The following is a 116,767-nucleotide window of genomic DNA, read 5'->3' as shown; positions in this document are numbered from 1 at the left end:
GATAGAGTAATTAGGAAACAGAAAGGTTAGCATTGTTGAACTTTAAATATGAATGTGAAGCGGTGCACCGGTAGTGCCCCTACTGGTGTAGCGTTCGGCCTAGGTAAGGGTGGATTGTTTAAGCGATAAGTGAGGTGATTATGAAGGGAGTGACTGAAATGACGAGTGATAGACCGACCGGTAGGATAACACGATGCGCATAATCTAATATATAAAATTCTCGTGTCACAGTTTTCGTTCCCGTACTCCTCCGAAACGGCTCGGCCGATTCTCATGAAATTTTGTGACCATATTCAGTAGGTCTGAGAATCGGCCAACATCTACTTTTCAGAAACCCCCCCCCCCATTTTTTAACTGCGCGCGGACGTAGTCGCGGGCGACAGCTAGTAATAGTAATAGAACTTTGTCTAAAGGGACTCCTTTAATTTGACTCATTTTAGTTTTTATATTATATTTTTAAAGGTTTTTAGTCCACATTTTATAAGATAACCAATAATTAGTAAGATTACATTTGGTAATAAATAATCTGTTAAAAGTCAAGTTCAGTTGTCATTCGTCAAAAAACCGATTAGTATTTAGTACTTCGTATTCCGTCAAATCGAATAACATTATCTTAAGGTGGGTACAGACTAGAGCATTTACTTGTAACAAAACAACAAGCCGCTCTATGATATGTTCTAGTGTGTCACACTTTCACGAACCAGATGTGCTTTGGAAACTATGATTTTACCCATATTATACCATTCGTAAGAACGTTACATTACATAGAAATGCTTGAGAAAATGCTCTAGTGTATTTTCACCTTTAGTTATTATTATAAAATTGACAAAGTAACAATACAAGTAGATAAGTGTATTTTTTTTTCAAAACTACAAAATTGTTGAAAAACATATTTTCTTTTTGTTAAGTAAGGTATTTTTGTTTCAATATTGATTTAATTAATATAGATTATTTTACATTTTTAACTTTTATACGAAATGTCTCTGTTCGCAGCACAAATGAGTTTTTAGTTCGTTAAATTTTATTTTACAAACTTTATTGAACTGTAAGGACAAAACACCAATTACTAATAGGAAACGTAGAATTAAAAAAAAAAACATATATAATCAATAGAATAGTTGTATTCATAATTAATAACAATCAATACACTATCTGTTTTCGTGTAAAAATACAAAAAAAAAAAAAAATACATAGACACTAAAAACAACTCCACAAATGGATAATCAAAAAAGTCATAATTAGTGAAAGATGTAAACATATTTATTGAATAAAAAATTATATATGGTAGATTAGATTTTGTGTCTGGTTGTATATAAATTTAATATGCTTCTGTAAATTTTATTTTAAAATTATATTTATTATGCATGTAAACACGTATACTTTCATTAGTGTATTAACAGTGGGTTGTCACTGTCACAAGACTTGTAAAAAACAAGTTATACAACACAAGTTATACGTCAGTGAAATTTCTCGTTAATGTAGAGTAAATGTAGATAAAAAATACGAATTTATAAAAATTTGAACGTATTTGTATTTATAAAACAAGAGTCTTGAATGTATCCAAATTTGTACATCATTAATTTGAAAGTTATAGTAATTTTGTGATACTATTACATATCTAAACATGTCTTGCTCAAGATATATTAATATAGACTAAGCGGGTACTTGAGCAAAATACCGACTGTCTTTCTTTAAAAAAATCGGTATGAATTATTTAAAAGATTTGATATGTAAATGAAGGTTTAAAATCTGTTGTCAGATGTGATTTGTCGAAATAATCTAACCTCTAAATGGTTTAAGCATAAGTTATTAATAATTTCATCGACGCCAAAAAGTAATTAATAATTATAAGTTTAAAATAGTTTAAATATTTACTGTCTATAAAAATAAATATCCAAAAGTACAGAGCTTTGTAACTAATTAGTATCACACTACAAATTATTCTTTTAATATATTTAAGATAATTTTAAACGGAGGCAGAACAGTAGGATTTGAAATGGGTCTAGTACGAATATACGACAAGCGCTATTGTATCGTCGACAACAAAATTTCTATTTATATATATGTGAAGCGTATCAGGTGTTAAATACACCAAAAATCTTACTCTAATTGTCACAATGACGATACGAAAGCGCAACAACATTACGCAAACTGTATGAACGTGACACAATACTACTATTCGGCACATCTGCACTACGTCATTGTACAGCCCCCGTGTGAAACTTATTAATGTCTACAAATCTGTAAGATTTATATGACTTATGTTATGTACTACAGTCTGCTTTGTACAGTCTTGAGCGAAATCCGAATTATGTAAATAACTATACTTTCATAGAATGTTTAAAAATATTCATAAAAATACATTATCAATGTTTCTATATGGTTTCACAAAAACAAAACGTCCCTACTATGTTATATAACACCTATATAATCGTATATTTAAATATCTATGTTCGTGAATAAATAACAAGTAGCTTATATATCTTACATTATGTATATCGTAGAATAAATGGCGTTTGACGTAATCAAGGTTTAGTATTGTAATGTAAAATTACTATATGTAGATTAGCCGTGGTGCTTTCTGTGTACTATTGCTAACAACACTTATCTTTCATTTTGTTTTTGTAATATTATGACATAACGTGGATTTCCTCTGTGGAAACATTCGCACAATTATATTGTAACCTTTCTTACTGCCCTTCAAAAGAATTAGATAATATTATGTTTATCTATGAGTTTTCAAACAGTGGAAATTCACAATTGTATTTATCGCTGATTTAAACGCTCTCCATATAGGGATCATTTTACCTTTATTAATATAATGGTTTTGTTTTTAAAAACATCATGATTTTCATATTTAATGTCGTAATAATAACTTAGGTTGTAAGACCTAAGACCTAAGTAAAACAAGACCCGATGTGAAAGTTTCGTTTTTTTATCAGCATTCCCGTTTTCGAAATATATCTATCTTTTTTTTAAGATTTGTGATTGCATTTGAAATAAGCATACATTTTGGATTAAAAAATATTCTTTTAATGCCAGGATTAAACATCTTTTGGTGGTTAGATAAAAAAAAATTTAATTCAACTATTCGTTCCGATTATTTCTAGACGTTACACTTAAATCCGAAAAAGTTTATAACATAACATGTTTCGTTTTTTAAAATATTTTGAATAAATAAAGAATAAAATATGTTCAAAATTAATCTAATTCATTTAATTACGAATGTCAATTTATATATATTTATGTAACAAAATATTTTCCGGAGAGTGTTTTAATTTAATTACGTTCGAATATATATTTCAGCACAATAGATTTTGTAATTTCTGGCTATCATGTTGTATTATTAAATATGTATGTATCGTAAAATTAGATATCGATGTACGCAAAATGTTTTATAATAAAATGAATAAAGAAATCCATACATTGTTTTATTTAAAAACATAGTGCAAAAAAGAATAATAGTGAATTTCCACTGCCGAAACACTATCCGCTTTAATTCCTCTGAAGAGATAAGAGCGAGATTTTCGGCAGCGAAAGTCCACAGTTAAAGAATCAAGAGATATTACCTGAAATAAATCTTTTCGAAAAAAAAACACATGTTTTGTAAAGTATTTAATTTGGAGCACATTTCAATCTGACAGACAATGGGCTCGAAATTAATTTTGTTTCGTAATTAAAATTGATTGACGTAAAAGTAGAAATAAACTTACTACGAATAATTTTAGTTTTATTAAATAACTAGCTGTCGCCTGCGACTCCAACGGGCGGCATTAAAAACTTAATAAGTAGCCTATGTATGCTTCCAGACTATGTGCTACATCTGGGCCAAATTTCATCGTGTCCATCGAGCCGTTCCAGATATACCTTCAAACAAACATCCATCCATCTAAACATTCGCATTTAGATTTTAGTAAGATTTAAGATAATTTCTCTGTTCCAAAACTTACATAACATAAGATATGCCCCTTTGGATATAAATCAAATGGAATTAAAGTGTTTAAGTGTAAAAATGTAACACAGTCCTTCACCAACTAGGCGCGAGATTACGCTTCGGTGAAATATTACAGTCACTTTGTTCGTAAATCCGAAAGCTACGAAAAACAAGTCGCTGATAACGTAATGTTCGTAATGAATTTGTGAATATATCTTATATATAAAATTCTCATGTCGCGGTGTTTGTGGTTAAACTCCTCCGAAAAGGCTTGACCGATTCTCATGAAATTTTGTGAGCATATTCAGTAGGTCTGAGAATCGGCCAACATCTATTTTTCGTTTTTTTTTTACTGCGCTCGGACGGAATTGCGGGCGACAGCTAGTATCCTATAAAAGAACGAAATGCCACAATAAATACAAGTAATTTACCAAACTAGGGTAGGTAGGTAGGGTAACTAAATAGGGAAACGGAAAAATTTTCAGTGTTACAAATTATTTTTACTTTATTTTCATGCGTAAGATAACATTAGATTTAAACTACTTTATTCATATGTCGTAAGCAGTATATAGATAAAAGCTATAGTGTTACTGTCGTTAGAAAGGTGGTAATTAAAGGTGTTAATGCGACACGCTCGATAGGACGACGAGCGGTTTTCAATTTGCATTTGAATAGACGCCAGTACCCCTGCGTCGACGTCGACAAAGGTCGGACGGTGATTTATTCTCTGACGTGGACTGCACAGTTTACTTCCCGATTATCCGGGGATATAACACTGAATTTTGAAGTCACTTACAAAATAAGAGCTAAAGAGAGATAAACCCGTACTATTTTGTGACGTCATAATGTAAGAAATAAACGAAATACGGTAAACAGTTTCAATTGTTCGATTGAATAATGATTTTTCATATAAAATCCAAACAAAGGAACGTCCCTTTATGGATAACTATGGACTTTGAATAGGGCTATTAATACTTATATAGAGGAACTTTTCCACGGTGCGTAATTGTGGATGCAAAACGTGAATAATTTCAGGGAAGCGGAGATATTTTTTACCTTTGATACAAATATAGTAGGGATGACATAAATTGGATTTTATCCGAGTCAAGACACAGATATTATGTAAATTACATAAATATAATGTTAGGTTACACAGAGATATAGTTTACTTAATTCTTATATCGTTTCTTGAGCTTTTATCAAAGACTTAGAGATAACTTATAAGATAATTTGATTCGTCTGAGACAAAAGTAAAGTACGTTATATCTTTTTATTAAAATAAAATTAAGTAGATTTTAATAAAAGCACTTTCAAAATTACATAAAAGAAAAGATTCTTTTCATGTGCGTAGAAAAGTTTTGAAGGCTAATACTTTAATATTAATGCATAAATAATAAAGTATACTTTAATCATGTAAATAAAAAATGTATAAATATATAAAACCTTAAAACGACGATAATCTTTTTTTTTAATTTATTTAGTTATTTAAGAGCCTTTGTCGCAATACGACCATACCGCCCCATAAGCCTTCCAATTAATACACAATACTAATATTATAAATGCGAAATTTGGATGGATGTATATTTCTTACTACATATCGTATCTTCTCTCTAAAACAGCTAGGATCTAGATCAAATTTGACACAGATATGGAACATAGTCTGGAAGAACATATAATGGGCTATTACTTTTTTTTTATTCTGCGCGGACAAAGTTGTAGCCAAAAGCTAGTTTAGTAATAATTATTACTATAATTGTAAACGAATTCACTCATCATAATTATTTAAAACTGCACCGAACTGTGAACCAACAGTTCAGTTAAATTTGAAAGTGTGAAGCCGTCTTAAGCGAAAGTGGATCGAGTTTTGAATCAGGACAAAGGGCAATCTGAACTATTAAAGTTAACTACCACAAATTGCTGAGTCTACAAGTAGGTTGTACTAATTACAACTACAACCGCTTTAGATTTTATATCTCGAGCTTAAAACTTGATTTTAAGACGAAATTTAACATAACTGACTGAACCCTCGACCACACAGAAGTTGAAGAAGATGAAGTGATTTCTATATCGCCTAATTTTAGCCTTACCCTGCCAACTCTATTCATATAATAATGTGATGGGAAAGGGAGGTGAATTTGGCAGAAAAGATGAAGTATAGGAAGGAGGAAATATCCTCTCCTCGTGGTGCTTTCTTGTGAGTATTCTTATATACCCAGAGTAAAGCACCACCACGCTAACCATGCCGATAGCATTAGTTTAAAAAAGTAAAAAGTAAAATTGTAAATTTAAAATAAATGTAAAAATTAAATAGTAAAAACACATAACGACGAAAAAAGTCTCTGATTAAAATATGTCAGGGGATACGTAGCGAGCAGCACAAAAAAAAAATATCCTCTCCTCTGTCGATTGAAGGTAAGAAACGTATCTGCAAATGCAGATGTCTATGGTCAGCGGCCGCTTGGCTGTACTGACGAATTCAAGTGACCGGTTGCACGTTTGCCACTTTTTACTATAGAAAACTTGACAATCGTTGCCCGGCTTAAAGTTTAAAAACATTAACAATAATTTAAAATCAGGTACTCAGAATATTCCATCAAAATCTCGTCAGTTATATAAATTGTAGTCTAAGGTTAAACAAAAAAACTTGAGAGGTGTCAAGGGACACCCGGATGGTACGAAGTTCCTTTCTATTAATTAGTGAAGGAACCAATGTTTATTCTATGAATAAAAAACTTAAGTCTTCACAAGAAGTACATTTTATTTCTATGAATTTTCGTTATAATATTGTCACGTCGTTGCCATGGTGAAGTAGCGCTCATTCGTCGTTAACATACTATAGCAAAAAGTGTCGTGACAACTTTTCGTAAGAATTTTTTTCCGTCTAGCCCCCTTTCACAACGCGCGATAAGGAACTTCGTTCCAAAAGGAGTTCGTTTTCCTGTTAAGAAAATAAAGATATCTTGCAAATTGACAAACGACATATACAACTTAAATAAATGTAAAAAAAACGGTATGATAAAGTCTAAAAACCAAAATTGTATTTATTTCCCAAATAAAACTAGTAATCTATCATATAGGATTAATCTGTCTCGACAATCTCTCTCACAAAAGCTTTTCCAGTTTTGAGTTACAAGTGTAAATATGACATAATGTTTGTTCCGGAACACGTGAAAGGGTTACTTTAAATGGATTTCATCCATGTTTGTGTTTTCCAATTTTATTTTGCATTCGATTTTCAAATAACAATACCTATTGTGTTCTTCATTTATTTGAACGGTCGTTTTTAAGCATTATTTACATGTCCTATGAAAGAATAAAAAAACACGTCATAAAATAAATATCCTCGTGTTATTCTTTTATATAAATATTGGTATCAATATAAAAAAAAAACATTAACACAAAAAAAAAGTTATTTGAATCAAAGCGCGTAATCTCAATCCAAATCACGTCCTATGAAAGAATTTTCGCCGCGCATGCAATGGGACAAAAATAATACGAAGTATTGAAAACTTGTTTCGGAAAACAGCAGCTTGTTAGAAATTAGGATGAGATAAGAAAAGAAAAAGGACAAGGAAAAGCAAGTGTTTCGTTAATAATTTATTTTGTGATAGTACCCATAACTATCATATCTTTGTATTCGTATATACAATTAAATACAATGCTAATTGCATCTACCGTAAGTGTTGTTACAATAAGTACATCATCATCATGATCATCATAAGCCTGTGCCAGGTCACTGCTGGAACATGACCTTTTCTAGTCCTTTTCACAGTATGCGGTGTACCGAGCACAGCATCCAGTATCAACCTGTTATTTTCAGGAAGTTATCGGTGTTTTTGAAGGAAGGCATCGCATACACCTAGTCGCAATGTGTAAAATATATTACAAAATTTTCCTACCCTGTCTGACGTCACTAGCTTGACATGTGAGACCGTGTGACACCCGTCTATTATGTTTACCTTTTGGCTCACCATATCAATGCATATGACGTAATGTATCAAGAATCATGTTTCCTCCTAAATAGGGTTAGCGACAGTCAAGCGGCCGTCCGTAAAAATTAAGCCAAAACATTAAGGTTGATAAAATCTTGTGGCCCGACGACATTTGAGTGGGAGAAAGCCAGGAATTTCTGCCTTTTTTTTACAAAAAAAAACACACACACACACAGATTAAAAAAAGACTTATATTGTTGTGACAAAGAAACTTTTATACTGAGACGTATGAAGGTTATATTAAAGTGATCTAGAAATAAAATAATGTGCAGTACACGGGAGATAATATTCTTATAGAAATTGAAGAATGACGTGAAAACAATAACCCGACTCGGGTTCCTAGCTCGAGTGTACCTACTTAAAAAAGATTAACGTGTTGCGAAACAACTTTGTTAAGAGAAAATACTGCCGAGGTAATCATGTTGCCGTCGAAAATTACTTTCCGACAAACAAAAGACGACGTAATCGACAGACATATTTTGATATCGCTTCTCTGACAATGTTATAAATGCTTTTGTAATAGGCACGACACATTTATTTGAAGCCATTTTTCTTTTCTTTGTTAATCTTATTTAGGTAGAATATATTTGTATAAGATAATTGATAGGTAAGAGGCATGTTTTACACGTATTTCATTTTAATATATAATAAATGAATAATTAAACAAAACAAATTTTGTTTTAAGTTTATGGACAGTTAAACAAGACGGACACGGCCACCGCTCCGACATTAATTAATGTTTGCGGACTATTTTGTTAAATTTATGTCCCTTGTTACACACCGTTTAGTACTCAATGCATTATATTACGATAACGTTCCTTAATTTTTTTTGAGATAGACATAATCAACAACCTTAGATCACAAAATCCACTAACTTACCTTGTTATTTTTTTAAGGAAAAAATATTAAACTGGAGTATCTGTATATATTAAAAAAAAATGTATATTTCTCGAACATGTTTTGTCTGTCCGTTCGCATGGCCACGTTTGTTACAACTAATTTCAGAAATGGCCCAAATTTAACAGGAAGGTAGCTGATTGACGTGGGAATTTAAATAATATTTTTTCAGAGCTGATGAAGTCGCGGATGACGGCTAGTTCTTTATATTTTAATGACGTGAGTAAAATATTGCGTCTAGTCTATGGTCGATAGACGACATTGCGAGCAACTCACAACTTTCCGATTCATGCAATGCACCAAAAATACTCCAATAGAACGTGACTAGAATCGAGATATCCTTTTTTTAAACAGAACTTGACCAAGATTTCTCTCCCCTGTTATTGACATTTATACGCTTTATGCGGCTTTTTCATACTTTCATTACAAAATGTTTCTAAACATTATCAAAAGCTAACTTCTTGTTTAAAAACTAAAACTTGATTAAAAAATAAATACACACATGTCTTTAAAAAATAGCAGGATTTTCCATGAGTGAGATTTGTCAGAGTTCTATAGAAGTTTCTAATCATTTTTCATGAAGGTTTACATATTAACAAAGCGCCTGCAAAATGATCTCTGCAATTGTTTTGTCTGGCAAAACGGTGACTATTTGTTTGCAGGAAGGTGTTAAAAATGTAGTTATTTTAAGGTTAACAATAATACTAGCTGTTGCCCGCGACTTCGTCGGAGCGGAATTTAAAAAAAAACTTAATTAGCGGCCTACAAGTTCTTCTAGACTATGTTTTACATCCATGCCAAACTCAGCGATATCGGTTTAGCGGTTCTCTAGATGTAACAAACATCCATCCATCCATCTAAACAGCATTATAACATTAATAATATATAGATGGTATTGATCACATGACAGTGTATCTTTTAACTCCTGCAAAAGAAGCAATCTTGTACAAAAGAATAAAAGTCGTCTGCTTAATAATGTCATAAGATGGCTTCCAAAAGGATTATATTGTGAGATAAAACGTTAATTGTCAATTATTTTTTATTTGTTTTCTGTTCCCAGGAGTTCATTTTATTCGTATCAAAGGTTTTTGATGATCGGGCGTTTGTACACAGAAACAGTAACAGTCAATATTGTTTCGAATGGTCAGGGAAGTTATGCAAACATGAAAACATGTTTTGTCGCAATTGTTTTTATTATTTTTAATAGTTTTTATTTAGTTCCATTTAATTTAGTGTACTGTACTGTATCACCTTATTTATGGCATTAAAAAGGTTATCTATTTTATTGAAACTTAATTTCTAAGTAGTAAAACTTTATTTCTAAGTTGAAACTTAATTTCTAAGTTGAAACTTAATTTCTAAAATATTTATAAATCAGAGTACATTTGGAAAACATCTTTACATTTGTTATGCAAAAAAGTACTGTTCTCTACGATAGGTGGCGTTTGAAAAAGAAATTCTACTTGCTTCTCTATGTTGCTACGATTTCCGCAAACTAAAATGTTGCGACATTTTTGCAGTAAGCTGACTCAAAGCCATTTGCATCCGCTTATAACGAAAATGCAGAAACTTCTGACATTATTATAAAGAACGATCTAACAACTAAAAAAAATATCGTTTAACCTGTCGAAGTTTTTCAAGGTAGCGTTAGTTAACTTTTTGTCACTACATAAAATCTCTTCCTTCGAAAATTTATAAAAAAAATGTATGCAAACTTGATTTGAATTAACCACTTTCGCTTACTATGGACTAATTTTATACCTAAAGGCCTGAACAGTAGATCATTTAGAGGTTTTGGTCCTCTGCTACTGTAGTTTTTTTAATATAAATAATTTCTATCCACACTGATTGCGACGTACTGATGAGTAAGGGCTGATGAATCCGAACTTAGTAGTAAAAATCTGGCCACACTGCACATACTTTAACCTACTGTTTTGTAGTACAATATGGAAAAATAAACATAACAACAAAACATACGGGCACATTTTTCGGTTAGCATTTTCTCGTATATTAAAATAACACACCTCATTAATCAGTTTTCATTGCATCAATATAATAGACGATAAAAACAATTGTCAGTACTCTGGATAAGAATAATGAGGGTCGTTATGTATCTCCCGTTGTACGTAAAACAAATTAATATTTCTGCACGACCATCTATTGGGGGAAGGCTAAAACTCGTTTTAATTATTGATATACTTACGAGTATCTTTTTTTTGATGTGCTTATAAATATAGGTTAAGTTAAACAATTTAAAAGTTAGGTTTGTTTCTTATAAGTTTCAAAACAACTGCACAAATTCTAATGATTTTTTTTAGATTATTGTGATATAGATTTTTATAGCATCTTATGTTGGATTCAATTACCAATAATTATATTAGAGATGATGAAAATGATCTGTCTAATTTATAAGGAAATATACAGTATTCACAATATATTAGCGAGATGAAAAAGTTCGATATCGATCCAATTCTTGACCTCATGATCCTTCCATTACTTAATATGTAATCCCTTATAATAGAAGCAAAGAGACCCTGTCTAAATATAGAATCATATCAAAGTTTCATATTACACAGGAAATCTATATATAGTTAAAAGAGAGTCGTGTTAGTTACACTATTTATAACTCAAGAACGGCTGAATCGATTTGACTGAAAATTGGTGGGCAGGTAGCTTAGAACCAGGAAACGGACATAGGATAATTTTTACCCCGTTTTTTATTTTTTATTCCGCGCGGACGGAGTCGCGGGTAAAAGCTAGTATCTCATAGATGTTAATATCTATATCTAACAAAACATCAATCATATTAAGCCAAGGAATAATACCAACAGAATAACAATTCAAATGTCAAAATTATCAAGTACCTTAATCGTTATTAGACAGGAGAGAACAAACGGAAGGTTGATGTTCTCATTTCGTCCTCCCCGGTGAAATCCACAACTTTTCCTATCATTCCTTTATTGATTAGAAGTGGCAGACATCTTAAAAAAAGACTTCAAAATCTGTCAAGTCCTTTGGGAATAAATAGGTGACAAACATATTACATTAACCAAACTTATTTCAACAGGAGATAGAAAGAAGACAGATAAAATAAACTTCTATGAAATAAAATGTATTTATAAGAAATATTCAACTTAGTGAACTTAAAGCATACTTAAGTTGTGTAACATAAAAGTTTTCTGTTGTTATTTCATAGTGTTACCACGAAATAAAACTTAGCTTTTCTCCTACTTGTTTCTTGATCGTACTTAACGGGTTTTAGAGAACTGGGATAAGTGTTTTATTTATCTTCTCACAGCTTTTATTTTCAAATAGAAATTCTTTTAGAGTAAAGTGTTTTTCGCACTTGATAAGAAATTTCACTGATAGAATCTGTTACTTTTTGAATATATCTATTATTATCACAACTTAGAAATATAGATTACACGTTAAACAAGGTCCGTGATAGAAATAAAAAAAAATAAAGCGTAGGCATTTCAATTTTTTAGCCACGGATTGTTTAAAAAATTACCGTACATCGGAAACAATTGAGAATACAAGATCTAACCTGCAATTAGATAAAAAAATCGTACGTACAGTTGAATTATTATAAATCTTCCTAAGGTAAGTTGCAAATAGTGAAATTTAAGGCGAGAAGTTTAGTACTACCAAACCGCACTTGTTCTCAGAACAGATGTAACAAAGTTGTGTAAAGTTTTGTCACGTACAATAAAACCCGAGTCAACGCAACTACACAAGTCTAGGAAAAATGCCAACAATATAGAACTATAGGGAAAGATTTGTTTAGTTTTTTCTGATATAAATACTGTCATTTCAATGTAGGTATATATATATACAAGTACATAAGATTGCAATGCTGAAATATTTACCCAATAACATTTTAACTGATTATTTCACACAAAAAGAGAGGTTAAAAAAGAGTATGATAATGTTTTCTGCAGGGCGATCTGACGGTCACACCTTAAGATTTAAAAAAAAACTACATGTTACGTTAACGAACATAGACATGCAATACAAAAGTCTAGTAATACCTCAATTTATTTTCCTTTTAATATTTTTTATAAGAGAAGGAGTAAACCAGCGGCGTGACTACCGAGGTGATCAATGACACCCATGCAAATACGTTGCCGGCCTTTAAAGGAAATCTTGTGCTCGCTACATAACGAATAAATTCACTTTTAATTTTTTTTAATCATTACAATTTTTTAACTTATAAAAAGCATGGAATGCTTTATTCTGATTCGGTACAATTTAAAAAGCGTTAATGAAATTACACGGGCCGTTACAACGTCGCTTAACAGCGACAGAAACAAATTATTTAACGCTTTTAAATTAATTTTATTCAAACCTCTTTACGCGAATAAAAAATGACCAAACGGATTGGATTTCAAAGGAGCAAACGTTATTATACGAGTATTATAACAAGAATCAAACTTTATAGCTTTGTCAGATGGGTCTCAGGTGGGCCTATTGCGGGTAAACACCTGCTACCCTTTGTAATCTACCAACTGCTTTAGTTTTCATTTATCTATTATCTATATATATAAAAGAAAGTCGTGTTAGTTACACTTTTTATAACTCAAGAACGGCTGAATCGATTTGACTGAAAATTGGTGGGCAGGTAGCTTAGAACCAGGAAACGGACATAGAATAATTTTTACCCCGTTTTCTATTTTTTATTCCGCGCGGACGGAGTCGCTGGTAAAAGCTAGTTTATAATATTCACTATATCACTATCTTCAAAGGAAGTACCTATGATTCCTCCTATCCTCTATGATTTCTATTCCTTTTTTAATCAATTAAATCTTTCTCAATAATAACATCAATTATCAAACAAGTTAAATTTAAAGTAGATTTTTTTTGTTCGCATATTAAAATCGCTCTATAATATCACATTTAAAGTTACTTTATAAACGTATATGATTACAATTGGAGGAGTCGTTCGTATTTCTACTTGGGAAATAAATTAAATGTACTAATATCAAGTGTGTAATTTTTTTCTCTATTTCATAAACGTGCCAATTTCACAACGAAACTTTGCACTAAAAGTGTACAACACCGCACTACTCATTAGAGTAAGTTTTGCTCTAAATTTTACAACAACCAGCAAAGTACTAACGCGTCAATTCTATACGGTTTTGGACGCACTATGGTTTTAAATTTACTCAGAATTGATTGATACCTTATCCAATTAGCGGCGTATGAGACAGGTGGGTATTATGAAATTCCATTACTACCGCCTGGAGTTATATTAGTATAATATATGAAACTTGATACTATAAATTAACTAGAATTACCATTAATTAAACAATAAACTTCTTAAAGGCAGCCATACACGGATAGCTTTAAGCAATGCGCAACATATTTTAATGGCTATAATTCTGCCGGCGTTACACCGATCCGCTGCCGCTGTTGACTATCTGTGTACAGGGGCCTTATGTATTGTTCTATCATCTGTTTCAAAAAAACAGACCAAATGTCTTCATATTTATTTTTTAGATAACTTGATGAGAAATATATCACTGTTAGATATATAGGTACAAGTATTTGGTCTGCTTTCGAATTTATAATATTAATATTACAACTTTCAATTCTAAAAAAAATTGCTGCAAAAAAAATATTATTTTCACATTTCTAAACTCTTTATTTAATTCCCAAACATTATGTTGTAAAACAACAAAATAGGGGTAATCTAGCTAATGAAAACTCTAAGAAAGTCATGTAAATGAACGAAATAAATTGAATGAATTACTAACAAAAGGCCCGTAATTAGAGGAAGGTCACTAAAAGTAGAAGTCATTACCGTAAAGGTGAAATGCCGAGCTGCAGGAAAAGGGACATTGTTTTTATATTAACTATACCTATCTAGTACATAGAATATATATTCAGATTCTTTTTTACTTGAACATTTTACTGTTGATTTCTGAGATCATAATCTCCGGATAAAATGTTTGTTTCGAACGGATTTTGTTCTCAGAAATACACCATAACAGATAACTATTAGTATTTATATTTTTATTGCCAATTATATAACTGTTTTTTTTTTTTATCATGCATTAATAAAACTGCTTCAATTCTTCGTAAGTTTCACGAAGTTTTTAATATCCTAAGTTATACGATTCGTTGATCCTGAGAAGGGTTAGAATTAATTTACAATTCAATGAATTGACAATAACAATAATAGTTCAACAAAATTATCTTGTAAGAGAGGCTTTGTATCACGGTTACGTCCATAAAAAAATATGTAAAACCTACTGAGTCATTAAATTACCCACACGAAAAGACAGCTACAGTATGACACGGTGTGACACTTTTAGACATTGACAGGGGGCACCAGAGCTGGGCATTAACTCGTTAATCCGTTAATCGTTAATTAACGAAGTTAACATTTTGCTTAACGGATTAACTTTTAAGTTAACTTCAAAAAGTGTTAACGCTTTTGTTAACTTCCGTTAAGCTCAACTTCCGTTAATAAAAGTCCGTTAATCGTTAAGTTAGAAACTTGGAGACGTGCTGTCATTTTGTTTAAATTAAGCGCCACGCCACGCTCGTAAGTTTAGCTATGTTGGGCGACTGTCGGCGACTCGAATGGTGAACGAAAGAGTTGATAATTGATATATGTGAAGTTTGCGTGCAAGTGTGATGCATCAGAGCATCCGGGAAAGACGTGACCAACAGGACAACATCAAAAGAAGGTTCGAAATAGCATATTTCATTACGAGTATATAAAAGCACGAGTATGTAATAGCCCACATTCAGAACGCTCTTCGTCCCTGCAATACGCCACTTTTTGAGCAACTGTATTAAAACACTTTTTTACTCGTGCTTTTTTTTAGCCTTTCCAAACTCCTGCGTTCTCTTTTTTGATTCAATGAATTAGGTTAGTTTTCATTTTATTTCATCTCATTAAATTTAATTTTCATTTCATATCAATAAAAATAATCTACTGAAGACTTGGTTGTTTGGGCATAGTTCCCTTTGCCAACCCAGAATGGGTAAACAAAAAAAAATCTCTGTTGGTATTCTTTTACGGTTGGCGCCATTTTCCAAACATTTTAGTTAGTTAAGTTTATTGTGTTTTTATTATTCTATTAAATTGCTTCATTTTTTCGCAACTGTATCAAAAATAGTTGTTTAGTACACGTGCGAAACTATCATTACAACTTGTTCCAACTGTCAACCCTCACCTTCGGCTGCGCCTCGGATCGGGTAGACATTTGTCGGAACTCTTTGCAATAACAGAATAACAAGCTTTCCGCACTCGTAATGAAATATACAATAATGCATTCATACTTGTCTCTAATACTAATGTGTAATTTTAAACAAGTGTCACCACAATAAGTGTGAAATTTGTATGTATAATTGTATTATGTAGTAGGTATGGTTAACTGTTAACGATTAACTTTAACTTGCGTTAAATTTTCGAGAATTTAACGCTTTAACGATTAACGAAGTTAATTTTTTAATTAACGAATTAACGATTAACGAAGTTAACTTTTCGATTAACTGTGCCCACCTGTGGGGGGCACTAATATAATAAACTATTGTAATTTAATTTGACATATGGCCACCAGGTCAAATAAATTTGTCGATCTATAAAACATAACAAGTTTCGTTCCGAGATCAAATTAAAAGCAAAATCACAACACTGTTCGCATTCGTTTCTATTTTTTTTAATCCACGTACACAATCTAGTGTACATAATTGTAACATAATTGTTTTGGCGCGATCGTTCTACGTCAGGTAGAATCATGAAGGTTGAGACATCTTAACAAGAAATACATTTTAAAAAAAAACTACGTTCTCTAATCAACCTAAGAAACCGACTTCTCTTCCAATGACAATTCGTTGTATATGTGGGCGTCAGCTTCAGTGACACTAGTCACATATTGTTCAATGACAGTGATAATTCTCATTGGACAGGTGTATGCCATTATAACCGGAGCGTAATAACGTTTGCACGTTTCTGCTTACTTAATCACCCAATCAATCTCGCAACGATGTATATACAAGGTTATTGACCTGCGAATCGGTGTTATAAATTAATAAAACAAACAATCCCTAGGATTTGTAACCCTAATAGACGAACATTACAGATTTCCTTCCAGATAGACTTGAAACCTCAATCGTTTTGCTTAAGTACATGTTCGTACATCCATCTTGACCAAATGTACTCTGACAATACTATCATTCTATATTTTAAGTCTATTTATCACTGCATAAATTGACTTAAAAAGTTAAATCACCATTTGAAATGCAAAACCACTACTGTAAACCACCGTCATTATCTCCTACTTCCTCACTGAGTGGTTCGGAGCCTATTCTAAGTTAGGAGTGACTAGGCCATAGTCAACCACGATGACCCAGTACGGGTTGGTTGACTCCACACATAACTTTGAATTTCTTCTCAGGTAGCAGGTTGATCACGATGTTTTCCTTCACCGTAACAACGTCGGATAAATGTAAATATGTAAATTAAATATCTAAAAACACATACATGCCGGGATCTGAACCGAGGACGTGCAGATTACAAATCAACTGCTTAACCTCTGAGCCATAGTCGCTCATGTAAATTTTAAATTATTATTCTGTATTTATTTCCATATTAAAATTTGTTTTTAAAGTAATTCAAATACAATAAATTAGGTACTCTAGTCGAAGTTCTCTTCTCCATTTAGTTTTACAACAGTCGTTCATTAAAGTAGCGCTCTCATTTGACAGGCCTTTAAAACGCCGTTGTGCGTTTACGTTTGCCAAATTGCTGAGTGCACTTTCTTGCTGCTTTTTACAAATTCTAACTATAAATGAAAGATGAAAAAAATATGCCATGATAACGAAATTCTATCTTAATTACATAGATGCAAACATTCATAAAAAAACTAATCTTTGGCCCAGGTTACTTGGTCGCATAATTAGAAATGTTTTAGTTAATAATCGAGATTAAAAACCATTTCATATTTTTATTTGGACAAAATTACACGTACGTAATGTTTATTTAATCTTAATCCATTTAGTAGTTTTAGTTTTTATATTGATCGTCTAGTGCTCGAAAATGTTTTCGAGCACTAGACGATCAATATATATAAGCATATAATATAATATATATAACACTAGCTTTTACCCGCGACTCCGTCCGCGCGGAATAAAAAATAGAAAACGGGGTAAAAATTATCCTATGTCCGTTTCCTGGTTCTAAGCTACCTGCCCACCAATTTTCAGTCAAATCGATTCAGCCGTTCTTGAGTTATAAATAGTGTAACTAACACGACTTTCTTTTATATACTCGTATATAGATACATATAAGTATCTAATTACGTACAACATCAATTCCAAATATTACACGATTGGAATTCCAAATTGGCATTTCTAAACATTAATATGACTATCCTATTAAAATATAGAATTAACTATCAAGTATTAAACATTTGAAATAAACCATTAATCTAATCACATAGTTTATAATAAACACCCGCAATGTTCCATTGAATGTGTGCACTATTTTTAACTACTCAAATTGCTTATCACTTTTTATTGATTTTAAGGTATATTGAATGAAAAAAAAAAATGGAATGTTACGGAAGAACGGAGCATCCTGCTACAAATTTTCTATCAAGCTAGCGCGTACAATCTTTAGACCACATCATCACCTCATCGGGTGGGATCGTGGTCAAGCGCTAGCTTTTTCATAATAAAAAAAATATACTTAAAGGATGCTCCAACAATTGATGTGTATAAGTGTTTTTTGTTCAAATAAACTATTATTATTATTATTAGTTTATCCAAATAAATACAAATGAAGTGTATAATTCTGAATAATACAATTTGAATATTAATAACTCCATTTTAAAATTACATTTACTATATCTTTTAATTTTAAAAATGTCTCGTAATTCGTTTAAGCAGTCAAAATCAGTGAGGGTAGAATGATAAATGAATGAATCCTTATAAATCTTAGTAAATTTCGCGAATGATCGACGTTTAATGGTTACCCATAAAGCGATCTTTATGCTCTTTAGTACAGGATTGACTACGAAGACTTTGAAAATAAATCATTTTTTCTAAAGTCTCGAAATCGAATTTCAAACTGATTTTTACTTTAAAAGAATATCTTAATAAAATGTACTGTATGTTAATATGTCTTAGATAAAATCTTTTATATATACCTCTATAGTGTAAAGTTTGACATATAAAATAATATTACAAAGTTACTTTACATGAAACAAGCTGAGCCGACATTAATTACGTTTCAAGGATTCGAGAACGTATTTGAAAGCAAACCCCCAAAGGTATCGTGGTAAGCTTTGTTTGATATTTTGAAAGCGTATTAAATTATCTATGTGATCGACAGACACTTCATACAACGATTAGGAGAAAACATTAAATAAATAAAATTTCTAATTTTATTATTTTAGTAATTATTGTCTTATATTTGGATTATAACACCGCGGATCTTACTATCTCATTCAAAGAGATTGACAATTAATATTCTTCCTTTTTCTATTTAAAATGTTTCATCTAGATATATAAAATAAAGTCGTGTTAGTTACACTATTTATAACTCAAGATCGATCGAACTGATTTAGCTGAAAATTGATGGGGAGGTAGCTTAGAACTAGGAGACGGACATAGGAACTATTTTATCTTGTGTGCATTTTTTTTATTCCGCGCGGACGGAGTCGCGTGTAAAAGCTAGTTTAATATAAATTTATAATGAGCACTAAATGCAAGTTATTGAATAATAAATGAAGCTTTCAGTGCACTTCGAATACATTGACCAACATAGTATGAAATACCAATTTCTCATGGAAAATGTACAACATGCATTACTTGCTTAAATTTGGTCGCTGGTAATATGGCGACTTGCCAGATTCATAAGCTAGCGACATGTAAACACTTAGCTTGGTGCCAAATACTTCCTACTTACGTTGAAATTCTTTGAAACCAGAAGAAACCATAAAATATTAAAAACTTTAACAAGTGTCCCGGTTCATTATGACGAGATGTTTATCTTAGAAAATCTAAAAAAAAACCTTGTCGAATTCCACACCAAATTACAAATAACATAATAAATTGACTTTAACACCGGTTAAGGTGAATAATGATACAGAAACTTCAAGTAAATCAATTGCCCCACTTCCGAAGGACCTTTTTAATCCTTACTTCTTCAATTTTAATGGGATTTCAAGATCTATTGTAAAAGGATAACGAATGGGTCTCCTAAGTCTTTCGACAATTTATCACTTTTGTTAAAACCCCCGGAATATCTTCCTACATTACTCAATGATCCATTTTCCACTTTCCTTTTCAAAGTGACGGAATTATATTATTTAACGAATGGCACTTATTTTAGAAGCAGTTAAGACCTTCCGATTATTCTTTTCCTGGAATACAGACAATGTTTTGTATATCATTTGATCTGGTTTCAGAATACAATTGCAAATTAGTATTAAAAATGTCAATAAAAATGGTTTGAGATTGAGTTTTGGATGCGGCTGTTAACCATCTCATAACATATACTAGGAGTGTTAATTTGAAAACTTCTTAATACCACTTGTCTTGGCAAAATATCAACTTTTATTTTGTTAACTCTCCACAGAGTTGGCGCGTTAACATTTCCTCGTATGTGACAAAAATTTAAAACGAAATGTTGCGTCTTCTTACCAAGAAAATGTCATGAAATTACACATTTGTTGAAATACACATTAAATTCATTATATGTAAAACAATAATATTGCTATCCTACTCTTTTTCCTTGCAATAACAGAGATAACAATTATATTCCGTTATAAGTGGTACAGTCGAGGACGTTAATTTACTACCCATTTTGATGAAATGTCATTTAACGCTCACAGTGCAATAGCACAAGGATCATAACAACACAAATACGAGCTAAATTATATCTGCTATGGTAATAGTTTGCTGCAAGATATATTTTAAATAAGAAGCGAATGTCAGTGCAAATTGATTTTTCAAATTTTTTATATTTAAAACTATAGAAAAATATAAAACAAACCATAATGATTAAAATGAGCGGGAGCCTTTTAGCAAATTTCTTCCACTAAAATAGTCTTAGTAATGAGAAATACAGTAAGTACTACATAATGTTTGACCTTTATTATTAATAGGGCTGTATCAGATCCCGTTACGAACAAAATCTTGTTCTGATTTCCCAAGAATTACATTTAATTACTTACTTTTAAGGGAATCTTCCCTCAGATACAGTAAAAGAAAATAAATATCTTGTATGTATCTTACAAGATTTGTACACGATACAATTTCTTGGTATTAATTTCATTTAACGTAGTGACCTACTTAACTGTGTCTACATTGATTTAGGTAAAATGAACATAAAGTTTTAGTTAAATAATTTACGTCGGTTTAGAGCGTCTGTCGCTCAGGGGTTAATCACTTTACTTGTAATCTGCAAGTCTGAGTTCGGATCCCACCATTAACCAATTTTGCTATCGATTGTTTATTTACATACTAGCTTTTACCCGCGACTCCGTCCGCGCGGAATAAAAAAAATAGAAAACGGGGTAAAAATTATCCTATGTCCTTTTCCTGGTTCTAAGCTACCTGCCCACCAATTTTCAGTTAAATCGATTCAGCCGTTCTTGAGTTATAAATGGTGTAACTAACACAACTTTCTTTTATATATATAAGATGTACATTTATTCGACGTTCTCATTTTAAAGGAAAACATCATGTTACAACTAGCAACATATTTGCGAAGAATTTCAAAGATATGTGTGCAGCAATCAACCCGCACTGGGCTGCTTGGTTGGTTGAATAAGGCCTAGTGATCCCTGACTTATAGTGGTCTCCGAGCCCCTCCTTGGGGACGTATGAGTGAGCTGATGATAATCATTTAAACACTAGCTGTTACTTGGGACTTCGTTCGTTATATTTATTTGTGGATTTTAAGAAAAATACTTACGGATAAAAGTAATTTTTATTGCTATTTCGGACTATATTATACCTCTATTCCAAAATTCATCTATCATATCATACGATCGCTCTAACAACCTGGTATCAACATCCATACAATTTTCGGAGTAATATTAAGATTCGCAGCTTCATTTTTCGCACTCTAAATGTAATATAAATATATTTTAATACAAACAGTGCTTGGAACTTTTAGTGAGCTTTTGAGCTTTCTGTTTAAATGTTAAAACTGATTTAAACTGCTTTTATGTTTACATTTAACAGTGTAACGCCTGTGAGGGGAAACCTTTGTCTTGTACGCGAACAGTCAAAGTAAATATTATGATAGAATGTACAGTCGGGGACGTTTATTACCTACCCATTTCAGTGAAATGTAACTCGAAAACTCGTGTCGTAATAATATATACATATATGTGTTAAATTACAGATGGTATTAGTTTGCTTTCTTTTACTCTTATGTACCTATGTTGTAAGTTTCGGCCACAACTATTTAAACAGAATTTAATTAATATGTTCAACGCCACTGACTCGTCGTATAACAAGTTTAATAATACGAAAAATTGCAGTTGCATTGAAAGTGTTAAAAGTTTGACATTTTTAATATCTTAACCTTCAAGTATGGCAAAAAATTGCTAACTAACTTTGTGGTAAAAAAAAACTCTTCCATATTAACAAAGTAAGTACATAAATAGATGATTTTATAAAAGCAAGGCACTTTTACAATTTAAAATTAATAAGATTCTGTATAAACTTTTCATAAAGTGCGCACTAATGTAACATTAGTAAAGGGTTGGAAAAACGAGAGAGCATTAACGTGATAGAGTTATAAATTGTTTCTCTTGACTCTAGTGCGCTTATATAATGTTAATTTTCTACTCGTATTTAAATATAGTAATACTTTTAATTGAAGCAAACAAGTTTCAAATAAATATCTAATTGCATATCAACATATTGCGGTTAAAATCAATGTCACGTCTACGAAGTCTTGACACGACTGAACCGACACACAACAGACAAATACTGTAACTTAACGCTAACGCCTACAGGAGTAAGGATTTGGCACAAATATACCTCTCTAGTTTTGACTTAATTCATACCACGACGTTAGCCGTTATATCCCCTTTCTTTAGTACCCATCTAATTAAAATAACGTTAATTATATAATCGAAATTATTTTTTTATCTGCACATTCCACAATCTTTATTTATCCTTCGAACATAACACATGTGAACTTTTTAATATGGTAGATGAAAATAAAATATTGTGGCCTTCAAAAGGGGCATTTAAATGCTAATATTATGGACTGCCACAAGTATTCAGTATAGACATATTCAAGCAGTTACATTGCCAACAGCATTTTTAGCAACGATTGTTAAGAGTGGTATGTTTATTATGAATGTCAAGTTATAATCGCCCAATTACGACTATTTAAAGGCCTTAATTAATGCTGTTATATCACATGTTAAGTTATTTTTTTAACCGGGCAACCGGCTGGATCTACAAGCGATGGACTGGCAGGAGAAGGTAAAGGACAGGCGACTCTGACGATCTCTTGTGTCGGAGGCCAAGACACAATTCGGGTCGCAGCGCCAGCGGAGTAAGTTAATTTTTTAATAAACTTAGATTAGTTAATAGTATTGTGAAAATTAAGCTAATCCCATTAAGTAAGACGGTAACCTGTTTTTTCGATACACGAGTTAGTGTTTTGCCAGAAACACTTGAATAGAACGTGACTAGATTTGACAGATCCGTTTTTCGTCAAAACTTTCATGAGATTTCTATTTCGTGGGTTTGTTTCGGTTAAACGAAAATAACGAAAAACTTCATTCTATTACACAAACGTCGTCGTTTTATATTCTCTATAAAACTGTATTTTTTTTTCTTTTTTATAATAATACAGACATAACCTTCATATCTAATAAATGGGAGATCAAATCAAAACATAATAAAAGTAGCTAATAAAATAAACTAGCTTTTATCCGCGACTCCGTCCGCGCGGAATAAAAAAAATGCACACAAGATAAAAAAGTTCCCATGTCCGTCTCCTAGTTCTAAGCTACCTCCCCATCAATTTTCAGCTAAATCAGTTCGACCGATCTTGAGTTATAGTGTAACTAACACGACTTTCTTTTATATATATGGAAGATAGTTAAACTACTGAACTTATGAAAAATATATTTATTCTCGTATCTATATTTACCTTTGAAAAACTTGTTATGATATATACGATTATGATATATTCATATAGTTTCATTATTTTTCTTCCTTTAAAAGTTATTTTGTGACATATAATTTTCTATAAAATGTTATCAAAAGACGAAAGACGGCTGTTGTCAGGTGGCGAGAAACCAATTTCCCACGCGAAGATGATTGCTTCGTTCAATTTCGTAGTAAGTTTATAGTGTAAAATAAGTTGAATTTTGTACTAGAAATTTTTGTTGCCCGCGACTTTTTCGACACAGAAAAAATAACAGTATCCAATAACATAGCGACATGCATCAGTTACCATCCCGTCAAAGTCCTATTAAAATTGGGTCAGCTGTTTTCGAGATAACCCGGTACAAATCTTTATTAGCCGACAGACAGACAGAAAAATGGTTAATAATTAGTTTCGTTATATGAATCGCAATAACAACATATTCGTGAAATATATATTTTTAAAAAATATTTTTGCATACACTTTTTTAAAATAATTTTGGCATACAAACATTCAAATTTTATAAATTAAACAGATTTAAATATGAAAACAATGTTTTTAATTTATAGCCTACTCTTTTGTAAATATTCTTATGATACCTATTTTATTAATTTTAAATCTATTTAATTATAAAATAAATCAACAATTTATTATATATTCAAGAGTCCCCTTCCTGTGTTAAGTTCCCTTTGGGTCCCTAATTGTTTATTAATTAAATTTTCCCTTTCCATCAAAAACGTAATTTAATTAAAATTTAATAGTCATATCATGTAAAATGCAATGTAATTAAAATACTTTGGTTCTGATTAAACATAATACAATATAAACATCATACTAAGTACTACAAACGTAAACATGTAACTTAATAAAAACGTGAAATACAATGCAATTATTACAAAAAAAATATTACTACTTACAGCCAACTAATTATATATTATTATTATTATTAATAATAATAAAATTTCGAAAAACCTTTCATCAACAATTACATATTTCGTCGAGGAAGTAGTTCGAGAAATGACAAAATTGCTTAATTGCTTATAAAATCCTTTGTCTTTAATTTTATGAATTCGTACAAAGGTGTCGGCAATTTGACCGCAATAATTACGAAATAACCTTTTCATTAAAGCCACATCAATTCACTAAATGTGCTAATACCAAAATTTAAGTAGGCAATCAATATTTGCACATTTTTTGATGACTTCGTATTATAATGCAGTGGTTCCCAAATTTCATTGAATCGCGGCCTTTCTAACAAAAAAAGCATTGCCTTAAAATGTCAAGAATAAACATTGTGCTAAGAAGGTTAACAATACAAAAATGTATGAAAGATTAACGTAATTTAAAAAGATAAAAACAAATAGATTACTTTATAACTTATCTATACAGGGCTGGCCTAAACAATGAAATGCGCGCGGGCGCCGGGGCGCCGGATCTTAAGGGCGCCTTGACAATGATTTCGCACCCAAGCGCCCAATATAATTAAGAAGGCACTGCATTTACACTTAAGTGTAGATTCTAAATACCGTTTTAATATTCATTCTTACCTACGTTTTGGAATCTTTAATGTGGAGTATTAACTACAACTTCGTAGAAGATTCTTCATTTTATTTATGTGGTTAATTCTAAAAAACGGAAATAGCCTGACTTAGTAATGATTTCAAAAACGTATAATTAAATGAAGTCCTTCATTAAATATTTAAATTAAAAATTCCCTTGGAAGAAAAATATTGCAGAATTTCCTGTTTATATTTTTTTTCTTTAATACGAGTATAAGTGTGTTTACTAAATATTTCAACTCTTTGAGCTTCAAGTGCTTCCTTGCATAAAACCGTACATAAAAAGTAGGTTAAATAAAATGGTTATAATTTTTTTTTTAATAACAAAAAATTAAAAAATTCGAAACATTCGAAAATATATTTGATAATACGTTTTACACATTGATATATTCAACGAATATGCAACGAATAAACAAATTTATTATTATATTTTGTATGGATAGATCATGAAATCTTAATCATTATATATCTACTTCTTAATGTAAAAAAAAACCTTTTCATTTTAATATTAACTAAAGTAGCCTAATACCTAAATATATTGTTGCATAAAACAAACTTAAGTTCTCACGTGAACAAGGTATTAACAACAAAATATTAGTTAGGTTCACTGCAACGCGTTCCCATTCCCAAAACAAATACAAACATTGTTTAAACATAAAAGCTTTCCTATAACTAGTTTTGCTGAGTGGCTACAAAATATAGTGTCAACGTTCTTATTACTTGTATGTTAGATGTATAATTAAAGAATTAAATTCTAATCCCACTTAAGATCGAATATCGTACATCACGATAAGAGCTATAATAATTTGTCACATATGTACACATGTACTAATTTTCAACCTAATAGAACTGTGATCGGCAAATTATATTTGACGAAATTGGGTAGTAAATAAACGTCCTCGACTTTAAACGTAAAGAGTAGCACCGTATTGCAATCAATAGACGAACAGGTGAGCTAACAAACGTGCCGTACTTCGCAGCTAACACTATTGCTTTAACTAGCTTATTCTTATATTTTATATTAAAAAATACAGACATTTTAAAAACATTTTCACAGATGTTTCATGTGTAAAAAAAAACATATATTTATCTTTTTTTGGAATGGCAATGTTTTAGCATTGTAAATTCACGGATAGTGTGCGACTACCGGCGCCTTTCCTCGCTGTCTTAAACAATATATTGATCTATTTTTAACCGACTTCAAAAAGAAGGAGGTTATCAATTCGACTGTTTTTTATGTGTGTTACCGCGAAACTCCGCCTCTGGTGGTCCGATTTTGATTTGGTTAAAATTATTTTAATCGAAAGGAATTGCTTGCAGATGGGTCCCATTTTTTTAAATAACTAGAAGACTTAGATTTTGAATTTAGCTTCAAAATGTGTTGCGTAAATTAGGGACATTTTATTGTTTACTTTCAACAGTTAACAAAATTTCATAATTAAATGCATACAACACTTTCATTTCAAATAACTTTCATAGTATGAATACAACTGAAAATTAAGTGAAGAGAAGTTGAAAATTGGATCCCACCTATCAGGTTGTTATGCATGAATTTCAGTATTTCACTTAAAGCTCGTTCAGATAAGTTACTCGATGTGTTCGTAATCGAAACCAAACCACTGTGAAGCTTCCTCGTACATCAAATGCAGCTGCATTGAATGATTCGCGTAATTATCAAAGGCTCGTTTACTTCAGTATTGTCTAGTGAACCGTTAGTTCTACGCGAACGATAAAAGCCTCAATAAAACGCTTTGCAATAAGACCACGCTTCGAAACAGTTATTTAACAAATCTCGGCAATACATTCAAAGTACTATTATAGACGTAATAAATATTTCCTTATTAAAAAAAAGTAAGTGCACACCGAAGGCCTCGGAGCCCACACTAAGTTAATAAATAGGTATTCGTCAGTCCAACACTTGCAATGCGCGGATTGGTCGGTTCCATTCAAATCTTTGAATTTGATATGTTTTCGTTGCAAATGAAAAACACCTTATCTTATACCGAGAATCGAACCAGGTCCTGTAGATTACATGTCGGGTGCTTAACCACTGCGCCATCAAAGCAGAAATACAGTATAGAGATATGGTAAAGAATAGAAGTATAGCTATGTCTACGAAAACAGAGCTAACATATGTTTAGAAGTGTGTCGACTGTGGAAACCCACGGCTTGAAGAAACTATATATTCATCAGGAAAGCACCCTTGTGTAAACGTAGCTTATAAATACACGCTTTTCGATGCGCTTGCGCATTCAGCAATATACGCATATTTAAATGCCCCTTCTGAGAAGTTTTATTTCATTTCGCACCTTACAAAGGCTGAGTAGCAGTAAATATGGTAAGTCTTATCAACTACTTATATAATTATTAGTAGAATTTTTTAATTTAAATTAACCTTACTTGTATTTTTTTTGTTCTTAAAAAACCTATCTTAAACTACTCGTACATACATTCACGATATCATTTTAATCAAAAAAAATACGGTTAGATTATTTTGTTATTTTTTTGTTAATTCGGCTTAGAAAGGATCGAGACTCCGCTTAGTGGATAAATAAACTAAGACTACATTTTACTTCCGCTCTGGTGTAATTGTTTTTTAAAAGAAAATAACAAATACATTTTTATTTTCTTTTCAGAAACTCATCATATTTTTGGTAGCATTACTTACAACGCTTTTTGTTAATTGTGAAGAAATAAAAGTCGATGATGATAATTTATGGGAGAAGATTGGAATAAAAATATTAACCCGAGATAAAAAATGGAAATGTTATTGCGATAAAATAGCAGCGCGCGAGAGGTTAAGAGAAGCATTTGTTCCCTTGCCTTACGCGTACCCTATGCCTATGCGTTTCTTTGCCCCGAGTCCTAACATCCATCCTGACATGGTACTTCCGGAAGAAACTATTGGCAGGCTGCCCTTTAATCCAATGTTCACGGACCAAATTATTCCATTCGGCACCGGGAAAGAAGGACGGACCAAAATTCATGAATCTATAGGTATACAAGTAATTGAAAGAGAATAACCACGAGCCGGACGAAATGATACCAAATTCTTAATCTTAATAGAAAAGAAAAGAACAAATTAAAATATTATTTGTTTGAATCTGTTACACCATCGTCTCTTTTGTTTTTTTTATACATTTTATTTTATTTGCACCTATTATTATTCCTTTTGTATGCACAATCGAATTTTATCATATTAACTTGATGTAAATAAATTTAGGTGAAAAAATATTCCGTTATTTTATTTTAAATCCAATATAATTTCCAATATAATTTTTTGAGTCGTGTTTGACTTTCATACAATGCAATCAAATGAGTTCATATGTGACTCATATCAGATTTTTTTAGATGTTCATTTAAAATGTAATATTTTTCCAAAACCAATGTAATATTTTTTCTAATATGTGTATCTACCTAATGTTACATGAAATAAATAAATAAACAAATAAAATAAATAAATAAAATAAGGACTGACATTAACCTTGTGTTCCACGTTAATCAGTTCGTACAATTACCTTTATAAAGGGATATAACGTTCTCATTACACAATATAATGGTAAGTACCGTTGTAGTTGCCTCAAGAACTTATCTAAGTGACTTCAAGTAAACCGAACAGTGGAAAGATATATCTCGTATATATAAAAAGATATTTGTTCGCCTTTAACTTTGTACCTTACGAAATCCAGTAAAGTAGATTTACTATTATAAAGCCATGTAACAGGCGCCCTTCTTTGCGAAGAAAAAGCTTTTGTCGACAAAGACTTCTTTCAATTATCGTCTTCGTAAAATGGGAACGAATAGAAGTTTGTCGATATGTCTGTTAGTTCGTGCGACCTAATCTTAGAAACGGATTAACAGATTTGTATGCGGTTTTTACTTTTGTATTTTGGTAAGCATTACTATATATTTGTTCTTATATATATATACTAGCTGTAGCACGCGACTCCTTCCGCGCGCAATTAAAAAAAACTAAATGGAGGGGTATGAAAAATAGATGTTGGCCGATTCTCAGACCTACTCAATATGCTCACAAAATTTCATGAGAATCAGTCAAGCCGTTTCGGAGAAGTTTAACCACAAGCACCGTGACACGAGAATTTTATATATTAGATTTTAATTTGAACTGTTTATTAATCTAAAGTTTATATCAATTTAAGTCCACAGTAACGGAGATCTAATTTCTAGTAGATCTAGTTTCATGATCTTTATAAAGTATTCACTTTAGCCTAGACAATGTCAGTAGACAACGAACATGCATAGTAAGTTGCGTACGACAACTAGCGTTTCATAAGTTCTTTTTTTGTATTAAAATTTGCATATTTGCAAAATACGAAGTATAATTGGAAAAGCGATTAATTTAATTAGTTTATAAATTAAGCCACAAAGGTATATAGTTATACGAATGTTGCATGCATCAATATTTTCATTTTTTGGTTTTGTATCAGGAAAAAAATTAATAAAATTGTATTTTAATCCTTTGATAAATATCAGCAGTCACTACTGAATTTAATCGGCTTTAATTTCCAGTACTCACAAGTTACCGACATTGATTGAATTTTCGATTCAAATGTTCCTCCATGCATTTCCATCAACGGATGTCTGGCATCGGCCGTACCAATTGCCGTACATACCTCGCATTCGAAACAATCATTTTGTTTCCAAGTCCAATCAATATTCGATGATGGATTTATGGACGATGCTAATCTACATATCTACCGTACTACTGAATTTCATCTTAATTACTAGCATAAGTTGAGTCAAAGAAGTCACAATGAGACTTTAAATTAGGATAGTCATAGGATAAGTTTTCGACCTAATTACATTGTTCACGACACATGACATTTCACGGAAAATATAGATAGTTGATAACCGTAATAAACGTCTTCGTTTAGACCATAAACTAGCTGTCGCCCGCGACTCCGTCCGCACGAAAATCAAAAACTGAAAAAAATAACAAAAACTTTATTAGTAGCCTACGTGTTCTTCCAGATTATGTTCTACTATTATGACTACATCTATGCCAAATTTCATTAAGGTTCATGGACCCGTTCCGGGTATACCTACAAAAAAAAATCCAACCATAATTCGCCAAATTTCAACCAAACATTCACAATTATAATATTTGTTAGATTAAGAAGCCTTTATTTTTTTTAAATGAAAATTGCAACACCTTTTTTCAGTACTTTGGTACTAAAAATAACATTTTACTGAACAGAATGCATAAGAGAAATAAAAGTGTTTCATGCAGTGAATGATTTAGTTCCATCTGGCTGTAGAAAATTGTATTTGAGTTCAGTATTAGATTATCGAATATCGAATTGTGAGGCGTTGTTCGTCCGGACGAATGGAAGTGCAGCATTTGCAGAGACAATTGCTGTTAAAAATAAAAAAAGGATTTCACAAAGTTCAAGAACTCTTTCCTGCTGGATCTCAGCTTTTTAATGTTAACATTTTTTATTCCTGATTAAAAATATGCTCAATATATAATAATCTATTTTAAAAAAAAGTTACAAATTATAATAAAATTAACTTGTTTGAAATTTGTTTTGATGCTGGAAATAATTTGGATTATAAGTAACACGAAAAAGAAACTATCTTATATATCTATATATATAAAAGAAAGTCGTGTTAGTTACACCATTTATAACTCAAGAACGGCTGAATTGATTTGTCTGAAAATTGGTGGGCAGGTAGCTTAGAACCAGGAATAGGACATAGGATAATATTTACCCCGTTTTCTATTATTTTTTTTTATTTCGCGCGGACGGAGTCGCGGGCAAAAGCTAGTAGTGAATAAATAAAATGTCGACGTAAACTCTGATTTAGAACGTAGATTAAATAAAGATGTAAAAATTTAAACAGATCCGGCAGACGAACTAGTTCACTACTTCACCGTTTTAGATAAATATCGGTGGAAAGCGAAAAAACAACATCTAAAACATGCACAGTGAAAATGTTGATGGTGATATTTGGTGCCACTCCAATAAACTTCGACAGTTCGCTTTTTATTTAAGTTTTTGAAATTTATCTTACTTATGTATGTTTGTAAGAAGGCATATCAGAGACGGCTCGACAGAATTTGAGGAAATTTGGCTCAGATTTAGAACATAGTTAGATTTAGAGCATATAGTTTACTTATTAAGTTTGTTTTCCGCGCGGTCGGAGTCGCGGGAAACAGCTATTAGTTTAACTTAACTTATTACTAATTTTATTTACAAAATGTAATGGATTTTACTTATAACCATGTCCTGATATAAGCCAGAAGAAAACGAAACTGTTTCCTTTGATACAAACGCCGTTTTCTATTTAATTTAACCAGCACTTTATCAAGGCGTTCGGTCTTCAATATCCGCCGATCAAAGACCTCGTTTATTAGCAAATCGATCTTGTGAATCGAGACGATTAACTAGTGTAAATCGTTTTATTATCAATTATTTGATTTGGCTTTTCGTGGACCATTAATTTTAAATTAGAACTTACAAGAAGGTATTTTTTGGCAAAAAGAAAAGGCCCATTTGATTAAATATGAGATAATATTGCCTACCTTAAATAGACAGAAGATAGGATACAAAGTAGTTTTTTTCTTTTTCTTTAAATCTTCTCCAAAAAAGTCCTCTTTTTAGCCGACTTCAAAAAGAAGGAGGTTATCAATTCGACTGTATTTTTTTTATGTGTGTTACTGCGAATCTCTAGTGGTCCGATTTTGATAAAAATTATTTTAATCGATAGGAAGTGCTTGCAGATGGGTCCCATTTTTTTTTTTTAAATAACTAGAAGACTAGTAGATTTTTCTTCCTATACTTTATATTAAGGAAACGAAAGGCTCCGGAACTTTGCTGCAAGGTTTTGCTTCTTGTTGTTATGTCTGCGATCGTGCTTTAAGTGTTTAACAAAAATGTATTTTTAATGATCTTAAAAGATAAATAACTAAATATTTTGTAATCACGTCAAAGGAAATGCAACTATTTTATTTTCTAATACTGTGAACTGGATGCAGGAGACCGAATCGCGATCAATAGGCAATTTGCAGAATTGACCGCCGCCAGCACTGTCACTGCACTAACAAATACATTAGTGAAAGCTAGTTTTCGAATATTTAATATTTGTGGTAGGAAACTTTTTTTTTTCACTACAATCTACCATACGCAGTATGTCATCGAATAAGCTAAAAAGAAAAAAAGGTCAGATTTTTTCTGGTAAACAAACGAATCAAACGGAATGTTACAAAAGAAAAGACACTAGGGATGTTATTTATGTCTATACGTAGCACATAAAATAGTTTTATGACGTTCGAAGCATCGGCTAAAAACTGGATAAAACAGGGAAGCTAAGCCAAAGTGACAATTATTTATCCTTGCGGCGCTGTAATGGCTGACCTGGTGCTTCGCGGTGCCTCTTCCGATGATTTACTGTTACATTTTAATTCTTGCTTTTATGTTTAACCTAAAATGTATTTGAAACAATAAGTTTTTATGGTAAGGCACGTAATGATCAAGAAGTATTAATACCATAAATGTCAATTGTCATTATCTTCGTTGACTGACGTTGACAATCTTACCACGTACATTTACTATTGTATGGCTGCCATTATTTGTTCGGTTAATACGTGACCGCCGATACATCTGACAGATATATGACGACGTGAATTAATAATATCGAGGGTTGTTTACCGCCTCAGTGATTATTGAGGTCAATTCCAATTGACATATTACACCCAAATGTATACACATCCGCAATACCGTGGAATTCCACTGCCGCGACACTTATATTAATATTGTTATCTGTTATATCAAAGCGATTTCAATATTTATCATAACAAGTTTGATGACAGTGGAATTCTACGGATATGCAAGACAAAACATCGATTCTCACAGAGCTATAAAGCAGATTGTATTCGCTTAAAGATGAATAAATAGTCTTGGTACTTGTGTCATACATATATAAAACAAATTGGATCGTTGTGTTACCTTTATTAAGATATATTGATCCAATTTAACCACCTTATCTTTTCCTTTTCATATCATATCGTTGTTGTAAAATGATGAGATAGGAATTAGGATTGGGCCTGTAGTACCACACTCTACACATCATCTAAACAGCCGCTAAGATTTAGCATGAGAAATTTTCACTAAGGGCCTAATTAAATTATTATTAAATAAGTGTGAGTACGGCAATAGATGAATTAAAATAAGATGAAATATCTTTATCATTTTGAGATAAAAAAAAGCAGTTACATCGACCATAAATCGCGGGTCCGACGGAAATTATGAAAGTTTTGTAATAAAAATTTTTCTCTCTTCGGAAATGATCCAATACTTGTAGCTTCGACATTAAGAAAAAAATCATTACCTATACTTATGTTATGATATAAAAACAATATGACTATTTAAGAAGGAAAAAAAGGTCATAATTTGACACCACATTTATTTACATGTCTCATTCAAATCTTAGGTTTAGGTTTAGACTTAGGTAGGTAGATTACTTAGGCATAAGAATGCCTAAGTAATTTTAGTTATTTCTAGCTTTTGTATTTTTCTACATCTTTGTTTAATTTGTCTAAAACTAAAAAGAAAAAAATATAACAGTGCGGCAGACTAGTAGACAACGCAGTTGAATAAAACACCTATCTCTTGCCCCCCGAATTAAAAGGTCCTCCGCTCCGTCCGAGTAAATTCAGTATGATCGATGGATCTGCTCGCGTCGCTGAAAACCTTTCCTTATTTCATCCACACAAAAATATATCATAACACTTTATTTTATTATCAAATAATGTGTCGAAGATATAACAAATTCTAAATATTCGGTTACCTCATATATTAGTTATAATCATTGAGGTAACACTACCTAATAATAATAATATTCCATGATAATATTGTAATCGTAGGTAATACTAAAAATGGTTAACATCACTTTGTAACCGGTCCATTCAATTACCATCCATTACAAAGCAATCCAAAGCAATTTATCGGAAGCAAAATATTCTGAGAATTTAGACGTATAAAATCCATATGTTCATTTTTATATCATTGCAACATAGTCATTGTGAAGGATTTGAAATGCTAAATAAATGTAAATATTAAAACAAAAACATTTTGCGACATTTTTAACGTAAATAAAATTGAAAATAACGTATATGTGAGTTTTTGTTGAATGTCTCAAGGGCTGGGACGAAGGATTCCGGCCGCCGTGAATAATGATATCAAATGTAAGCGGATAACGGATATCTTACCTGACGTGTTGCTATGTTTGCTTGCTTATTTAAATAAAAGTAAATACGACAGATTTAAAGAATTTACTCAATGTGTTCTTGTTTTTTGTATGTTAAATATTAATACAAATAATTTCTAAAATAAAGACTTTTATTTCTATTAGAAAGCAACTTCGTCCGCGCGGTTAAGTGCAAAAAAACTTAGTAGCCTATGTGTTTTGCGGACTATGTTCTACATCTGTGCCAAGTTTTATTGAGATCCGAGAATTATAAAACGATTGTAACGACGAAAATGTATCATTGCAGAATTGCATAAAAATCATGCTCAAATATAACAAAGCGTACTTTTAATTTTGTTGTACATTCTCGTCTCTACATTTGCAGGTATTGTCTTGAAATTGAATCGGTGGCAATTGTAATCATTTTTTGTGAAATTAAATTAACGAGAGTTACGTGACCTCATGCGAACAGCTCATTTGGTAAGTATAAAATTAATTAACATGTCAAATAAACAATGTACTTACATTAAGTAATAATGTGACCGTCATATTGCAATTATCGTCAACTTATATTCTCACTGTTCATATTCTAACCCAACAACTAACTTAACCTCATAATAACGTAATAAAAAGAAGTATACTATTTAATGGTTTGACTTCAACAATACGGTGTCGTCGTAAACATCAATTATGTCGAAAAAAATATTGATTATAATTATTATTGTTTCAGTTCACAATTTTCCTTTAATTTGTCAGATTAGAAACTGACGAAGTTCACGATCTGACTGTATCAAAAAAAGGCGTATAGTCAAAGGTCAACAGAAGGTCGAGCAGTAACACAATACTCTTGAAACGTGAACATTTTGTCAACAGTACACCAACGTACCATTAACTAAGAGGAAATCTCGTACTGGGTTGCAAAATCTGCTAACTATCCTTACCTAGTTAATACGCTAATATTTTTTTCTAATGATATTAGTAAAAGGAATTAAAAAGTCACTTGAAAAAAAAAATTGTTAAGCTCCTCAGAATACCCTTCAAGTTTTATTTTAAATCCGTGAATATTACAAACATATAGACGTATAAACGTACAAACAAAATTTATATATAGACAAGTATCCCAATACTTTCTTGATTACATATCCTTCATCATATTATTTGGTGCACTTGAATTCTACTAAACCAGTACTCTACCGCTATCATTAGGGATCGATAATCTTTGTCTAATCTTTATACTTTCATAGGTTACTTTCAAGTAAAAAGTGAACGACTCATCTGAGGATGACGTTGATAGATAGATGCCGGCCAACCCTTGTCAGATGCAAAACGAACGCCCACATCGAGCTCGTGTCCTCAATTCAAATATTAAATTATCATAATTAAAAGTTACATTACTTATTTTCTTTACGATACGAAGAACGTATTAATTTGGTACAAAATATGATGCCTTTTTGCCAACGCAAAAATGGACACGTAATTAAAAACTACAATTTACCACACGAACTCATCAGTCGAAGGTCGAAAATAATTTTTATCCCTATTAATTTGTAATGTTATGAAAAAACCCGTTTTCATTTTCAGTTATATTATTCGTTAAGCAACAAACACGTGAAATACATTTAGAAACGCATAATCCTCATGGAGTTTGCTGCTTCATTCAAAAGCAGCTTACACTGTTTCCGAGTGCTTTATACAATTTAACAACATTTATGCCAACTAGATAACTGGCACTACTATGCTTATAATTATTCAATACTAGCTGTCGCCCGCGACTCCGTCCGCGCAGCATTAAAAGAAACGTAATAAATAGCCTATGTGTTCTTCCAGACTATGTTCTACATCTGTGCCAAATTTTACTTTAGATACATTCAAATAAACATCCATCCATCTAAACATTCGCATTTATATAACGTAAAATAAAGCGAATTACGCGCCGTTTTCAACAGACGTTAGTGTTGAAATAAACGTGTATACGACAAACTGTGACCGTGCGATCTATTTCCGCTCTTTAACTTTGCCATTTCGCACTATTTTATTATGAAATAAATATAATAAACTATATAAATATTAGGTCCTTACATATGAAATTGGCGTTTTGTATGGGAGGAACAAAAAGTCGAATATTTTTTAATATAGTATATTTAATTACTCAAAGTATGAACCATTATTTTCTATGCACTTTTGCCATCTCATAGGTAGTTCATTGATCCCTTTACTAAAAAAACCAGTCGGACAGGAATCAATAAAATCTTTGAAGGCGATTTGGACTGCCCCATCGGAGTTGAATTTTTTCCCTTGCAAGAAGTTATCCAAATTTCGAAAAAAATGGTAATCTGTTGGAGCAAGGTCCGGGGAGTACGGAGGATGTCTTAGACTTTCCAATTGAAGCTCTTCTAATTTAGTAGCCGTCTGTTGCGCAGTGTGTGGTCTAGCGTTGTCGTGAAGCAGCAGTGGCGTGGAGCGATTGACCAGCCTAGGTTGTTTAGCCGCTAGCTTTTCCATCATAGTTTGCAATTGCTGACAATAGACATCAGCCGTAATAGTCTGGCCAGATTTGAGAAAACTGTAATTAACAATACCGGCACTAGTCCACCAAACGCTTGCAAGTAACTTTTTTGGGGTTAATTTTCGCTTGGGGCAGGATTTGGCTGGCTGGCCAGGATCCAACCATTGCGCTGAGCGCTTCCGATTATCGTAAAGAACCCATTTTTCATCACAGGTAATGATTCGGTTTAAAATACCTTATTTATTGTGCCGGTTCAGTAATGTAACGCAACAGTCGACGCGCGTTTGCCGGTTTGCTTCAGTCAATTCGTGAGGTACCCAGTTTTCAAGCTTTTTAATCTTCCCAATTTGCTTCATGTGAATTAAAACAGTTTTATCACTAACATCGCAGCCTGCAGCTAACTCGGACGTGGTTTGCGATGGATCCGCTTCCACAATAGCCTTCAACTCTTCATTATCAACTTGAGTCTCAGGCCGTCCACGGGGCTTGTTCTGCAGATCGAAATTTCCAGAACGAAAACGTTGGAACCAAAAACGAACTGTGTTTTCTTTTGCAACACGACCGCCGTACACATCATTCACCCTTCGAGTCGTTTCCGCAGCACTAGTGCCACGGCGGAACTCGTACTCGTAAATAATGCGATATTTTAAGTTTTCCATTTTGTAAAATGAGTGACGCAAACAGAAAAAAACAGAAGAAAAAAAACAAATGAATGACGGTCATCGAACCACAAATACATGAGTCTATAGCTGTACAAATTTGAATTTGGAATTCCTTGCCAAAGAGGAGAAATTCGTGATTAAAGTGGCCAGTACGAAAAACGCCAATTTCATATGTAAGGACCTAATATAATGACTATAACTTGGAGGGATAGGTAGAGATTAGATTAGATCGGATTTCCATTTTGCGCGGTTTGGTAAATTTCTTTTCCCACCCACTTTCATATCTTTATTTACACATATTTATATTACACTAGCTGTCGCCCGCGACTCCGTCCGCGCGGAATAAAAAATAGAAAACGGGGTAAAAATGATCCTATGTCCGTTTCCTGGTTCTAAGCGACCTGCCCACCAATTTTCAGTCAAATCGATTCAGCCGTTCTTGAGTTATAAAAAGTGTAACTAACACGACTTTCTTTTATATATATAGATTATGTAAATACATATCGAAATCGATAGGCTTCGTATGTCGCTTTAGTTGATGTTTTAAGTCAAAACACCTTGACAGAGGAGAGACGTATTTAAGGGGTAATGTTATTCTCTACGTCCCCTTCTATGCCCACTTAAGTTAAGCAAAGCATTAGTGACTGTTCAACTTGTTGATGACGACTATGGTCATCGGTCACTTCGCTATTTTAGCGAATTTAGGAGACTTTATGCCTTTTGCTTAATTGTCGCCTTATAATATTAAAAAAAAAACACATCAATTGACATGCTTCTTGGAAAAAACTTAGATAACATGTAGAAGTACTTAGGCATTTAAAATGTTAATACAAGCGTGTTCTTACAAAGGCATAGGAATCGCTTTGTATTCAAAGTTTTGATTGACTTTCGCTTAATACAAGACACGACGTTGCGGATATCTTTTAATACAGAGGTGTCAAACTCAATTTTGCAGTGAGCCATATATTAAATTTAGAATTCGTAGGTGAGCCAGATTTAAAAAAAAGAATTATAATAACATTTCATTTATTAAATTAAAATCGAATGAAATCTAAAAGCTCTAAAAAACGTGAACTTCTTCTTTCTGTGACACATTGCTATCGCGGGCCTTATCTTTGACATGACTGGTTTAATAGAAGATGTCAGACTAAAGTTTGCAGAAAACTATCAAAGCGTTTACATGTTTATTTTCCATTCCGTTCTCAGATATTTTATGTGACAACAAACATTCGAGAAATGAAAATGTGTAAATATAACGAATATTTGTATGTTTGTTCTCTACTCGTCTTCATAAGATTCATTTCTAGAATGTTCTAAAGACGCTCGGGATTGATTCTCTCATAAATTTTAACTTTTCATTTTATAAAAAAATATTTGAAACTAGCTTGTACACGCGACTCCGTCCGCGCGGAATAAAAAATAGAAAACAGGGTAAAAATTATCCTATGTCCTATTCCTGGTTCTAAGCTACCTGCCCACCAATTTTCAGTCAAATCCATTCAGCCGTTCTTGAGTTATAAATAGTGTAACTAACACGACTTTCTTTTATATAAATAGATATTTGAAAATGCATTTGATTTACCATTTTGGATTTTTTATTGTGGCATTGCAACGTAATCAAAAGCAAAAGCAAAAACAAAACGATTTTTTTAGTGCAGTTACTTATCTTTATAGAAATTAAAATTATGAAAAATAACAAAATTAAAAGTATAAAAACTAAAAAAAAAAAAAAATTAGTCATAAGGTATTAATTTCTTTTTAAAATAATGTTTCTTTTTCTCATTTCCTACTCTAAAAAAGTACTGGAATTAAATCTTCGCAAATTACGTCTGAACAAATTCTGTTATGAACGAATTTATCTCAAAACTCTTTTCGAGCCGGAAAATACGTTTGCAGCATTTTATTTAATGCATGTTCTGAAGTAATTATGATGTTAACTCGACCTGTTTCCACAACCCGATTGTTTCTAAATTAAAACAATTTGTTTGCAGTCTTTCATTACCAAGTTCCATCTGATATACGCTAAATGAAAAGTTAATTCCTATCTAGTTTAAGTAAAAAGTAACCAAAAAAAATTACTTTTTAAGACATGAAAAACTTATCAGTCTGAATTTGTTAAGAGTCGAAATTTTGGCAAATCTCAACTAGGCTAGGCTAGGAAACTTGGAGTTCTTTCCCAGATACGACGGTACTCACCGGGACAGCTTTTAACCCTAAATACACAGCACCCCATAAAGCACATATCCGGCCTTGTATGGAGTACTGCTGTCATTTTGAGTGGTGGGTCATATCAGGTGCAGTCAAATACTAACTCGAAACATTGGATTCGGTGGAGAGGCGCGCCCTAAAGCTAGTCAAGGACCAAGATTTTGGTCTGCTCTACAAATTAAAAAAAAAAGTATTTTACTAGCGATTGAATTGATATTGTGAACTTATAATGTAAATTGAAAGGAGATATGGTACAAGGAAATAAAAGTGGGACACGAGTCTTAAATAACTAATATGTAATTCGAGATTTTATTTTTAAAAAAATGATGTAAAAGCAAAAGCCTGTCTTTTGAGTTAATATAAATTATAACGCATAGAAAGTAAAAGAATGCAAGCCCGCAAGCCGGGCCGGTTGCCGGAGAAAACGGAATTCCGCTTTGCACAACTCTGACGTATTTAACATCTCGGTCCGAGATCCCTTACAGAATATTATATACAATTATAATTAATATATTACATTAGTCACATTCCAAAAGAAATATGAGACGAGGGTAAAATAATAATATACAAAATAGTAGCTGGTAAACTAACATAAAACAAAAATGTTTTATTTATTTATGTTTTGTTCTTTTATTTTTTTTACCCAGCTCAAGAGGGTAATGTTTTACGCGTGTGACTAAATTTTAATGAATGCGAGTTTGTATACGAGTATCAATTCAATCGTGACGTATAAACCGACTAAACCGATTTTGACGAGTGAGTTGTCATTCTATTAGTATACTGTCCCAGGGTATAGTCAGTTGGTGTTGTCAATCTTTTATTACCCGACTGACTAAGAGGGTAATGTTTTTCGCGCGTATGTGTTTTGTGCCCGGCTACAACCTAAACAACTGAATCGATTTTGACGAATGTTGGTGCCATTCAATTCATTTTCATCCCCAGAGAATCATAGGGTAATACTACATCAGTACAAAACACTTTAGTTGACAAATTTCTTCTATGTTTTCGAGTGTATTCTTTAATAAAAAAGTGTTACATTACAGTTATTTTACTTTAAATAAAATAAAAAAAAATCTTTGTTTAAAAACGCAGACAACAGATGGCGTTATTTCATCTATTAGAGCCTCACCAGACGGATTTTCTTTTAATTAAGGTTAGTTTACTTAATTAACTAATGGTGTTATTACTTTCTGTTATAACTAAAACAATTTTACAAGAATCGTAATGGATGTATGTTTATTAAATTGATATTTTATTTTAAAAAATATATGAAAAATAGGCAAGGAAATAGGTTAAAGTTTATTACCATCTCGAGAAGGGGTCAGGAAGCAATCAATCTTTGTAAATGTCTATTTGAGCCTCGTCGCTTATTAACGAGATTGACTACGGCGAAGCGACTGAAATGACAAATTTTGTTACTAAAGATACGCCATTTTATTATTGTTATAACATTATATTGTAATTTGTAATGAGTATTAAGGATATTGCTCTATTATTATTTGTGTCGGCACGTGTCATAAATCACAACGTTTTCAGAATAAACAAGAAATCAACAAACATGATATTATGTGTGGCTACCAAATGTCTCCGAGATTAAGGAAATTGTGTAAATCAATCGTAATTGGAAATCCAGGATTTAGGAAATCACTTAAAGTCTTTGGAGAAACAAATTGCTTTATTTGTTATGTTCGTAATCTTGTTTTCATCTCGTGTTGTATTGTCTTAGGAAGGTGGTGATTTTTGAATAACATATTATTACTACAAGGACGACGGTCTTTCGCGGTGTTTAAAACAAACTCCTACAAAATAGCCAATTGAAAGCAATCAGTTGCCCAAACAACCTAATAACAGTTAAAAACAATTACTGTAAGCCAGTGACAGACCTCTGCTCGTTCACACATTTATAAGCTGCGACCTATTGGTTACTGTTAGCGAATCGGCGTTTCAATTCTTAAAGAAACGTTTAAACGACTGTCGTTTTTAAGGTTTAATACCAACAGATTCCCCGATAGTACCTATGTCCGTTTGGTTTGTGATAAACTTTTAACTAAACTTTTGAATAATTTTGAAGTTTGAAATGTCATTTGATTCTTCTTCCCCTGAGTGTTATAGGAATACTAGCTGTCGCCCGCGACTCCGTCCGCGCGCAATTTAAAAAATCTTAATTGGGGTACTAAAAATAGATGTTGGCATATTCTCAGACCTACTCAATATGCTTACAAAATTTCATGAGAATCAGTGAAACCGTTTCGGAGGAGTACGGGAACGAACATTGTGACACGAGAATTTTATATATAAGAAAATCAATCGAGTTTTATAACTTTTTCCATTTAATAACTAAAATAAAATTTTAACATTAAAATGTATAACAATAACTATATTCAATAGGTTAACGTTTAAGTCAAATTTGACCTGAGCATAGATTTCAACTGCAATGACATTTGTATTATGATGATGTAATCCCGGCCGATATCGGCCACGGCGACTGTCTTCAGCTCCGGATTTGACGTTGGTGTGCTCGCATGTGGCTTATGTAGCCAATTATTATATACTTATTATTATTATTATATAATAGCTTATACCCGCGACTCCGTCCGCGCGGAATAAAAAATAGAAAACGGGGTAAAAATTATCCTATGTCCTTTTCCTGGTTCTAAGCTACCTCCCCATCAATTTTCAGCTAAATCAGTTCGACCTATCTTGAATTATTAATAGTGTAACTAACATGACTTTTTTTTATATATATAGATTATTATTAGTACTTGTATTATTATATACTTTCATACCTTTCCTTCTATTTGACAACAGCAGCAACAAAGTTAAAACATGTACATACAACGGCAGTGAAATTCGGTTCCTCGAATAATGTTATAACGATTTAAATAGAATAAAATGAATCATAATATCATAACAATTGCATTGCATTATAACACTATGCTTCGCTAAACAACGTTGCACGATAATTTCCATTTTAATACTCCCTAGGACATAATCCCGCTGTTCAAATGTATCCTGGGAGGATCTCTGTAGCATACAGATGAGAAAAGTTAACACTTTAAAAAGTAATTCTAGAATATTTTAATAGAAAATTATATTTAAAAACGAAAATACAATAATTTATTGATGCTAACTGTAGATTTCCACTGCTGAAACACACCACACCTGTTACACAACAGCTTTACTTTATGTTTTTAAGAGAAAATGTAGTAACAATATTTATACAAGCAACAATGGGAACACAGCCTTATTTATAAGACGAGGCATCTCAATCAAATCTATATGTTATGTAGTTTACATATCACTCTAGCGACCTTCGGGACAGCGTATTGTAATCAATATGGAAGATAATCCGATCAAATATCAAACGGATTAGTTTTCGCGTTAGACCCTTGAGGCTTGTACAAAGCTCCATTTGTGGTATACTTAGTAGTGTAGTGTACTTATATTTCATCAAAGACCAGCTATCGCACGTGACTATGTACATGGGGATTAACAAAAGCAGTTTATGTGCAATTCCAAACAGTATCTCTAGTTCAAATGTAATCCAAAACCGTACAGTTTTCCTGAAGCTGGTAACAAACGTCCATTCAAACTTTCGCATTTATTTCTTATATTATTATACTCGTTATATTAGAAAGTTTATTTTTATAGATATTTTAAAGATATGTGTTGAAAATTTCTATTCCTTTATATTTTAGAGGTCGACCGCGACTATATCATACAAGTAAAAAAAACTAATGATATGCCCAAGTGCTTCAGCTACCTTCCCGTTAAAGTCCAGTTAAAATGAGTTCAGCCTAATGGTGACAAAAAATTTTACCTTTTCCCTTTGGTATGCTAAATACAAGATATGTAATAAAACATACATCCAAAAAAACATGTCTAAACCAATAATTAAGGCCACAATCAGTAAAAAACAATGATATATCATAAAAATGTAAAATTAACAAAAAACGTGAAATAATATTCATTTTGTTTACGTGGGTTATTCGCTAATTTCGACAGTTTACAGAGCAAATTTCTACTTTATAAAATAGTACAGCTGCAGCGATGATAAATGTGGATTTATGTTTGTTTAATGACGTTTGTCAAAAATGATCTCTATTTTCCTTTATGTATGTCCGTACTACAATATATTTTTATATAGCTTAATCGTTTTCCATTTTAATTCATATTCTATCTTCTATATATACATATGTAATATCAAAATAAAAAAAATCACATTTTGTGTACATGATCTCGTGTCATCATCTCACTGACTTTTTCCCACTCACGTGGGGTCGGTACACAAGGTTTTGTAAACCTTAAAATTTTGGCTTTAGTTTGTAGTTATTTCGTGTACGTGATGTATTTGCTTTAATTAAAAATTTTCTCTGTCTGTCTGTTTTTCTGTTCTCGAGTGTTCCGGGTAATGTCTGGTAAGGCAAGGTCGATTTTAATGAGACATTTTTTTTTTCACTGGAAGGTAGGTAACGTGAGCGAGTATATTCTAGCCTACTTTCTTGCTTCTTTTAAATTCTGCACCGACGAAGTCGCTGTCTGCTAGCTATTCAATAAATATTTTTGAATAGAATTATTTCGCCATTTTATATGCGGTGAGGAATATATGTTAAAATAGTACAAATTCCTATATCTCGAGTTCACTAATAGACTATATTGGGCTCTTTAGAATGCTTGCATAAAATTTATTTCCAAGTCTATTCGAACTTTGTATTTTAATTCAAATTTACAAATTAATATCGCAATTTTCTATATCAATTCTATATTTTACCCGACTGAATCAGGAGGGTAAAATTTATCTCTTTTATGAATGGGCTGTTTGTGACCTTAGTGAAGTGTCTTAAGGTAACTCAAAGATTCATAGAACTTTATTCATAGTTTAGTTCGTATTCCACTCAAGTTGTAGATTTCTTAAAAAAAATTGTTGCATTTCAAAGCCTTGTATAGGTATATTACGACTTAAAGAAATACACAATTTACACGATAAGAATACACTTATATCAGATACATTTAGCAAAAGATGGAACAATAATAATCAAACCTACAACTTTTTAACTAGCCACTAGGTAACAACCTAGTTTGGCGCTAATGATAAATATTAAAGTAGAATACATAAGACAGGCGTGAAGTGGAAGCAATTCCGCGTTTCGTCTGATGAGTGCGCGTGCCGGAGGCCTAATTTTAGTCCTCTTTCCCTTCCCATCCTTTTCTAATTAGGAAATTATGAGAAGAGGATTGGCGGAACAGAAAGAGGATATTTCCCCTTCCTGTGCGTTCCCTTCTCCGTTGATTAAAGGTAGGCAACGCATCAGCATTTACGGATGTCTAAGGGCAACGGTCGCCTCGCTATTTCGGCGAATCCGTGGCCGTTTGTTCGTTTGCCACCTTTTGAAACATTTGGAGATGTCTAAGGTCAACAGTCGCCTCGCTATTTTGGCGAATCCAGTTGTTCGTTTCTTTTGATATAAAAAAAGAATAATATTTGTTAATATTCCTGCAAATAATATGTAGAAAACTGATGGCGAAAATTTATATCCACAATATAAACAAACGCGTTTCATTCTATCAGACGAGATGCGGTGAACATTCGGTATTTCATGATTCAATATAGACTTCAATACATTTTCCTACACAATCTCACAGAACACAACGATTGTAACAATCTCGTCTATTTTACATTCTCTCTCACGTTTTATATCAAACTGATTTTGAGGCTGCGATATCTTTACAGCGTAGCTCTTGTGACTCAGGGGTTAAGCAACGCATTTGTAATCTACAGATTCATGTTCAATCCTCGCCATTAACTAAAATGTTATTCGATTTTCGAATTTCATATGTACATTTATGTAACATCCTTACCGTGAAAGAAAACTTCGTTTTGCAACCTGCACATATCATCAAAGTTACACATAGGCTGCTCATTAAAAAAATAATTAAAAATAAAAATATTTCGTAATATTTTATGTTAAGTACCGGCAATTAGTATTTTCGAATTTATATTATTATCCAAAATTAAGCACGGAAAACATCTCTCATTTAATAATACTTGATACTTTTTTTTTACAAAAAAGAGGAAACCGCGGGTCACTACCGGTTTTGCACCTTCCTCCGACTCCGAGTTACAGCTAGGGTTGTCATTTCGAGTTTACATTGTTCATATTTCAGCCACAGCTTTGATATCAATCTTTGGGTCAAAGAGTGTTGAAACTTTGTAGTCCTCTTACCCTTTCCCCCCCCCCCCCCTATTGAAGTAGAATAGTCTGGGAAGGGGAAATAAATTTGATAGAGGAGATGTACGGGAAAAACAAATGAGTATCTTTAATCTATTACCATTCGCAGCCTTTAACTATAAATAATAAGTTAATAGATTTAGTTTTTCCGTCATCCAAGGGTTGACAAGTCACTGATCGTCGATGTCAGTAGTCGCTTATCGAATATTGACAACCCTAATAACAGCGTGCGGCTTATATTTACATAAATGATTTATAATCGCAAAATAATTTTACGTAAGAAATTTTACTTATATTTCGGGAACATTGAATGTTACCAACGAGACTTAAGGTCAAATGTAAAAGGTACTCAGAGTAAAGTTTCATATCTAAAATTATAAAAAAATATAATATAGATAATAATCACCAGTTTAACCTTTTTATTTCTAAAGCAATTTAATATCTAGAAGTCTTTTAGAAGTCTCCTAATATCTTTGTAGCCATATCTCAGAATTGGCTTGTAATTTCATAGCCATATCTGTATTTCTTTGAAAACCGTTTTTCTCGTTTAATAAAAAAGACTAACTGCAGCACGCTACTTCGTCTCGCGGAATTAAAAAACATAAATTAACCTATTTGATATTCCATGCTATTTTCTACTATACCAAATTTCAGCGAGATTCATGCAGCCGTTCTAACAAACATCCATCTATACCGACACATTCGCATTTATTATAATAGTAACATATAAAATCTATTAGTCTTCTAGTTATTTAAAAAAAAAATGGGACCCATCTGCAAGCACTTCCTTTCGATTAAAATAATAAAATAAATAATTTTTATCAAAATCGGACCACCAGGGGCGGAGATTCGCAGTAACACACATAAAAAAAAAAGTACAGTCGAATTGATAACCTCCTTCTTTTTGAAGTCGGCTAAAAATGAGATTACATAGAGATGTATAAAAATAGAGTAAAAGTGTTCTTAAGGATTTAGATAAATGAAAAGCAATTTTAATTCACATTTACATTTATTAATGACAAATGGATAAAACACGTTCGACGTTTCAGGTGAGATATACCTTTTTCCCTTTTTAACATTAATGGGGGACTTTCACACGTATCTCTAGAGACATTCCACAAAAACTCCGGACTTTTTTCAATTGTTGGTACAAATCATTGCAAAAATGTATCATATTATTTCGACAAACCAACATTAACTATTTATAAAAAAAAAACGAGAATTAATAACTAGTTTTTAACTGGAAGTAAGATAACACTATTTAAATTAGAGATAAGATAATTTATTCTTAGTTACTATCGATTTCTATTATAAAAACATATACAAAAACGTCTCTCATTCGAAAAAAAAAACGGCGATAATATTACGTCATACATAATATGTGTTCAGACAGTGGGAACCTACAGTTTAGAAAAGTATACATATAGTTTTAAAAATATAAGTGTTACTTATCTCCTGCCCCCTACTGTGTTAAAATCTTAGTACATTCATTATGATCGATGGAAAGACTAACCTTCTCATTTAATATCATTGCCCTTCCCTATCATCGTCTTTCAGAAACATATGTTAAACTAGCTTTTATGAAAAAGTTCCTATGTCCGTCTCCTAGTTCTAAGCTACCTCCCCATCAATTTTCAGCTAAATCAGTTTGACCGATCTTGAGTTATAAATAGTGTAACTAACGCGACTTTCTTTTATATATATAGACTAGCTTTTACCCGCGACTCCGTCCGCGCGGAATAAAAAATAGAAAACGGGGTAAAAATTATCCTATGTCCGTTTCCTGGTTCTAAGCTACCTGCCCACCAATTTTTAGTCAAATCGATTCAGCTGTTCTTGAGTTATAAATAGTGTAACTAACACGACTTTCTTTTATATATATAGATATATATAAAGCAATGTTTCATTGCTACCTTTAGATACCTCCACTTTTCTAAAAATATTTTAAAATCGTTCTATTAATTTTCACGAAGTTCGCTTCAAGCAATCCGGATAGACAACGTCAATCGATCGATAACTAATAAAACAATCAGCAGTTGACATTTCCACTCACTAAAAATACATTCAACTATTCGCTGACCGCTAAATTTAGTTTAAAGCAGTCAAACCCAAATATCGAAGTTAACAAATCGAAAACCACCTCACTTTGTCAAGTCTGTCACTCGATATAGAACACATTATTTCTACTTTAATCTTTTAGATTTTTTTCAATGAATTATCTAAAATAATTTATCACTATTGTTTAAAGAAAACAGTCACGGACGTGAAAAGCGAACAGGTTACAGTCACAATTACCGTACACAATCTCTGATACGACTCCGTATATATCATTCCGTGAGCCGACTAACAATATTATTTGAAAAACTCCTAAAATATTTTCTAACAAAAATGTATACGCTATTACAAAATGGCGACTGAAAAGAAGTAAACATATTAAGCTGTAATTAATAATATAGTTTTTGAAGAGCAAGACAAACATTTATTTTTTTATTTTCATAAAATAATCAAAGACAAACATAACAAAAATTACAGAAAATTTAACACAACTTAGGATATATAAAATGTCTAGTATTTCTAATATAATAATTGCTATCCTCTGTACACTTTATAATATTTTAAATGTGAATAAATATTTCTATATTTCCTTTTAACTTCCTCCTCCATTAAAACATGCGACAATAGCAAATCCAGTGGGAGTTTTCATCTCACTAGTACTTTGTAATGGAACTTTTTGTTGTTACATAACTACAAAGAGTTTTTAATATACATTAACTATCATTAATTATAATAACATGACTTAACTCTCAGAGCTTAACTCTAAGCACATGACTTGCAATTTTTAGATTTCGAATCCAGTCATATACCAATGTCTTTTCGATTTTATACGAAAATTTATCAGACGTTCTTACGGTGAGGAAACATCGTTATGTAACCTGCACATATCTGAGAAGAAATTCAAAGATATGTGTGAAGTCAACCCGCACTGGGCCAGCGTGGTTGACTATGGCCTAGTCACTCCTAACTTAGAGGAGGCTCTGAGCTCCTCGATGGGGACGTATAGTGAGCATAGAATATTCCAAATATGATCCGGAATACGAGTTGAATGACGTCACACTTTAAAATCCTTCGGTCAATTTAGGGTAAAGGCGGTGTGACACACAGGTTGAAACACACTCAATCGTTCACCCGAAATTAACATTGGTGTGGAAACATGAATTATCACCTAAAGGTTTGCCTCTCCATTCGTCTACAGATATATTTGAAATACGCAAAGTACATTAAATATATTGCAACACGTGTAGCAATAAAACTGTGGTCAGTGGTCTCCGGGGAAATAAGAAACTAGTGCCACAACTCAACGGCAATGTCGAACAGATCCTATATTAATCTCTAAAGATTAACAGATGTAAATGTAATTTACTTTAATATTAACTTACTTTATTATTATAGTGGGACAGAGACCTATTGGTTTACGGACATCCGATTTCGCAGTCGCGAGCTCGAATACCGCCAGTCTACTAATGTAGTTGTAATACTTAAGCACAAGACTAGAGCTTAATTGAAATGGTCAAAAGAAATATTAGTTAATTTTTAAATAATATGAAGGGGCAGGAGAGCCTTCATCAGAAATCATCTTGTGCGAGTATAAAAGTGGGTATGTCGGCAGGTGGGCGTGAACAGATCACGAGTCCTTGTTGCAATCGCAGTTGTTTAATAAGGGTTAGGTAACCAAAAATACACAGTGGAATGAACACTGTAGTGTCTAACCAATGCGACACCAACTTAATTAAGCGCTAGATTTTAATTGTTAATTAGATGCTAAGCGATTCGTCGCAAGCGTGGTGCGCGGGCGCCGTCTCGAACAACACTGTTCAAAGATGGCCGCCCTCACAACCATCGACATTGACGCTTCGCTTGGCTGACTTTTGACAGCTAAAAGTCAACCAGACATTTGACTTTGGCGGATTCGCCGTCAAATATTTATTTTGACTTTAAAAAACGTTGAAAAAAAGGTCAAAACAAAAGGACCGTGTTCCTGTACCTACAGTATGGTTCGAATCACAGAACAACGATCGTGTCAACCCCAAGGGCAACACTCATTTGTTTCATAACAGGACCATACTATGTAAGGGCTTTTGGTATTACCTAAACATAGAATAATCTGACTGACACACATAAAAATGTATTAAAAATAAGCTTGAGTATTCTTCACCAGTTTTCCTTGCAACAAATTAACTGAGATGGGAATAATATCCTAAATAATAATAGACTAGGGTTAATAAAGAATTTTTCCAAATACAATTGAATACAACTCTAGCGATGTAAAAAAATTAAACAATTATAGGATAAAAATTAAACAATAATTAAATAGCAAACGAAACGCAATATCTACCTGTTAATATTAAATTCATTATTCACTGGAAGGACTTATCGATAGCATTATTGAAATATCAGAATGCAATATTAAATTAATATTTCATAATTTGTTTATAATTACTATATTCCATTCAAAATATCATGTTCCTTTGATGTGTTAAATGAAGTTGTTCATATTCCGCGCCGGATATTATGACATAGTCCAGTTGTCATTAATTAACTGCGCACCAGGAAATTAATCGGAATCGATTTTTCTTTATATTATAAGGTGGCATACGAGCAAGCGGCCACCTGAATTCGCCGAAATGGCGAAACGACCGCTGTCCATAGACATCCACAGATGCACAGAAAGAGAATATTTCTCCTTCCATTGCGTCCCTTATCAAATCCACCTTCCCAAACTTTTCTTATAAGAAAAGGGTGGGAAGGAAAAGAGGACTATAATTAGGTCTCCAGATTGCACACTGATCAGACGAAACGCAAAAGTACTTCCACTTCACGCCTGTCTTTTTGTATCTTGGTCGTGGTATTGCAGCGGTCGAGCCGGTCAATTCGTGCAACAGACGTTGTTATTACTGGCGTCTACCACTGTTAATTTAAAATAATTTAAAAATAAAAAATAGAACTAAATCCTGGTAATTTTTAAGGTAGAGTTATTCTAGTTATTTTGTTTAATGCAAGGAAAAGTTTTTAAACATTTTTCGTACAATTGATTGTGATGAAAAAAAACAAAATACTTTTATACAAATAAAAGTAAACCAAAGTTATAATTAAACCTCTTAAACTCAATTTACAAGTCACCAGGTAAAGTTAAACTAATTTAAAAAGTTTGTTTCACCTGAGACACGGAGATAACATTCTAGTTAAATTGCTAAACAGAAAGATTCTTTTTTAATCGAAAATTTATACTAAATGGAAAATATTAACAAAAATAAAAACTTCTTACATCGTATGCCAAAACAATAAGATACATTATTGTTACCACTTTCTTACTCTTTAATATACAGAGAAGGTATGTTTCTATTAATTTTACTAATATTATAAATGTGAATGTTTAGATGGATGGATGAATGTTTGCTTGAAGGTATCTTCGGCACGACTCAACGGATCTTCGTTCTTCGGACGAAGCACACATAGACCACGACGAAGTCGCGGGCGACAGCTAGTATTTTTATAGTGCTAACCCACGGTAAGACGGAATTGTCTTTACAAATCTAATAAAAACATTATAAATATAGTAGTAAAAACAAATGAAATATCTGCTATAAAACAATTGAACGAAATGGCTTGAAAAACAGTTCTCAATGCCGGCAGAAGCAATTACGCGCCTCGCAATTAAATTAATTTTATTCAAACGTCCATTTAACTTTAAATACCAAGATCGGGTTCAGAAACAAAATTAATCCAATAAAATTTTATTATACATTATTTTATCTTCAACAACTTAGAAAATTGTAAAACAAAATTTAAATTCGTCAACAAAATATTATGATTCCTGAAACTCGATTTCCGCGCCATCTTCCGATTCTAAATGTCAAACTAAAACAACACATGCACAAAGTTTAATGCACATCGAAACAGTTATTTCAAATCTAATCAACAATGCAATAAACATTAATGTGATAAAATTTGTTTCGAAATTACATCATTAATTTTGTGCTTTCATCGTAATTCGTTGAACACAACACGATTTACTACTTCATAACTATAATGAAACATTTCGATGTAATTAACCTAAAGCAATTTAACTATGCCAGCTAAATATTGACCAACATTTACCCAATGTTTGCTATATGTATATTTGACTTATAAATTACATACAAAATATAGGAGAAATAGCAATTTCAGTGGAGTTTCTCATTCCATGGAGGGAAGTATGGATGGACGTTTGTTCGAAGGTATCTCCGGAACGGTTCAACAGATTTTGATGAAATTTGGCACAGATGTAGAACATAGTCTTAAAAATCAAATAGACTTAATAAGTTTTTTTTTTTTAATTCCGCGAATACGTAGTCGCGGACGGCCGCTAACTTACTAAACTACACTGTTGATGTTTATAATTTTGTATTCATAAAACATTTCAATACTAGATACAATATAAACCTACTCAGAACCGAACTTTGAAACACGGTGGACCTTGCAGCTGGCTAGCACGGTTGACCGCAAGTTGCGGTTGCCGTTGCAACAAAACGCAAATTAGTAAGGTGTGCGTAATGCGTTTAGAAACGGCATTGAAGCCGTTGCGTTGCAACCGTATCTTGACGCGAATAACACATTTTTCACATTACATTTCTACAGTCAGTTAGCTATATAACATTTTGTATGTATAAAGCCCAGTCTTTTAATTATAAATCATATTAAAAACTAAGACTGAGACTAAATAAAAACATCGAGTAATTCCTTTTTTCATGTTTCATACCTCTTGTCCTATCGGATCCATTTCATTACACGTACGCCTGTTTGACTTCATAGTAATCACAGGAATAGAGACGCTAGCGTAGAGCATTATTAAATTCCTGTGCAAGATACCATACGGTATCATCCTAGTAATCAGGGTGACGTTTTTAATGTTAAAGGAATTTCTACGTACAGCAAAAGTTAGGTTTTGATATAATGCTCTACAAAATTAATCCTTTAAAATGAAGAAGCGGATAAACGAATTTTCCTTTAAATAGTTTAAAATTTACCGAATCATACACTGATATAAAATTTCATAGTAATCACTTCAGTAGTTTCGGAGCTTATCCTAACCTAACATCAAATAAAATGATCTTATTCTAGACTTCAGATTGTAGACAAGGTGTTGAAATATGTGATAACTCAAGATTTCTAAGTGATACTTTCTTTAGACCAGTGATTTTCAAAATGGTCCCCGGAACAGAACCACGGAAGACCCTGCGATGGTCTACGGGATCGAAAGAAAGATGAGAGTACACAAGTTAAAGAAGAAATGAAGGGTTTACTGAAACCAATAAAATTTTGAATGGGAAAGGGAATATTTTATTTTGGCAATATCTGCTTTTTTTAAATAATAAAATAAATTTCCAAGTGATAAATAAAATTCTAAATTAATCCGTATAGAAAAAGTTTGTAGAATTTAGCAAGGTTATTTGCATCAAAGCTTTCATAAGCGTCGTATTTAGTTTCCATCCGTCTCTCCTAATTAACCAACTTGTTAACTCCACCGTCAAAAGGATCCGGATATTGAATTGTTAGCAGAGATTGTGGCATAACTGTTATCAACTGCAAACGTATTTACGCTAAAACGCTTTCGTGTTAAGCTGGGAAACTGCGGTATTTATGTACCTAACCAGTAATAACTACGTATTTCTTAGTCTAAACATAAATATTATTGTCTTAAATCTTACTAATATTATAAATGCGAATGTTTAGATAGACGGGTGGCTGGATGGATGTTTGTTTGAAGGTATCTGCAGAACAGCTTAACGAATCTTGATGAAATTTCGCATAAATACAGAACAAAGTCTGGAAGAACACGTAGGTTACTGATTAAGGTTTTTATTTTAACCATGCGAGGACGGCGTTGCAGACAACAGTTTATCTATATATACTCGTATAAAAATATATTTAAAAATGAATTGCTGTTCGTTAGTTTCACTAAAACTCGAGAACGGCTGAACGGATTTATCTTATCTAAGTCTTGAAATGTTCGTGGAGGTCTAGGGAAGGTTTAAAAGGCGAGAAAAAATTCATACCGCTATTAAGTTTTTTTAAATGCGCGCGGACGGAGTCGCGGGCGACAGCTAGTATTAAATAAAATAAAATAAAATTTGTGGATTGCACTATAACTTACCTGTTTTTTACTTAGCTTCTCACATTTGCCATTATAACGTGCTATAAAAAAGACAAAAAAAAAGAAATCTCAGTCTTTTAATTTTGTCAAAATTCACTTTATAAAACTGAAATGACTGAGCATGTTGCATCAAACGCCAATTAGTGTTGTGCACGAAATAAGGAAGGCTTTAACTAACGAAGTACTTTGTAATAGACATTCAAAGACTGTGAAGATTCACTGTTATGAAACATGTATCGACACATATTGATGTCTCTGTTTTGTCAAAGAAATGGAAAGGGATGACTATATGAGCAATACAAGAGCCCCCAACAGTCGAAACCCAGTTATGATTCTCTGTTGCTTACGACGCTACGCCAACAAATGAATGCATTTTTTATCTGTACGAATTTGTTGGATTTTTTATGAGAATTTTCAACTGTTGTTTAACCGTAGGTTTTTGAGACCAAAATCTACGTTTGAAACATATTTTTATCTTCGTTTCGTCAAAGATAATGACGAGGATGAAGATATATTTTTTAGATATTTTGGTGTCAGAAACCCACGGTAAATGTTTAAATCTTTTTACGAGATTAAAAAGACGATTTCATTTTAGATTTAGAATATCGCGTCCCAGTTAAAAAAGTGTTATTTTAACTTATTGTAAACTAGCTTTTACCCGCGACTCCGTCCGCGCGAAATTATAAATAGAAAACGGGGTAAAAATTATCCTATGTCCGTTTCCTGATTCTAAGCTACCTGCCCACCAATTTTCAGTCAAATCGATTCAGCCGTTCTTGAGTTATTAATAGTGTAACTAACACGACGTTTTTATATTTATATCGATTTTATTTTTTAATGAACTACTGTCATATTGTTAAGAGATTTACAGAACAAACTACTGATTTTATAGGTTAACATCCATTCCATTCAGCCTCGTAACGCACACTGCTGGGCATAGGCCTCCACCAAAAATCGCCACAATAAAACTATTTATTGTACAGGTTAACTATTTTCATAAATTAATTGACACATACTTCACCTGTATGTGAAAATTTATTAGTTATTCAGCACTTAACTTGTAAAACAGACCCTTAAGATAATCAGTTAGAAACAATCTTATCAGCAAACTGACTTTTTAATCTTTTTTTTTCTAAACTAGAATAGGTAGATAAAATAAAATAAACCACATTTTCATAATGATTTTATTTTCCATAATACACACTTTACTGGTTTTAACATAATATTACATTTGACACAGTATCGTTATATTTAAAATTAATATAAATAACGTCCTCTTATATTGCACAGCTTCCCCTTTAGTGTTCGAAATTAAAAATAAAATATGTAAATAAAGTGTTAAAAGCTGAAAAAATAACCACATCTAATTTGAAAAGTTTTGTGATAGAAAGAAAAGATTAAAAGTTAATGAAAAATTAATAATTATTACACCTTATTTAACAGAGTTATAAATTCATCTTATAAAAGCAAAATAAATATGATTTATATTAAATATGAACACAAATTCATGGAAAATAAATATAAAATATGGGTATAGCTGCATTAACAATAAACATGTTACAATATTAACTAAATAAAAAAAATATATTTTTGAGTTTTGGACAAATTACATAACCGTGATAAATAAAATAATGTACAAACAATATTAATTTATCTTTGCCATTCGGAGACTATTTTTTACTATTATTACTAACAGTAAGATGTTTTATGGATTTTTTTATATGTAAACTAATCTATTAAAAAACTGTTAAAGTGTTATTTGGCACATAGTTTAATAGAAAAATAAAAAAAAACTTTTCAAATCATAAACCTTCTGAATGGCAAAGATAAAACAATATTATTGTTTTTATTTGCTATTTTATAAATTAACTATCACTTATATCTAATTAATTGCTTTTAAAGCATCGACTGAAGCTGCCGGATAAAAAAAATATGTACAAAATACTGATCGATACTGCTCCACGTTTTATTATTTATTGTGTGTTTAGCTAATAATAATAATAATAATAATACAAAAAAAACTTACAATTAAATTATTAAGTAAATCTTAGCCATTTACAAATTGTAATTCTTTTATGCGATCGAATATTTATTTTTAAAATTATTTAATGAAATAAATTAAATTTAAAAATATTAAAGATTCTCACTAAAATAAATTAAAAGATTTAAAATTTAAGATTTAAATAAAAGAAATAAAACAAAATAATAAAAATCCGTTAAATTAAATAGTAAAATTAAAAAGGTATTATTAATGCTAATAAGAATTTGGAGTTATTTAAAACATTATAACTCTAAAGCCGTTAAAAAAATTATTATTTAATTTTTAAACTAGTGACATATAATTAAGATATTATTACTACAAGTTTATTCTGGAATGTTGAACAGATAGTTTAAAAATTAAATAAATTTTAAATGTACCATAGTTTGGAGTTACAACATTGCAAATAACAACATTGAAATATTTTTTACCATTTATTTAACGGTATTAATAAAATTATAAATAAAATTGAAAAACTAATAAATAAAATTTAAAAACTTTCTTGCAAACTTTGAACCTTTTACTACCAAAATAACTTTTTAATTTGGAAGAACTGGGATTATTTATATTCTTATTGATAATAAATTTGTTATACAACATTACAATGTCTAAAAAAAAAAGGAATATTTTTTTAATATATCATAGTGTGGAAAACTAGCAAGCGGCCACTTAAGGACACCTTAAAAACGAAGCGACCGCTCCCCTTAGGACATCCGCAACTGCAGATGCATTGCTTACCATGGATCGACAGGGGAGGGGACACACAAAAAAAAATAACTACCCGTCACCCTACCATCCTTTCCTTTTAAGAAAATATGAGAAGAGATAAGGGAATATTATTCGATCGCACAGATGAATAAAAATTGAAAACGGCCGAGTTCGTTTTCGCCATCACATTAATTTAATGTCTTGCTATCCTTAATATATATAAACATTAAAAACTATAAAAGCTGTTTTAATTGTCATTTAAACAAGATCTAAACATTACTTCATATTAATAATTGACAACAGACTGTGACATTAATAAGTGTTTTTTTTACTATAATTTCGAATTCATTTGGCATTTCTAATCGTTTTAATTTATTTTTTTATGCATATGTCAATACAAATACAAAGTATGAGTCAAGTGCAAAACAAAGTAAATTATTAATTAGGCGAAATGTCAGAGATCAAATACATGCATTTTAAATACTATCCTAAGTTTATCCTTTTTTTCAGTCGTCATTGTCATCCTAACCTAAATATTAAAGACAGAAGGTCAATCGTCAGAAGTACTCGAAGAAATACATACTTACAGTTAGTTCGTTTCGATAATCCTTACTAATATTATACTAAACATTACTTCATATTAATAATTGACAACAGACTGTGACATTAATAAGTGGGTTTTTTTTACTATAATTACGAATTCATTTTGCATTTCTAATCGTTTTAATTTATTTTTTTATGCATATGTCAATACAAATACATAGTATGAGTCAAGTGCAAAACAAAGTAAATTATTAATTAGGCGAAATGTCAGAGATCAAATACATGCATTTTAAATACTATCCTAAGTTTATCCTTTTTTTCAGTCGTCATTGTCATCCTAACCTAAATATTAAAGACAGAAGGTCAATCGTCAGAAGTACTCGAAGAATTACACTTAGTACTTACAGTTAGTTCGTTTCGATAATGATTAATAAATAAAAAATAATTCGATTTCCTTCTTTTAATAAGCTTTGAAGACATAACGTTGTGTTTGATTTAATGAAAGATAGAAAGAAAAAGTGGGAAATATATAAAAAAGGAGAAAGAAAATGAAAAATTGACTGTAATAATCAATGGCCTTCGCAGCAATGAATGTTTCAATGTTTCAAGTTTTTCTCCAAAGCATATGATAAGAAGTTCCACTAAAATATTCTTAAAAAACATGTATAATTTGCGATAAAATAAAATCTTTTAAAACATCATGATTTATACTAGAGGTGTGCGAATATGCTTACAAGTTACTCATTAAAACAAATATCTTTATACGAATGAATAGTAAAATTCTGATTAAATTTTTTGAATAAATCGCAGTATTCAAATACATTTAATCGATCATTCATTCTTCAATATATGTTTTAAATAACTTCAAATTTCAAGTTCGAATTCCAAAAATCATATTTCGAGTACGGATTCCAAAATTCAAATTTTGAGCTCGAATTCCAAAATTCAAATTTCAAAATAGAATTCCAAAATTCAAATTTCGAACTCAAATTTCAAAATTCAAACTTCGAACTCAAATTCCTAAATTCAAATTTCGAAATCACATTCCAAAATTCAAATTCGAACTCGTTCAATTGTTAATGAGCGTTAAACGCAGACCCATAGTATATATTCGAGTACGTATGACGTAGTTTGGTTGGTGCTATGTAGTTTTACGCATCAGGTCTAAGGAGGCGGTGGACTCACGGCGCAGGATAAGCTTCAACTTGTCATCCTCTTCGAGGTCGTCCTCGAGAGAGACAGCACGGCTTATCTGCGTCCGGCCCAAAGCGCGCGCCTTCCACGCCTCTAACCTCATAATCTGACAAATACAAAAAATAATAATTAATAATGTAACACAAAATCACATCAACGACAACTATCTTTATCACGTAATATAAAAAAGACAACTTTTTTTGATAATTTAAATTTTAAATTAAATTTTTCGTGATAATAATAGTTGCACATCAAATATCAAGTTAGTAGCCAATACTCGTGTCACAGTTGAATTTTTCTCAATTGACATAAACTAGACAATTTTTTTTAATTTATAATTAATGTCGATTGAAAAATAAAAATTCAAAATAAACAATTACAACTAATCTACTAAACAACACAAATAAGTGCACCTACATATTTCTACTTCTAATATAAAACTTTCAATATTTTGTTACTAGAAGTTTGGTCACATCAGAGTAAAACATAGAAACATAGTTTTGAAGGAAAGAAAAACATTTTTTTTTATATTTATTATAATAAACACATATAACCCTCTGTCATATCTCATTTCTCTCATTATGGTTGTAGTGATTATAAGAAAATTACGAAAAACTATCACAAATAATTAAATCTGAAAATTCCCTAAAATATAACATCAGATGTGCCCAAGCCTTATACATTCAAATCAACGATACAAAAACTAGTTCAGAATAAATCCATACATAAAAAAAAACTATCACCTGAATACAAAACAACACATCAAAACATACAAGGTAAAATAACATAAACTAAGAATTACATAATTAGTAGATTTACAATGGCGATACAAGAACGTAATTGTCATCGGTCACTATAATATTTGTGCAGCTATATCCGCAGTGGAAACCCACCATATAATGAAAATGTAACCACCACCTCGTATATAAAAATACATAAAATATATAGAGATAAAATCATTGCTAAATGGAAACGCTAACAATGATCAATAATTACAAAACTAATCCTTTTCATTATATTATTTTATTTTTTTAATGAATTAATGATATATTAATTTATATAAAACTTTAAAACATATAGTTTTCACATATAATAGAAATGGGAAGACTATGTTCTACATCTATGCCAAATTTCAGCAAGATCCATGAAGCCGTTCTGGACATACCTTCTAAAAAACATCCATCCATCGATCCATCCAATCATTCGCATTTATAATTTTAAGTTACAGAACAATATGTTATTTTTTAGTTCAGAAACGAAAGTAAATATTTTTGTGAACAACAATATACCTGTCTAAATGTTAATTATGGCTTAATGTTTACTATAATTAAAAAAAAACAGGTTAAATGACAACAGAAACATGCGGAAAAGGAACTAACTTGCTGCATGCACGATTATTGGTTCATTTTGTCTTAAAAAAAATCTAAAACCTGAACGTATATCTTATTTTTTTTAAGTTATAACCCATTCCCAACAATGTAATAACCTATTTATTTTTTATATATGTACTTAATCACCAAAACAAATATAGTCAGCAGTAAAGAAACCTACCTCAATCGATAATATATCCTGCCCAGCGCTTTTTGTGTAATGATTCTACAAAGGTGAAAAAAGCTTGAAAAAAAAAGTGCAAAAGCTCTATGTCAAATATACTACTAATAAGCAATTTACGAGAAAAAAATAAAAACATAAACAACAATAAGCGTAAATATGCACTCTTATATCTTCAAAATTGTGACAATTCAGGTAATATAGACACAATATTTTTTTAATTTATTAAAATAAAACCTTAAACATCACACAGTAAGGACTGTGTTTTTTTTTTAAAACAATTAATAAAGACTAGGAATATTGTATCTAATAATGATAAAAAATCTTGTATCTTGACATGAAATGTAAAAAAAAAAATTCTGACAAAATTGTTGAAACCCTCGAAACAGACATAAAAATTATAATTAAAATGAGATACAATAAGCAGTCTTTTTTATTAAAGCAGTTCGTATTAGATAGGAAATTAGTAATTTAAGGCGAAGGTTTTGAAGAAAAGCTTTATATACATACATATTGTTATTTACAACATATATAAACAGAAAGATACATAAGCAAAAATATATTGAAAACAAAGATTAAATATACATATGTTACAAAAATGTATAATGTATGTAAATGTATAATGTATATGTATAATGAAAAGTTATCAAATTAAACCACTAAAGTAACCCAAGTATACTTTGTATACTCCTGTATTGGGTAGACGTCTCAAGACAATAGAATAAGTTTCACAATTTTTTTCTAATTGTTTATTATTTTTCTAATGTAGATTACATTATTATCATCAAATAAACTTTTATTTTTAATAAACTAAACTAATTAAAAGAAATAATAAATTGTGGAATAAAAATACATCGCGGTAAATAATAAATAAATGTAATTTAAACTTGTTTTAAACGAAAACCCCCGCCTTAAAACAATTTATTTTCTATTTAATTATTTGTCCTACGAAAAAACCAATTAAAATTCTCTGCAATAAATAAATGCTAATTCTTCCTCAAAAATTATAATTCAATTATTATTATTATAATTTTGTGAGAAAAAAAATTATAATTCAATATTCATTAATAAATGAATTATAATTTTCTCTTAAAATTATAATTTAATTCTAATTGAATAATAATAAAAAATAATAATCAATTTATAAATTAAAAATTAAATTGAAAACTTACTCGAGCCAACGCCAGGGCTCGGCGACTGTTGCTGTGAGAGGTGTAGAGAACTGTGCATTATGAACAAAATTAATTTCGATATACCTTCATGCATGTTAATATGTGAAATATGCTTTACATCAAAATTAATCTCCAATAGATTTAAATTCCCAATCATTAAAAAGAAAAATGTTATGTTAAAAGGCAATATTAAAATAAAGTCCAATCGCGGAGGACGAAGAATTTCGTACATTGAACTGTCATTACCTGTCTCTGTCACTCTCGCGTAAATACAATGAGTCTCGCTCACACAGATACAATGGCCGCCGTCCTCAGGGATTGTAAACCTCTTGTGATTGTGTGATGTGAATTGTGAATCGGATTCAGATTTTTATTTTTTTATTTTTTTCTGCCGAATTAGTAGATACTTGTCTAGATTTTTATTACTTGTAGTATAAAATCTAAATAAATAATTTATATAATAATAATAACTATATTTCATAAGTTGGTAAATTTTCTTTCTCCTTCAAATAATTCATGTAAACCGCACTAAATACAAAAATGTTTGTGACCACTGTCAGTAGGTAAAGAGGTCATTGTACGAAATTCTTCGTGCTCCGCGACTGGACTTTAGTATTTACTAAATCTATTGGAAATCAACCGACACAAACATGAAATAATAAATAAGCAGTTTATTATGAAAAGGTTTGTTTTTCATTCATTACAATTTATCCAATTTTTTTATTAACGAAACCATCCTATGTAAAATTTTGATAGACTTACGTGCTCCTATGCACACTGTGACAAAATTTAAATCCATTTATTAGAAGAAATTACTGCCAAATATTGAAATTCAAATTTGAAATGTTCCTAAATTATTTTAAAAAAAAAGTGTGGGTTATTTGAAAAGCGCGTTAAATGACAAAGCGTTAAATGCAAAAATACAGTGCCTTTATTATGTTTCGACTGCAATATTTTGTATTGAAACTTCTCATCTCTTACATTATCTTTGAAAGAAAAGAGTAATTTTAACTTTTACTGCAGTCAAAACTCATTTATAGTGAACACTTTAACTCGTGAATTTACATATTCCCTTGAAAAATAAAAACAAATTAAGCATTTAAAGATGATTGATAATACAAATGAAATGACTGAACAAGACCCCAATATATATTGATGTTATTATTTTTAAATTCAATTAAATATTTACATACAAACGAAATATAAAAATAAAATTATTTAATTATTAAAATTATTATTAATTTATTAAAGTTTTAAGATATAAATATTAAATTGTTCAATGTTAAACTTAAAATCTACACTAAGGGGCATTTTGTGACCACTTAAAGATTGTAGGACAGTTAATTTTACTAATTTTTAAGAATAATAACTAAGAACTTTTTTTTTTAAATAGTTTATAAAAAGTAATCAAATGCACTCGTATAATTGTGTATATTATAATGAAATTACCTCAGCTCTTAATTCAGCGATTTGTTCTTGCATTTCGCGAACACGTTCTGAATCATCAGCGTTGATTCTCAATTCACCTTCGGTCGCCATCATTACATTCTGGAAATGTAAAAAAATAATATATATGTCATATTTGTATGCGAATTCATAAACCAATGATCGAATTATTACGAAACTAGCTTTTACCCGCGACTCCGTCCGCGCGGAAGAAAAAATAGAAAACGGGGTAAAAATGATCCTATGTCCGTTTCCTGGTTCTAAGCTACCTGCTCACCAATTTTCAGTCAAATCGATTCAGCCGTTCTTGAGTTATAAATAGTGTAACTAACACCACTTTCTGACTATATATATAGATAGATATAAGATTTGACAGGCTTTTTCATTTGAAAAAATTCCAAAGTGTTCCTGCTTTCAAAAAATATAATATATTATACTATTAATGAAAACGACATATTTCTTAAACATATATATGTATATGAAGTTATATTGTCTTTGCCGTTACAATTCATACGAATTCAGCTAACACATAATTTATTTATGAGAAAACAAAGATCCATTTCAAATAGTAAATACTAAGAGATAAACAATACAATGATGAATCCAATAATTTATGTAATTTACCTTCATTTTATATTCTGACACTTCTGTTTCAAGTTCAGCTATTCTTTGAGCGTCCTCCATGTTCCTGATGTTTGCTTGCATTGAATCGTACTTAGCCTGAAATTTAAATATAATGCAGTTTTAATACATACCCAAAGACAAACGGAAGATGTTCAAGAATTGAACACCGATACTTATAAACTGTTTTTTATATTATTAATTGGGAGGAAGTGATCGCATATATTATATACAAGTGCCACCATTCTAAATCTATAAAGATTCTTCAAAGAACTATCTTGGTGCCAGCTAAAAACCAGCGCAGAGGCAGTTTAGTCTGTCCCTGCTTCGCTGAGCTGGCTAGATTTTGTCACACTATTGTACCAAGTTTGTGCCTTGTATGTATTTTTTTGATGTGAAACATCAATAGGGATCGTTTGTAAACCGAATCGTTGGCGTGGCGACGCTTGCCGTGGCGACGGGTCGCCAAGCTATACTGAGAGGTATTTAAATCTCTAACATTATCTTTGCTCTGAGCAACGCTACGGGTCGATAACCAAACGGGTCGTAAATTCCCTCTTCTCCCTTATATGGCACCGAGAACCCGGCCTGAATCCACCACAATACGACGCTTTCCGCCCTGTCGCCGGGGACTTTCCACAGGATGAAGGAACCACAAAGGTTCAGCATGTAATCCCGATAATTGAACTGATCGGAACCTCGAACATTTTAAATCGTTGCTTTGCATATATATTAAGCTACTAGAAAAACTTCAATATCGTGTTTTAGAACTTAAATCAAATTGATGTGAAACATCTATAGGCTCACTTGTAAACTGAACTGTTATACATATAACTTGTACACACACGATGTTTCACATCTGCCAGGCGTCCCATGACGGCTCACATTTTTTTTCTTTCTTATTAACAAACAATTAAAATCTAACCTTGCTCTCCAAATCAGAGTATTTATGTTGGAATTCCTTCTGTCGTACTTGAAGTGCGCGTTCTCGCTGCAAAGCCGCGTCAAGACTGTCTCGTAGGAGGCGTGTCTCTTCATCTTGGCGTTTCAATTGATTCGTAGATACTTGCACTTGAGCCTCTAATTCCATCACCTGGAATAATACGGAATTACGATTAAAACGCTTGTTTCACTAAGCAAAATCGCATCGCGCGTGCATTTTTTATAGAAATCTCGCCGCACAGTAGATTCGCTAGACTAGTCGCGCTAGTGGAATAAATAAACATATGCTTGAATAACACAAAAATAATAAAAAAAAAGAAATTTTAAATTTTCACAGGAATTACATCATATCTAAATCGCTTAGCATGATTCCAAAAAGCATTTTTATAAATTAAAAAGTAATTAATTAACACTTTTTGTTTAGTTTAATACATTCATTTTCGCGCAAATAGCATAAGGTAAATCACATTAGTCGCTCTCAATTTCAACAAAATTATAATAATTAACTTAAAATAAATTAATTAACCCAGTTTCCAACATAGATTAACTTATTTCACTGTCAATACACTTGTATTAAAACAAAATCGCATAAACGAATAACAAAATAAGTATATTAAAGTGTATCGCCAGTGGAAATGACATCTGTACAAGTTCACCTGACCTTAAGTCTTAGTTCTTTTAGTTCTGTAAGAGCTTCCACTTCTCGTATCTTAGTGGACATCAGTTCTTCCTCCAGTTTCTGTGTCTCCGCGGATCTGCCCTCCCATGCACGTAATAAACGCTTCGGTGTTGCCATAATGTCCAACACCACTTTGGAATGTACAGGAGACGGAGGAGGTATAACTTGCTGATGCTCCTAAGGGTGAAATTTTATTTTTATTACAACTCACGTCCCAGTAAATTGTAAACCTCATCAGTTTTCATATTCATTCCTCCGTAGACATTGAGTGTTGCCAAATGAACCTTCACAATTTTTATCATATTGAAATTATGAAATAAATATTAAAATAAAATTTACAAAAAGAATTTTTTATGCATTGTTTTTAATTGAAATTTTTTAAAAAAAATTTAACAAATTCATGAAATTTAATTTAAATGGATTTAGAAACTTCTATTTTTTTTTATAAATAATAAAATGAAACATTAATTTCTATACTAATTGTTATAATTTACTAACTTGTAGATGTCTTTTCCATGCGTCAGAAAGTTCAGTAACGCGCTGACCCAGTTCTTTGAGTGAGAGATTCGCTTCCGCCTCTCTCAATTTCACTGCAATCAACTCATCCTTCCAAAAGAAATTAAAAAAAAAAACATTAGTTTAACCGTGCAATTCCATTGCTGTCTCCTAATTACATATACATATTATCATTCCTTTCATTCTTTGACAAAACAGAGAGAACAATAGATGCTAATGTAAAAGCAGTCGGATTGCACAGTACAAGTATGACATTAAATAGAAACTAAGCCTATTTGATAAAAAAAAAAACTTGAGAGGTGTGTTGGGACACCCGGATGGAACGAAGTTCCTTTTAATTAATTAGTGAAGGAACCAATGTTTATTCTATGAATAAAAAACTTAAGTCTTCACAAGAAGTACATTTTATTTCTATGAATTTTCGCTATATATTGTCACGTCGTTGCCATGGTGAAGTAGCGCTCATTCGTCGTTAACATACTTACTATAGCAAAAAGTGTCGTGACAACTTTTCGTAAGAATTTTTTCCGTCTAACCCCCTTTCACAACGCGCGATAAGGAACTTCGTTCCAAAAATAACCTACATTCCATTGAAACCATAGAGTTGTCACTTTTAATGTTTTAGAACTGATGAACTAATTAACAAACAAAAAACATATATACATAAATACATTTTTGAAATTTGCCACATTTGTTCAAACAGTGACATCTAATAATTATATTTACACTGTGGTTATATAGACTAAAATATGCCTAAACTGGATAGTTTTAGAAATATTACATACATACGGATCAAATTGATAACCTTTTTTTTTTTAAATCGGTTAAAAATCGATTAATTTCAGTAAAAGGTGATACTTTAAAATACGAGAAATAATTTAATATTGACACGATACGCATTACTGAGGGTCCTGTTATAATATGGCTATTTTATAAAATCACATTTAACCCTTTACCTGCAGATGAGCGACATTATTGTCCACTCGCTGCTTCCTTAAACTCTTGTTCTCATTTTCTAATAATGTGATTCTTTCTAGTAGTTCTCTTTCTGCCGCTTCTCTTTCCGCCGCATGCAGTCTTGCTCTAACAAGCTCCCGCTGAAGACAACGAGCTAACTCATCCTCTTTCGCATTATTCTTTTCAACACCTTCCAATGACGATTGCCTTGAATTTTTCTGAAATGATAAAAATATTTTTTAAACAATTCATTGTATATTAAACACTTCTAAGTACAAAATACATTAAAACAACATTAAAAATTATAAAATTTAAAGTTGTTAAAAGATTATATTGTTTTTATTTATCTTATTAATAATTATAAATGCCAATGTTTAGATGGATGGATGGATATTTGTTTGATGATATCTCCAAAATAACTCAACAGATCTTGATAAAATTTTGCACAGATGTAGAACATAGTCGGAAAAAACACGTAGAGCCGAGGGTGCCAGCTAGTTATTTTATATTTACTGTTTAAAAAAAAATATGTAATACATATAAAATATAGCTACTAAACTGAGATATAATTAAAAAATAGAGTATACAGAATCCCGGTTGAATTTAAAAAAAATTTACTTTACCTCGGCAATAGTCATTTCTAAGGAACGTATTTCATCTTGTGCCACAGCTAGTCTTTGCTGAGCGTCCATGTTAGCTCGACGCAAAGCTTGTACCTCCTTCTCAAGTGCATAGGTCTCTTCCTCACCTTCTGCACGGTCCACTTGACCCTTAACCAGTCTTTCCGCTAAGGCAGAACATTCTTTCTCCTGCAGCTCAACACGTTGCTTCAAAAGTCTATTCTCTTCTCGAAGGCACTATAAAAGAATACATATTATTATCTATATATATAAAAGAAAGTTGTGTTAGTTACACCATTTATAACTCAAGAACGGCTGAATCGATTTGACTGAAAATTGGTGGGCAGGTAGCTTAGAACCAGGAAAAGGACATAGGAATTTTTACCCCGTTTTCTATTTTTTATTCCTTGCGGACGGAGTCGCGGGTAAAAGCTAGTTGTAAATATTACAAATGCCAAAGTTTGGATGTATGGATGAATTTTACAGTGATAGACTCCAGCAACAACATCAGTTGTAGGAATTGTCCTCGCTCAGTGAAATACCACGACCTTACAGAAGACAGACGTCAAGTGGAAGTAATTCCAAGTACAGTCTGATGAGTGTGGTGTCGGAGGACTAATTTTAGTCCTCTTTCCCTTCCCATTCCTTTTCTTATAAGGAGAGGATGGGAAAGGGATGTGGATTTAATGGAGGAAATAGCATAGGAAGGTTAAATATTCTCTTTTTTGCGTCCACTTGGGGGTAGGCAACGCATCTGCAATTGCAAATGTCTATAGTCAGCGGTCGCTTCGCCATTTGGGCGCTTGCTAGTTTGCTACCTTGTAGTATAAAAACAAAATCTCCTAATAAAACTGCAACTTATCAACATTAAAAATAATTATTTAAAACTTACTCTAAGCACTGCGATATCACTTTGTTCCTTAGTTTTAATAACTGTGTATTCTTTTTCTAATTTCTTCATTTTCTTTTGATTGACAGTTATTGAGAACACAAGTTTCATAAACTCATCCTGATTAGCGTCCGCTTTTGCCGGCAATTCTTTCTGCAGATACTGTAATCATTGTTATCAATTAGTTATCAAAATGATAAACTGATAACGAGTGATTATTTAGATATGAGACATAATAAAAAAACATAAAATATAATTAAGTTAAATGCAGTGTTTCAAAGCAAACTGATAAAGCCTGACAATATTATCAAATACACGAACTATTATATTATGAAGTTCTGTAGATTTTTTTTCTTACTCAAGTAAATAAAAAGTCAAGGGATGTTTATTAAAATTATAAAATAAAACTTTGAATATATTTGAATTTTTTTTTTAGTTATTTAAAAAAATTGCTATTAATCTATTTGTATAAAAATCGATGATAGAATCCAATATATAGAGTTATTTCATTAATTATTATTAATATTCATAATACAAACAAAAAAAATTTAAAAAAAAATTGCCTCAAAATATTTTTTTAGAATCATGATTTAGTATTTAAAATTGATAAATATTTTTCTAAATACCTTTAATCAACTTTGCTATTAAAAAAAAACAAATTATAACTTACTTTCAATATATTTTCCATATCAAGTGATAGCAATTCCTCTTTGCCCAAAGTTAGTAATGCCAAAGCAACTTTAAACACAACTTCAATGCCCTCAGATAGAAAGACATCCATTATCCTACACGCTAGTGGCAGAGACAAAGTCGTCGTAAACAATGTCAGAAACCAACTACTAGCATAAATTGATGTCGCGAAACTCTGAAATAAATAATAACAAAATTAATATAAAAAAAAAGGATAATCTCCATCCATACATATTTGTTTTTAAATCTAATATGTAAAATTGTCGTGTCACAGTTTTCGTTCCCGTACTCCTCCGAAACGGCTTGACCGATTCTCATGAAATTTTGTGAGCATATTCAGTAGATCTGTGAATCGGCCAACATCTATTTTTCATTTATTTTTTTTAACTGAGCGCGGACGGAGTCGCGGGCGACAGCTAGTATGACATATATATTTTTATAACATGTCTGGTTTATATTAAGCCAGTACGGTAGAACAGTAGCGCTGGCCAGGTATGGACTGTTTTATCACTTGTGCCATTTAGTATTTATATTATGCCAGTTGTATACCAGCGCTGATTTTTAGCCCTACTGTCTTACTGTACTGGTATAATGTAAACCAGATATCTCTTTTTTTGCAATTAACAAATTACATATAATTTTTGGGCATTTTTATAGATGTTTGTTTGAAGATATCTCCGGAAAAACTCAACAAATCTTGATGAAATTTAGCATAGATGTAGAACATAGTCTGGAAGAACACATAGACTTATTACATTTTTTAATCTAGCACTTTTTTTACTTATAAAATCTCACCTGTGATTGAAAATGATAATGCAATTCGGGTAAAAACTCCTGAACCAAGTTCTCGAGTTGGAACATGCAAAGACCTAGTTCCGCCATACTGGGTTTGAACATGTCCCTCATCCTATGCTGTTGCATTATAGTAACAAGAACCGCAAAAGCTTCCTCTTCAGGCATCTGGAAGATAAATTAAAACTTTAATAAAATAATTACGAAAATCGTAAAAAAATTACAATGTTTTATTTTATTGTGTAAATTTTTGTAAACACAAACAAAATGTAATTTTAATTCTTGAGAATGGCCTAATGAGAATGATCTATAATTTGTGTTGTAAAAGAATTTACTCATTCAGTTCATTTTAAATGTATTATACAAGTGATGCTGCAGTGGAATTCTACATTTACACTTACTTGCATAAGTAATAGGCCCACAATGAAACCAGAGCCCTGACAATATCCAACTTCTCTGTCATGAAGTGAATACGCTTTCATCACATTAAACAATGACTCTTGGCCGAGACCATCTTTCTTCTTGAAGAATTCATGTTCAGGATATGTTCTGGCAATATCTCTTCTAATCATTTTCTCGCAAGCTGATTTCTCCTGTAAAAAAAAAACATTTAATTAATGAATTCGAAAGCACAAAGCAAAACATCTTACTAACATTATAAATGCGAATGTTTGGATGGATGGATGTTTGTTTGAAGGTATCTCCGGAACGGCTAAAAGGATCTTGATGAAATTCGGCATAGATGTAGAACATAGTCCGGAAGAACACATAGGCTATTTATTATGTATTTTTTAAATTCCGCGTGGACAGAGTCGAGTCGAGTCGAGTTAATACGTGCATAAAAGTACTCTTTTCCCAAGTTAGTAAATTATTAGTTGAAATCCAGTCTTATTCGCTCTGAAATTGCTGCATACCGATGTATTTTCACGATTCGACGAACCTCGGATTGAGTAAATCGGTTGGAACGATTATTTCTTATTGCGGATACGGAAAGCTATTTGCCATTTACGAATTTTCAACATGACTTATTCACCGACATATGCAAGTGAAATATTAAACCACATACAGCAATTTAATAACCCACTAATGTAAATTATAGTATATAAATCAATTTTAATTATACACAGATTTTGTGGGCGTGTGTGCAGATATTATTAATTTCCGTTTAGTACAATCCTGGTACATCGATCTCTTTTATTTCTGAAATCCACACTATCCATGGTTATCTATTAGCGCTAATCTTAACACAGCCTTGGTATCGCCCTTTCCCCCATAATCTAGTTGAACGTAATCTTCACGCTAATAGTTAAAAAAAAATACCTTTATATAAGAAGAATATAACTTGTCGGAAGCTTTGGCTCCCGCTAGCAGTTGCCAGACCATGCCCCGAAAGTGATGGGGTACACCCTGTCGGACGAGGTCCCTTATGAAATGTTTCCTTCGTCGGCATTCCGAGTCCCAGTTTATCACAATCCTACCCCAGAGGGACCACAAGTCTTCTTCAACCGGTGTCGGACGCGTCTCAGAATCATTGCTCGTAGCTGAAAAGTTAATTATTTTTTTATGTAAGTTTTAAAAAAATCAATATAAATTCAATGAATAGAGAATCATTTATTTAAAGCTTTCTTCTATGTAAAAAATCTTGCATTATAAATACAAGTATTTTTGTATAGAAGTTTGGTCTACGCTTTTATTAATCGACAGTATTGTATTATGTGGGGAACATTTGAAAAGCGATATCCGAAAGCCAAGATTTAAATATGAATAGCCCAAGGAGTCTACTGTAAAAATATTATAAAAGTCATGTGTTTTTCAAAGACACAGTGTATTTGCAACTATATTGTGCAAATTTGAATATATCTACAAAACTGTCATTAATACACAAAATAATGAAGTAAACTATGTTATATTCACGTCTTATAGTAACAATAGTATGCAAATAACAATCGCCATACAAATTGTATCAAGAAAGTGACAGCAATGAAACTTTTTAAATAACTATTATTACGCGCCAAAAGCAGCTTAGCTATTAATAAATTAGTCTTCGTAATTCACATTACTAAAGAAGATAGTCCAACACTATTACATTGCAAAATGTTTTTCGCTGAGCTAAAACGATTTTTATCCTAGCTTAGGTAGACAAAGAAAACATAAGTAAAGATTAAATAGACAATTAGGAAGTTCGTTCTAGCGCAAGTTTCGTTGGTTCGCAGTACAACTGTTCAAATATCGAAAATTCTTGTACAATATATTTTTTTTATTAGTCTTTGCAATTATTGTAACAAAATTAACACAATCATTTGTTACAAATATACCAAGAATTTTTGGTTTTTCAATTATACTAAAATAAATGAAGATATTACACTTTCGCCCGAGTGATTGTTTAACAATGTTATTGTACAACAATTCGCTTTTACGTAATTTACCAGACATCCGACATTTAGATGTTTTATCAGTGGTGGACAGCGGAGCATATTAACATATAATATGTAGTATATAGCAACAATCAACTGAAATAAATCAATGAACGAACAAAAAATATAAAGTGGTAGCACAGCAACTGTCATTAAAGATTTTGAAAGCTTAGAGAGGTGATTGTAAAAGGTAGGTTTTAATTCTAACGATCAAATAAAACCGAAAATAATGAACAAAGCCATTTCTAATGAATGTTACATGACGAGGTTATAATTCGACATAACGTCACTGATATATTTACTACTAAAAATAACTTACATATTGTTGGAACGAAGTTCCTTATCGCGCGTTGTGAAAGGGGGCTAGACGGAAAAAATTCTTACGAAAAGTTGTCACGACACTTTTTGCTAATAAGTATGTTAACGACGAATGAGCGCTACTTCACCATGGCAACGACGTGACAATGTATAACGAAAATTCATAGAAATAAAATGTACTTCTTGTGAAGACTTAAGTTTTTTATTCATAGAATAAACATTGATTCCTTCACTAATTAATTGAAAGGAACTTCGTTCCATCCGGGTGTCCCTTGACACCTCTCAAGTGTTATTTCAACTAATCTTATATCTTATCTATATATATAAAAGAAAGTTGTGTTAGTTACACCATTTATAACTCAAGAACGGCTGAATCGATTTGACTGAAAATTGGTGGGCAGGTAGATTAGAACCAGGAAACGGACATAGGATAGGATTTTTACCCCGTTTTCTATTTATTTATTTTTTTTATTCCGCGCGTACGAAGTCGCGGGCGACAGCTAGTGTATTATAAAAAAGATACTACTTTTGAAGACAAGTATCCAAAAAATTAAAAATTTTGTCATTCCTTCAGAGTGTGTCGTAAAAGGGGACATAAGATATTTACATTGTTCCATAAAGATACAAGGCATGTATCATATACACATATCTGCGTAAGATTATTGTCATGTCAATATTTAAATTGCGTTTTTTTGTAGAAAAAAATACTTAGCATTAAATATAAACTATAAATAACATACGAGGTGGTATAAACTATAACTACATCCAGACAGTTTGATTACCTACATTGAAGTGTATTCGGTGTGTTGGTAATGACAGGAAGCATTGTTGAGATAAAACGTCGGTAACAAAACATTAGATACGAGCGAGACACAACATTAAAGCCTGTAACACACAACCACGAAAGCGAACAGAAACTGAAGCGAAACAAAAAATTTACATAGATTTAGTTACTTCCGTCGAACCTAGGCAGTCTGCTAAACGAACAGTGACTCGTAAACTTATATATTGTGGAGCAAACTTTGCGTTCCATTAGTGTCTCGCGCCACAGGCGATAAGATTTGCTTCGGTTTCGACTCGCTTTCACAGCTATGTGCTACAAGCCTCAGTTGCAAGGCGACGAACAATGCGATGAATCATAACGACACATCACCCACCGGACAGAGCTAGTTGTGACGCGACATCACCTGCCTTCACACTCCCAACGAATTACTTTCATCTCAAGTATTGCATAGTCCAGTTAACAACCATCGGAATGCCATTATATAAATCTTATGTATTATTCGAGTTCCTAATAATCGAAGGATTAATTTTCCTCAGTTCAAGAGTGGACGACGTGCTGAAGCAAGAAGGAAGAATTCCTTTGCATTTGTTGGTTTTATAAGATGTCGATATTGTATGTGCTAATATTAAATTAACGCAAATAAACATAAAAGATAATCTTTTTGAACTAGATTTTTTATAGATTTTCATCGCAATTTAATTTATTTTAATAAAACATTTTATCTCAGCACATCTTCACTGATACTTCGACTTTAATGATTTGTTGTTAGAGAATAAATATAAAAAAAAAAACAATAGAAGCTACTGATTTACAATACGAAGAGTTGAACTATACATCCTTTGTCACGACAGTTACATTACCAGCCTTAATATATTCTATACATATGAGAGGGCTTTCAATAAACAGGTGTACAAATAAAATTAATGGCGAAAGAACACACACGTTAATGGAAACACTAAAACCAATACATACCCAAATTAATGTTCTCCAAAACACTAGCCAAATAGAATTCTAAAACACTAACACCAAATACATCGTGCCTTCCGTTCATCTCAGCGGCACAAAGTTAACACGTGATGGATGATAGTGCGGGATAAAATGCTATCACAAATATCTTTACATCATACAAGATACAAAAAGATAAAGATCTTTTAATATAAAAAATCTTTACTTGCACTATATTTGTCCTAGATATGACGTATATGTTCTAATAAACAACTTGAGTACATTCGTTATTGCCTAATTAAAACATTCTCATTACGTACTCACAAATATTGCGATTTTCACTTGTTAACTTTTTGACGCAATATCAACTAGAAACAATTATATTTCAACACAATATTATTATACATTTTCCCGTCATTTAAACGTACAATACTCGTTTAAAAGAAGACCTACTCGAGGCTTAGATTGTTAAAACTGAAAGTGAGTAGCCGTTCTCTTGTAATTTTACGCAATAAGTGTTGTAAATTCGGAATCGCTTCGAGTAACACCGACTATAAAAATTAAAGACTAAGTTAAAGCCGTCCTTCATTTTGTTTTTAATAATGCTTTAATTAAAAGAAACCGTTAAGTGCAATAATTTACTCTGTTATATAAACGTTATGGTCAAAGTGAGTTATAAATTATTATTTAATTACCGCATTAGTCACTTTGTCAAAAATCTTTCGTATACAATAGCAACAACTTCGATAACAAAAAAGATTACTAAACATTTAAGCTTAATACGGTAGACGTAAGTAACCAGCAATATCTCCTTTTTCTAGTACGTTAGGCCATTAGTATGCTGGTAGAACGGTTTCTAATCCAGAACAAACGGGATAACAGCGTATTGCTTAACAACTGAGTTAAGAAACCACCCGATAAAAGATGACAAAACAAATAAATATTACTAACATCATTGTTATGAGTCTTTGGCTCTTACTTATTTCTACAAAATAGACAAAACATATGCAATACTGCTTTCCATAACTATCATTACCTACCTGAACCTAAATAAGACAAACTAAATTCCAATTCGACTAAAAAAATATTTCGTTGTTTTCACACAATGCTCGAAAGTTTTAATAGCAATTTGCTAATTGACTCTAGGGTAAATAGCTATACTACAACCGATACGTAAACTATGTTGATACAGGTACACCATATTAAAATTAGAATTGTCGATTTTTTTGATACACAAAATTTTTATTTGTTAGACATCTTCGACAAGTTAAAATTGTACCTATAGATGTAGGACACATCTAAATGACATACGTGGGGACAAGAGAGAATATTTCCACTTCCTATACATATCACCAATTAACCTGCTAAAATGAAAACAATGTGTTAATTACAGTTACAAAGAGGCACAGCATAGCCTTGGATAAACGATCGATAGTACAACATGGTAGGTAGATAGAATATGTAGCACAAAGTGAATCCGTCTGTCATTGCACTACGGCGACCGGGTTCGAAGTACAGTGATTCGGTACATACTCGAGACAACAAAGGGATGCTAGGCCAGGTTCGACGTTCGCTTTGACTTCTATTAACAAACAAATCCAATAATCAATACCCAAGCATTTTTATTTATTTAATATTACATTATTAATTCATCTGCTTCAAAATTAATTTACTAATATCAATGCCAATCTAAAAATCCGATATATCGATTAAAAGGCAATCTATTGTTGTACAACCTCCCAAAGTAAATAAATCAATCTTGATTAAATTTAGAATTAGGATTAACCACTTATTATTGGGTGCATACGTATAGCTACTAATATTAAAAAAAATTGCAGAACATAAATACAACTATAATTTTTTTTATATAACAGAAGGAGGCAAACGAGCAGCGGGAACACCAAGGTGTTCATCGACGCCCATGGACATCTGCAATACCAGAGGAATCGCAGATGCGTTGCCGGCCTTTGAGAAGGTGATACGTTCGCTTCTTGAAAGACCCTAAGTCGTAGCGTTTTGTTTTTATTACAACACTGAACACATTTATATGTTTGTATACATAATTGAATGTTTATCAACAAATGATGAAAATGTTTGTATTGATAACCATTCAATTCAGTGGTCCTATCACGTATGTTTATGACAATTGCCTTCGTATCGTCATCGTCAAGACGTTAAAATTAGTATGATATTTTTGGTTTCCTTTACGCCCGATAGGGGGCAGCAAATTTTAATATAAATTTTGTCGATAACGTTACGAAGGCGCTTGTCACAAATATTCGTGCTAGACCGAGACGCTCAATAGGGTGGATACAAATGAGATCGATACGAGTTTGTCCCAGACATCAAATAAATCTTATATTCTTGGTATATCGCATAAAGAAATTTATTACCTAAGATTCGATGATTTCGTAGAAAAAATTGTCATTCTAACAAACTTGGTAGACTATAATATCGCCGGTTTAATATCACCCTTCTTGATATATGCTGAAGGCATTTCCTATTAAACTATTGCTATATAAGGCTCCCTTATCAAATTCAGTTAACTCAAGGTATGTTGTAAATATGATAGTTATAAATGTAGATAAATATCGTTCCAGTAGTTTCTTATTTAATAATTGGCCTCGGATACGATTACATACTAAAACGCAGTACATAAGCTATTCAAGGTATTGTGGCAATGGAGACGAAGTCATTGTCAAACAATAACAAAATCATATTCAAGCAATAAGAGTATAGTAACAATTTGAATGTTTATTATCTTACTAATATTATAAACTAGCTTTTACCCGCGACTCCGTCCGCGCGGAATAAAAAATAGAAAACGGGGTAAAAATTATCCTATGTCCGTTTCCTGGTTCTAAGCTACCTGCTCACCAATTTTCAGTCAAATCGATTCAGCCGTTCTTGAGTTATAAATAGTGTAACTAACACGACTTTCTTTTATATATATAGAAGATAGAAGCGAAAGTTTAGATGGATTGATGGATGAATGTTTGTTAGATGGTATCTCCAGAACGGTTCAATGGATATTGATGAAATTTGACACAGATGTAGAACATAGTCTGAAAAAACACATTAGCTACTTATTAGGTTTTTTTCCACGCGGACGGAGTCGAGGGCGACAGCTAGTATATACATATAAATGAAGATAAAAAATGTATGCTCATGCAAAACTTTAGAATGAATACACTATAATTATTTTCTTGTTTTTGTAATTGTTCTAGTGAAGAACTATAGAAAAGCTGCTACGAAGTAAAGTCTTTGTAATTGTCAGGTCAAGGTTTTTTTCGAACTAAAACCTACAGCAAAAATGAAATCTCACCAGTTAAATAAATAAAACGAATGCGTGTTATCTTGCGATAATCGTATAGTACCAATTATAATTGTAGTTATAAAATTGATTGTTTTTTTTTTCCTATCGTATGAGTTAAAAGCGAAAAACAAACAGCCAGGTTTAAATAACGTTAGTTGATGACATGTATTTAGTGATAACAATGAGATGACATTGACAAAATCTATATGTTATAACGTAATAAGAACGCCAGCAGGTAACTAAAAAGACATTAACACTTGGCATGCGGGCAACGTATTTTTACGTTTTTTGCAGTCTGTCACTAGAGCGCGGGTCTTTTAAAAGTACGTATTTAGTAGATTTGTGGTGGATATCCGATAGAAACGCCTGTTGCACGCGTAATTCGGCGGCGAAGTATGTCCGCATGCCAAGTGTTAATTTGATCGAAACTTCTAAATAGTAGGATAATATTCTAGAAACTCAATTTATAATTGATATACTGTTAATAAGCAGCCGAAACATATATACAAAAATAAAATCTTACATATCATTTACTTTGAAAAAAGGAGATAAATAAACACAATATGTTTGTGCTTCGGTGAAAACTTACGGCTTAGCTAATAATTATAATTATCTGCATATATCAAAATAAACTCAAAAGTAGCTTACCTGAGGTAACAGATATGACAGATGTATCGGAACCTTTTCTGCTGTGCATTTTGTCGGGCTTCGGCAAACAGTGAGCTTTGGCGTCCTCTGCTATCCTTTTATTTTCAATCTCCAGTTTTTGCAAAAGCGCTCGCTCCGGCGTCGGTATTTCACCGTCCGAAACTAAGTCTGTAAAACATATACTGTTGGATTTTCTGTCTACCCTATCGTCCTTTTTAGAAACAATACTTATGCTATCCGTAGAATTCTATAGCCGTGATACACTATGTATACAAGTAGAATACATATATGCATATTGTCCCTAAGCTTAAAACACCGCTCAAGTCGAAAATTAGCGGTTTTCACATTTTAATGCCATTCTGCTGCTCATTCCGCGTCTAGAAATTGCTCACATGATAATTGAAAGGTAAAGAAATATAGTAAAAAAGTTAAAATAGAGTAAATCGACGAAAACTAAAGAAGTAATTATTTCTTAACCACTAAATAGCGTATTTATTAAGAAATATTTTTCGTCTCCTGTAAAGTTGATAATAATGACTTATGTGGTATTGTTAGCTTAGGGACGATATTGTAGTGCCTGTTTTTTTTTTTTAAGAAAGAAACAGATACTAATATTAATACAAGTACCAAGGCAGTAGAATTCTTCGGTGACAGACACAGAGAAACACAATTCAGACATTGTAAACTAATTAATTCAAGCAAAAGCAAAGCGTTTTTAAACTACACCTCTATGAACGATGATTGAGTTGTTTTCGCGTGCATTTACAAAGAAAGTATGAAAGTAATATTTTACTTTTAAAAATTTGTGAAAAATTTATACATAAAAGAAAAGAAAATAAAAAGAAAAAATAATATCGCAGATTGATAAAAAAAAAGTAAAATAAAACAGTCAAAAGAATATGGAAGCAAATAGGAACATGCATTATCTTTCACAAAACAGCGATAACAATATGTTTTATATAGAGATTTTGGTGTCAGAAACCAACTATTTGTACAACCCAATTAACTATACATAATATTTAACTATATATAGGTTAGAAGTAAAAAAATAAATTGAAAATTAACATTCATGCGCCAATCCAATGTAAAAATTAATAAACATGTGTTGATATGCCACGTGAACGATCATGTCAAATGAATGTACCTACAGTCCAAGAAATAAATTCAGAACCCACATATGATCAAATATCGTACCTACAGCAGGTTTATAAAGTAATCAGTCATTGTATGTATAAAATGCCATTTCACCGAAATGGGTACAGAATGAACGTCCCCGACTATTCATAGTGTTATAATGAAATAGTAAAATAAGCATTGAAGCGTTACGTGATACTAATGGTATAAATAAAACCTTTCAACTTAAATATAACTTAACTGTTTAAAGGAAAAGGATTCCTTTAGAAAAGTCAGTAAAAAGTTATTAGATTTTAACTAAGTTTCAAGTTACCAAAAATAGAAACTTTAACACGGGAAATTGCTAACCAACTTTATGTTTCAACTTGAGCAAGGTCACAATGGGAGCAAAGGTTTTAGCGGAATACTTTCAATGTCGTTTGTGAAAAAACAAGCAGTTATTGAAGTCGAATCAAACTAAATTTAAGTGATTTATAATTTTTTCCCCATAATTCTATTTATAATTGAATCAAAAATGTGGGCAACAAAAAATTTAAAAAACAATTTAACTGTGTGGAAATAAACTGTCGTACAACTATTTTTGATGAAAAATAACTGTATTTCGAATAAAAATTTCAATCACCAAATTGTAATAAAAAAGTTAACATGTTTTTTTTTCTTTTTAACACTTGTTAATAAAAATATTTTTTTCAATTAATAAAAATTAAGTAACTTCTAGTGTCGTTAGTAATATTCAATTTAAAACCACTGCTAGAATAAATTCTTAGTTCGTTAATTAGCTTGGGTCGGATAGTGTGTCTGACAGGTCCCTAAAGTGCACATTTCTGTTTGTTTTGAGTATAAATATATTAAATGTCAATCATAAACTTGGCTCTCAGTTGGTTATACACTGAATTATTAAACTCTGTTTCATTTAAAAGCACGTAATTAATAACAATACTTGACTAATGACTGTCAAAACAAAGTTATATTTGTCAATTAAGTGCAAAACAAATAATTGTTAAAACCACCTTAATTAATTTAATTAATTAATTAAACACCGTAAAGTATTAATAATATTTTTTACTAAGTAAATAACTTATTTGTCGATAATACTCTTAGTTATTTAAATTTTTTTAATTAATTATAATTTATCATAGTCTTTTTCTTAATATAACTTTTTTTAAGTTATTATAACTTAAATATGTTGCATGTATCGATTTTACAAAATTGTAAAATATTTTTTTATATGTTACATGTTTTTTTATATGTTTTTTTACCATAAAAACACACTAAGAATCAAATGTACAATACAAGCTAACTACACACATAACCAAAACCAACAAGAAATCTCACACGTAATAGGTAGGTGCATTTACGAGTATTTCTCTGAGTTTGCACTGTCGAGACACTTATACAAAAACATATTGTTATCTCTCTCATTCTGTTTGAAAAAGAAATACAACAATATATTTGCAAAAGTGTTACTTTGGAATTTACAGTCACTATTTACAAAACATTTATATACACAAAATCACACGATGCAAATGTCAAAGCACATTAAGCTAGGTGCACACGACCTTATTTACATTGAAAACTTCCAATTTTTAGAAACTCGTGTAAATTCTCCCTGACTTGTGGGACCGAGATCACGACTAACATCGTATAATATGCACTTTTAAACCTTAAATTAACATTATTAGTGAAGCAAGTTAATTGCTACAATTCGCGCGCGATCAAAATGGGATGCGACCTGTTGGAATCGCCGCTGCTAAGGTATGACGTCCAAATAGTTATGGCAGCTCGCAATTTGGTACAATGTGCTGAGCACAACACAATTTTAGGTATCGGATGGTTTAAAAGAAATGCGGGGTTGGAGCACAGGCTCATGAGCCGCCAAAAATTTGACAGAGACAGTTACCTCGAAAGGCAAATCAGAACTTCTTTCACACAGAGCTGTCAATATCGATTTAAGGTGACAAGGTTTCATCCCATTCTGACTGCGCACTATCAATTATGGCGTGGCTTTCCACTACCGAAATAGACCTCCAAAAAAATGGAGATAATAATTAATATTTCGGCAGTGAAAACCTACGTTAAGAGTGAGTTTCTGTTAGTGTTATTAACATTAATGGAGCAAGTTGTCATACTCGGATCAGTTAAAATCCTCTGCGCGGTTGGAGTCGGCGGCTGTGTTGTGACGACGTTTGCCTCCATGTCGTACCTGCTCCTCTATATAAACTGCCACCCTCCGCTTACTGTCGCCGCTTCTGCACCAGATATTGCCTTCGTAAGACAATGCATTTGTCTATCCATATTGACATCCACTTGATGTGGTGAATTTAAAATATAGTATACGTGCTAGCTTAGGAATTGCCTATTCACACTACTCTTGAAGGCACCCTTGTAGTACAGTCAATTCCTTCAGTCCAAGTTATTTATATATTTTATGTACATTTTGAGTAAAGTTAATTAAAAATAGCCGTGGAAATTGGTTGAAAAAAGTGGTTTAGTTAATTTATTAACTATCTATTTATTAGTTATCTATGTTTACATAGATTTAGAAAATTGTGAAACTATTTTAAAATTGTTTTATATAAAAAATAATGGTTACAATAAAACATTTTCTAACTAAATAACTTTTTTATCATAATTTTAACTTAGAAATTAAAATGACTAACATTTTTTTTTCTTCTAATGTAATCACCAACCATTACAGAGCATTACGAATTTAAAGATTCCGAGATATAACAAATGCATAAAACGAACAGATCAATGTACGAGTAAAATATGACAAAAACATAACAACGACGGTAGACAGAAAAAAAAGCATGCATCGGTCGATTTCTTATAAGAATTTATTAACCTAATTTAGAAATAGAAACTTAAATCTGCAGCACAGCAGCCTACGCCACATCCGTTCAAAGTAGGCTACAAGGCCGTGGTTTAAAATTGTTTCAATATTTAAAATACATCGAACACCATACGTTACTACGTTTAACAAAGTTATTTACTTACGAACATATGCATGCTAAACGCTCTAACTTTCCAAATATCTCTATTTAACAAACCGAAAAGGTATCAATTCCATAAAATGGTAAATTTTATTTAATAATTATTGTACAACGCTAAAAAAAACACTGTCCTTTTCGGTTCAAAACATACACGACATCAAATTCTAAACAATCACGTGACACAACAAATATTTCATACTATTAACTCTTTCTAATACTATATTAGCATTCCTTTTATAAGAAAGTAAGTACTAACATGAAGTTGATTCTTCAGTTATATTGCACACGGCGGGTTGCTTAGCCGGGAGCGACATCGGTAGTTATTTTCACTTAGAGAACTATTAGCGAACTGCTAGTCTCGTACCGCAGACTGAGGCGCGGGAGACAGGTCCGTTACGTGCGGAGGTCGAATGCACACTAAGCAAAGCAACGGTACACTACAAGTACAGTACAGAAACGCTCTCAATATGGCGTCAAACCCGCGATCGCTGGCAAGTGTACTACATAATGTTAAACGTCGGATTATGTCTCGCGACAAGTTTTTACTTCAAATGGAAACTTTTACATTCCAAATTTTTACCTTTAAAATCAAAATGATTTTTAAATCAATTTTAAGACAATAGTTAATTACTTATTTCCTATCCTATTTACTATCTACAAATTTAATCACCATGGAAACGTGTCAATTTGATAACCTAAAATTAAAAAGTTAAATTATTCTATGTAATATTTATTGACCTATTATATTTTTACAATCGTAATTCGCAAGTTTGCTATTTGAAGATCAGACAGAAGACAAAAAAGTATATTTTTAAATTGACGTAAAACCACCGATTGTTTCAATGTGGATAAGACAAATAAAAACAAATGAGCAGATAATGTAAGGGGCTCTTTTATGCCAAAAGAAAATCAGAAGTTACGTACTCCTAAAGTATAACTGTAAATACTAAATACTTCATTCAATATTAATTGAATATTATAAATGCGAAAGTTTGGATGAATGGATTGTTGTTACCACGTATTTCCAAAATGGTTAAACGTATCTCGATAAAATTTGACACACACGTAAGACCATAGTTTAAATTAACACATTGGCTATTAATTCTTTTTTTGAGTCGCCGCGGACGTAGTCGCGGTCAAAAGCTAGTTAGCTAAAATGTTGCGATAACTTTCGAAACTTGTTTAAGCAACAGCTGGTACTATTCCGTGGCTAACATCGTTTAACTTTGTAGACATCAATTCCGATTTGTATTTTCAATACAAATCATAACAATATTACTGTGGAACCTTAATCCGAATTAATAATCTGGCTTTACTACATAAAGAAAAAAAATCGATAAAAGTTATTAGTTCAGAAACCCTCGGACAGTAGTCATGGCTCGAAAACAAACGCTCTTTAGAATGGCTTAAGGGTTTATAGAATACAGTTTACATTTTCTAAAAACTATTTTCGTAATACTAATCGTTGCTGACAACTGTCGACTTAACTAGCTGTCACCCGCAACTCCGTTCGCGCGCAGTTAAAATAAGTAGCCTATGTATTCTTCCAGATATTCTACGTTAGTTACGTTAGATAGTAGCCGGTTCTCATGCCTACTAAATATGCATATAAAATTTCATAAAAATCGTTAAAGCCTTTAAAATATAGTAAGTAATATTGTGACACGAGAATTTTATATATAAGATGTTATTAATTGTTTTCAAATGGTCATACCATATTTTTTGGCATGTGTGTAAACATTGAAATAACACAGTAATAGTGTATGTATTGTACGTATGTAGGGTTATTGAAAAAAAATATATCATCTTCTCGTCAAGTGACCAGATTAACGGCACAAGAGTCATCAAGTTTGCAAGTGCAAGCGTCGACGCTTTAAGATCTCGGTCATCGATTAAGTACCAAGTTATTAATTCAGCAATAATATTAATATCTAAATGTAAATAAAAACAATATAACGCTGGCGAAAAGAAACTCGAACATTTCTAGATTAATACATATTTTACTTCTTACTGAGTCGTTGAATTTCGTTCTCATATAGTTTTAATCGAAGAATATTGAAGAGTAAAATCTATATATAGCGTCTCATTATATAAAGTATTACAAAATCAATATCAAGAAAGTGCTAGCTAGCAATGCGCATAACAAAATGGAACCTTTTCAATTTGATTTCAATATAATTTCTGAAGCGAGACGCTTTGAGCATAGACATTAATGATCAAAGCGTGCCTTAAGCCGCAAGAGACGAATAGATACTGAATAATGAACTCTATATAATTATAAATAGATGTCACCTCGAAGAGCTTTCCTTCCATTAAAACCTCGGGAGACTCATTTTAAAGATTATTTTTAAAAATTCTATCCAGAGGTTTCGTGGAACTTGATGGAAATTATTTACGCATCTGAGCTCTTCATAATTTGTTCGTGATTACGCTGTCGTTCCATACTATATTTAGTTACTAGCTTTTATACGCGACTCCGTCCGCGCGGAATAAAAAATAGAAAACGGGGTAAAAATTATCCTATGTCCTTTTCCTGGTTCTAAGCTACCTGCCCACCAATTTTCAGTCAAATCGATTCAGCCGTTCTTGAGTTATAAATAGTGTAACTAACACGACTTTCTTTTATAGACTAGCTTTCACCCGCGACTCCGTACGCGCGGAATAAAAAAATAGAAAACGGGGTAAAAATTATCCTATGTCCGTTTCAAATTAAACTATATGACAAATTTATTAACTAGTTTGTCAATATTTGTAAATTTTTCAGAAAAATCTATCCTAAGATGTCCAACGAATAATTATCAGACTACTTATATACCGATAGTTAATTTTCTTTCAGTATTGATGATATAAATATATTATTTTTATGTATCAAATTAATAAAGGGACGTTTTAGTAAAATTTAATTGCATACCAAATGATTGGGAGTGCCAGGAACACTCCTTTATCCATTTACCAAATTAGCGAGCACGATACCTATCTGAATTTTAGGTTATAATGAAATAATTAAACATAATTATTAAGCTTAAGTTATTTACTAAAAAGGTAACTTTAATGGAAACATTTATCATTATCATAATATTTAGTCTGTATATCTTTAACGCGTTTTCTTTTTTTTTGACTTAAATTAATTTTCCTAAATAAAAATATCTGATACGTCAAAGGTAAAAATGAATGCGAGTAAAATTAAGGGAGAAAATATACAATTTTCTGTTTTATCTAAAATACTAAGTTATTAAATTTTAATAATTATATTTTAAAATACTTTAACTGTTAATATTAAAGTTTTTATTAGAAAATTAAATGAGATTCCCACCCGCCCCCTAATTAAAATACGAATTGATTTCAAGTGCTTCAAGACGAGAGGTACAAAAGCTAAATACACCCGATTGGAGAGCAAAAGGGCTCTTGTGTCTGAAGTGATTCAAGTCAATTAGCTTAAAAATAAATTGCGCCTAAAAATAAAATAAACGTGTGTTTTAAATAGCAGCATGATAACTCTTAACAATTACTAAAGAAGACTGTTTTAAAAAGAGATCTTCATCAGTGGACGGTATTTATAAACGTGAAATCCCACTGCGGTAACAAATGTAAAAATACATATTGATTTTACTTATTTTTAAAAGTGAAGGATGGCAATATCTTACATTACATCTCACTAATACTATAAATGCCAAAGTTCGAATAGTTGGATGCTTTTTAGAAAGTACCTCCAGTACGGCTGCATGGATCTGGATAAAATTTGGCATAGATATAAAACAGTGTCTAAAAAAAGTTTTTTTTTTTAAATTAAGCTCAAACGAAGTCGCAGCCAACAACTAGTTATTTTATACAAGTCTAGACAGTGGAAGCTTGTAGTCGCGTTTTAAAAATTGTAAACTTGTACTTTTAGATATTGTTTCGACATCACTTCTAATACACACCTAATATAAGAAAAATAGACCAACAAAGATAATATATGCCTACAAAACTTTGGTCATAACTTCACTTAAAATAACACAAAAAAATAACTTCACTTGTGGAGATGTCAATTTGTTTCTTACGAATGTTTTTAATACAATCGTTATATCTTTGTTAGTATATTAATTGTAGTTAATGTTTAAATCTGTAAGTAATTCGATGTAAAGAATACTTCAAATAAAACGCTACGCTTAATAATGTTATGACCTAATGGTGCTCTGTATAACAAATTTTAACTATGAATACCTCCGTGATTACTACGCCTTAGCAAAATAATTATTTATACCTTTTTTTAGTAAAACTGAAATATAACGCTACTATGGATGTCGATGTATTTAAAATATTAAAATAGATGATAGAGGCGAACATTTAAGCATATAATTTTTTTAAGCCTCCAAAAAATAATCTGAGGCAAGGCAAAGGCATATGAACGATCGAGTAAATTATTTGATCTAAATGCAAGCACATTGGTTTAGTTATCAAAATTTTAAATAGTACACAAATGAGCCACATGAACTGTAACCGACTATGAATATGTAATTTTGATGTCTTACTGTGGGTTTATGAGACCGAAATCACCGTTTAAGACATCATCTCTGTTTTGTTAAAGATACAGATGACACGGAGATTTTGATCTCAAAAACCAACAGTTAATTCTTAACTATGATAATACAACATAAATTAAATAATTATGGAAAAAATGGTTATCATAGAAGCGAGAATATCAAAGCTGGAATCACGCTATTGTAATTGTGACGAAATATTTTGAAACTTATTCAAGTAAAATATGCAATTTACTTTGGTCGAAAATGTTTAGGCATTAGATTGGAACAAGAGATATAATTCATCTTAGCACGCACATTCAGCCAATAAACAAAAGCTCTAAGAAAACTTACCTTATATTAATGTTCTATGTGTATTTTGGATTTGGAGCCAAGTTGCGACCAGCGCTGGCTTTGACAACTGGAAAAAAGAAAAAAAATGCATTCTGTTGGGTAAGCTTGCACAGATCTCTTCTAAAGTATTTTTTTTTGTCTATTGTAGTAAACATGATTAATGTGTTTGCTAAAAAAATGAAAATTTTAAACGAAAATATTTTTATTAACATGTAATATTATATTGGACAGTTTATAATCTACAAATTATAACTATGTATTTTTTAACATTTCATATCTTGTCCAATCTTTTAATGAAAACTTACAACATTGTATAGATAAGTATGTAGTGTGTTAAAAAGAACACAGCGAATTTTTATTTGAGCCCAACTCAAAAATAGGACATTTCACTTTGTAAACTATTACAGAAAGTTATTGCCAAATCCAAATTGTCTCGTACACACATACGTGGTGTATTTAATTAAAAGTTACCATTGACAGTGTCCATGTAATTTCGACTTACACGCTATGAAATAACGAAGCGAATTAATAATGTAACGTTAGACCCTTACGGGCCGCGCTGGGAACGATTGGTACTGCCTCAAACACTCCTTGTTTCAAAGTAATTAATAGCAAACTGTAGGACCATAGGGTCCCTAAAGATGATTAAGGACAGACACTGGCTCACCACTACCACACTGGAGCGCAGGCGCACGTCCGCTTCGTACCGCGTTCGTCACTCAACTACCCAGAGACAGCTGTCCCTGCCAGTGTGGTACATGAGACAGTGAATTGTATCTATTCCATAGACACAAACACTACATCCCTTCCTTGTTAACAAGTTTTATTTTATTATTATTTTCAACTCAATCAACATCTTATATATATTTTTTACTGTAATTATAAATTAATAATTTCCAACCAGATTGTTTCATTCATTAATGTTTGATGTATCTTCATTTAAATTTCCATTACATTTCCATTCCCCTTCCACTCTTTTTAGATGTGTAACGTTCATTCTTAGTATTTGTCCAGTTTCTTCATTCCTTACCGTGACATGTAGTTTTTCCGACTACATGAGGCGTAGAGGTACTTGTACTTGCAAGTTTGTTTGTCCTATCTAATTCTTTAACATAAATTTCGAGTCCTTTGGGGCAACCTCAATTCCAATTGAATGGAATTCTCTGTAGTCAGCAATAGAAGTGTTCCAATTTAATGGTAACCGAAGTGTTTCCAATTTAATGGTAACCTAAGTGTTTCCAATTTAATGGTAACCGAAGTGTTTCCAATTTAATGGTAACCGAAGTGTTTCCAATTTAATGGTAACCGAAGTGTTTCCAATTTAATGGTAACCTAAGTGTTTCCAATTTAATGGTAACCGAAGTGTTTCCAATTTAATGGTAACCGAAGTGTTTCCAATTTAATGGTAACCGAAGTGTTTCCAATTTAATGGTAACCGAAGTGTTTCCAATTTAATGGTAACCGAAGTGTTTCCAATTTAATGGTAACCGAAGTGTTTCCAATTTAATGGTAACCTAACTGTTTCCAATTTAATGGTAACCTAACTGTTTCTAATTTAATGGTAACCTAACTGTTTCCAATTTAATGGTAACCTAACTGTTTCCAATTAAATGGTAATCTAAGTGTTTCCAATTTAATGGTAATCTAAGTGTTTCCAATTTAATGGTAATCTAAGTGTTTCCAATTTAATGGTTACCTAACTGTTTCCAATTTAATGGTAATCTAAGTGTTTCCAATTAAATGGTAATCTAAGTGTTTCCAATTTAATGGTAATCTAAGTGTTTCCAATTTAATGGTAACCTAAGTGTTTCCAATTTAATGGTAACCTAAGTGTTTCCAATTTAATGGTAACCTCAATTCCAATTGAATGGAATTCTCTGTGTTCATTGACACTGTATTAATCCAATTTAATGTATTCACATCTACTGAAAATCATTACCACCAATTTAATTTTTTGACTACCGAACTCCAACTAATGAACTTTATAACAAACAAAATTACTTAATGTCACTCAAATGTTTAAATTTAAGACTTGTACTCTCATAATGAACATAACAAATAAAAACATTAAGTCTAACATTAAACTCGAAAAAAGAGATAACAAACATAACTGACGTAACAAACACAAATTAAATCTATTACTCCGCGAACTATCTATGGAATAAAACTATTTCGTTCGAAGACGTTCAAATGTTTAACAACTGTCAGACGAGATAAAGAATTGTAACAATATTAATGCTTTCAAAAACAAACCCAAATCATATATCATCGCTGAACTGTAATAATCTCTCAATATTTTCTACATATATAACTTTGTCATTTCTGTCAAGTTAGATTCTCTTCTATAGTTGTGTTAAGGTTTATTTTGCTTTATATTGATCCTGTATTCTGTATCTATATTACGTATTAACCCGCAAGCCTGTATGATATACATATTTATTTTTCGGGTATATCAATAATTGTTCAGCATAGTTTAATAACATTTAAAAACTTCACAAAACATTTGTTTATAGCAAACACTTTAAACTTACACCTTCCTTACAACGCACAGAAAAATAAAAATAAATGCAATTATTCATAACTATTTTTTTTTTATAAAATTACGAGCACGGATTTACAGAAGTTGTTTACGCACGGCGGTACGGTTCCGACCATATCTACTCCTTTTTTTTCCTTTTCATTGTAAGTGAAGCATTGTGTTTTTTTTTTAATGAGAAATAAAGATCTTTAAACCTAAACCTAATGGTAGTCATAAAAATTAATTAAATTAAAAGAAATTTACATCATCTGATTAAATGATGTACTCATCGAACAACGCCATCAGAAGTCATGTCGTCATAACAAGAACAATGTTTACATTTCCGTGCATGTGACTGTACAACCAACTTAATGGATATCTGCAATAATTAACAACTGAAATAGGAGAACGGTAGGTCTTGTTGCTAACAAACATTTTACGTATAATTTAGATATATTTTGTAGTACAGAAAATACAAAACAAAACAACAAAAGTGTGAGTCATTGTCACTATCAGTGGCTGCAATGAACTCGCCCTCGAAGATATACTATGATCGCCATGAATAGTACGAAGAAAAGTATATAGATTAACCTTAAATTAAGTTGAAATCTAAATTTTTTTTCATTATTTTGCATAATAATATGCATTATTATGCATAAATTTCATATAAACCAAACGGCTATGCCAATAAAGTATTTACTATTTAATCACGATAATTATGCATTATTCAAATGCACACTTAGCTAATCCATTTCCCTTTTTTTTAAAAAATTGCAGTTGTTGCTTTACTATCAATGTTATCATAAGTCATAAGATCATTGGTTTAAGTATGTATCAATTCACTAATCACTCAGCGTTCCGGCCGACGCCATGATGTATTATCAAGCCGGCGTATCAACAACACTCAAGCTTAATGTCAAAATTAAGTATTGAATTAAATAATTGAAAAATGTTGTATGTCGAAACTAACCCGAATAATAATAATAATAATATCATGTAGCATCGAATCTTATCCCTATTCTTTCGTTTAAAGAAAAGTTCTGAAGGGGTCTCTCCTGTTACTGAGTGAGGAGTAGAGTTATACCTACATCATAAAATACTAATATAATGTTTCTTTTATATTCGTGTCTCTTTTTTCGCTTACACTTATTCTAAGGTACTTTAAGATATCCCTATTTTGAAGCTCGACTTCCCCATTCATTTGCGGCCAATATGGAACAGTACTAAAAGTTTAATGTTGCAATCTTCACAAAAAGTTTTAAACTCTTCATTTACAAACTGTAGTGATTGAATTTGGATAGCCCAGTCGACTAAAGAGTTCCTTCAGGATGTTAATAATTTGTGAACCTGTTATGGTCCTGGTCACAGGTGGGCACAGTTAAGCAAAAGTTAACTTCGTTAATCTTTAATTCGTTAAATAAAAATGTAACTTCGTTAATCGTTAAAGCCTTTAATTACTAAAAATTTAACGCAAGTTAAAGTTGACAGTTAAAGTTAATTTTTGTTTATATTATAAGGGACAATCAGGCAAATGGCCATATGAATAATCTCCGAATCGCATGGACCGATTTTGTCGAGACTATCAATAGAACCTAGGCTATATTTTTTTCCGCGCTTACGAAATCACGGACGAACGCTAAACCTATCTATAGTTTAGTTATATTTTAAATTCAAATAAAACTTAGACGATTGGGCCGATGTACTACTGCCTGTACAATACACATGACAGCGTGCACTAGTTACACACACTTGTATACTACACTGACAATGATGGACAAATTACCTTTTCAGTCATTTTTTTTTTCGACATTCCGACGTCACGGAATTAGAGAGTTAACTAAATTTAGACAACACAAATTTTCTATTAAACTGTGAGACTTGGTAATATTCAAAAGAAAATAATCAAAACTTTTGTGCAGTATTTACATGTATCTGTTACTATTTGCACCCGTATATTCATTTGCTCATGCTCCCACAATTGAACATTTAATTTTACGTATAATTTGGTAATATATATATTTTTTGCTAAGGACCCACGAACAGACTTTAGTATTAACTACTTTTTTATTTATTAACATAGGTTTATCAATAAAACTTCTTAACATCAGAGGGAACTTATTTAACATTGATAAATAAACTATATAACCAATCCAGTGATACATCTCAACGCATCAAACTATACAACTGAGATGCCGTCGATAACTTCTAGCATCTACTGATATATCGTCGGATCTAATGTTATATGTTAAATAAAGTTAAATTGCTCTCAGTGTACAGAGTGTACGTCACATGACCACGACATAACGAAAACAACCGATTGCGGGTGATGTCTTCTATCTTTCTTATCACCTATAAAATCGTTATAGTCAATTAGTAAGAATATGTTTTGACTTATTTTCAACGACATTCGATTTATTTTAAAACAATCTTTCAATATACGCAAAAATCATAATTACACTAACACAATTATTCTATCTCTTTCTTTATTTTTTCTCGTTTTAGCGTATACTTTTTTGTTGTAAACAAACAAATTATCTTCGCTATTGTAATAATGTACCTCTCTTTTTAGCAGTCGTTGCAATATCAGCTGCATCCTACTGAAAATGTTCGATTTAAATCTAAAATCTAAAATACCTTCAATTTAATGAAAGTTCTTTTGTTTTTACTAATACTTCTTATTTAAAAGAAGTCCGAGACATTAAATTCAATCTAATGAATTTCATTTTGTACAATGTAATAAAATAGTTTAGAATATCTCTAATTTACTAGAAACCCAAATTATAAATTTATACTTTTCGATACTCCGAAGGTACCTTGTTAGGTTTACCTATTTACGCATTCATATATCCAATTTAATGGATATCCAAAATAGACGAAGATATATCTCCAATTTAATGGAAATCCAGAGCACTACATATCTGTATTATCTATATATATAAATGAAAGTCGTATTAGTTACACTATTTATAACTCAAGAACGGCTGAATCGATTTGACTGAAAATTGGTGGGCAGGCAGCTCAGAACCAGGAAACGGACATAGGATTATTTTTACCCCGTTTTCTATCTTTTTATTCCGCGCGGACAAAGTCGCGGGTAAAAGCTAGTTTTAGTTAAAATGATAGCCGATTTTCAAAATACGGCCTGTACCTGTCATTTTACGTGAAATACTTAGTTGCAGTTAATAGATAATAGACCCATATTTCGTATGACACTGTTTTAGATCCTAGAACGGTTCGTTGAAGAAGATTCACAAATACCTTTGCCAGAAATATAATTATTTCTGAACAAAATAAATATGTCAGTTGATACTTATTGTAGCATTTGATGTGTCTCGTTACAGAGAATATTTGATGACCAAATAGTGAGTAGATTAATATAACAGATTTAAAACATCTTTACAATTAAATCAGGCCACCCGTTGACCCCGCCTTTTATTGACGTTCCTTACACTTATGAAGATTGATATTGTAAGTACTCGAAGGTATAATAATTTACAATAATTTCAATCGCTTTTTTTTACAATTAATTTTTTACAGTTAGCTGTAATAATTTGTAAATATTATTGACAATTAAAATTTTTATGAACTAAACTTTAATAGACAAATATTCCTACTCATCATAATAAATAGATAACGACGGCGGAAGTGATATCGCATGCTTGCAATAAATCATCATTACTATTTTACACGTATACAACTTATAAAATCGGATAATACTGTAAACTAATGTTCCCCGTATCATATTGTCATCTTTCTTCTATTATGAAATCTATAATAATTGTACTCTACTTTTAGGCATAAAATTAAATATCTTGATTGCAATGTTTTAATTTACACACAAGTATTTTATTACTTAGGGCGCAAAATACGGACATAGTTACCAATTTTCTATTTTGTTTTTTTTTTTTTTTTTCACCTCGTCGCCATTTGTAGGACCATAGGGTCCCTAAAGATGATTAAGGACAGACACTGGCTCTCCACTACCACACTGGAGCGCAGGCGCACGTCCGCTTCGTACCGCGTTCGTCACTCAACTACCCAGAGACAGCTGTCCCTGCCAGTGTGGTACATGAGACAGTGAATTGTATCTATTCCATAGACACAAACACTACACAAACTATTCACAAAACTAGCATAGCTTTCAGTTGATACATTTCATAATATATTTAAGTTAATTTCAAAATTTATTAAATGAAAACGATTCACTAGTTTTTCATTGACACGATGTCAACAAGAGTGTCGGTCAAGCTTAATTTGTTAATAAGTAAATAAGTTAATTATTATCTTATTTTATTGGAATTTTAGAAATAAAAATATTATTCAATAGTTTAATTAATATGTTAATTATTATTTTATTTAATTGGTTAGTTTATGGATAAAATACCAAATATATTTAAGTTTGCCCTTACGATCCAGTAAATTCAAAACTAGACGGACGGACGGTCGCTTGAGTGTTAGCGTGTCTGGGAATATTTTATGTAGCAGACTGCACTCAAAAGTGGTCTGTTTTTTTTTACTCGCAGAGTAAACGCGCGGCTTCCGCACGGCTTTATTACGTTTCACGAGCACTCGTCGTTACTAAAATTGTTTTTTTTTTAAGTATACAGTACAGTATAATACCTATATACTATTATAGTAGATGGCTTTTAAGTTTGGTACTTTTCAGGTACCGGGTATGGACTTTAGGTTGACGAAATAAAAATACTAAACTATGTATAACCAGAGAGTGGTCACTGGTCATACATTACTGTTTATAATGAAAATGACCAGGTAACAGAGACAATATCGCGGTTAGTTGTCACGAAATGTGTAAAACCTATGAGTCTATACTAAACATAATAGAAAAAACATACAATAATTTAAAACTTTACAGATACATGAATGGACATATGGATAAAAAGCTAAAGAAGTGTACCAGGGTCGCATAGAATAGAAATGTTTAATCTCTGTCTAACTATCTGAGATACGGACGATCACGTACATTTTTATATCTCCACTAAGATACTGAACATATGTGAAATAACAATTAAATTATGGACTCTACATATCTGTCAGAACAAAGAACGGCACAATTCTAATATATATTTATTTATACCTACTCATTCAAATTCTATAGATGATCAATCTGGTTTTACAATGTACAGGGTCGACAAGATGTGAGTCATAGATTTCTATTAGGCATTTGTTACGTGGACTTGATATAACTTGACTTAGCTCTTATATTGCTTCCAAGTAAACGATAAATAAGTGTTTATAACCACGTCTGTTCAGCACGTTCAGTGGCCGAAATATTTTTAGAAAGTAATACATAATCGAAAATCTTTTTTTCAGTAAATAAGAAAACTGGCGCACTTTCGTTTGTATAATATTGTTAAGATCCTTCACCTACATATAAAATTATTAACTTTTACTATTTCTTAAAATCGAGTCAAAGTATTTAAGTTAATTTTATATTTACAACTAAGATATATATTTTTAAATGTCTAGTTTAGCAAGGTTACACTTGTTAGGTGATTTCTAAAAATTTCGTAGGTAATGTCTGTAAAGTAGTGTAATGAGTTTCTACAGTCGAACTTCACTTGACAAATACAGTAGTCTCTACTTTATCAAAGAAAATTAAAGGGATGACAATAATTTCGGCTGTCGAAGCCCACATTAGAAATAAGAAAGGTCTATTTAAACTTACCTTTAATGAATCTCATGTACTTTTGATATGATCAGCTCATCTATAGATTTAAATCTGAAAAGAGAAAGACATATTTTTGAATCTGTATTTGTTAATAAATCTCTAATATGATTAATGAAAAATTCACAATTGTCAGCCAGTTAATAATAGCTCTAGTAATAATTATTTAATCATTAAGGGTGTTTCAAATTTACGGTAACGTATGTTCACATGCGGCTTCAAACGCATGAAATTTCTACATAGAAAAACTTTGTTTTATTGTTACATTAGCTGTCACCCGCAACTCTGTACTCGTGGAATTACAAAAAAACCTAAAAGCCTCTGTGTTCTTCCAGACTTTTCAATATATCTGTGCCAAATTTCAAAAATATGCCGTGATTGCTACTATCCTGCGTTATTAAGAAGTGTGTGTTTACGCTTTAGTATATTAGTATATAAGATGTAAATAACGCAAATCGATGCATCTATATAATAAAGATCGTGATGATAATTTGAAAGGAAAACAAAAATATTGTAAATACACAATGAGAGCATCTATTGTCTGTCATGTTATGTTTACCATTTCGACGGCATTAAACCTTTACTAATACTTGACTTGGTTGTAATAAATAATTCGTAATGTATGCTGTAACATTAAAAAAAGAAAAAAGTATCTATTAAAGTTAATTAAAAAGATGTTCACTAGGTATCTGCTGTTCTCGTTTTCTAGAAACTTCTTCATCATTCTCATGAACTGCAAAGTTATGACAAGAGATTATAGACAAGTATGAATAAACGAAACTAAATGAATAAACTTTTTTTCTCATTAATGCAGTGCAATGGCATTCAAATACTGAAGTAGGGATTCAAGAGCACTGCCTATCGCAATCACGGCTTTCTGAGCATCATCATAATTTCATACAGTTGACTTGTAAATAAATAAAATGTACATTAAATAATTTTGTTCAATACAATTTTTATACCGACCAAACTAAAGTTTTAAAAATGCACTGACATGATTATAAATCTAATGTATTACATTCTAAGAAATTAGAAATTGTTTTTTTTAACAAATATTTTTGGATGGCCGGAGCGTCGGTGGCTTAGGGGTTCGAATCCCACCATGTACCAATGTGTTTTTCAATTTACATATGTACATTTATCCGACGTTCTTACGGTGAAGGAAAACATCGTGATGCAACCATTTATCTGAGAAGAAACTCAAAGATATGTGTGAAGTCAACCAACCAGCACTGGGCCAGCGTGTTTGACTATAGCCTAGTCACCCCTAACTTGGGGTAGGTTCCGAGCCATAAAAATAGACATATAAAAAGCTGATGATGATGATATGGATTGCCTCTAATTTAGGCTTCATGGTAACGTCCAACATAAAACAGGAGAGTGGGCAAAAAAGAAAAGATTGCTACACAATCTTTCAGAGTTTGCAGGGAAACAATGTAAATTGCTTCCTGCTTTGGAAACTGGAGTATGCAAATAGCATGCATTATATGAATATTGAAGGCAGAATCTATAATTTGGGTCAAACATTGCTATAACCCTAGAAAGGTATGTATACGGTATTACAAATTGTATTATGTCTAGCTATTCAACGGCTAAAGCGTGATTACTGTGGATGTGAACGACAGTTCATTTCCCGGTTGTACTGTTAAGGACATTTATTTCCTACCCACTTCTTTGAAATGTATCACATTCTAATTACATCGAAAACTTATCATAACAACACATTGACATACGTATTATAGATCTTATGGTGACAGTTTCTTATCCGATATTCGATCCTAAATGGGAAGTGAATTTAATTATTTAACTGAAAATCTATGACTCAACTATACGTCAAGTTTACGACAGCATTAATAAATGCGGATTGTTAGTTATCACGAAAACAATACAAAAAACGTTAATTAAATTTTAGAGAAATTACCTTAATTTGTAACACGCTAGTCTGGCTTATTAACTGGTTCAAATATAACTAACTTCAAGGAAAGTGTATTTCTATAGAATGATATGAAAAACAAATGTCTTTTCCATCTCTTAAAGTCTTTAAATCTATTTTCATAAAATCACATTGTACACTTTACACTACCAAACATGTATAAAGTGTCTTATTATACATTAAAATACTATAGAACCCAATGGTCTAAAAATGTACTAAAAAATATACAAGTCTATTTATTGCCTATTAAAATTACCTAAGCGCGGAGGCGATACGTTCTGAACAGAAAAAAAGCATGCGGCGAGGACATCAACAGTAAGTGGGCAGGCAACCGTGACTCACAAACTGACAAACGAGTTTTCCATTCTCCAAATCAAAGCCGGGCTCGCTGTTACGAGCGCAGTGATGCCATTCACACGAGGGCGAGGTTTAAAACAGTGAGGTAGTCAATTAACCGTTGGTTTCAGAGACTGAAATCGCTGTATAAAACTTATCGTCATCTATGTCATCATTGGTAAAACGGAGAAAACAATGTTTTAAGCAACGATAAGACTACTATAGTTTGAATACACGCCTGTGGACCGACAAGACTATCTGAATTGGTAGGCATAAGGCAAACTAAGTTATGACAACTCACAAGCGCCCCTAATTGACTACTGAGAGTAGAGTTAATGCTTTGACAATGTTTGTCAAACAATAGCGACACTGCATTTGTGACAATAGCCATCGGGCGTAAAGTACACGAAAAAGAACAATGGCAGAAAAATAGTTGAAAAAAAAATTAGCGTCTAGAAATGTCATATAAATACAATTAATTTGCATATTTTTTTAATAATTTACGTAAATAATTCTATTTTTGTTGAAGCCACAGAAACATTATAATAATTTAAAGAATGTATATTGACTAATCGGATTATCACCCATTAAAGTGTTCCCACCATTTAAAGGATGCCGTATTTTCGGAATTATATTTAGCAAAGTGTACGAATTAGAAATTATTATTACGTATGATATTCCAATACTTACTTTCAAATAGATACTTATTATTTATATTAGGTGTATAATTAGTGAAAAGATAGTTCTTTGGGCTTCAGGCATTTTTAAATGAATGCAAACCGCACTATGTTGTAACTATTCGCTTTTATAGTTATGGCAACATTTAAAATGTCACGCACGTCACAAATACTCCGCCTTGTGTCGGTTGAGTTCGTGTGGCGCTCGTAGCAAAGAGTACCAACATGCCGCGTGACAGCTAGTGGTACTCTTATATTTTTCGAAATCAGCCAACATGACTACTCGTAACCACCATCTGCCTGATTTATAACGATACAGTTCTGATTTAATATACAAAATAAAATCATGTACTAGATATTTACTTAAAAAACAACCTTCATTGCGAATTTTCTCAAGCTGTCATTATGACGTAACCTTAAAAAACGGAAAATTAAAATCAAAATATCTATTTTTTGCGGCTTCCTCGGGCCGAAATTCTTTCAGATATTTGCTCTGTAACTAATTCTTATCGTTTTAAGATATTTTTGATGCTTAGACGCTATCATTTAGCCTCAACTATTTTGATGTATAGGCGGCTGCCATTGTTCTTTCATAATTTTGTAATAATTGACGATGACGAAGGCGATTGTCACAAATATTCGTGCTAGGCCCAATGTTCTGCCGTCGTGTGAAATTAACACGATGGAATGTTCGCAACGCCAGCCGGGTGCTGTGCTGTATGAAATAATGCGGCACGTTAATGTTATTGCCCCACTCACACACACATATGCACGCACACACACAAGGAAGCGCAATACAAATATTGCTGTAATCGAAAATAATCTTTTTATGTCACCGTGATATTATAAACATTATGCTAGTTTGAAATCTCACGAGCAAAATTTGAATTAACCAAAACCGATTGCGATGTCACTGAAAAAAGAACACGTAACAACCTATACCACCCTTTATCAATTTTCTACTAATTAATAGCCCTCGGCCCCCTCCCTCCTGTACTTGCAATTCTCACCCCTGAATCCGCTATCATACATATTAGCTCTTGTTTTTTTTTATTATTTCCTCGTCAATTAAAACATCTATTGTGACTATATTTATTCGAACTTCGTAAACATTACGTGATAGGTTCACTGGCACATTGCTAAACCGGAGTAACTTTTTATTTGACCTTACGCAATTCGACAGTTCAACTCTGATAAGTACAATAATTGGATACATGTTTGATAAAAAAGTAACGTGCGCTTTTACACAAAAGGCCAACAAGGCGAAATATAATACTCGTCTAGTTCTAATAGAAATTAATTTTACAACAAACTGTGAAATTCGACGATGGAAACTCTTGTATTAAAATATTTTTTTTATCTCTCTCGTATTCCCCTGGCGTGTTTGGCCAAAGACATTTTCATTCTTTATTTATTTCAATTTGATTATATAATATTCCTTAAACTACTTTTAATAAATTAATATAAAATAAAAATTCTAATAAAAACCCATATTACCCAAGAAACTTTAGAGAATCATACTAATCCAATGACAATTCGATCTTCGAAATCTGTTTAGTCTACAGGTCGGTCTTTAGTTACTACTAGCTTTTACCCGCGACTCCGTCCGCGCGGAATAAAAAATAGAAATTATCCTATGTCCGTTTCCTGGTTCTAAGCTACCTGCCCACCAATTTTCAGTCAAATCGATTCAGCCGTTCTTGAGTTATAAATGGTGTAACTAACACAACTTTCTTTTATATATATAAGATAAAGATAGATAGATGTCTAAGTAAATCTGCGCTTGACTGTACAGTTGAGAACATATATTTCCTACCCATTTCTGGGAAACTTTTGAAGAGCAATGAATTAAGTCGAATACTTGTTATAGCAGTATACATAAGGTGCCAAATTATAGGTCTTAAGCTGACAGTTTGCTATAACATATTCAAACCTTCGTGGGAAGTGAATATAATTCTTTGGCCGTGCAATGAACACACCTTCCAATGGCAATCGAAGCCGCGAGCCGTCCGCTGTAACACCGCTGCGTACATTGACCCAAATGCTTTCTCTATTACACCTGTTCTAACAGCAATAGCTCTATCTCGCTACTGGATAATTAATTTTTCGAATACGGTAACACTTTTTCTGTTGCGTATTTTTTCTATAATTATTATTTATAATAAACCGCAATGATAAAATATTCAACGTATTTTAAAGACGCCCGAGTTATAAAGTCGTACCTATAAAATTAATGTTTTTATAGAAGGGGACAAAGGAGCAACGGACCGCCTAAAATTACACTTTAAAAAACGTGCACTCATTTTTCTATTTAAAACATAACCAACAATATATATAACATATATAACAAAATATTTATATAGCAGAAGCATTTTAGTATATTACAAACAATATTAAAAAACTAAATTTTGACCGCTCCTTCATTATTGTGGAGTAAAAAAAAGTCCTGTCAAAATCTGACTGGCCGCTTCACCGATATCACCGAACAAACAGACTTGCATACACATGGGTAAACAAACATTCAGACAAATATTTTAAAAATTATTCTTTTGTTATAAGTAACACAAATACTCACATTATATGCACAAAATAGCAATGTTATTTTTTTAAATTACACGCTGATTTTCTATTTTTATTAACTGTAATTACTACAATAGCATAGATAGTATACAACCAACTTGTACAGTGGGTGATCAAATGAGTTTATAGCAATGTGTAATTGTAAGTCCGAGAAGCTAGTATTTACAGTACCTGATCTTATATATATATATATAAAAGAAAGTTGTGTTAGTTACACTATTTATAACTCAAGATCGGTCGAACTGATTTGATTGAAAATCGGTGGGCAGGTAGCTTAGAACCAGGAAACGGACATTGGATAATTTTTACCCCGTTTTCTATTTTTTATTCAGCGCGGACGGAGTCGCGGGTAAAAGCTAGTTAATATTAAAGAAGACAATATACGATTGACACACATAAGATGTCTAATCATGAAGTCGGCATTAAAAGGTTCATTGCCTGCCCATCTTATGAATTAACTTTAAAACACTAAAATTGTAGTGGCATGAAACATATTAATTGGATAGGTACTTTGTTAAAATACTTTAAATGCAATTAGAATTATCTCCTAAATATAAAGTTATTTCTTTTTTAATTATTGTACTTCATGTTATCAAAAGATGGGATGCCTGGATCACATTGTATTGTATATTTATACTAGCTATCGCCCGCGAATCCGTACGCGTGCAGTTAAAAAAAAAAACTAAATGGGGGGGGGAGTTATGAAAAATAGTTGTTAGCCGATTCTCAGACCTACTGAATATGTTCACAAAATTTCATGAGAATCGGTCAAGCCGTTTCGGAGGAGTTCAAGTTCGAACCCCGTGACACGAGAATTTTAAATATACGATTATATCATTATCAATGAAGTCTTGGTTGGCATCTATCTTATCTTATATCTATATATAGGTACATAAAAGAAAGTCGTGTTAGTTACACTATTTATAACTCAAGAACGGCTGAATCGATTTGACTGAAAATTGGTGGGCAGGTAGCTTAGAACGAGGAAATGGACATCGGATAATTTTTACCCCGTTTTCTATTTTTTATTCCGCGCGGACGGAGTCGCGGGTAAAAGCAAGTTTCATTTATTTTAATGTTTTCACTAAACTAGTTGAAATGCCAAAGTAAAAATAATTCTTAAAAGTCTGAAGTCTACTTCAAGAAAAAACAAAGAATGAATTGTTTTATTTTATTTTTTAGGAAAAAAAAGCCTATTCTGACATGCCCAGAACATCCTACTAGAATTTCATCAAAACATGAGCAGTAATTAAGGTATTCAAATGGTACACACATAAAATCCAGACAAGTATAACACACATATTTTGAAGATGGTTATGTTCATTTACAATATCAATTATAATTCTGTATAATGAGAACAGCATAGTATAAAAGTTAAGTATTTTTAATGTATGTTTTGTTAGCGGTAGAAAAATTAATGTCATGTATGTAGGTAGCTTAAAAAAAAGTTGGTAATATATTAGTGAAATATTAAATGATTTTTATTTATATTATTTAGATTATTTTAATAGTGTGTTACATTAAGACAATATACAAAATAGTACACATACTCACACCTATAACCAAAAGAGATAAGTAGAAACAATGTACTAACACTTGGTACAGCCATAAAGAGCTTGGCGAAGGTATTCCTAAAAAATAATCTAGCCACGTGTCAGTTATGCTATTTCCCTGGGATGTTGTACTAAAAACATACATATGCACAAGACAAAATTACAAGTTTCACTTTTAGCCACTTGACCAGAACAAACATATTGTTGCACCAAAACCCAGTAAAACAGATTGCTTTCGAAGTTACTTTTCACAATTTATATATAAAAATAATAATTTTATATAACTAAAACTAAAGTTTTCACGAAGTTACTAACATCAAATTAATTGATTCTAATATGTGAAATTAGTAATTTGATTTAACCTATTAAGTTCTGATGAGCCCAACGACACAATTTAACATCAAAGAATTAAGTAATATTCCAAAATCAGTAACAAATTTTCTGTAAACTTATTGCCTGTATCCGCTCAAAATCGTAACCGTCGACACATTTATTGTATTTTCTATACAATGTATGTTGTTTATGTGTATTATAAAATTGGAAACTTATTCGTATAAGTAATTAAAGGCGTACTCACATTTCAGGAATTAAAAACTTCGCTTGACTTAGACACGCGTAAAATACACCAAAATGGCACACCCAACCAACCCAACAGTCTTTAATATTTTCTGACCAATGGCGACTTTTGACAAATGTCAACTGACAACTTTGAATTTGGCAATAGACAACTAGAATTTTACTTGGTTACTTTAGACTATTAATGTATTAATCTCCATAAATACATAGGTCGTAGGTAGCTGAACTAAAGTTCTATATTTCAAGCTGCTGTGTCCAGAGTTCAAGTTGCTATGATGATCGTCAACCTTCGTTAGGACATGGCAGTTAATTCTAAGTCTTAGTTATGTCTTTCTTGGCCGTTAATTATGAATATTATTAATTCGATGCCTCACCACCGCCACTAAAAGTAACCGTCAGCGCCAAAATAACCAAAACCAAATAGGCACAAAATCCCACGGTTTATAGCCATTCATGTTTCAAAGTTAGTATTAGTACTATATAGTCCGTTCACACAAGGCCAGTCGCGCTTGGAATCATACCCCGTTCACACTAGACCAGCTCAGTAAGCCAGTCGCGCTAACCTGTCATGGACGGTTTTACACCCCGTTCACACTATGCCAGCTCAGTAGGCCAGTCGCGCTCAAAATAAGCGCTGACATTCAACTGGCCTAATGTGGACACCCATCGAAGCCAGTCTGACCGAAAATGAGATGGCTTTCTACTTTTCAGGCCAGTTCGGCCATTCCGCCGATACTGGCACATTTAACAACCTGTCCCAGACCGTCAAATGTGTCAGTGCTGTTATTCGTCATTTTTTCAGTCATTTTGTCAGCATTTGTATTGCTTTTTTTGAATAAAAAGTATTATGTTAAAACTGTGACGGAATTAAATATTAAAATTAGAGCTCTGAAGCCGTAATTCAACTACTATTGAAAGAACGGTAATTAAAATTGCCACGCCTCAGACTGGACTGGCGTAATATGGACAACAACGCCTAAAACCGTCCATGACAGGCCAGCGCGACTAGCCTACTGAGGTTTTCTAGTGTGAACGGGGCATTATGATATGCAGATTCCGGTCACGGTTTGGTAAGCCCGTAGGAAGCAACACTGATATTTATTTCAGGTAAGTGGGAAGCAAAAACACAGTGTTTGTAGCTCGTATCATAGCTAGGCTCGTATATATATAAATTAAAAATAAAAAACACACTTTAAGTGATGAGCCAACATTTTAATTTTAACATAGTGTTAATTTTATTTCTAAATCCAAATCTTCAACACTTGACTTTTTCTTTTTTACGTAAAAGTTTTTTAATCTACTTCTCTTGACTTACTTCATTTATTTATTTTTTACGATACTTTTAATTTTGGTGGTCTTAGCGGAAATAAAATTATAATTTAAAATTCGTACCTGGTAACTCATTCGTTCATTTATGTGCTCTTTGGTTGTGTTGGTCACCATTTTGAATTTTAACCAAAGATTATATAAAATTTTGACTATTAATTCCGGCGGCACTTTTTTGATTCACGCGTTTACGCTTCATGCTAGTGCTTTTGTTTGGCGGGCCTGTAAAAAGTTTATTTAAAGTGAGCACTTTTATGCTAATTTACAATTATTATTCACCATAAACCTATTTTATGCTGCGTAGTGCAAATTTTCTTCATGGGAGACCTAATGAATTTGTCATGAAATCAAAAGCTAACGTTTACCAACATTGATTAACTAATTTTTTTGTTACAGCATCATTAGGCTGGCATCAGCTATCATAGTGCGTTCAGTTCTGAGGAGTTGTTTACGGAAAAATGTCTCAAGGTAGGGAGGATAACCAAAGAAAGAGGAAACAGACTGACTCGTCTGAATCCGCGGTAAGTTAAAATATTAAGGTTATATGCACGACGTTGATTATTTCAACCTCCAGTCGGTTTAAAGTTGACCTGATGTTGTTTCACAAGCAATCAACGCTCTATCGGTGTTAAAATTTACGTGGTAAAAATTGCCTACTACACATGTTATTTATAAATGTGGTAGATTACTGAGATGAACAGTAACGCATATTGTTGTTTCCAGTCTGTGTTCAATAACTTAATGGGCACCATATCCACATTTATTCAGCGGCCATTTACCGATTGGTTTCGAAAACGTAAGGAACCTGATAGTTCAAACAATGATACCGATCAGAGCTCTGAGGAAATTGTTCCACCGCCCAAAAAAAAGAAATGCCATGCAATTGGCAGATATGAACCTTCCCATGTAAGTACTCTTGTAATTTAGATCTTTGTTACTTGATAATAGGCCAAATTACTCAAATTATTAGGACTGGTGTTTTGAAATTAAAAATTTATTGCATGCATACTCAATTATTATTTTTTTTTAATTAAAAATATGCACCTCACATTAATTTGTCACATTTCAAGTTCCTCCGTTCATTCGATTACCTTATAAAGGAGTACAAAGTTTTTCTTATTACATTATTGTCCACTTTTTCAAAACTCATATGAGTTTGCCTCGGGTCTACCATTGATCTACTGATGGCAAATTCCACTCCACTGGTGTTCTACATCTGAACTTCATAGTTTCTAAGTTTAAACTGTAATTGGCAAAGACAACATATTTTTTTTTTAAAATTTCCTTACTTTAAAATCTGACAACGACAGAGTTATTTAAAATCACCATAATTTTAACTTGTGCAAATTTTGTATTACAAAATGAAAATGTTTGTAGCCATATTATGAAGATGGGGCAATAAATGATGACATTGAAGATGATACTGAACAAGCATATGATTCTAATGAATATAATAATGGCAAGTTTCTTTTTGTAATAATCTTCTATTTAACTCCAAAATATACAGCTAAACACTATTTAGTTAAGTCCCTTCCTTTTACCTTTTGTAGGCTGGTGATTTATAATATGTTACTATGTAGAAGAACTTTTACCCTTAAACATTTCATACTGAAACTGCTTCTGGTATATGTACTTTAATATTTATTTATCAAATTCACAATTTTGAAGCGTATCCATAATCATGTTTCATTAATATTGTTTTCTTGTAATGTTTAATATCAGCACGTAATAAAAGGGTTGATATTTTTAAGCTAAAATTTACATTTTTCTATCTATTTCCATAGAGTACTGTTTAAGTTTTTTATGGTTAGGTATTTTGCGTTTAGTTGACATAAAATGCTAAGATAGTGTTTTTTACAGACTCTCAAGAAACACGAAACTCAAGGAAGATAAAAAGTCCCGATCTTGTAAGTGTTTTTAATTAATTATTTTATTTGTCATTAATGAATATCATTTTAATTTGTTCAAAAATATCTGTTTTTCTAGATTTTGTATTGAAAGGAATATGATAAATGAAAATGCATGCATCATGTTAGTTGATATTTTAAATATAGTAAGATATGAGTATTATTAAGTAAAAAATAATTTGTTCAAAATATGCTAAATTTTTTGTAAAGTCAATTTTCTTTTATTGGAAACTAGCTTTTACCCGCGACTCCGTCCGCGCGGAATAAAAAATAGAAAACGGGGTAAAAATTATCCTATGTCCGTTTCCTGGTTCTAAGCTACCTGCCCACCGATTTTCAATCAAATTGATTCAGCCGTTCTTGAGTTATAAATAGTGTAACTAACACGACTTTCTTTTATATATATAGATAATGTTTTGAAATGTCTTTTAATAGGATGATGTTATTTCAAGAAAATCTTCAAAACCAAATGTGCATCTACCAAACCAGTCAAGTGCATATCCACATTTGTCTTCATCTGCAGCCCTTCACAAGCGAGCCACGCGCGCCATGGCGTCGATACCATCTTGTAGGCTTTATTTTTACTACCTTTTTTAATCAGTTAACCTTTTATTTAGTTAGAGCATTATCAAAACTGTTCTGTTTTAGTATTAAATTGTATTTATATTTGTTTGTTTAGGTTCTTCTACAAGTCCTAGTACATCATATATTTCAAGAGCGATGAAAGTCAAAACTAGGGAAAATTCACCTACTTTGACTTTCGATAAATCTTTGGATAGTCCACCAAGCAGGATTGCATCGCGATTGGTGGATAAATCCTTTAAAACATCAAGTAGCTGCACAAATTGTAAGTTGCCTTCAATATTTCTTTTATTATTCTTTCTTACTTAAACAACAATATAAATTTTGTTTTATTTTCAGATTATAAAACAAGAGACTTGCTTTTATCCAGCCAAGCTAACATTATGCTGGTCAAGAATAATTCAAAACGTTTAAAAACAAGTCCTGAAAATATTTCTACAAGGTAATATAAATAATTTAACACCACTATGAAAGTTACTTTTAGATATTTAAGGAAATTTATATAATCAAAATCATTTAAATTACAGCGCGACTGAACCTAAAAAATCAGGGCCCGAACCGAATGAAGTGCCGGGGCAAAGTGAACTGCCAGAACAGAGTGAACTGCCAGAACAGAGTAAAATACCGGGACCGAGTGTACCGTTAGAGCCTAGAGAACCGGAAGTGAATAAAGAAATCACACAGATGTCACAAACGTAAGACATACTTTGTACTGGCTGCTGCACGTGTATTTAAAGATATGTTTGGATGGAAATTTAATATCAAAATTTAAGTTATGTTAATTTTAATAACGTTTAAGGATAGATTGATATATTATACTAGCTTTTGCTCGCGACCCTTTCACGCGGAATAAAAAAAAACATAATAAGTAGCCTATGTGTTCTTCATTACTATGTTCTAAATCTATGCCAAATTTCATAAGATTACTTGAGCCGTCTTCAGATACTTTCATGCATCTTTAATTGCATGTTATATTCAGTCATGTTATTATCATTTTCATTACATATATTGTCATTTTGTCATGGTATTTTTTTATTATGATCCTAAAATCACTTTTTTTATTGTTATTAACTGACTGAAGCCAACTTAGTTTAGGAGCTGAAAAAAGCCGGTAATATTTTCGATGGAATCTAAAAAAAACTCATCCTAAGCTATACTTTTGTAGAACAAGAAGTTCAGAAATGCACAGAACATAAATAAAAAGAGGCCAAATGTATCACAAGTTTAGAGCCCCTGTTAAAATGTAACACATATAAACAACTAATTTTAGGTTCATATATTAATATAGATGATAATACTTTCATTTTTTTCATATTTCTGGTCAACTTTCAAATACAACATAACTCATTGTGCACCACACCTTAGCAATTATCCTTTGGATGAGAAATATTGTGCTAATTGGCCATTTATTTTCAGTTCCAACAAAAATCAGCTAGAAACAAACATTGAAGCAACCAAAAAAGAATCACCCTCTAATATGAAAGAGGTGTCAGAACAGAACAAATCAGATGATCCATTTACCAAATTGATTTTAGCCAGTCGTGATAAATGGGAGTGCTCTGTTTGTCTTGTGCGGAATGATCGAAGCCTGACAAAATGTGGATGCTGCGGAGGACCAGCCAAAGGCCATTCCAATCTGTTGCCTTCAGAACAAACTCCAACGCCCAAATTCAATTTTGGTATTAAAAATACTAGCACTTTTCTAATGAAGACCACAAATAATTCTCCATTTATAATAACAGGCACTCCGCTACAGAAATCAAATTCAGATAAATCCCCTGTCCCCCACCAAACACCTAAGAACGACAGTTTCCTACCAATGTACCTACCCTCAATAAGTAAGGTGTCAAATCTGAGTGTGGTGAATGAAAACTCGCTGCAAAGTGCAAATTTACGTGTTCCCAGTCCTGCCAACCCTGCCCCCACACTTGATCCTAATCCTGCCCCTCCTGCCGACCCTTTCCCTGTTCCTACTGCCGACCCTAGTCCTGCTCCTAATCCCGACCCTATTCCTAACCCTAATCCCGCCCCCATTCTCAACTCTAATCCCACTCCAATTCTCACCCCCACTACCAACCCAAATCCCATCCAAATGTTGACGCCCATTCCTGAATCTAATAGCGCCCCCACTACCAACCCAAATCCCATCCAAATGTTGACGCCCATTCCTGAATCTAATAGCGCCCCCACTACCAACCCAAATCCCATCCGAATGTTGTCGCCCATTCCTGAATCTAATAGCGCCCCCACTCCCAACTCTAATCTCGCCTCAATTCTCTCCTATACTCCCTTCCCTCGTCCAGTCCGATTATTCGACTCCACTACTGAACCTAATCCAACATCCATTCTCGACCCTACTCTCTCCCCCACTCAAGTACCTGCAGCTCATACCTTCACCGCCGCTGCTACAGCCGCTCCTACAGCCGCTCCCACCCCAGTCCCCCCATTAATAACAAGTTCTAGTCCTGCTAGCACTACTATGTCTAGCATTATCGGACATTCATATCTAGAAAACACTAAGTTCATTTTCGGAACTCCCAATGTAAATATTAATTCAGGAATAAAGTTAGGCTTAAGTAGCAATATTCCAATGCCAAACGCATTTGAAATGCAAATGCCTACTGAAAACCAGTTGAACGGGCGCATTGGTGTTTTCGGGGCTGGGAACGCGCCAGAAAATCAAACTCACTCCGCTCCATTATTTTCGTCGGCACCGCATGTTAATATCTTTGGCTCGAACACCACTCCAGTCAACACTTTATCCGAGCATGTAGAACCGAGACAACAAACGGGTTTCGTGTTTGGTATGATGCCTAAAGCAACACCAAAGTTTGAGCAGCCCGCTCCGAGACCGCCCGCCGCCGGACTTGTCTTCAGCTTCGGCCAGGTGAGAACATTGACCTTACTAGGAACCTTTACCGTGTCCATAAAAGTATGTCTGCTTTTGAAACTTTGTTAGGGTATTCTTAACCTTAGCCATATTGTTGTTCATCAGCCACAGCCGATGCAGACACAGCCGCAGCCTATGCATGCACAACCATTGGGTGTGCAACCAATGAGTATGCAGTCTACGGGGCTGCAGTCGATGCAGTCCAGTGTATATAACTTTGCTGGCAGCCAATCTATGCCACAGTTCAACATGGGCAGTTCTCCCACAACTCATACAACTACCAGAAAAGTTAAAAGAGCGGTACGCAGAAATAACGTGCGTTAAGATAAAAGTGTAATTTTAATGTACATAATTGGCAATTATTTTCTTGCCTAAACTAAGGGCAAAAAGTTGAAATGTAAAATATTGCAATATCAATGGCGTTTGTGGCGTTTTCATGATGAGGTTGTTTTGGTCAAGCTTCAAAAAGATTACATAGGGTGATCTGAATATAATTTATAAACTAGGCTATCCAGAAAAATACAACTTCTAACTAATTTTGTCTAATGAAAACTACAATTCCATTCATTATGGTAATGCATGGTACTATGTTACATGGTAATATATGGTACATTGGCATGGATTTTGTTAATTGTAGTCGACTTGACATAGTATTTTATTGTAATCTTGGTGTATAGACCAATAAGGCTATTTGAATCCATTGGTATAAGTCAAACTTCCATGTTACAGGTCACTAGCACTGTTGTCAACGTCAAAAGTTACCCAAGATTCTCTTTAAACTGTAGATTTTATGTCTAAGTAGGTATTATGTATATATTCTGATAGAACCAATTGCGATAGCAGCCACTCACCGGTTCAGATATCCTTGTTTGACTATATAGTCACAGTCATAGAAAATGGCACTAAAAAAACATGATATGACTTCTACATTTCAAAAATTCAATTTCTTTTTTAATGGCGGTCCTTTTTGATTTCGCCAAAATCCAGTTCATAGAGCTTGGTCTGTGGTTTTGACTGAATCCAGGTGTCTTTAGGTGTGGGCTCTTGTTTATTGGGTGGGTTTCGTGATTGCACAAGGTCACATCAATTTTGATTATAATTATTTGACAAAGTAATCGACTGTTGAATTACTTACCTAAAACAAGACAAACAATATATATAACAAAACAGATTGTTAGAAGGTTAGTAAAGACAAACAACTTATAGTCTAATGTTATTCTGGTTAACATATTCACATAAAATATTTACAAAAGGAGTATGTACGAGGCCTAACAAAGATTTGAAATTCGTCGGTCTGGGGATAGTGTCCGGTAGCGCTTCGTAAAGGGACGGTCTCCTAGGACAGTTAAAGAAAATGTGTTCTGCTGATCCCTCCTCAAGCCCACATTCACAGAGGGAGCTATCCTTGACCCTTATCTTAGCTAGGTGAACCGGGGTACAAGCGTGGCCTAGCCTTAACCTGCATATTGTGGACGTGACCCTCTTGTTGGCTTTTCTATATTTAAAAAACCAAGGCCGAGCGAGCAGTGAGTCTTGAACATCCGCGTAATGTTTGCCTTTATTGCGTTTCGAAAGGTTCCACGCTTCATTCCAGCATGATATAAGATCATCCTTAGCTAGAGACGTTAGATCTTGTGCATAGGTTGCATAATGAGTATCACTACCGGTTTTCGTGGCATCTTTAGCACACTGATCAGCACCCTCATTACCCACTATACCGCTGTGTCCCGGGATCCAAGCTAGGGTGACTTTTATGCCAGATACGTGACACCGAAAAAGAATTTCTTTGATATTCAGAACAAAAGGGAATTTTGACTTGGACCTGAATTGGTTTGCAAGGATAGCCTGTAGGCAGCTTCTAGAGTCAGTGAATATCACCGTGTTGTGAAGCTTATGTGATTCTATAAACATCAAGGCTTCAAGAATAGCTAGCGCCTCCCCTGTAAAAATCGAGGCTTGAGGGGGGCACTTAAAGTTTAAAATGATGTTGTACTCCGGTATCCAGATAGCGAAGCCTACACAGCCATCAGCTCTTATTTTTGATGCGTCAGTGAACATAGTATGCCAACCATTCCACTTATCATTAACGACAGAGTTAAATTTGGCGTTTGCATCGGGGTCGTCTTTGTTTATTCCGATATTTAGAACGATGTCCGGGCGGTATGGAATTGCATTATAGGATGTAAGAAATAAAGGATTTAACCTACATTGATAGACGGGACAGGGGAGGCTGATAAATCTAACAAAACTAGTGAAGAGGACTGGGTGGGACTTATGTCTCCAGTAACTGCTAGAAGAGATGTGTTCTGAAAGAGTATGTAACTTTGAAATAAGGGGGTGGTTGGAAAGCTGAAAAATTTTGTAAATGAATCTGTCCGATAAGTACTGTCTCCTCAAGTGCAACGGAGGTTCTGCACATTCGACCTGAAGGGCGTTGATGGGAGAGGACTTCATTGCTCCGATTATGATACGCAGACACTTTGATTGGGCCCTGTCTAAGGAGGTTAAGGCAGACTTATTGCAGGGTTCTAGAATGTGGGTGCCATAATCAAAATGGCTGCGCACCAAAGCGTTATATAATAGCTTTTGTGTGTACGGATGTGATCCCCACCATACGCCTGACAGGGAACGAAGGATATGGATATTCTTTTCGCACTTTTTGATGATGTGATTAATGTGTTGGACACCGGTCATACGCGAGTCAAAAACGACCCCGAGAAATTTTACTGAGTTTCGCACTGGGAATATTTTTCTATCAAATGAAATAATGACGTCGGGAATAGATCGCATGCGAGAGAATGTCACTACACTGCTCTTCTCAACTGAAAGGGATAGACCATGATTACCTAACCAGTCATGGAGATAGTTAATAGCGGAGTTGAGGCGAGCAGAGGCATCCCCTAAGTCCTTGGCTGAGACGTATAGAGCCAAATCATCCGCGTATTGTAGTACGTTGCAAAATGAATTTACGGAAAGTTCTAGGTCGTAGGTATACAAATTGTATAGTAGTGGGCTTAAAACTGATCCCTGAGGGAGGCCCTTCCATAGAAGTCTAGGAGGAAGTAAAGAGTTTTGGGAAGAAATTAAAATGGCTCTAGCGGAGAATAAATTAAATATGAAGTTAACCATCTTCTCTGGTATACTCAGCTGGATCATTTTTTGTCTGAGTATAGGAAGAAGGACATTATCATATGCGGATGCAATGTCAAGAAACACCCCGACCAAGGACTCTCCTTTAGAGTAAGCAATGCGTATATCCGTTGCAAGGCAACCTACGCTATCCATGGTGCTTAATCCCTTCCTAAAGCCAAATTGACTTTTAGGAAGGATGCCTCTACTCTCCACAAACCACTCCAATCTATTTTTAACAAGGTGTTCTAAAATTTTACTCATGGTACATGATAGGGCGATGGGACGGTAGCTACTTGACTCGTTACTAGGTTTCGCTGGCTTGAGGATAGGGACGATTATTTGTGTTTTCCATTCATCTGGGGGGATTCCTAAAGAATAAATATTATTTAATATGTTTAAAAAAATTAATTTGGACGTAGGGCTACATTTAACAATGAATGAATAAGGTATTCCGTCAACTCCCGGGGACGAGTCCTTAAGAGACTCCAAAACTGTAGTGAGTTCGTCCAGTGAAAAAGGGGCGTCAAGAATATCATGAGTAGATGAGAGCGGAGGGGGGAGGGAAGAGAACTCAGCTAAGGTGGGGACGTAAGGGGGAGCAAGTCGACATGAGAATGAATCGATCCAAACCGATGGGTCGTTGGAAGAAGAATTGTGATCTACTGATACAGATCCGCGAAATCTCCTGACATTCTTCCAGACTAATGAAGGGCGGGAACTGGGGGAAAGAGACTCACAAAACATGTTCCAGCCCAGTCTCTTTCGTTCGGATAGTGTTCTGACTGTCCTTGCAGCTACTTCTTTATATTTAATGTAATTAGCTGGAGACATGTGTAACGCGTATTCCTTCTCGGCATCTTTACGTTGTTTACATAAATTAGAACAGTCAGAGTCCCACCAAGGAAGTGATGGGATTTTACCCCTAGAAGCATTTTTAGTAGGAATTGTTGTCTCTGCTGCTGTAAGTAAAGCATTCCTAAAGATAGTGTAAGCATAATGGGTGTTCTCAAGGGACACTGGAGAAAGATTAGCCAAAAGAGCGTCAACAGACTGAGAGAACTGAATCCAGTCAGCCTTAGATAAATTAAATTTAAGTCGAGGGTTACAAGGGGGGGATATATAATTAGAAGAGTCAGGAAAGGACATAACGATGGGGAAATGGTCACTGCCATGCGAATTGCACAACGTAAACCATGTGAGGCGTGTGGAGATGGCTGGAGTGCATAGAGAAAGATCTACAGCGGATTTTGGGTTCTGGCCAGGGAGTACTCTGCGAGTGGGGGAGCCGTCATTGAGGATGCAGAGATTATAGTCATCAACTAGGTCAAGAAAGGCGGAGGATATGGAATCGTTATGATAACAACCCCATGAAGTGTGGTGAATGTTAAAGTCACCCAATACAACAACAGGTGGGGGGAGGGCACCAATGATTGAGAATAGATTTGTTAGAATGGACATGTTAGGATCCGGTATATAAACGGATAGAAATGATATATCTAAAGTTCTAACAGCCACTACATTGAAACGGTCACTGTCATGTGGAGGTAGGGTCAACTGAGAATATGGGATGGATTTCGAAACTAAAATGCAGCTACCGCATTTTCCGTTGTTTTTATCATCACGAAGGCAGGCAAAACCAGGGACTCTGAAGCGTGAGCCCGGGAGTAGGCGTGACTCTTGGACAGCAAAAATCAAGGGGTTATGTTTATTTATGAGGAAGATCAGTTCAGCTTTTTTTAATTTAATGCTGCGACAGTTCCATTGTAGAATTGTTAGGGACATTGTTGAAAATGGAGATCAGCTGAGTCAATTTTTGGTAGACATTGTTCGGTAGGGCCACGTCATTCATTTTCGAAATGATGTTGATGAGGGTGGATAAAAGAAGTTCTAATAGATTTTCTTGTTGAGGGGGGTTGGGGGATAACAAAGCGCATCCATCGGGGGTGGTAGAAGGTGGTGTATTTACAATATGACGGTGGGCTTCTCTGTCGTAGCCTGGGTTTAGGGTAGCAGAATGAGGGCGTCGGGCTATAGTAATAGTCTTCTTATAAGAAGAGGGTTGAGAAATGGAATGTAGTGGCTGAGGGGTCGGAGTGAGCTGTTTGAGGATACGTAGACATAAATGGTGGAGTCATTCGAGCAGTATCGGCAAATGATCTACTCACCTGCGGGAACCTAGCTGATGCTTCTAAATATGAGATGCTTTCCTGTGACATAATTAATTTGATTGATTTTTGTCGACTGTGCTCTGGGCAGGATGTGTCAGTGGCAGAGTGGGGGCCGGAGCAGAACAGGCATAGTGGGGATGACTTCGAGCAGGTAATTCCTTCGTGGGGTTGGGAGCAAATAAAGCAGCGAGGGGCGGATCGACACTGCGTTGAAATATGGCCGAATCGGCAGCACTTGTTGCACTGGATAGTAGGGAGGACATATACTTCAACAGGGAGGGAAGTAAAAAAGCAGAAAATACGCTTTGGAAGCTTTTGACCAGAGAAGGTTAAGACTACAGATTGGGTAGGTATCCAGGTAGGAATATTGTTTTCTATCTTCTTCCTGTTCAGGCGGCGTGCTTTAATGACTGCGCCGCAGCCAGCAGGAACTTCTACCGATTGGACCAGCTCCTCTAAAGTCCATTCTACTGGTACATCACGCACAATTCCCATTCGTGTAACATTATAAGATGGGATGTTAGCTTCAAATTTAGCTGACTGAAGTGCAGGGTGTTCTAGAAAAGTGTTAGCCGCAGCAGCAGATTTAAATTCCACTGAAACCCTGTTGCGGCCAATGCGTTTCACACCATCCTGAATTATATTTTTTATGCTGTTCCTAAATAGAAAGTGTCCGAATTTGATGGGTTTCAAGGTGGTGCCGGCAGACACATCTGTTACCGTTTTACTAACGTGGACTAGAAAAGGGGCAATGTCACCTTCGGAGTAACGGGTCTTACGTTCTACAAAATCGGGATGTGTGTACGTAGACTGAATCGACGGCGAAGTTTGTGAAGGGTTTGTAATAGTTTTTTTAGGGGGAATGTTTTCCTCAGTCTGTGGTGGTCGTTTTCTGGGATTGGGCGAATCAATATCCATCTGAGAGGAATTATTTTGCGAGTGGGGCGCACATGATCCTATATAACCTCCCCCGGGATCGTGCGGGTCATCCATGATTCTTACCTATTAACAATAGAACAAACACAATATATTTACACTCACGGTAGATATATACCAACACCAACACGAATTAGTAGCGCAAGTCAACAGCAAATAGGCGAATATTATCAAAAAAAACACCGGGAAACTTCGAAGACACTTGTGTTCACACTCGACGTCCCATTTCAAAAAGAACCCACCAACACTTTTGACATTGACAGGATTGTAAGGTTGGGCTAGTGACCTATCATAGTTTGACTTATATCCTCTTGTCAGTCTTTACAAAACGGTGTATAACAGAGTACCACAGATTTCTTGGTGGAAAATATGATGATTAATTGAATGTACATGTTTTATTAGTTTTTAGAACTTTATCAATCATTGCTTGTTTTATACTTATGAAAACTTGATTATTTTTTAATTTTATATTTAAGTTAATAATTAAAATAAATCAGAATCATTTTAAATCAATAAAAATTAAATTAATTAATCTAATAAAATTAATTAAATAAATAAATTAATCATTTGTTAAATTTTCTATTAGTTTTCATTTGTCTATGTAATAAGTACAGCAGTGTTAACTAATTTATTTCTTATCTATTTGCAAATTTCTGTAAGATAAGTCATCTTC

At 32.5% G+C, this 116,767-nt stretch overlaps 3 protein-coding genes across 8 annotated transcripts; 1 reads left to right on the top strand and 2 right to left on the bottom strand.

The window, feature by feature from the left end:
- Positions 1 to 58,890: 58,890 nt before the first annotated feature.
- LOC106717320 (ecotropic viral integration site 5 ortholog) lies at positions 58,891 to 103,244 on the bottom strand. 5 transcript variants are annotated; one of them, XM_014511164.2, is made up of 18 exons: positions 103,155 to 103,244; positions 95,499 to 95,552; positions 87,295 to 87,361; positions 81,578 to 81,697; positions 78,315 to 78,482; positions 71,210 to 71,430; positions 70,291 to 70,482; positions 69,893 to 70,057; positions 69,078 to 69,272; positions 68,411 to 68,569; positions 67,522 to 67,755; positions 66,898 to 67,116; positions 65,924 to 66,031; positions 65,408 to 65,602; positions 64,730 to 64,897; positions 63,808 to 63,903; positions 63,187 to 63,285; positions 58,891 to 59,120 (listed from the first exon to the last, which is right to left on the bottom strand). In XM_014511164.2, the coding sequence occupies exons 4-18, from the start codon at positions 81,642 to 81,644 to the stop codon at positions 58,962 to 58,964; spliced, it is 2,445 nt and encodes an 814-aa protein (XP_014366650.2). In that variant the 5' UTR covers positions 81,645 to 81,697; positions 87,295 to 87,361; positions 95,499 to 95,552; positions 103,155 to 103,244; the 3' UTR covers positions 58,891 to 58,961. The 5 variants fall into 5 exon arrangements, with proteins under 5 accessions (XP_014366650.2, XP_045542035.1, XP_045542032.1 ...); XM_045686079.1 differs by lacking the exon at positions 81,578 to 81,697; XM_045686076.1 differs by lacking the exons at positions 87,295 to 87,361; positions 95,499 to 95,552; positions 103,155 to 103,244 and adding an exon at positions 82,698 to 82,906.
- Positions 103,245 to 104,574: 1,330 nt separating this feature from the next.
- Positions 104,575 to 110,790, top strand: LOC106717285 (mucin-2). Of its 2 annotated transcripts, XM_014511100.2 has the most exons (12): positions 104,575 to 104,721; positions 104,876 to 105,000; positions 105,203 to 105,385; positions 105,857 to 105,938; positions 106,340 to 106,386; positions 106,822 to 106,954; positions 107,066 to 107,233; positions 107,308 to 107,410; positions 107,496 to 107,663; positions 108,385 to 109,049; positions 109,110 to 109,855; positions 109,964 to 110,790. In XM_014511100.2, the coding sequence occupies exons 2-12, from the start codon at positions 104,938 to 104,940 to the stop codon at positions 110,180 to 110,182; spliced, it is 2,577 nt and encodes an 858-aa protein (XP_014366586.2). In that variant the 5' UTR covers positions 104,575 to 104,721; positions 104,876 to 104,937; the 3' UTR covers positions 110,183 to 110,790. The 2 variants fall into 2 exon arrangements, with proteins under 2 accessions (XP_014366586.2, XP_014366585.2); XM_014511099.2 differs by having other exon boundaries at positions 108,385 to 109,855.
- Positions 110,791 to 111,058: 268 nt separating this feature from the next.
- LOC123723473 lies at positions 111,059 to 111,916 on the bottom strand. Its single transcript, XM_045686152.1, has one exon. It carries the CDS (start codon positions 111,914 to 111,916, stop codon positions 111,059 to 111,061), a length of 858 nt encoding a protein of 285 aa, XP_045542108.1.
- Positions 111,917 to 116,767: the final 4,851 nt, after the last annotated feature.

Source organism: Papilio machaon, chromosome Z, assembly GCF_912999745.1.
Source record: "Papilio machaon chromosome Z, ilPapMach1.1, whole genome shotgun sequence".
Classification (NCBI taxonomy): domain Eukaryota; kingdom Metazoa; phylum Arthropoda; class Insecta; order Lepidoptera; family Papilionidae; genus Papilio; species Papilio machaon.
Note: the sequence above shows the minus strand (reverse complement) of the source record. Positions and strands in the feature narration are given on the sequence as shown.

Bases quoted from the DNA above. Each gene is read 5' to 3' on its own strand.
- LOC106717285 (XM_014511099.2), top strand. From the start codon at position 104,938: ATGTCTCAAGGTAGGGAGGATAACCAAAGAAAGAGGAAACAGACTGAC. The intron at 107,234-107,307 runs GTAAGTTGCCTT...TTTTATTTTCAG, and splicing joins ATCAAGTAGCTGCACAAATT to ATTATAAAACAAGAGACTTG. The intron at 107,664-108,384 runs GTAAGACATACT...ATTTATTTTCAG, and splicing joins ATCACACAGATGTCACAAAC to TTCCAACAAAAATCAGCTAG.
- LOC123723473 (XM_045686152.1), bottom strand. From the start codon at position 111,916: ATGTTCACTGACGCATCAAAAATAAGAGCTGATGGCTGTGTAGGCTTC.
- LOC106717320 (XM_014511164.2), bottom strand. From the start codon at position 81,644: ATGGAGGCAAACGTCGTCACAACACAGCCGCCGACTCCAACCGCGCAG. The intron at 78,483-81,577 runs GTATGACAACTT...TATGTTTTACAG, and splicing joins GAGGATTTTAACTGATCCGA to ACTTAGTTTCGGACGGTGAA. The intron at 68,570-69,077 runs GTAAGTTATAAT...CAATGATTACAG, and splicing joins ATATGGAAAATATATTGAAA to TATCTGCAGAAAGAATTGCC.